Here is a 144179-nt window from a genome sequence, read left to right as displayed (position 1 = left end):
CTGACTCCCTGCTGCTTATTTTGAGAGTTATGATCACTAATGCAGAATATACTTGTTCTGTATTCTATTGTACTGTAAGTCACTGGTTTCTTGTTCACTTATTTGTTTATGTACTTTGTAAGGTGCTGCTAAACACTTATGGCGTCATAGAAATAGAGGATAATAATAATTAGAGATGAGCGGTTCGGATTCTGTGGAATCCGAACCGCTCCGAACATTGGGGATCCGAGTCCACCCGAACCCTGTTCGGGTGTTCACCGCCTGACTCGGATCCCCGTTCGGGGCCGAACGGCGGCCGCCTGATGTCGGATTCTCACTAGAGAATCCGACATCAGGTCTCCTCGCGTGTAGGGCAGAGCGCATTGATAGCGCTCTGCCCTACACAGACACAGACACACAGCCGCCAGCGGCAGCTGTGTGTTTGTTACAGCAGCCAATGAGAGTCACACAGACTCTCATTGGCTGCTGCACGGAGGGAGCCGGCTGGAGCTCACACATGAGCTCCGTCTTCCGGCTCCCTCCTCAGCGTGTGACAGAGCGGACGGCGCGGGAGCGGGGAATCAGGTAAGTTTTATTTTTTTTATTTTTTTACTTGTCAAAGGTCCGGGGGCGCTACTGGGGGGGGGTCTGCTACTGGGGGGGGGCTATACTACTTGGGGGGCCATACTACAGAGGGGCCTGCTACTGGGGGGGGGCTATACTACTGGGGGGGGTCTGCACTACTGGGGGGGGTCTGCTACTGGGGGGGGCAATACTACTGGGGGGCCATACTACAGAGGGGCCTGCTACTGGGGGGGGCTATACTACTGGGGGGGGTCTGCTACTGGGGGGGCCATACTACTGGGGGGGATCTGCACTATTGGGGGGCCATACTACAGAGGGGCCTGCTACTGGGGGGGCTATACTACTGGGGGGGTCTGCACTACTGGGGGGGGTCTGCTACTGGGCGGGGCTATACTACTGGGGGGGCCATACTACAGAGGGGCCTGCTACTGGGGGGGGCTATACTACTGGGGGGGGTCTGCTACTGGGGGGGCCATACTACTGAGGGGCCTGCTACTGGGGGGGGCCATACTACTGGGGGGGCTTACTACTACTGGGGGGGGCTGCTACTGGGGCAGCCTACTACAGGGGGGCCATACTACAGGGGGGGCTACTACTGGGGCAGCCTACTACTGGGGGGTCCTGCTACTGGGGCAGCCTACTACTGGGGGAGCCATACTACTGGGGGGGCATACTACTGGGTGGCATGCTAATGGGGGGCATACTACTGGGGGGGCCTGCTAATGGGGGGCATACTACTGGGGGGGCCTGCTAATGGGGGGCATACTACTGGGGGGCATTCTACTGGGGGCACTGCATAGTGGACCCTACTACTAAGGGGACTGCATAGGGGGCACCACTGCTGGGGGACATTGTGTAAGGGACACCGCTACTGTGGGCATTGTGTAAAAGGGTCACTACTGTGGGCATTGTGTAAAAGGGGCACTACTGTGTGTCGTAACATAAATAAGAGACACTACTTTATGGTGTAATGTGAATCAGGCCCTATGTGCGGTGTAATGCTAATAAGATTGTGCACTGTGACTCCTAGGGCCGTAGCCCACTTTGTAAACAAGTACTATGACTCTGCTGGCCGTACCCCACTGGGTGGGTGCCCTACTTTTCATTTCTGCCACTGCTGTGTGGCAATGTGTCATAGATGTGCTTTATACTGTGGTGTCTGTGTCGTTGTGCCGCTGCTTTGTCGCTTAGTAACCAGTCAGCTCACTGCAACCTTTGGCCAATAATGTTGAAAACAATATTATAAGCTGTGATATGGTCTAAATTGACTGGAAATTAATGTTATTGAGGTTAATAATACTCTAGGAAGAAAAAAAAGACCAATTTATGTGATTTTAGCTTTTTTTGTCAATTTTTGTAAAAAAATCCAAATCCAAATCCAAATCCAAAGCCAGTCACCGCAGTTTGGCAAATCCAAATCCAAATCCAAAGCCGGACGACGAATTAGAACCAAATCCAAATCCAAATCCGGCAAAAATGGTCCGGCGCACATCCCTAATAATAATGTGACTAAGAGGCACTACTGTGTGGCATAATTTTAATTGGGGGTACTATTATGTGCTTACGCGTCCTCCCAGCTAGACAACACCTGGATTTTTTTTCGGCACGTACTGTCCCTACTTCACTTGTGGTTTGCGGCACAAACATTCTTTTGTCAAAATGTGTAGTTACGGCTCTGCTTTGGTGTGCACAGATGTGTCCTCTGCGTTCAGCACCCCTGCCCTAAAAAATTCCTGCAGTGAACACTATCTAATCCTGTACAACTGCTAAGCCAGGGATTGGTCATTTGGGAAATTGCCTTCTCTTTTCTTTGTGTGTGACCTACACCAGTAATGTCTGACTATGGCACATGTTTGAATCCCCTGCAGGATGTAGGTATTACATTATTAATACAGAGAATGATGTGTACTTGTACAGTATGTTATTCTAATATCAATTATATATGTAAGAGAATAGACTAAGAAGTGGGAGGGGCCAAGAATAGTAAGGGGAGGAGTCCAAGCCAACAGCCAGATGTTGACGCGAGGTGAGCCTGTGCGCTCTTTAAATCCAGGGCCTATTTTTAGTCCCAGTCCGGCCCTGGTATTTGGTATGGTTTCTATTATGTATTATCAGTGGCCAGGGGCGTATTAAGAGAGGAGGGAGCCGTTGTTCACTCACCGTCCGGGGCCACCTCCTCCCTTTCCGGCGGCCGCGGTGCACTGAGAGGTTCAGTAGACTCCGGGCACTAGTTTGTGTTCGAAGTCTACTGCGTATGCACAGGACACCATTTTCTGGCGGTTTCCCTTCTGCACATGCGCAGAACGCTATAAAATGGCCGCTATAAACAGTACTCTTGCTAAGTTTTATTTTTTGTTTTATTGTATTTTGTATTAAAAACAATACATATATACATACCAAAAGTTTGAAACAATCAAACAAATAAAAAACTGCTGCATCATACTGTACTTAAGGGTCTATTTACTAAGCAGTGTTAGGAGTCAGAGTGAAAAGTGATAAGGTGCCAGCCAATCAGCTCCCAACTGTCATCTAACAGGCTGTGTTTGAAAAATGAGAGTTGGGAGCTGATTGGCTGGCACCTTATCACTTTTCACTCTGGGCCTGATTCAGACCAGCTCGTGAGCGCTGAGCGCTCGCAAGCGGGTCGATGGTGCCCTAGTGCGCATGCGCACGACGGAGGCTGCTCCATCGTGCGCATGCGCGAGACCCGGCTAGCGACGGGGAAGCCGTCGATCCGGGTCTCGCACCAAAGGGGACGTGCTGGCGATGTTGATTGACAGCACGCCCCCTTTGGTGGGCGTGCCAGGGGCGTGGCTGCCAGACGGAGGCGTTCCCATGGGAACGCCTACCGTCTGGGTCCGGCCCCAATGACATCACTAGTGATGTCAGTGGGAGTGATTTTGGCTCTGATAGAGCCAAAATCACTCCAGGGCTTGCGGTCACCGAGACCCTACCGCAGGGTCTCGTCGCAAGCCCGATGGTCGCGATGGTCTTGACCATCGCGACCATCTTTTTGGCCGCTCGCATATGCTGTGGGTGGTCACCCAAAGCTATGCGAGCGGCCAGGAGGCCGCTCCAAGTTTAGGTAGGAGGGCCCTGATTCAGAGTGAGCGCTCTGGTCAGAGCGTCCAGCTCTGAATCAGGCCCTCTGTCTCCTAACACTGCTTAGTAAATAGACCCCTTAAAGAGCAAATAGCACCGTTAATAAAATTAGACACAGCTAAACATTTATTTATAGAATAAATGGCCGAAAGGCTGCACATAGTTCCTTTTCAGCAACATTTCCTAAAACATATATATTAATAGTCCGAGTTGCTATGTGCGGAAAATGGATCTGTTTACAGTTTGTAGCAATACCATGCAATGGGAGATATGGAAGGAAAGTCTGTTTCACAAGCCCTCCTCCCTGTCCTGCCTGAACCCCTGCTATGCAGGCATGCTATGGTCACACAGATCCTTTAATCCCATCCCTGTGTTCCCTACACTCTGCTTGTACAATAGCCGCCTGGGGTCTGATGCTGGCATTGCATTTTCCTTGACAGTGGATGCCTTTTTTTTAATCTCTGATTCGCTGACCAGTTGCTGACAGTGTACTATTGGGAGTCTCTGGATACAGTGCTGTCTAATGACAAACGATGGAGAGTGGGTGAGCCCGGGTGGGCGGCCCAGGTTGTATCACCCTTACACCCTTTTGCTGCAGGTGGTTTAAAGTATGTGCACATTGGTGCTTTTTTACTACTGAAAAAGTAGAAAAGGAAAGTACTGTACTTTTATTATTATTTGGTTATATTCATCTCTTTGTATATTTTATTAAATCCCTTTATAATACATTATATATTTTTTTCATGTACAGTAAACTGCATGTCCACAGTATACAGAAATGGATTGAAAATTAGTTTGTTTTTTTTTAATTGTTTTTTAATCCAGCTACATAGATTTAGGGGCATATTTATCAATTATAGGGTTTTAGACCCGATAATTGTAATTTAATATCACCGCTATTGGCGGCCATAAGAAATTATGGATCACCCAGATGTACAGTATCATTAATCACGCGCAGGGACAGGGGCTCTGAAGGGAGCCCGTCCCTGCTAATGCAATTACTTCACTTCTCCTTCGGGACCCCGCAGCGCTACTGCTCATTAGCGATCTTCTGACCACGCATGTGCGGCAGCCATTGCCAGGGAGGGATCCTATGGAACCCTCTCAAGGTAATATCTACATAGTGTAGCCCATAACCTATGGGGGGTGCTTTCTACTGTCGGAGGAAAAGGGGTCGCAGCAGGTATCTCTTGATATCTGTTGTGGTCCTTCCATGTTACTTTTGGAGGATATCCTGTGAATATTATTTGATAAATACTAATTAAAAAAAAAAAAAAATAGCATTTTTTTAAAACCGGTCAAAAAAGATCCTATAACAAAACAATCCATGTGCAGCGTTATTACTGGCATCATACTGGCATAACAGTATCTGCTCTTATTTTAGTAAATGTTTTTTAAGAGAGGCAAAGGAGGAAAAACATGTGCCCCTACATCAGTGATGGGCAACAGGTGGCACTATGGCTGCATACAGTCATCTAAGCCTTCACTGCAGAAACCAGCTCCTTCATGATTTATTGTAAGATTTGTTTGCTATATGATTAGTGTCATAAGGAAGAGGAGCCTGCAAACTGGGTGTCATGTTATGAGTTGGCCATATGGGGTATGTTGCTGTTAAGGGATCAGGCTGGTTATCATTATAATTTATCAGTGGACACATTATTGTTATTGTAGTTGTTGTTATTTTGGGTTGCCATCTCCTGAAGGGTGTCTACCTACCTATCAGCTCAGGCATAGACACTTCCTGAGGAACAGAGCTTTGTTCTCTGGAGGGAAGCCAAATAGGTGGGAGCCCCTGTTCCAACATCTGAAGCTCTTATCTCTCCACATCATCTATTATAGATGAAAAAAAAATGTCATCGGGGACATTTAGCTCCTCTTTCTGTACCCTGCTCACCCTTTTTGGACAGGAAGTCCAGCATGGATGGTTTGGAAGAAGAAGACCTAGCAACAGATGGGGATGGTCATTATCAAGACCTGGTCCCCCCAGTGGGTGTAGTCTGGGAGGTATTGGTTGGCATGCAGGCAGCGGAATAACAAAGGCCTCCATGTTGTCTGTGCTTACTATTCCGTATTTCAGTTTGTGATTCAGGTTAGAGATGTGCGCCGACCCTAGTGTTTTGGTTTTGGTTTTGGATCTGGATCTTCCCTGGTTTTGGATCTGGATTGGTTTCAACAAAACCTCACCTCCGTGTTTTGTTTTCGTGTTTTGGTTTTGATTTTGGATCTGGAATTTTTCTTAAAAAAAAACAAAACTGCTAAAATCACATAAAATGGGCCGCTTTTTGTTCCTACAGTATTAATAACCTAAATAACATTTATTTCCACTCGTTTCCAGTCAATTTTGACCACCTCACAGTTCAAAAGGGGACCAGGAAGCGTGCTTTCCAAAAATAAATAAACAATTGACTTAAATAATGCTTTGCAAATCTTCTATAAAGGCATTTCCCAACCTGTAGAGGGACATAAAAAAACATAGTTAGTTAGTGGCCTTCAAACTGCCACTTAACCATATGAGATATATTGTGAACAAGCGGAACAGAGCAGCAAAGGAAGAGGAGGCTGCAAACTGGGTGTCGTGTTATGAGTTGGCCATATGGAGTATGTTGCTGTTAAGGGATCAGGCTGGTTATCAGTGGACACATTATATTATAGTTGTTATTCTGGGTTGCCATCTCCTGAAGAGTGTTTACCAACAGGCAGAGACTACCTACCCATCAGCTCAGGCAGAGACACTTAATGAGAAACAGAGCTCTTTTCTCTGGAGGGAAGCCAAATAGGTGGGAGCCCCTGTACTTCCAACATCTGAAGCTCTGATCTCTCCACATCATCTACGATAGAAGAAAAAAAAGTCATTGGGGACATCTAGCTCCTCTTTCTGTACCCTGCTTACTCTTTTTGGACAGGAAGTCCAGCATGGATGGTTTGGAAGAAGAAGGCCTAGCAACAGATGGGGATGGTCATTGTCAAGACCTGGTCCCCCCAGTGAGTGTAGTCTGGGAGGTATTGGTTGACATGCAGGCAGCGGAATAACAAAGGCCTCCATGCTGTCTGTGCTTACTATTCCGTATTTCAGTTTGCGATTCATGTAGGAAAAAAGTGAGCTACAGAACACAGTGACAGAATCACTGGATGTCAGTGCATTCAGGCCAAATACGATCCATGAATTCCCAGACAGATGAATCCTTTGCTTGTAATAATCTTTGGTAATTCCTGGCAAAGGTGGGTGTTAAAGCCAGACACTTTGAAGGCTGTAACTTTGAACTGCTTTATAGAAAACATGTGAATGAAACCTTTCCACACTGCAGAACATGATGGGGAAATCCCTTGAAGTTCAGCACCTAGAGCATCTTTTTTTTCATGTTCTCTGAGGCCTCTCCTGACTGTGAATAAAGATTCTCCACACTGTAGTCTTCCATTGTGACTTTTTAATGGTGATTTCAATGTTGTCCACTGGCTGAGATCCATCTCATCTGAGGGTTGGGTTTTCCCCATGCAAATGAGACAATTCACATCCAGAAGGTGACTCTTATGTTTAGCCGTGGTGTCAGTCTCTCTTTTGGCAGAATTAGGCTTTAGTTTTTTACAAATATAGGCTTTAGTTTTTTAGAACATATAACTTTATAACCTGTTAGGATGACATTTCTGCTATGTTTAAGATTAAAAAAAAACCTTTTTGTAACCCAATAACTTAAAAAAAGGTTTTCATTGCAATATTCATGCAGCGCCTTGACAGACAGCAGCACAACACGCATGCAAAAAAATTGTTTATTTATTATTTTGGGCAGCAGCCCCTCAACAGACAGGAGCACAGCACCCCTGCACAGCTACGCTGATGACAGTGACATCCAAGTGTAAAATTGATAATAAATTAATTAAAAAACAATTCATTGGGCTCAGCCCCTGGCTGTTAAATTAATCATAAATTAATTTAAAAACAATTCATTGGGTGCAGCCCCTGGCTGTTAAATTGATCATAAATTAATTTAAAAACAATTCATTGGGTGCAGCCCTTGGCTGTTAAATTGATCATAAATTAATTTAAAAACAATTCATTGGGTGCAGCCCCTGGCTGTTAAATTGATCATAAATTAATTTAAAAACAATTCATTGGGTGCAGCCCCTGGCTGTTAAATTGATCATAAATTAATTTAAAAATAAATCATTGGTTCCTAAACCATCCATAACATTAATTCAAAATGTCAGGCAGCAATGCCCCAACCAGCACATAATGGAAACCAGCACCCACCCTTATGTTGTATATGAAACATGACAGTTTTACAAACCAATCATTTCAGCGACAAGGACTGGCAATTGTGGCTGAAATTATTGGTTGTTTGGACCCCCCATAAAACAAGCTGATCCCATAAACAAACTGGCTCAACATTACAAGTTGTCCTCATCATTGTCATCCCCATCAGTGTGTACATCCTCTCCGTCACACAATATTAATTTGTCCCCGCTGGAATCCACCATAGGCACCTCTGTAATTTTTTTATGTAATTGTTGGTAGAGGTCCTCCTTGTGAAATTTGTAATTCATTTTAATGAACATCATCTTTTCCACATTTTGAGGAAGTAACCTCCTACGCTGATCACTGACAAGGTTGCCAGCTGCACCAAAAACTCTTTCAGAGAACACACTGGAGGGTGGGCAACTTAAGTAATGCAAAGCCAGTTTGTGTATGGGACTCCAAATTGCCTCTTTTTCCTGCCAGTACGGAAAGAGACTGTCTGACATGTCTAATTGGATGTTATCTCTGAAATAGTCCTTCACCATTCTGTGAATGGAAACCGTATCACACATAGTCACGGTAGAAGACATGTCACTAGTAGTCAGTTCTCTCAGGCCCGACCAGATATCATTTTTTGGTGAGCGATCTGCATGACCAGCAGGCATTCTGTAAGGAAAATTTAGTTTTTTCCTGGCAGCTGTTGAAACTGAAGGAGGAGATGATGGCGTTTCACATGCAGCTGCAGATGACAGTTTTTTGACCAACAGCTCTTTGTATAGTTTTAGATTTTGGTCTGGTGGAAAAAAACTCACAAGGTAGGACTCAAACCTAGGATCCAGAATGTTTTATTTAATGTCCTTGTACAGACTTGGAATTGCTCTTCTAGCAAAGTGGAATCTAGAAGGGATCTGGTAGCGCGGACACAGGACCTTAATTAACTGTTGAAAACCCACTGCAGTAATGGCGGATACTGGATGCACATCTAATACCAGCATAGCTGTTATGGCGTCAGTAATCTGCTGTGCAAATAGATGATTGCTGTCATACTTGTTGGCCCTTGCAAACGATTGTTGACAGTTAATTGTTTTTTGGAGGATACGCTACAAGTAGTCTTCTTCCTGGTCCCCTTCTGTGATGAAGATCCACTGACAGCAACAGCAGCAGCAACAGGCGTAGTCATCAAGGATCCTTCTTAGGAATCACGGAGAGGAGAGGAGTCAATCATGCTTTGAATACCAACATTGGATGCAGCAGGACTACTTTCAATGACGAATGAGGATGTTGATGATGCAGGTGTTGGTGTTGGAGATCGAAGGCGCTTGGATCTCACAGAGAGGGAGCAGGTAGGTGACACTGGACTTGTTACGTTTTGAGTTTTGGAACTTGGCGACGTACACTTTGATATTTGATGAATGCGCTCCAAGTGACGTAACAAGGAGGAGGTTCCTAGGTGGTTTAGGTCCCTCCCTCTACTCACTCTTGCATGGCAACAGGCACATATGGATTGACAACTGTGTCCAGATTGGGATGGTAATAATTCCACACGTGAGAAGTAGATTTTTTTGTCTTTTGTCCCGACATGACAACAATGGGCTTTGGCTTTTTCAAACCATGGGCAACAGCTGTTGCCTTACTTACACAAAGGACATCCTCGGCATCAACATCCTCATCACCAACATCTTCATCATCAACATCCTCATTATCCTTAGCACCTTCAACTACCAAAATATCCTCCTCCTATATGTGCATTCCACAGAATGGCACACAAATGTTGGAACTTGGAGGATCCTCCAGTACACTAGTATTTACACTAGGCTCACACATGGCAACCACGGACACACTTGCACTCTCCTCGGGGCTTTGTGATTTTGATTTCTCAGGGCACACAGTTGGTTTTCCCGGAGCTGTCTTAACAACTTTCACATTTTTAATTGGACCATCACCACTACTACTACAAGCAGAACGGCTATCAGCAGTCTTCATAAAGAAAGGCCAAGGCCTTATCCTTTCCTTTCCACTTTGTGTAGTGAATGGCATATTGCCAATTTTTTGGTTATCTAAAGGCAAATATCCTTTCAATTTTTTTTTCTTAACTTCAGTAAAACTTGTTTTACCATATCGATGGCGTGACTTAAGCCCTGGGGCATGGGCCAAGGGCTTAAGTCAGCAGCACAGCACCCCTACTCAGCTACACCAATGGCAGGTGTGGCTAACATGCACACAATAAAAATTGTTTACTTATTTTGGGCAGCAGCCCCTCGACAGACAGGAGTACAGCACCCCTGTGCACCTACACCGATGACAGTGACAGCCAGGTGTGGCTGACACGCACACAAAAAAAATTGACAAAAAAAAACAATATATTTGAAAAAAAAATTATGCTCCAGAACTTGGGCCCAGAGCAGCGATTGTTCACGACTGGAGTCGGGCAGCACTAGGTTGCAACTTGCGTTGCTGGCTGAATCTTGTGCTGTTAAGCCTAACACACACACACACACACACACACAGAAAAATATTACACTAAAAGACACTTTGATTTTATATTTCTTTTACAATATATATATATTTTTTTTTAGGGGGGGAGTCCAGAACTTGGGCCCAGATGGACATAGCACCAGCCCAGATGTATTCTGCACCAGCCCAGATGGACACAGCAGACAGCAGAGCACCAGCCCAGAATGGATCAGCACTGCAGCACCCAGGACACAGCAGACAGCAGACCACCAGCCCAGAATGGATCAGCACTCAGCAGCACCAGCCCTAAATGGATCAGCAGTGCACCAGCCCAGGACACAGCAGACAGCACAGAACCACTCTCCCAACCCTACACTACCCACCCTCCTTATTCAGTCTCCACAGCCGGAGTGAAATGACTCCCGCCGCGTGGTCCCTATATACTACATTGATCATAGAGACGTAAGCTCGCGAACCGCAAGATTTCCGACTCTATGGTTTTTTCCTCGGTTTCGAGATCTGAGTCAGGCGGGAAACTCTGAGCCTGCTTGGATCCGACTTGGATCTGCAAAATTCCGGTGGGCTCGGTTCTCTGAGAACCGAACCGCTCATCCCTAATTATTATTATTATTATTATTAGTAGTAGTAGTAGTAGTAGTAGTATTAGCAGTAGTAGTAGTAGTAGTAGTAGTAGTAGTAGTAGCAGAGCCGTAACTAGACTTTTTGGTGCCCTGTGCCAGAAAGAGCATTGGCGCCCCCTCATTTTTCAAAGGGACATAAATACACACAAAAAAGGGGAATGGGCTCATGGGGAAGGACCAGGGAAGAGATAGGAGAGGCCAGGAGATGCTGGGGATGAAATAAGAGGAAACTACAAGTGAGTATGATAATAAATAGAAATTTGACAGGCCCAAACAGCGCCCCCTGACCTGTGGTGCCCTGTGCGATGGCACCGGCCGCACTACCCTAGCTACAGCCCTGATTAGTAGTAGTAGTAGTAGTAGTAGTATTAGCAGTAGTAGTAGTAGTAGTAGTAGTAGTAGAAGTAGTATTAATAATGATAATATTTACTTATCTTCTATTACGCTTTACAATTGGGAACAAAACAATAATAGAACAGTAATAAAGCAAAAGAAGTACGAGGGCCCTGCTCGCAAGCTTACAATCTACAAGGAAAAACGCAATGTTAGTGATACACAAGGATAAAATGCTATATATCGCCGATATATGTCCCACGATCGGGGGATGGTTGGGAGTGCACTCTGTCATCTCTGCTCTGCAGCGGTGAATGGATGACGCGTGTATGTGTGCATCATCCACACCATACCGGGGCTTGTGGGCTGCCAGCAGCTCCCGGCAGTGGCAAATGCAGGATTTCTATAGGGGGGTTTCCAAATGCTTAATTTTAGGAGTGTGGCCAGTCCATGAAGAGGGCATAATTAGCACTTATCCAGCTTTAATATGCATTGTACAAGTGTTTTAAACTTTTGAGTGTCATGATTCCATCATATACAGGATCAGTGATCACACTAAGCCATTACATGCAGCAGTAGGGCTATCCTGCGTGAGCTGAATGTTTTTGTTGTTAAGATGTGAGCACCATTCCAGAGTATGGGAGCAAGTCCAGGAGTCTGGGGGAGCAGCAGAAGAACCTAGAACTGCCCTGGACATATATGTACATATTGGTCTCGTTATGCACTTGATAGAGTATTTGTATATGCTATTAATAATTAACCCAATTGGTGGTCTATAGCAGTGCACCCCTAACAGTGCATGTTTTCTAGATCTCCTAGTTGATGCACAGGTGTACTTATTACTGGCTGACATATGTTAAAAGATCCACAGGTGGTGCCAATTATTTGATACTTAGAGGAACATGCATCATTAGTAATAATCTATTATATTACTGTTTCCATTGTGGTAATAGTGTGGACTGGGGGGGTCCAGGCAACCGGAAACCTCCCCTGCATTTGTCTATGCCCGGAGTGCAGAAGTCCCAAAGTCCCAATATGGTACATAGGACAGTTGGGGGGTATGATATCACATATAGCTCCAGCCAGATTGCAGAGGTTCTTGGCAGCCGTACCATCCGGTCACACAGCAATTTTGGCCTAGGGGCATTGGGCGTATGAGTGCAGAAAGAGGAAATATGTAAAGTTATGTGTGGACTGTGTAGAGGGGAGGTGAGTGGGAAGAATAGCTTACGGAGGTTACGTGGGTGGTTCTGCAATGTGATAAGCTTGCCTGAAGTAGTGAGTTTTCAGGTGACGCTTAAATGTTTGGAGGCTAGAAGAAGTCTTGTGTGTGGGATGGCATTCCCCAAAGTGGAAACCTGTATACGTAAATGGGAGCAGGTAATGAGAGTAGTGAAAAGATGCGCTGCGCAAACGGAATTTGAGCTCTGCATCAGCTGCATTGTACACAAAAAGTTAACATAAACTTACTGGATATGATGCTATATGACCCTACTTCTTTAGGGAGTCAAGACACAATGAAAAGAAAAACCATGTCATTTCCTTAACACTGCTTCAGCACTAACAGCCAACGGCAAAATGACTGCTTAGCATTACTTGGTACTAGTAGGAATCTGAAACGTACTGGAGAGTTTGAATTGTGCATAGCTAGAGAAAGCATTTAGATTATTATTTATACCTCATTACAATAACCGATATGTACAGTAAGGTTCTATAAGTTTTGTGTCTATAATTAGTAGGGGTGTGCACCGGCCACTTCTCGTGTTTTGTGTTTTGGGTGTGGATCTGGATCTTTCTTCGTGTTTTGGATCTTGATTGGTTTTGCCAAAACCACCCTTCCATGTTTTGGGTTCTGGGTTTTGTGTTTTGGATCTGTATTTTTTTTTTTAAAAAGCATAAAAACAGCTAAAATCACAGAATGTGTTGGTTTTTCTGCTCCTATGCTATTATTAACCTCAATAACCTTAATTTCCACTAATTTCCAGTCTATTCTGAACACCTCACACCTCACAATAGTGTTTTTATGTCCAAAATCTTGCACCGAGGTAGCTGGATGACTATGCTAAGCGATACGAGTGGCCCATCTAGGAGTGGCACTGCAGTGGCAGACAGGATGGCAGTTTGAAAAACTAGGCCCCAAAAGGTACATAATGCAAAGAAAAAAAAGAGGTGCAAGATGGAATTGTCCTTGGGCCCTCCCACCCACCCTTATGTTGTATAAACAGGGCATGCACACTTTAACAAACCAATCATTTCAGCGCTAGGGTCTGCCACACGACTGAGGCTGAAATGATTGGTTCGTTTGGGCCCCCACAAAACAAGCTGGCAATTAATCTGTCCCTGCACAAACTGGCTCTACGGAGGCAAGATGTCGTCCTCATCCTCCTCATCCACCGATTCCTCACCCTCTTCAGTGTTGTGTACATCCTCATCCTCACAGACTATTAACTCGTCCCCGCTGGAATCCACCACCACAGGTCCCTCTGTACGTTCTGGAGGCTGGTCTACCTGGAAGAGTTGATAATTAATTTTTATGAACATCATCTTCTCCACATTTTGTGGAAGCAACCTCCTACGCCTTTCGCTGACAAGGTTCCCGGCTGCACTAAACACTCTTTCGGAGTACACACTGGAGGGGGGGCAACTCAGGTAAAATAGAGCCAGTTTGTACAGGGGCCTCCAAATTGCCTCTTTTTCCTGCCAGTACAGGTACGGACTGTCTCACATGCCTACTTGGATGCTGTCACCGATGTAATCCTCCACCATTCTGTCAATGGTGACAGTATCATATGCAGTGACAGTAGACATGTCAGAAATTGTTGCCAGGTCCTTCAGTCCGGACCAGATGTCCAAACTTGGTCCTGCCTGCCCTGCATCACCGCCAGCAGGTTGCTTAGGATACCTAAGTTTTTTCCTGGGAGCCCCAGTTGCGGGAGAAAAAGAAGAAGGAGCTGTTGACGTGTCACGTTCCACTTCAGCTGACAGTGTTTTCACCAGTAGGTCTTTGCACCTCTGCAGGCTTGTGTCAGCCGGAAGGAGAGATACCACATAGGCTTTAAACCTAGGATCGAGCACGGTGGCCAAAATGTAGTGGTCTGATTTCAACAGATTGACCACCCTGGAATCCTGGCAAAGCGAGTGAAGGGCTTCATCCACAAGTCCCACATGCCGAGCGGAATCGCTCCGTCTTAGCTCCTCCTTCACTTTCTCCAGCTGCTTCTGCAAAAGCCTGATGAGGGGAATGACCTGACTCAAGCTGGCAGTGTCTGAACTGACTTCACGTGTGGCAAGTTCGAAGGGCTGGAGAACCTTGCACAACACGGAAATCATTCTCCACTGCGCTTGAGTCAGGTGCATACCCCCTCCTTTGCCTATGTCATAGGTGGATGTATAGGCTTGAATGGCCTTTTGCTGCTCCTCCATCCTCTGAAGCATATAGAGGGTTGAGTTCCACCGCGTCACAACCTCTTGCTTCAGGTGATGGCGGGGCAGGTTCAAGAGTGTTTGCTGGCGCTCCAGTCTTCGGCACGCAGTCGCTGAATGGCGATAATGGGCAGAAATTTTTCAGGCCACCCAAAGCGTCTCCTGCATGCCCCTGTCGCTTTTCAGAAAATTCTGCACCACCAAGTTTATTGTGTGAGAAAAACATGGGACGTGCTGGAATTTGCCCAGATGTAATGCCCACACAATATTGGTGGCATTGTCAGATATCACAACTCCCCAGGAGAGTCTAAGTGGGGTAAGCCACTGGGCGATGATTTCCCTCAGTTTCTCTAAGAGGTTGTCAGCGGTGTGCCTCTTACTGAAACCGGTGATACACAGCATAGCCTGCCTTGGAACGAGCTGGCGTTTCTGAGATGCTGCTACTGGTGACGCTGCTGTTGTTGCTGCGTAAGGTGATACATCTACCCAGTGGGCTGTCACAGTCATATAGTACTTAGTCTGCCCTGTTCCACTTGTCCACATGTCCATGGTTAAGTGGACATTGGGTTCAACCGCATTTTTCAGGACACTAAGGACACTTTTTCTGACGTTTCTGTACAGTCTCGGTATCGCCTGCCTAGTGAAGTGGAATCTAGACGGATTTGGAACCGGGGACACACTACCTCCATCAATTGTCTAAATCCCACTGCACTAATGGCGGATACCGGACGCACGTCTAACACCAACATAGCAGTCCAGGCCTCAGTTATACATTTTGCTTCAGGATGACTGCTGTTGTACTTCATCCTCCTCGCTAAGGACTGTTGGAGGGTCAATTGTTTAGTAAAAGTAGTGGTGTTCCTACTTCCTCTCTGGGATGATGAACGACTCCCAGTAGCAGCAACAGCAGCAGCAGGAGGCGTAGCAATGCAGGATCCTCCGGAGGAATCCCGGATAGGAGAGTCAGTCATGCCAGTGACATGGCCTGCAGGACTACTTCCGATCCTGACTAAGGAGGAAATTGACGAGGAGGGAGTTGACGGTGTGGTTTGCAGGCGCTTGGATACAACAGGATAACGGGATTTAGGTGCCCTGGACTGCTTACGGTCTGAGCCAAAGTTTCTGAACTTGACAGTAACTTTTTATGAACGCACTGCAGGTGCCGTATAAGGGAGGATGTTCCTAGGTGGTTAACGTCCCTACCCCTACTTATTTCACCTTTACATATGGTACATATGGCAAGACAGTTGTTGTCCGGATTTGGATAGAAATATTGCCAGACCAAAGAGGTGGAATGTTTGGTCTTCTGCCCAGGCATGACTGTGATGGGCTTTTTCATCCCACGGACAACAACTGTCTCCCCCGGAGCCTGATTTAAACAAACCACATCACCATCAGAATCCTCCTCGCCAACTTCCTCCTCAGCGCCAGCTACACCAGTATCCTCATCCTGTTGTACTTCAACAGTGACATCTTCAATTTGCATATCAGCAAGTGGACTGTGGGTGCTCCTTTCAGCACTTGCAGGGGGCGTGCAAATGGTGGAAAGAGCCACCTCTTCCCGTCCAGTGCTGGGAAGGTCAGGCATCGCAACCGCCACCACACTTGGACTCTCCTTGGGGATTTGTGATATCTTCTCAGAATGCACAGTTCTTCGCTGTGCTTTTGCCAGCTTAACTCGTTTGATTTTTTTAGCGGGAGGAGGGCTTCCATCGTCATGTGAAGCTGAACCACTAGTCATGAACATAGGGAAAGACTTTAGCCGTTCCTTGCCACTCCGTGTCGTAAATGGCATATTGGCAAGTTTATGTTTCTCTTCAGATGATTTAAATGTTTTTATCAAGGTCATTTTCCTGAACTTTGTCATTTGGGATTGTATGTGCCCTCTACTATGACATTGGGCATCGGCCTTGGCAGACGACGTTGATGGCATGTTATCGTCTATGTCATGACTAGTGGCAGCAGCTTCAGCACTAGGAGGAAGTGGTTCTTGATCTTTCCCTATTTTATTTTTATCAGAGAAAGTTTGGTCCTCCATTTATGTTATATTGATATATACGTGCGGCTAAGGCGCACACAAACACAGAAAATAATTTTTTATTTTTGTTGGAAACTAGTGCACTTTGTGGGTTACACTACCCTTTAAGAAATGAGCCAGCCGGCTCTTTACTTATGGGACACAGGCGCACGCTTGGCGCTGCTCCTTTGTTGATGCATGTGCAGCTACAGCCCACACAATTCACAAAGACAGAAAAAAAAAAAAAATTATTCTTTGTGGAGCGCACTTTGGGGGTTACACCACCCTTTAACAGACAGACGCACGCTTGGCGCTGCTGCTTTGAGGATGCACGTAAAGTGCAGACAATTCACAAACACAGAAGAAAATGTTTTATTTTTGTTGGAGTGCACTTTGGGGGTTACACCACAATTTAACAGACTGACGCACGCTTGGCGCTGCTCCTTTGTTGATGCACGTGCAGCCACAGTGCACACAATTCACAAACACAGAAAATATTTTTTTATTTTGTTTGGAGTGCCCTTTGGGGGGTTACAGCACCCTTTAACAGACAAGCCAGCCAGCCCTTTAGTTATGGGACACAGGCGCACGCTTGGCACTACTTTGTTGATGCACGTGTGGCTACTGCGCACACAATTCACAAACAGAAAAAATATTTATTTTTTTTACACTTGGTGGGAGCACCCCTGATGGACAGAGCACCCCCTGGACAACACTACAGCACCCCTTTAGGACTGGGACACTGCACAGGACTTTGGAGTGGACACAGCCCCTATCTACAACTGACTGCACAACACAGTCCAGCCAGCCCCTATGGACTTTGGAGGAGTGGACACAGCCCCTATGGACAACAACAGCACAGCACAACACAGCCAGCCCCTATGGACTTTGGAGGAGTGGACACAGCCCCTATGGACAACAGCAGCACAGCACAGCACAACACTACACTACACAGCCCAGCCAGCCTTAACTCCCACCCACCCTCTTCAATGTCCACAGCCGAGTGAGAAAATGGCACCGACGCGGGTACCTTATATAGAATTCAAAACCCGCGAGACCCGGAAGGCGGGATGATGATGACGTTTTGCCTCGATTTCAGATCCGAGACATACAGTAGTAGAGATATAATACATAGAGCCGTATTCAATTTGAGCCGAACCGCGATACTTTTTCGCGGCCCCGACTTTCCGCCTACTTCACCTGTTTTGCAGGCGGAAAAGTATCGCGTCCATCCCTGCTTTACTCCATATTCAATATGGAAGTACGCGAAAACGTGACCCGGCGAAACTTGAACAGGTGGAAAGTACTGTCAAATTTGGGGAAATCAGCCTGACACCCCCCAAATGAGGATCTGACATGGGGGTATGAATTCCTATTAACCTCTATACCCTAAAGTCGCTATTTAGCATTGCGTACGCATAAGAAATAATTGCTTTCCAGACTTTGATTGTGGTTTCAAAGCACAAAAAAGATATTATTCACATAAAAGCATATAGTTACAAGCCTTGATCTATAACACAATTAGCGCAAAGGTTATACAAAATACAAGGAACAGTCGATACATACGCATGCGCCCTGGATCCAGATTTCCCGTCATCAACTATGAAACCTCCGCCAACAGAAAAAGAAAGATGACTAACTACCAGATCTAGAGTGCTTGCATATGTACCCTTGTAGAGATAGGCAATACAATAGTACGAGTTGGCATAAACCCATTGGTTCTTCCTCCTGGTTCTTCTATTATGATACAGTTCATTGGTCAGTTTGTATTGTAATAGTTCAGCCCTCCAACAGCTCTTTGTGTGCGTTTTCCTGCCGAAGAACAAGTCTAAACTGGCTAATAAACATTACATTACAGAGTACATTTCAATGCCTATCTCTCTATGATCCATAATTCGCAGACACATGTTGCGATTTAATTGCCGATGGAACCAAAAATCTGCAAATAAACATGGTTTGCTTATCATGTACTAAACCTTATATACCAAATATATGTATTTCACAATAGACTTGATAACGTATAAAACCTTTAATATCAACCTGAATGCTAGGGAACCGTTTTGTGTAAGTATGCAATGTGTCAGTGTGGGGATATTAAGAAAAGACGCTAGTATGCGTTGTGCATCTACGTGTTTGTGAAGTACACCATGGTACATGCTTTGCTGGGTTGTTCATATTATATGTAGTAATAAATGTACGTATTGTTTTTGTCAGGACTTTTAACAGTGTTCTATTGCGTGGGAAACGCACTACGTTAAATAACAACATAGCGCCGTATATAACTGATACTGTGTGGGGAACGCAAAATAGCGCTGTGTAGCCATACGCAAAATGGCGTAGTGCAGATTTTAATTTTACAATTCAGGTCTCAGCCAACCATCCGGCTTCGACAGGGGTTAGCTATGGTACTCCCCGATTGCTGAAGGTATTTGGTGTTTTTAAATGGGCTTAATAGTCGCTAAATAGCATTTTTTAATAAGTAATGCAGAATAGTATTTTGTAGTTTTTTTTGTTGAAAATAACTTATCCCAGCAAATTTGGGGTACTTGAAAATAGGGGTCAGCATATTTAAAAGTTGCTAAAGTGAAGTTGAAAAAATCATGAAAAATTCACCTTCCGCAAGCACCTGCAATCAAAAAAACACCTGGGGCATACTTGGGGACCCCCCTAGAGTCTAGTTAGCTAGTTTTTAACTTTGTCCCCCAACATTTTATTTTTCGCTCCCAAAATGAAAGTGATTTTTTTGGGGTGTTAAAAGTGTTTTTTTTTTTTAATTTTGACGCAGTTTACCTTTGGGGGACTGTCTGAAGGCTGCACGGGGGTTCCCGCAACGTTGCACCCCAATACCCCAATTCTGCACTTTTTTCCGCCTGCTATTCATAGGCAAAACTTTTTCACCTATTACATTGCATTGACTTTCCGCCTAGGTGGAAAGTCTTTCAAATTGAATATGGGGTAAAACAAAACAGGCAAAAATGACATCATCGGCGAAAAGTTTCCGCCAAAAACACGCGAAAACTGACTTTTCGCCTCAAATTGAATACGGCCCATAATAAGAAAAGGTAAGGTGCAATGCAGCAGAACTATCAATGTGCTAGACATTAACACGTAAAAATAACAAACCATCAGGTGTTCAACTGTAGGCGACTAGGCCTGCTGCTGTGCACTCACAGTGCCGCCCCGCTAGGCATGATAAAGAGATCAGTCCCGCCATCAGCCATATTTGGTCACAGAATAAGGCAGTAGTAACTCTCCCAGACGCCACCTTATAGGAATCAAGTGCACACGACCCTCCCGGACCACAGGAGTAAAATCAGGAAATAGGAAATTTATCTGGTCGTGTTTCTCAATGGGACCCTTAGGGCACGTCAGTCTGAGAAGGGCATCTCTGACCCGGTAGTGAGGCAATATTGCAGTGTATGTTTGGGAGGGGGGCCCAGGAGGCAGAGGACAGACAGGTACCTTGTGAGCATATGTAATCACAGAATGAGCAGTAGAGACATTCTTACCATAGGTATCGAGTCGACCCATCAGTGTTCCAAAAAAACCTCAGGAGTCACATCCTCTTCTGTCTTTTGCAGCTCAACAAAATGCACAGTATTGCCCCCAATATCAGGTGATTGACTCTGCACTGCGGCCATTTGAGTCTCCAAGTCATCAAACTGGACCAGCATCAGGGAGTGAGTATCTCTCAGAGTAAGGATACCAGACTCATCATCCCCAAAATACTCCTTCACCTGGCACAAATCTTGCGGTAATAAAGACAAGTCCATCTGCACCCTGCCCATAACTAGTTTTCACATGTTTCCACAGCCTACAAAATTTGTCGCAGTGGGACCTCCAAAAGAGTAGCCGTGGTCACAGCAACTGTGAGCAAGGTAGAGTGCCCAGGTAATCCCAGGGGGTCATCTCTCGGAGGGGCAGAGATAAACATGTTAGAGGATAGCTATCAAGTGTGCTAGAGGCAGCCTCCTGATGAGATTTCACCGTGGTGATAAGAGCACAGGAGAGAGCAGTCTAGTAAATGGTCCAAGTTCAGTGAAAAACAAATTAGGGAATCCAACAGGCAAGCACCAGAGTGGCCAAGGTACCTGAGTCCACAGAATGGAATGGAGCAGCGAGTCGCCAAAGGATCCAGGGAGGCCGAGAGCACTGATGGTGTTCACCCACAAGGAGGCAAGATGGCATCTGGAAGAGTGGCAGGAACATGCGGCCACTGCACTAGCACCCACACTGAGCAGAAGCAGGAGCTGCAGTAGCCACCAGACAGAAGTGCACCGGAACCATTACAAGCTGCAAAGAGAAGACCGCAGAGAGTCTGGATCCAAGAGGCAGAACCGCAGGACCTCTACTTTAGAAACCGGGAACAGGATGGACAAGGCCGCCCAGACACGAACAGCCATGTCTCTGCCGCCGATGCTCCGAACTAGCAGGGAATCCCTGCAGTACATGCACCAGCCACTCCGGAGAGGGTAAGTAGTCCACCAACCACAGTGGCCGGTCTCAGGAGGTCCAAAACGGATATTAGGGCTGGAGAGCGCGCAGACTTGTGTCGACACTGATTTTTTTAGCTTTCACTTCTTGCCACCTCCAAGTCGCTTCTCAGAAATGCCCATCACTTTGCCGCCACATTTCTGATGTCACAACCGCAATAGCATCTTTGTGCCTGCACTCTGTGTACCGTATGTGCCGTAAGGGCTTCAAGAATTTTTTGTGTTTTCGCATTTCTAAATAATCGCTCAACTACATGAACATTGTATTGCATGCCCTTCTGAATCAGGCTCTATATGTCTTATATAGTAAATACAATTAGTGCTAATGGGGGAATGAGGCTAACATGGTGGGGGGGGAGAATGAGGCTGACATGCTGGGGGGAGAACGAGACTAATAAGCTGGGTCTGGGGGGAAGAATGAGGCTGACATGCTGGGGGGGGCAATTTAAAAATGCAGAACACATTCTGCAGGGCTAAACGGGGGTACCCACAGTGATCCCCCATGTCTGGACATCATTAGGGGGGTCCCAGGATGAATTCCCGAAAATTTTCCTATTTTTCCTGATACTTACCTTTCCGCAGGCTCCTGTGTTCGCCGGCTCCAAATTGAATATGGGGATAAAGTGGGCAGGCACCCGATACTTTATCCCCAGAAAAGCTCTGATGTGGAGCGAAAAGTCCAGTACGGACTTTGCGCTCCAATATTGAAAACAGGCCCATGCCTCTAAGCTTGCAATCAATTATGTGACACGCCGGCAACACTCCCATAACACAGAGCATCCCTGTGCGTCTGAATAGCCACCTCCCAATATATTTCCAATTTATTTCTGAGACCATGAAGCTCTATCCCTACTGTGTACACACCATGGGATGTATGCATTTTGAGACTTTTTAGCTACTTAGATACATGCGCAGCTCAAAAACATTGACAATTTGCGAGATTATCGCCACTGAGTCTGACTATTTGAAAGTAAATGTGTAAACGAACAAACTTTTTTCTACTGTGAATGCATAAAACTCTTGCTCATTTGTCCCAATAAAGGCTGGGGAACATTTTACCCAAAAAAAAACATGTTTTGCGCTAATTTAGAGTATATGAAAATTGTATAATACTAGTCAATACTATTACCAAATATGGCAGAACCAAATAAGATCAAAACACCAGAATAATTTTAAATGTATTTATATGAAATAATCTAATTAATAAAAAAAATAGAAAGCATACATATTCAGGTGTATTATACACTCTATAACATGCTAAACATCTGCACAATTATATATAGAGAGAGGTGGGTATGTCCAATAGCCTATATACAAATAAAGCTTCTGAGTATCAAATGGGGCTGGATATACAACTTAGAACACAGGGCCCGATTCAGATCCACTCGCAAGCGCCGTGCGCTCGCAAGCGGGCCGATGGTTGTTTACTGTGCATGCGCCGCTTCCGGCGTGCGTGAGTCCGCTGAGTGACTGAAGTTCAGTCACTACGGGCTCGTAACAAGACGGGGCGGCTGTCGATGTTGATTTTACAGCTCGCCCTGTTTTGTGGACGGGTAGGGGGGGGGTGGCCGGACAAACGCAGGCGTTCCCTTAGGAACGCCTGGCGGTTGTAGGAGGGCTGACTGACATCACTACTGATGTCAGTAGTGGACTTCCTGCTCTGTTAGAGCAGGAAGCCCACTCGGCCTTGCGGAAGCCTGGAACCTACCGTAGGGTCCTGTCCCAAGGCCGATGGTCGCGATGGTCTCCTGGTCGCTCGCACAAGCTGTTGGTGGTCTCCCACAGCTTTGTGAGTGGCCGGAGAGAAAATAAAAAAAACGCCCACAGACTCAGCAAGCGGCTGCGAGCGGGTCTGAATCAGGGCCACAGTGTAGGAGGAGAAAAGATAAGACTCAATCCTTTTATATGTTGATTTTTCAAAACGTAGTGGTCAAAAGCTTCTTATGTAGACCTTAGACCATGCTGGTGATCTCTGTGTTATACACACAGAAAAAAAACATAAAAAACACACACTGGACCTGATTCAGAGCCGCTCGTAAGTGGCCGCTCGTTCGCTCTGAGCGATGTTCGCACAACTGCGCATGCGTATGGGTCGTAATGCGCATGCGCAAACCAGTCATTGCGGTTGTAAATCGAGCGCTCGCAAAACAGCGAAGGGCTGCTAATTTGATTGACAGAATGTACCGTTTGTGGGTGGTAACAGGGGAAGGTGCTTGAAAACGGGGGAGTGGAGATCCGAACGCAGGCGTGCCTAACGGTCAAAAGGGCGTTTAATGGGAGTGCATAATTAGTAAAGGAGCGTCATCGACCATGTCACTTGGTTGTCTTTTAGCTTGAACTGCTTGCAGTGTTAGCGGTAAGAAAAACCTACCACAAGCACTACGAGCAGTTCAGATGCCTTTCGATGTTCCCGATTAATCTAATAAATACCGGAGATGACGTGTGATGCGAACGGCAAAGGGGCGTCTTTACAAAATAGCGAGCGCATTTTTTGTTCGGTCGCTCAGACATAGAGGCGTCAACAAACGGCAAAGAGCGAGCGCTCAATTTAAATAGCCGGCCCCTTTTTTGGAACGACCGTCCGCAAATAGCGTCTGGCTCTGAATCAGGCCCTCTGTCCAATAGCCCGGTTCCTTTCACCAATATAATGTTAATGGAGAAAAGTAGGTCACTTTAAAATCTCCCCATGTTAGAATGTAAAGGTAAGGTTATTTGCGTGTCCGTTCCCCCCCCCCCCGTTTAATAAGCTCCGGTTCAGGTGTATTTGGAGCCCTGTCGGGCTAAGAAGTTAGAGCGGTTAAGAGGTAATCATTCAAATGTACAGGCAGTTCTCCTGGGCAAAAATCCCGTCAGCCTGTGACAGCCATTCACCACGCTGCAGAAAGAACACTCTCCTGGCTTAGAGAATAGGCCAGTCTACGTCTACGTTTTTCAGCCTTTGTCTTCCAGCCCAGCCAAACAAAGGGCCTGCTTCAGACCTGCTCGCTAAGCCGCGATCGCTCGCTGCCAAAAGGGTCCGGGTATGCAAATTTCGCGATCGCACTGTGTATCGTAAGGAAGCCCTCTATGTCTTAGAGATCGACAGCAGTAAGCTCACGCTGGTGTATAAAGACGCCCACTTTTTATTCTTAACACAAGTCATCTCCAGGAAGGGTATGAATAAGCGGTAACATCGAGAGCCATCGGAGCTACTCGCAGCCCTTGAGGTAGACTCTACCCCACCGCAAGCACTGCGTTCAGTTCAGGCTAAAATACAACCAAGTGACGTGTTCAATGACACTACTTTGCTAATTATTCACACCCATAAAACTCAGTTTTGACGCCCAGACATGCCTGCGTTCGCACATCCACTCCTCCGTTCACAAGCATCTTCCCTTGTTACCACCCACAAATGGCGCTATCTGTCACTCAAAGTAGTGTCCAGTCTGTGTACTAGGAGCGCACGATCCCCAGCCGCAGTGACTGGTTCACGCATGCGTACTTTGACGCATATGAATGTGCAGATGTGCGATAATCGTCCCTAGCGAGCGAGAGCGCAGCTTAGCGACCGGGTCTGAATCAGGCCCAAAGTCCCACCAAGTAGCATATCAAATAAGAACAGTCCTCTGTAGTCCTCTGACCGGTTTCACTCTCACCAATGGAAGCTTTATCACATTTTACCCTAGTGCCTTATGCTTAGGCTGGCTACACATTAGACGACTGGCAATCTTGCCGATGGTCGGGCAATTTAACTTCACCCCAGACCATGCAAGATTGCTGGTACACATTACCCGATGCCTTGTTCCCTCCTTCATTAAACTACACAGCCCCGCATATGATTGGCTGTTAAGCACGGGCAATCGCACAATATTGCATGCGACCCGCGGAAGCGTGTAATCGCAGGTACACATTAAACGATGTGCCTGATATATCGTTCAAAACCGGCTCAAAACAATATATCAGATGATATATCGTCTAATGTGCACCCAGCTTGAATGGAGGTTGGAGACTGCAAGTAACTATGGCCAGGGCTGGAAAGCAAAATAAAGATTTTGGCGCCCCTCTTGCAGGAGAGCGATTTATGATCCCTTTCCGCCGGTTCCAGAAGCTGACACTGCTCTTCTCTCCCAACACAGCTCCCCTTTCCCATCACAGCTCCCCTCTCCTAACACAGCTCCCATCCCCCATCACAACTTCCCTCTCCCAACAGTTCCTCTCTCCTATCACAGATCCTCTCTCCCAGCACAGCTCAACTATCCCATCACAGTTCCCCTCTCCCATCACAGCTCCCCTTTCCCATCCCAGCTTCTCCCACCTATCACAGCTCCCCCCTCCCATCACAGCTCCTCCCTCCCATCACAGCTCCTCTCTCCCATTACAGCAGTCTTTTCCCATCACAGTTCCCCTCTCCCATCACAGCTCCCCTCTCCCATCACAGCTTCTCCCACCTATCACAGCTCCCCCCTCCCATCACAGCTTCTCCCTCCCATCACAGCTCCTCCCTCCCATCACAGCTCCTCTCTCCCATTACAGCAGTCTTTTCCCATCACAGCTCCCCTCCCATCACAGCTCCCCTCTCCCATCACAGCTCATCTCTCACCACAGCTCCTCTCCCATCACAGCACCTCTCTCCAATCTTAGCTCCTCTCTCCCATCACAGCAGCCTTTTAACATCACAGCTCACCTCTCCCATAGCAGCTTCCCTCCCATCACTGCTCCCCTCTCCCATCACAGCTCCCCTCTCCCATCACAGCTCCTATCCCTACACAGCTCTCCTCTCCCAATACAGCTCCCTCTCCCACCACAGCAGCCTTTTCCCATCACAGCTCCTCTCTCCCATCACAGCAGCCTTTTCCCATCACAGCTCCTCTCTCCCATCACGCTTTCCTCTCCAAATACAGCTCCTCTCTCTCAATACAGCTCCCCTCTCCCACCACAGCTCACCTAACAGCAGCCTTTTCCAATCACAGCTCCACTCTCCCATCACAGTTCCCCTCTCCCAAAACATAGCTCCTCCCCCATCACAGCTCCCCTCTCCCATCACAGCTCCTGTCCCATCACAACTCCTCTCTACCATCACAGCTCCTCTCCCAACACAGCTCCCCTCTCCCATCACAGCAGCCTTTTCCAATCACAGCGCCCCTCTCCCATCACAGCTCTACTCTCACAACACAGCTCCTCTCTCCCAATACAGCTCCCCTCTCCCATCACAGCTCCCCTCTCCCATCACAGCTCCTCTCTCCCAACACAGCTCCCCTATCTCATCACAGCTTCCCTCTTCCAACACAGCTCCCCTCTCCCATCACTGCTCTCCTCTCACCACAGCCTTTTCCCATCACAGCACCCCTCTCCTATCATAGCTCCCCTCTCCCATCACAGCTCCCCTCTCCCAAAACAGCTCCGTTCTCCCATCACAGCTCCTCTCTCCCAACACAGCTCCCCTTCCCATCACAGCTTCCCTCTCCCAACACAGCTCCCCTCTCCCATCACTGCTCTCCTCTCACAACAGCTTTTTCCCATCACAGCACCCCTCTCCTATCATAGCTACCCTCTCCCATCACAGCTCCCCTCTCCCAAAACAGCTCCCTTCTCCCATCACAGCTCCTCTCTCCCAATACAGCTCCCTTCTCCCATCACAGCTCCCTTCTCCCAACACAGCTCCCCTTTCCCATCACAGCTTCCCTCTCCCAACGCAGCTCCCCTCTCCCATCACAGCTCCAATCACAGCAGCCTTTTCCCATCACAGCTCCCCTCTCCCATCACAGCTCAACCTTATAGCAGCCTTTTCCCATCACAGCTCCCCTCTCCCATCACAGCTCCTCTCTCCCATAGCAGCAGCATTTTCCCATCACAGCTCCTCTCTCCCATCACAGCTCCTCTCTCCCAACACAGCTCCCCTTTCCCATCACAGCTTCCCTCTCCCAACACAGATCCCCTCTCCCATCACTGCTCTCCTCTCCCAACACAGCTCCTCTTTCCCAACACAGCTCCCCTTTCCAAACACAGCTCCCCTCTCCCAACACAGCTCCCCTTTCCCATCACAGCTCCCCTCTCCCATGACAGCTCCCCTCACAGCAGTCTTTTCCCATCACAGCTCCCCTTTCCCAACACAGCTCCCCTCTCCCATCATAGCTCCCCTCTCCCATCACAGCTCCTCTCTCCAATCACAGCTCCACTGTACCATCACAGCTCCCCTCTCCCATTACAGCATCCTTTTCCCATCACGACTACCCTCTCCCATCACAGCTCCACTCTCCCATCACAGCTCCCCTTTCCCAACACAGCTCCCCTCTCCCATCACAGCAGCCTTTCGCCATCACAGCTCCTCTCTCCCATCACAGCTCTCCTCTAAAAACACAGCTCCTCTCTCTCAATACAGCTCCCCTTTCCCATCACAGCTCCCCTCACAGCAGCCTTTGCACAGCTCCCCTCTACCATCACAGCTCCCCTCTCCCATCACAGCTCTCCTCTCCCAACACAGCTCCCCTCTCCAATCACAACTTCCATCTACCAACACAGCTCCCCTTTCCCATCGCAGCTCCCCTCACAGCAGCCTTTGCACAGCTCCCCTCTAACATCACAGCTCCCCTCTCCCATCACAGCTCTCCTCTCCCAACACTGCTCCCCTCTCCCATCACAGCAGCCTGTTCCCATAACAGCTCCTCTCTCCCTGTCAGAGTTCAGCTGGGGATTGGCCGTCCCGCCAGGCTTCCTCTGACTTCCCGGGCAGTCGGGCGGCTCGTGCGGCGATGTGGGAGGTGCTGAGCATTCTCCCTGATGCTGTGTCCCGGGCGGCCTGGTGCACGGGGATCGGAGTCCCTGTCATGGGCGCCGCCATGACACTTCCTGCTCTGACTGCTTTTCCTCCCCTGACAGTCTGGCCGGTCAGCTGACGCTGTGGACCAATCAGTGGGCTTCCAGGGGTATATTTCCGGCTCCTGTGTATCAGGTAGTTGCCTGAACAGCCATTGTCGCTGCTAGTGTTACTAGTGGTCTCTCATTCCAGGTTCCGTTGCTTCCAGTGATCTATTCCTGTGTACAGCTATATCGTCCATCTCACCAGTGCTTTACCACCTCAGCCTGTGTGCAGCTATATCATTCATCTCCAGTGTCCAACTAATGCATGAAGGGCCCACCAGGGGAAGGAAATCGTAGGGGCCCATGCTTAAAGGTGTGGCCAGCCACCACAGAGGCTTGGCTAACCATTATAGATGATATAGCCTGTAGACAACGTGGAATCTACACTGCATGGTCTGTCTCTACAATGTATTCAAGTGGACTGTCTGAAACCTGACATTAGAAGAGGAGGTGGGGCCCTCAGGCAGTGGGGCCCACCGGAGATTTCTCCTGTGCCCCTGTGGGCCAGTCCGATCCTGTTCATCTCATCAGTGCTTTACCATCTCAGCCTGTGTGCAGCTGTTCCATTCATCTCATCAGTGCTTTACCATCTCAGCCTGTGAGCAGCTGTATCATTCATCTCATCAGTGCTTTACCATCTCAGCCTGTGTACAGCTATATCATTCATCTCACCAGTGCTTTACCACCTAAGCCTGTGTGCAGCTATATCATTCATCTCACCAGTGCTTTACCACCTCAGCCTGTGTGCAGTATACCTCTGCACATTGTCATATTGTCAGTGCGATATCACCTCGCCTGTGTGCAGTATACCTCTATTCCACCAGTGTGTTACCACCGCCACCTGTGTGCAGTATACTATTCATGTCACCAGTGCTTTACCATCACAGCCTGAGTGTAGTTATACATACCCACCTCTCCAGCGTCATAATCTCTGGCTGGCTCCAGTACCACTACCCACCTCGTTACTGGACTCTGTGGTCTCTACCTATGTGTTACAGTATTGCACCGTGGTGCACTCTTTCTGACTGGCAACCGGGAGAGTGTGTCCACAGTGCACACTTCCTTGTACCTCAAGTACAGTGTCCCTACGTGCCCCTTACTGGCACAGACCCTTTGGGCCATGAGTGTTCGTTTCTCCTTTTTCCCGCAGGCTTTGGTCACCTAGTCAAAGGACCGCAACCTGCTTACGAGGTGCAGCTCAAGCCCATATCCCGATTGGTGGGGTCACTGGCGAACACCATCTCGTGGGTTAGATTCCGCACCTTTGACTAGGTCTCGCCAACGACCAAGACCCGTGGATATGGAGGTTGTACATTCAGGCCCCTCGCCTCCGTTTCCTCCAGCAGCCTCTGGCCTCAGCTTCCAGAAAACCGCCTCCCAGCGTGACACTCCCATCACAGCTCCCCTATCCCATTACAGCTCTCCTCTCCCAACACAGCTCCCCTCTCCAATCACAACTTCCATCTACCAACACAGCTCCCATCACAGCTTCTCTCTCCCAACACAGCTCCCCTCACAGCAGCCTTTTCCCAGCACAGCTCCCCTCTCCCTACACAGCTCCTCTCTCCCATCACAGCTCCCCTCTCCGATTAGCTCCCCTCCCAACACAGCTCCTCTCTCCCATCACAGCTCCCCTCTCCCATCACAGCTCCCATCTCCTATCACAGCTCCTCTCCAACACAGCTCCCCTCTCCCATCACAGCAGCCTTTTCCCATTGCAGCTCCTCTCTCCCATCACAGCTCTCCTCCCCCAACACAGCTCCCCTCTCCCATCACAGATTCCCTTTACCAACACAGCTCCCCTCTCCCATCACTGCTCTCCTCTCCCAACACAGCTCCCCTTTGTCAAAGCTGGATAATTGGCTGAGGCAGAATCTGTTAAAATTAAAATCTGCACAATGCCCTTTTGCGAATGGCAACAAGACGCCATTTTAGCGAATCTCACACAATATCAGTACATACAGCGATGTTATTATTTAGCATTGTGCGATTCCCACGCAATAGAACAATGTTAAAAGTCCTCATTATATGACTACATACATTTACTAAAACATATAATATGAACAACCCTGCAAAACACGTACCACGGTGTACTTCACAAACACATAGACGCACGCTAACTAGCGTCTTTTCTTAACATCCTTACACTTAGACATTGCACACTTACATAGAAAGGTTCCCTAGCATTTAGGTTAATATTCAAGGTTTTATTCATTATTAATTATGTAATGAAGCGACTGAATTTAAGATCTCAGGTTTAGTACATGATAAGCAGACCCTGTTTGGTGCTATTCTAAACCACTGTTTATTTGCAGATCCCTGGTTCCATCGGCAGGGAGATCGCATCATGTGTCTGCAAATTATGGATCATAGAGAGTTAGGTATTGAAATGTACTCTGCAATGTAATGTTTATTAGCCTGTTTAGACCTTGTTCTTCGGCAGGAAAATGGACACAAACAGCTATTGGAGGCTGGACTATGACAATACAAACTGACCTATGAACTGTATCGTAACAGAAGATCCAGGAAGAAGAACCAATGGGATTCTGCCAACTAGTTCTATTGTATTGCCTATCTCTGTAAGAGTACATAAGCAAGTGCTCTGAATCTGATAGTTAGTCATCTTTCTTTGCTGTTGACGGAGGTTTCATGGTTGATGCCGGGAATCTGGATCCAGAGCGCATGCGTATGTATTCGACTGGTCCTTGTGATTGTATAATTTGTTTGCGCTAATTGTATTTACATCACAGAGTGTAACTATCTGCTTTTTGATGAATAATATCGTTTTGTGCTTTGGAACCACAATTAAAGTCTGGAAAGCAATTATTTCTTGTGCGACTTATAAAGCTAAATAGCGACATTTAGGGTGTATAGATCATTAGGTATTCATAGTTGGTGGCTCGTAGAGTGAGGTAACGCTACCAATTTACACGGTAACACACGGTGATCGATCTCTCAGCAAAGGGTGGAGGCGCCATACGCAGGAAAGAACGCATTGTGCCTTCGAAAACCTGCTACCACTTGATGCTGAGAGACCGCTATCCATTATTGTGTGAGTTCAAGGCGCACTGATTAGAATCCAGGAAAAAGCTTGTTTTCCTTCGTTGATAAATGTTATTGTTAAAAGGGGAAGTCACACAATAGCGTACGCATATTTCCTGTATTGCTGCCACGTGTTCAACGGTCATTGTATGTAAGGATACTGCCTTTGAACCTTATGAATACCCCTGCCTATACCTTCTAATATCCTTCCTATAAACCTCTAAGGATGACGCTATTTTGCCTACGCAGTCATACGGTAAATAAAGACTCCAGACCTAGAACCTGTGGTTCCAAAGCACAAAGTATTATTCAAGTAAAAAGTACAGCAGTTACACGCTATGATCCTCATATAATCTTAGCGCAAAGAAATTATACAGACCCAAGTACAGTTATACATACGCAGCGCTCTCTGGTCCAGATGTAGGCATCAGCAAGAAACCCCTCGTCAATCAGCACTCAGCACGAAGACTAGGACAGGGTCAGAGCACACATATTTATACCCCCCAGAAATAAACAACACAATAGAGAAGTTTGTTGCTAATACCATTGGTCCTAAAGGAGAGGGCATATGTTACAAGGCATTTAACAGGTTGGTTCAAATAGACACAGTCCAGCCTCTAACAACTAGTGGTCTCTGGTTTCCCGCCTCATGCAAATCCTAACAGTTGTTCATATAATGTACATTTTGTTGCTTGAAGTCTCTGCGGTCCATAAGTTGAGAATGCATGTTGCGATCTCTCCATCGATATTACCGGAATACTGTTGAGAGAGTACGCATCAGTACAATACCAAACATTGCTTAAATATCACGTATAAAACCTTAGTTACGAAATAATCTTTATTTCCTAACAATTATAGTAAATGTGCATACTTGAATCTTATACCTTAAAGCTTATGGAACCTTGTATGTGAATATGTAATGTGTGAGTATGTGGGGTTTGATGTAAAGACACTAGTTAACTTGGGGCAGATGCATGTGCATGAAGCTAATATTCAGCGTTTTCATACAGGATCTTATGCATTCGCTAATATGCGACTAGTTAATAGCGCAATTGTGCGTATTAATGTGTGTATGAGAAATGGTGAAAGATGCAATCGCATGATGCTAATAATAATATCGCCACATGTACTAAAGTGTGAGTTTATCTAAAATGGCGCTTAGGCGGCCAGTCGCAAAATGGCGTCTTGCGATCTCATTTCCAAGATGGCGTCTTGTGGCCATTCGCAAGATGGCGTCGCTGTGTTCCAATTTTAAACTGATCTTGTTTCAGCTAATTATCCAGCTCCGACATATGTATAGCGTGATTGCTTGTTAAAACCTCTGAATTATACTGCTATATTAAGGGAAAAAAGGTTTTTATTTTCTGTACAGAAAAGGAGTGTATAATTGAAATGTGTGATTGCAAAGTGGAGGCTACAGTTAAGCCTAAGTGTAAGTGGAGGTTACTGTCTGTTAAACCACGGTATAAACTCGGTAGGTGCGACATGGCAGCACAAACTACTGGGCCAGTGTACAAAGCAGGTACATTGTGGTTTAGGTTATCGAGAAACTAAGGGGTTTCTTGGTCCGGCATCCATTAATCGCAAAGTCCATTGATCAGTTAGGTTCCTTGGGCAATGCAATCGGACCGCATGATTATATAAATTGTGATTGTGAAGTGGGTGTCGTGGGAGTGAAACTGCTGGCAAGGTTAGGGGTTATTTGAACTTCTAGATGGTACCAGTGGGAGTAAACTCAAAGTAGGAAGCTAGTGGTGAAGCTTGGGTTAAATTTACCACAAGTAAAATAATTTGCTAGGCGGTTACTTTACTCCTTGTGTATACACACGGATCATAACATAGCAGTGAAGTGGGGTATAGCGGGAAGGAGCGAGCGCCTGGAGCTTGGTTTAATACGGCCGCAAGTAGAAAAATTTACAATAGGTGGTTAGTCTGCTCTTCATTGTGCAAGCTGACTGTAATGCCAGGCGGGTCTGCTGTGTATAACGGGAGGGAGTGAGTGAACGTTGCTCTTTGAAAATCGTTCACCAATCGAAATTCTCTAGAAATTGCTAAGCGTTTTCCCAGATGGGTGCAAAGCCATCTCTAGTAATGGTCGATGATGTGCTGCAGATGGAAGGGCCGTTAGGATCGGCCAGGTATGTTATGTTTAAAAAGTATGGTGCATACGCTACAGCATACTGCGACATATGGGTCAAAATGACCAAGAAATGTAAAACACCTTTTCCTAAGATTGGTAGCTTCGATTCAGAGGTTCTGAACAATCTCAGAGACAGTATATGTTTAGTAAAGTCTCTGAAGAATAGTGTAAAGTTTAATGATTGTTTGAAGTTGTGGCAGCACGAGGGGGATATGTGGCTTAATGGTGTGCACGCGATGCAAACTAGTGTCTCGTGCACGAGCAAGGGAGCGCACACCCAAATAGCGTTGCGTGTGCGCCGCAAAGTAGCACACACGCACAGCAAGGTAGCATTGCGGAAGGTAATGTCAGTAGTTCACGCGCAACACCAACGCCCTATGCGGATGGGGGTGAAGGTACAGTCGATGTAAAAACTCATATAAATGTAACAAGTAATTTGTACCCTCTTCTAAGTAACTATAAGGAACATGTTTATGATGTAGATGATGAACCTGTTGTGATGTCCGCTCTCTCCCATGTTGCACAATGTTAAATGTACCACCACAGCAAGCACAGGTTGCTGCCCCGCTAGTACCAGAAATGAAGGTAGCCCCACCAGTACAGGAAGTATTAACACCCGCTTTAACAGTAGCGGAGATTACTAATACCATACGTAGTAGCAGTAGGCTGAACCCTCAACTAGGTAATCAGGCCAAAGGCAGCATTATGGCAGGCATCCATCCCGTCCGAACAATAACTGTTCCCAATGGGAATCCGGATGCGCATGGTGTAGTAGCCACAAGGGATGTAGCAATGCATTGTCCATGGACAAGAGCAGAACTACATTCCATAATGACAAATTTCCCTGACCCTAGGAAAGAACTAGCAAAGTGCCAGAGATTTGTAAAGGATTTAGGTAATGCCCATGAGCCAACCAATAAATATTGACGAGTGGTATTATGGGCATGTCTTCCACACAACCGACGTGAAAAAGTTTATCACAAACTGTGTATTGGATGGAGATAGTCCCATAAGTGATGCAACATCTTGTACTGAAACAAGCCCTCTGGCGCTGAAAAAGCTGTCTTTTGTTTGGCGCTCTCGGTTAACGGTACTTGCCAATAACCCTTTGGTTAGGTCAAGAGTGGTTAAATACCTTGCCGTCCCTAGTCTCTCAATCAGTTCATCCACTCTTGGCATCGGGTAGGCATCGAATTTTGAAACACTATTCAACTTTCGGAAGTCATTGCAGAAACGCACACTCCCGTCGGGCTTTGGAATCAACACAATGGGACTTGACCATTCACTATGTGATTCTTCAATAACCCCTAACTCTAGCATATTTTTAATTTCTTTCGACACCGATTCTCTTTGTGCTTCTGGTAACCTAAAGGGCTTTAGATTAACTTTAACCCCTGGGTCAGTGATGATGTCATGTTTAATGACCGAGGTTTTCCCAGGTACGTCAGAGAACAGCACCCTATTTCTAATCAGAAACTCCTTGACCTCTTGTTGTTGAATTGCCGACAGGGTTTTTGCCACTGTCACTTCGGGAACTAAGGGCCCTGGAGTTACTGGAGGGTCTCGGACGGCCGACAGTACCGTTCTATCTTTCCAGGGCTTTAACAGATTTATATGGTATATCTGTTCCTGCTTTCTTTTCCCGGCTGGTAAACTTTGTAATTGACCTGCCCCACTCTTTCTAAGATTTCAAAGGGCCCTTGCACTTTTTGCCAAAAGTTTATTTTCCACAGTGGGAACCAATACTAACACTCTGTCCCCAGGAGCAAAGCTGCATAACCTAGCATTGTGGTTGTATACCCTCTGCTGTGCCTGTTGAGCCTGTTCCAGGTGCTCTCTCACTATCGGCACTACCGCAGCAATTCTTTCCTGCATTTGAGAAACATACTCAATCACCATTTTGTCACAATCACTAGACTGCCCCTTTAATTTTTAAACGGAAAGTTTTCCTCTTGCTGCAACTTCAGTGTGTGTGGGTGCCCGCATTCTCCACCATATTGTGACACAGTTAGGTTAGGGGGTCCCTCTCCTGGGTAGAGGACTCCTTCCTTACACACACACACAGCAGCAGGGAAGCAGCACACCAGTCTGGATGCAAGTACAAGCTGGTCGGCGCCAGTCTTTATTGTACAATGTCAGAAACATAAAGAAAACATAAATATAAATCCTAGCCCTGTCGGGGCACTAACTTCACAGGTAGTTCCCTCACTACCAGAACCTGGCAGGGCCTAATGCCCTCGCCAGCAACAAAAGCACAGCACAACACTCACAGTTAGGTATCCAAGTGTCTCTGAGCAAACTCCCTGTCTGCTCTCCCAGGTGAGACAATCAGCCCTCAACACACTAGGCTTATATTGGCCACTCTCAGGTGGAAAACTAACAAGCCTGATACCAGGCTGCGAGAACCAAAACCTGGAGTAGCCGTGGGTGGAGCCCTCTCTCTCCTCTCACCCACAACCCCCAGGTCCCAAACCGGCTTTTCAAAAAGCCGAAACTCAAGCCTGCTACACTGCAGACTTTCTCCTGGGGGTTTAAAACACAAAAGACAGGAATCTGGGACAAATGTACCTGCCACAGACCATTTTACCAGTGATCCTATCACAACTGTCATTGACCTCTGTTCTGCTTTCTTCTCTGTTCATCCTGACTGTCAGTACTTATATGCCTTTACATACAGGGGGGTACAATATACATGGACACGATTTCCCCAGGGCTTCATAGACAGCCCCAGTATCTTCTCCCAGGCCTTACATGACTGTTTAACAATCTTTTCAACCTGTCAATGGATCTGTTCTAATACAATATGTGGACGATTTATTGTTGTGTTCTGATTGGTTTATGTCATGTTTAAATGATCCTAAACTTTTATTGCTTCAGGTTGCTAAGGACAAACTACAGCCATGCCAGTCCAGGGTTAAATACTTGCCTAACCCAGGGTTACTACATCTGACCACTGACAGAATCCAGGCCATACAGACCATGACACTGCCACGTAACCAACAGCAAATTTGTACCTTCTTGGGAATGTGTGGATTCTGCAGAATGCGCATCCCAGGTTTTTCTATTTTGGCCTTGACATTACAGGACTTAGGCACTGATTCAGAGCCGGACGCTCTGACAGAGCGCTCACTCTGAATCAGGGCATTTTTTTTTTTTTTATGGAGCAGTCTCCTAGCCGCTTGCATTGCTGTGTGCCACCCACAGCTAATGCGAGCGGCCAGGATGATGGTCGCGATGGTCAAGACCATCGCGACCATCGGGTTTGCGATGATACCCTTGTGGTAGGGTCTCGTGGCCGCAAGCCCCAGAGAGCTTTCGGCTCAAACAGAGCCAAGAGCTCTCCCACTGACATCACTTGTGATGTCAGTGGGGCCGCCCCCAGACGGTAGGTGTTCCCATGGGAATGCCTCCATCTGGGCAGCCACCCCCCCGGCCCGCCCACCAAAGGTGGCGTGCTGTCACTCAACATCGACAGCACGCCCTCTTTGGTGCGAGACCCGGAGCGACGGATTGCCCATCGCTATTCAGGTCTCGTGCATGCGCACGACGGAGCTGGCTCCATCGTGCGCATGCGCTCTGGGCCACCATCGACCCAGGTCTGAATGAGGCCCTTAGTCTCTTCCTCAAAGCCCAATCGTGTAGTACACACAGAGGAAACAGAGCAGGCTTTCCTTAACCTTAAGGATAGTCTGACAAGAGAACCTGCATTGGGAATACCTGATTATGAAAAACCTTTTGATTTGTACTGTACGGAAGTTAATGGTTGCGCAGCAGGTGTCCTCACACAAAAACATGGTGATGCCAGTAGGCCCGTAGCATACTACAGTGCACATTTGGACACTGTGGCAAGATCACTCCCAACGTGTTTAAGAAGTGTAGCAGCAACTGCTCTATTGGTCAGTAAGAGTGAGGATGTAGTATTAGGCAATTGTATGATTGTCTATACACCCCATGCTGTATCTGCTTTGTTAAATTCTGCCCAAACCAGACATGTCTCCTCAGCTAGGTTCACAAAATGGGAACTAGCCCTAATCGCACCTGCAAACATCACCATTAAGCGGTGCAGTACGTTAAATCCAGCAACGTATTTACCATATGTGTCCCAGGATGCACAAAGGGTGGAGAGAGGTGAGTCGCTGCTGGAAGGTGACTTCTGCAAGTATGTTGATGCACATGATTGTATCTGAATCATACCTTTATTGCAAGACTTGACATATGGGATACACCTTTAGAAAATGTAGATGTGACATTTTACACGGATGAGAGTTGTCATAGACAAACTGACACTGGAGAGTTATGTACAGGTTATGCTGTGGTAAATGACAAAGCCATCATAGAAGCCGAACCCCTTGGTCCACCTCACTTGGCTCAAGTGGCGGAGCTGGTGACACTAAGGAGAGCATGTGAATTAGCAAAAGGCAAATCTGCTAATATCTACACTGACCCTAGGTACGTCTTCGGGATAGTACATGATTTTAGTGCTCTATGGCGTCTGAGAAATTTTATGACAGCAGCAGGCACACCAGTCACACATTCCAGACATATAAAAGGACTACTGACAGCGATCCAATTGCCTAAGGCAGTGGCCGTAATTAAGTGTAAAGCCCATACATGCGAGGACGATCCGGCGTCACTGGGCAATAACAGGGCAGATGAAGCTGCCAAATGGGCAGCAGGGTTAAAAGTGAACATGCCAATTAACCAAATGATGTTTCAAACGATTGATATGCAGAAATTAATTGAGATGCAAAATTTGTGTTCCATTCAGGAAAAGGCAGTCTGGAGGTCCAAGGGATATGGGCAAGAGTCCTCTGGACTCTGGAGAAATGGACAAGGTAAGCCAGTGGCTCCCAAGGCATACTACTCAAGCCTGGCAGCGCATTGTCTGACTCACTTGGGAAAGCAAGGTTGTTTGACAGATCGGTGGGAAGGTCCGTATCAGGTGTTGCTGACAAGTACAACTTCCTTGAAAGTGGCAGACAGAGATACCTGGGTCCATTCCACTCACTGTAAGAAGGTCAATCAAGCGGTGGAGAGACAAGGCGGAATCGAGGCAGATAATGTAAACCTGTCATTTGCGAGTCTGTTCCGGGAGGGTTTAAAGGTTACAGTGAGATACCTGAGCTAAAGAAATTTGTAGATCATTGTTTTCAGCAATGAAGTGGTCTGCTTTGGTTATCTTTGTGTTTTCTATCAGAGTTCTCATTATCCTGGGTTTCGGGATCTCTGGTTTCTGTGACAGAGGACATAGGGCCTGATTCAGACCCGGACGCTATTTGCGGGTCTGGCTATTTAAATTGTGCTCTCACTCATTGCGGTTTGTTGACGCCTCTATGTCTGAGCGAGCGAAAGAAAAATGCGCTCGCTATTTTGTAAAGAAACCCCTTTGCCGTTCGCATCACACGTCATCTCCGGTATTTATTAGATTAATCAGGTACATCAAACGGCATCTGAACTGCTCGCAGTGCTTGTGGTAGGTTTTTCCTACCGCAATCACTGCGAGCAGTTCAGGCTAAATGACAACCAAGTGACATGGTCGATGACACTCCTTTACTAATTATACACTCCCATTAAACGCCCTTTTTACCGTTAGGCACGCCTGCATTCGGATCTCCACTCCCCCGTTTTCAAGCACCTTCCCCTGTTACCACCCACAAACGGTACATCCTGTCAATCAAATTAGCAGCCCCTCGCTGTTAATTTGACTGGTTTGCGCATGCGCATTACGACCCATACGCATGCGCAGTTGTGCGAACATCGCTCAGAGCGAACGAGCAGCCGCTTACGAGCGGCTCTGAATCAGTCCAGAGGACGGAGAGGAGAGCTGATGGTGATATCAATGGAGTGGAGTTGGAAATAGGAGCAATACAGTCACAAGGGCGGTATCTGACCAAACCCAGTACAGTAATTGTTAAGAGATCTGCTATGTTGGAAACTCGGTGACAGTGTGAAGGTCTATCGTCTGAGGATTATTGATAGACCTTGACACTGTCTCCGAGTTTCCAACATAGCAGATCTCTTAACAATTGTTAAATTAATAGATAATATCACCGAGATGTACGATGACACGTTTAGGTACACAGGTAAGGAGTTACAGGCCCACAAGAAAGAACTGGTGCAACACAGATTAGTATTAAATTATTTAACAGCTGTCACTGGAGGGTACTGTGTGACCTTAGCCACCCAATTTGGTGTAAAGTGTTGCACATACATCACAAACGATACTAGTGACCCCAAGGAGGTGATAGACCGTAAGATGGACGAAATTCTGCAGTTAAAATGGGAATTTCAGAAGAACCATAATGCTTTAGTGTCTGAAGTAGAGAAGGTGGAGGAACGGGTTTCTTGGTTAAACCCAGTGAAATAGTTCTCCGGTCTAGGAGAGTGGGTCCAGGAAATAGTTGCTAGCATAGGTAAACTCCTGAACCTCATATTGGTTGTGCTCATAGTAATTGGCTTATGTGTCAAATGTTTTCCTACTGTGTTGAAATGTGGAAAATGTAAAGATAAGGTTAATCGAAGGAATGAAATTATGATGGTGGTCAGTAGTAACAATATGAATACTGAGGTAAATGAAGGACTGCATTACAACCCTGAACTAGAATGTACCATCAGATGATGTACAGATTTAGACATGCATGAAATGTATGTTATTTTAAACGTCTTAAATAATGAAAGTCCTTATCCCCTCCAAGACTTCCTTTATAGGTTATATGCATGCCCACATCTTTCCCATGATCTTCCAAGATCCTCGGTGTGCGTATAAGGGTAGTTTTATGTCCCTCCTAGAGACACATTATTGATGGTTTAAGAACCACCTTGTGCCATCCCACAATATAACATTAAATAATATGTTATAGTGTAAACCTAAATTAATTTTTAAAATCAGAGTGTCGATAGCGTATTGTTTGCATGTCAAAGGGAGGACTGTCGAAGCTGGATAATTGGCTGAGAAAGAATCTGTTAAAATTAAAATCTGCACAACGCCATTTTGCGAATGGCAACAAGACGTCATTTTGCAAATGGCCGCCCAACGCCATTTTAGCGAATATCTAACAATATCAGTACATACGGCAATGTTATTTAGCGTCGTGCGATTCCCACGCAATAGAACAATGTTAAAAGTCCTCATTATATGAATTCATACATTTACTAAAACATATAATATGAACAACCCTGCAAAACACGTACCACGGTGTACTTCACAAACATGTGGACGCACAACGCTAACTAGCGTCTTTTCTTAAGATCCTTACACTTACACATTGCACACTTACATAGAAAGGTTCCCTAGCATTAAGGTTAATATTCAAGGTTTTACTCATTATTAATTATGTAATGAAGCGACTGTATTTAAGATCTCAGGTTTAGTACATGATAAGCAGACCGTGTTTGGTCTAAACCACTGTTTATTTGCAGATCTCTGGTTCCATCGGCAGGGAGATCGCAACATTTGTCTGCAAATTATGGATCATAGAGAGTTAGGCATTGAAATGTACTCTGTAATGTGATGTTTATTAGCCTGTTTAGAATTGTTCTTTGGCGGGAAAACGGACACAAAGAGCTGTTGGAGGCTGGACTATGACAATACAAACTGACCTATGAACTGTATCGTAACAGAAGAACCAGGAAAAAGAACCAATGGGATTGTGCCAACTAGTTCTATTGTATTGCCTATCTCTGTAAGAGTACATAAGCAAGCGCTCTGAATCTGATAGTTAGTCATCTTTCTGTGCTGTTGACGGAGGTTTCATGGTTGATGCCGGGAATCTGGATCCAGAGCGCATGCGTATGTATTCGACTATACCTTGTGATTGTATAATTTGTTTGTGATAACTGTATTTAGATCACAGAGTGTAACTATCTGATTTTCGGAGAATAATATCTTTTTGTGCTTTGGAACCACAATCAAAGTCTGGAAAGCAATTATTTCTTGTTCGACTTATAACGCTAAATAGTGACATTTAGGGTGTATAGATCATTAGGTATTCATACTTTTCCAAACATAGCTCCCTTCTCCCAACACAGCTCCACTTTCCCATCACAGCTTCCCTCTCCCAATGCAGCTCCCCTCACCTATCACAGCTCTCCTCAGAGCAGCCTTTTCCCATCACAGCTCCCCTCACAGCAACCTTTTTCCCATCACAGCTCCTCTCTCCCATCACAGCTCCACTCTCCCATAACAGCCTTTTCCCATCACAGCCCCTCTCTCCCATCACAGCTCCCCTCTCACAACACAGCTCCCCTTTCCCATCACAGCATCCCTCTACCAACACACCTCTTCTCTCCCAACACAGCTCCCCTCTCCCATCACTGGTCTCCTCTCCAACACAGCTCCCCTTTCCCATCACAGCTCCCCTCTCCCATCACAGCTGCCCTCACAGCAGCCTTTTCCGATCACAGCTCACCTCTCCCAACACAGCTCCCCTCTCCCATCACAGCTCCCCTCTCCCATCACAGCTGCCCTCACAGCAGCCTTATCCAATCACAGATCCCCTCTCCCATCACAGCTCCCCTCACAGCAGCCTTTTTCGATCACAGCTCCCCTCTCCCATCACAGCTCATCTCTCCCATCACAGCTCCCCTCTCCCATCACAGCTCCCCTTTCCCATCACAGCTCCCCTCTGCCAACACAGCTCCCCTCTCCCAACACACCTCCCCTTTCCCATCACAGCTCCCCTCTCCCATCGCAACTGCCCTCACAGCAGCCTTTTCCAATCACAGCTCCCCTCTCCCAACACAGCTCCCCTCTCCCATCACAACTCACCTCACAGCAGCCTTTTCCGATCACAACTCCCCTCTCCCATCACAGCTCCTCTCCCATCACAGCTCTCCTCTCCCAATACAGCTCCCCTCTCCCAACACAGCTCCCCTTTCCCATCACTGATCTCCTCTCCCAACACAGCTCCCCTTTCCCCTCACAGCTACCCTCTCCCAACACAGTTCCCCTCTCCCATCACAGGTTCCCTCTCCCATCACAGCTCTCCTCTCCCAACACAGCTCCCCTTTCCCGTCACAGCTCCCCACTCCCAACACAGCTCCCATCCCCCATCACAACTTCTCTCTCCCAACACTCTCCCATCACAGCTCCTCTCTCCCAACACAGCTCCCCTTTCCCACCACAGCTTCACTCTCCCATCACAACAGCTCCCCTCTCTCCCATCACAGCTCCCCTCTCCCAGCACAGCTCCCATCTCCCAACACAGCTCCTCTCTCCCATCTGAGCTCCTCTCTCCCATCACAGCTCCCCTTTCCCATCACAGCTCCCCTATCCCATCACAGCTCCCCTCTCCCAACACAGCACCCATCCCCCATCACAACTTCCCTCTCCCAACAGTTCTGCTCTCCCATCACAGCTCCCCTCTCCCAGCACACCTCTTCTCTGCCATCACAGCTCCCCACTCCCAACACAGCTTTCATCCCCATCACAACTTCCCTCTCCCAACACAGTTCCTCTCTCCCATAACAGCTCCCCTCTCCCATCACAGCTCCCCTCTCCTATCACTGTTATCTCCCAACACAGCTCCCCTCTCCCATCACTGCTCTCTCCCATCACAGATCCCCTCTCCCAACACAGCTCCCCTCTCCCAACAGCTCCTCTCTCCCAACACAGCTCCCCTTTCCCATCACAGCTTCCCTCTCCCAACACAGTTCCTCTCTCCCATCACAGCTCCCCTCTCCCAACACAGTTCTTCTCTCCCATCACAGCTCCCCTCTCCCAACACACCTCTTCTCTCCCAACACAGCTATTACTATTATCTCCCAACACAGCTCCCCTCTCCCATCACTGCTATCATCCATCACAGCTCCTCTCTCCCAACACAGCTCCCCACTCCCAACACAGCTCCTCTCTCCCAATACAGCTCCCCTTTCACATCACAGCTTCACTCTCTCATCACAACGGCTCCCCTCTCTCCCATCACAGCTCCCCTCTCCCAACACAGCTCCCCTCTCCCAACACAGCTCCTCTCCCATCCGAGCTCCTCTCTCCCATCACAGCTCCCCTCTCCCATCACAGCTTCACTCTCCCATCACAGCTCCCCTCTCCCATCACAGCTTCCCTCTGCCAACACACCTCCCCTTTCCCATCACTGATCTCCTCTCCCAACACAGCTCCCCTTTCCTCTCACAGCTACCCTCTCCCAACATACCTCTTCTCTCCCATCACAGCTCCCCTCTCCCAACACAGCTCCCATCCCCATCACAACTTCCCTCTCCCAACACAGTTCCTCTCTCCCATCACAGCTCCCCTCTCCTATCACTGCTCTCTCCCATCACAGATCCCCTCTCCTAGCACAGCTCCCCTCTCCCAACAGCTCCTCTCTCCCAACACAGCTCCTCTCCCAACACAGCTTCACTCTGCCAACACAGCTCCCCTCTCCCATCACAGTTTCCCTCTCACATCACTGCTCTCTCCCATCACAGATCCCCTCTCCCAACACAGCTCCCCTCTCCCAATAGCTCATCTCTCCCATCACAGCTCCCCTCTCCCATCACTGCTCTCTCCCATCACAGATCCCCTCTCCCAACACAGCTCCCCTCTCCCAACAGCTCCTCTCTCCCAACACAGCTCCTCTCTCCCAACACAGCTTCACTCTGCAACACAGCTCCCCTTTCCCATCACAGCTTCACTCTCCCATCACAGCTCCCCTCTCCCATCACAGCTCTCCTCTCCCATCACAGCTCCCCTCTCCCATCACTGCACTCCTCTCCCAACACAGCTCCCCTCTCCCATCACAGCTTCCCTCTCCCATCACAGCTCCCCTCTCCCATCACAGCTTCCCTCTCCCATCACAACTTCCCTCTCCCAACACAGTTCCTCTCTCCCATCACAGCTCCCCTCTCCCAACATACCTCTTCTCTCCCATCACAGCTCCCTTCTCCTATCACTGTTATCTCCCAACACAGCTCCCCTCTCCAATCACTACTCTCTCCCATCACAGCTTCCCTCTCCCAACACAGCTCTCCTCTCCCATCACAGCGCCCCTCCCATCACTGCTCTCCTCTCCCCTCACAGCTCCCCTCTCCCATCACTGCACTCATCTCACAACACAGCTCCTCTCTCCCATCCGAGCTCCCCTCTCCCATCAGCTTTCCTCTCCCATTACAGGTTCTCTCTCCCATCACAGCTCCCCTCTCCCATCACAGCTTCCCTCTCCCATTACAGCTCCTCTCTCCCATCACAACTTCCCTCTCCCAACACAGTTCCTCTCTCCCATCACAGCTCCCCTCTCCCAACATACCTCTTCTCTCCCATCACAGCTCCCTTCTCCTATCACTGTTATCTCCCAACACAGCTCCCCTCTCCAATCACTGCTCTCTCCCATCACAGCTTCCCTCTCCCAACACAGCTCCCCTCTCCCAACACAGCTCCGCTTTCCCATCACAGCTCCCCTCTCCCATCACAGCTCCCATCCCCCAACACAGCTCCCATCCCAACTCCCCTCTCCCAACACAGTTCCTTTCTCCCATCACAGCTCCCCTTTCCCAACACACCTGTTGTCTCCCATCACAGATCCCCTCTTCCATCACAACTTCCCTCTCCCATCACAGCTCCCCTCTCTCATCACTGTTATCTCCCAACACAGCTCCCCTCTCCCATCACTGCTCTCTCCCATCACAGCTCCTCTCTCCCAACACAGCTCCCCTCTCCCATCACAGCTCCCCTCTCCCATCAAAGACAGCTCTACTCTCCCACTTAAGCGAGTTCTTAAAGCCAATCTCTGAAGGAGAACTGTGCAAAATGTTGCTTAAAATGAGAATAAGGCAAACTTATTTCACACAGGTTTGAAAATGAGATGCACTTTTATGGTAAATAATTGTGTATATAAAGGGCAGCGGGGTTAGGCAGGAAGATGGCAAACTACAAGTCCCAGCATGATAGTCATCAGGAGAATAAGGTGTCACTGAGGAGTCAGGTCTGGGGGATGAGCTGCTAGTTAGTGTACAGTAGGGGTAACCAAACAGTGGCACTCCAGCTGGTGTGGAACTAGTTACCCTACCTAGCATATCCTGCCATAGTTTAGCAGTGGTGTGGGCAATAAGCGGCCCCCCCAGCTGTTGTTGAACTACAAATCCCAGCATGCCTTGCAACAGTTTTAGCATAGCTAAATAGCAAACCTGTGACAGGGCATGCTAGGATGTTTAGTTCTACAACACCCCTAGCAGCATGCTACAACTGTGGCAGGTTGCGCCTGAGTGCCAAACGTTGCCTACTACCACGGCTACCCTCCCCAGCTGACCCTCAGAGGAACACTCCCGCCCCCCTACTCTATTCTCCCCCCTCCACACCAGGTTGCGCGCACGTCGGCGTGTCTCAGAGCGCGTTCCCGTACAGTCCCATCGCGTGGTCTTCCTTGGCTTCCATATTGCAGCAGCCGCGGTGACTTCGGGAGGCCGCCCGGTGATTGCCTATCCCACGCTTGCCGGCCATTACGTCCTGCCCTTCTTGCAAGGAGAGAAAAGCCCAGGGGTCTGACACCTCATCCCCTCCCGGGTGGTGGTGGGGGACATGGCGACTCAGGTAGAGGCTCCGCTCTTGCCACCGCCGCCCCTGCAGCAGCAGCAGTCGCCGCCGCCAGCGGACAGCGAGGTGGAGGAAAGGCGGCCACCCGAGGGAGGGAAGCAGGAGCTGGGGCAGGAGGGCGAGGAAGCCCTGGGGCGCAGGGAGTTTGTGGAAGCTCCTCCGCCCAAGGTGAACCCCTGGATCAAGGCAAGCGGTGGCCACGGTGGGCCAGTAAATGGGCAGCTCTCGGCAGGTAAGTGCACCAGCAAACCCGCCGTGTGATCGGGGAAGATGGGCTGTTTGCTGGATTGCAGCTTCGGTCACCACTGAATTGGGTGTGATGGTGATGGAGGAGGTGTACAGTGCCTCTTTCATGTATTTCACACTATTTAATGTGCCATCTCTGTGCCCCCGTTCTTGTCTGGGGTCCTGTGCCTGCTGGCACCAGGGGCAGACCGGGGGTATTGCTCTTCTCCACTCATGCTGTACTGCAGCTCCGATCTCTGGACTGTCTGCGGGCGGTGCTGGGAGTGTCTCCTTCATTATGGATCTAAGCGCCATGTGGGTAAAATGTGCTGTTTTTTTTTTATTTTTTTTAGGGATCATCCCTCCTAAGGCTGACCCCCATGGCTTGTATGTATTTTAGGGGGTGCTTATAAGGTCACCTGCTTGATTCCCCCCCCCCTCCTCCAAATACTAGGCTTGTGACACGGGAGAGAAATGGGGGGCGGTGACAAAAGGGGGAAGGGGTTGCCTAGTACACCCTTTGATGACACTGCAGTCTGGCCTAGTGGGTGGAGGATCGGTGGCTCCATACCAGCACCCATGATTGTATATGTCCCTCCTGCGATGCGGGGGGGAAACAGTGTAATAGTGGTTGCGGCGTACCGCCGGGCAGCTGAGGGGTTAATGAACTGTCCAAGTCCAACGTTCCAATTTCAGAACGTTCACGGTCCAACGTTCCACTGGCCCCGCCCACCCACTGCTACTACCCAGCATTCTCCATTCAGACAGGCAACGTGGGTCTCCTGCCCTAGGCCTGAGCGCCTCTCTACACCTCCTGCACATGCTCTGCAGCCCCGGTTAGACTGGGGACAGGAACCGCTGCCACTTCTCCTCCCTCCCCATCGCAGTTCCTTCTGAGTTGTGTGTTCAATCCATAAATATACTGGTAGGCTAATTGGATTCTGACCAAAAACAAACAAACACCCTAGTATGTACATGTGCTATGGAATATAGATTGTGAGTTTTACAGGGGCATGGACAGATATGAATATCCAAATTTTCTATAAAGCGCTGCAGAATGGGTGATCTATAGAATATATATATTTTTCTTAATGGTCCACTGAACGTCCCAGTGTGGCTGCAAGGCACTGCCATAAATGCTACCCCCTCTCTCCTGCTTACTATAGAGCATGCAGCACCATGGGGTTGGTTAAGCCTTGGCGAGTTTCCCATGCTTTGCTGGCACTCTGTGGGTCTGCAGAGCTCGTCCCCTCTGTGCTGATAAAAATAGCCCAAGCTTCTACTCCAACTATAAGTAGCAGTGCGACCTCCATGAGAGCAGTTGGGCATAAATCTTGGTGTGTATGGATCTGGGGGGCAGGGGGCAGAACATGTGCTCATTAGTTTTTTAGTAATTCCCTGTTAACACACAAAAGTACAGTGAATGCTTCACATGTTGCAAAGTTGAGTTCAGGTAAAGTGGACGAAAGGATCTGGTGGTAAATTCTTATTTCTTTGTATCAAATGCAAATATTTAATGTGATTAAAGGGCCAACTAAGTTAATAACATACTCTTATTTACCCTAAGATTATTGTGCGCCAAAGAGAAATAATTTTTGCATTGTTTTTTTTCTAGCAAAGTTCTGCAGTTTATTGTTTAAAAACAAAAATACTAAATTTGTAGTATATTGCAGTTTTGCATTCTTTTATTTATATAATTACGTTTGTTTGCATGTTAAAAGCTTATGCAATTAAACTACTTTGAAATGAAATATTCCAACTTTGTAGTTTATGGTTATTTATTTTGCTAGAGCAGGTAGTGCCTGATGTATGTTACAATTTATACAGCAGTACACTGAGCAATGCTTAGCTTTGCTGCCTCAGCAATAGGGTTGGGGGTTAGATTCCAGCCAGGGACTTGTGTGAAGTCTGTATGACCTCCCTCTGTGGGTTTCTACCAATCATTTAAAAACATACCAGTATGTAAATTGGCTAAAAAATTAACCATAGTGTGTGTTGTAGAAATGTAGGTGGGAATGTGATGTCTGCGTACATGCCTGCCATATACATTTGGGTCGTCCTCGCACCTCTGGGGTGCATTGAAAACTTGCGATGGCAGCAGGCACAATGTGCTATTACGAAACGGCAATTGGGGGGGTATTAATTTGTTTTTGCGGGTGGCGAAAACAATCTCTGTCCTTCGGAGCAATTCAATTGTTGCTCGTTCTGGTGCAAGAGCCAACGTCACCAACATTTCTGCTCGAGGCCGTCTGAGATGGTTTTGGGTGCGACATGCGCAAAAGGGCACGGGCACCCAAAACAGTTGAATATCTCACCCTGATTTCCTGTCATTCTAGATGGGAGATCGGGTGCAACAAAAAACAAATCGCCCCTATAGCGTCCATTGTACTAAATTTAATTCCCCTTTATAGATTGTAAGTTCCACTGTGGCAGGGACTGATGCGAATGACCGTTCTCTGTAAGCGCTGCGTAATATAAATAACAGTTAATAAATAATATAGCTTGGTAAGCTGTGTAACTGTTAACATGCAAATTTCACACACATTCACCTCTCTCTGCAGTATAGTATTAACCAGCCTGTACATTTAAAGACCAGATAAAGCGTTTAAGATCAGGTGACCAATCCTGGCAATGCTGGTTCATCCTTTGGGCCCGACACCCCTTCGTGTTTCTTTGTTGTCAACAGGGCTTTTCGCTTACAGCGCAGAAGTACACTGTCAGTAGTGAATATCAAAATAGAAATGTGTATAAAATACTATACCGAGCCCACCAGCAGCTGCTGGGTTAAATCTCCCACACTTCCTGAACATTTACTGGTTGGTTGACTTTTCTGGGAAAAGCTGCAGTGAAAGTTGGTCAAGATATTATCATTTTTCTAGTCCTGCCATAGAAATATGATAATGTTACTAGGGGCTCATCATCCATAGAAAGATAGGGTGTTAGCAATTAAATATTGAGTGTGATGCAGCATCTGAAAACCTGAGCTGCTCTTATGCAGCTTGATGTGAAATGTGCATCTACACACTGTGCTAACATGATATATGAAGTTAATATTAAAAGGATGTAGTTACTATCTCGCAAATCGGAAGGTCTACAATGGGAACAGGGACCTTGGTAGGTTGAAGATGGCATGCCGACATGCTCGTAAGACTATTTGAAAGAATTTTAACAGTGCTGGCTTTACGATTTCAAACATGATGCTTTAAGGTGCGTACACACTAGACAAAAGTGGAACGACTGCACGATTACAACATTGTAATTGTGCAGTCGTTCATCTTGTGTAGTGGATAATGCGCCCACACTGAACGATATGCCGTTCAGTGCTGGCACCCTCTCTCATCCCCAAACATTGTTATCGGCAGGTTGGTCTGCATGTTCAGGCGAAGATAGATGTGAAAAACAACCACCGGGAGTGCGTATTGCTAGTCGTTTTCAACGGCTTACTGGACGATTTATGAACGATTAATGAGCGATTTAATGATGTCGTAATCGTTCAATCGCTCTTTTTAATCGTCTAGTGTGTACGCACCTTTACCATCATGTTTGCAGTTGTCAAGTTGACACCGTTAAAATGTCAGCATGCCAGGTTCAATTTACCACTGTAGATCATACAATTTAGAAGAGTTTGAAAATTTTGTGAGCCTTGTCACTTTTTTGGCCTTTCCAGTTTTATAGTCTCAGGCAGGGGGGGGTGGGGGCAGGAAGTTGGAAAGAGAGGGATTTGCATTTCCATTTAAAGCAGTCACACCTGGGGATACTTCTGTGTGTTTGTAGGTGGGGTGAATTTATTTTTGTTATGTTGCTGATGGTATTAACATTTTTGCCGGGTGCTATTTTTAAAAAATTTTTGTTAAAACATTCCAGCAGAATTTAAAGGGGTGATATGTGAGCCAAGCTGAACTACTGTGCTAACAGACAACTAAATATATAGTACAGGTTGGATTCTGTGGCGATTCAATTGTTTTCACCCACGTCTGTGAGTAATGGGCACCTGACGAAGCAACGTAGTTGTTGCTCTGTTCAGGTGCGAAGTCCGTGAGTGGACACATTTCTGCTCGCCCCTATTGCGGCAAGCAGCAATATGTGAAAAGTTCTGATTTTGGACGCCAAAGGCGCAATTCAATTGTTTTCGCTGGCAGCTGTTCGCCCCTCGAGCCCAACGGAGCTATTCAATTGTTGCTCCTGTTAGGTGCTATCAGCTACCGGTGCCGACTTTTCAGCTCGCACCCCCCGGGGGTGGCCAGCTGAAATGCACGAAAGGTGACCCGTTTGGGCACCCAAACGGCACTTTTCGCGATTACATGCAGCACTTTGGTCGGGTTTAGTAGTGTTCCCTCTAGCTCCGGTGGGAGGCAGGGCGCCGGAGCTAGAGAGGGCATGTCCGTGCGCTTGCCGAAGGCGCGCGACCGAGAAGGGGGCGGCGTGGTCATCGAAAAGGGGGCGTGTCTATAAGACGCGTCCCGGTTTCGTCACTCTTGGGGGTGTGCCCGGCACTTACGGACACGCCGGGCAGCCCCCTGCGCCCGGCGTCTATTCTCCAGCGGTGACCGGGTCACCGCACATTTCTTCACCCGCGGGACACTGCGACCCGCGGGTGAAGACTGTTCCCGCAGGCTGTTAGGGCAGGGCGCTTTTTGCCCTCCTTCTGGAGGGCAGGTCGCTTTTTGCCTTCCAGAAAGAGGGTAGGGCGCCGCGCCCCGCTAAAACAGCCTAGCGGGAACTCAATTTAGCTGATTTACCTGGCTAAGCCCGACCTCTTTGGGCGTGATAATCTGTATCAATTGTATATTTCCCTGCAAACTCCCGTTTTGGGTGTGCTAACCAGGACTTTGTGTCTTAGCTGTTTGTTTTTTTTGCAGCTACATTTAGTCTATTTTGGGGCGACGTGCAAAAATGCCTAACAATTGAATATTGCCATGTGTGTTTAGACAGGGGTAATGCTCATCACTGCTAAAACATGCTAAAACAATTAAATCGCCCCCTATAAAAGCAACTGCCGATATATTTAAAAGTTTGCATTGGCAAATACTATACATTTTTAATCTTTTCACTGTGTTGTATGCAATTTACCAAAGTTAGATGAATCTCATGATCTGTAAATAGTGCTTAGAAACCGGGCAATTTACCTTTATTTCACGATTAAATTCGCTGGTGTAGCTGCAGCCTACTTCATGCTTGCTTCGACTGATAAGTATTTGGAAGCACCGGTTTTGCTGACACTTATGAAACAATTGTAGTATTTTTCCTGGGCATTCACTATAGTCCTAGAAATTGAGCAGGCATACGTAGGGCCATCTTATTTGTGGGCAAAACGAACTTGATTTTTGGAACAAGTCACCAATAAATCCTTACAGGTGATTTACATAGTGGGAACCCTGATTACATGTTTTGTTCGGTTAAGCACTTAGGGCACGATTCTATTCAACGCGATGTAAATAGCGCCGGGAGTGAGCTCCCGGAGCTATTCAATACACCGCGCTGCCAAGTCCGACTAATGATTTCTTCTCTCATCCCTCCGGGGATAAGAGCAGAAATCTGACAAAAGTCCCGGCGCAAGGCTGTTTTCTGCCCTTCGCGCCTGGAAAACAGCCTCGCGCCGGGAAGTTAGGTCGGGGAATGCCCGTTATCGCGCCTAAACACCCTGTTCAAGGCGCGAGAACGAGCCTTTCCCGACCTAACATCGCGATGAATTGAATAGCTCCGGGAGCTATCTCCCGGCGCTATTTACATTGCGTTGAATAGAATCGTGCCCTAAATCTCCTCATTCCAGTCAAATACATTTGCTGTGTAACTGGGACCGAGGAGAGTTCAGAGGATCTTTGTCGCTTCTTTCATGACCTTCTTCAAACCACCATTCAGGAGGGAGCTCCCGTGGCTATTCAATTCAGTGCGCTGTTAAGGATTTCTTCTCGCAACCCCTGTAGGGGTGCGAGCAGAAATCCCTCAAAAGTACAGGCGCGTTGCTGTTTTCTGTCCAGCATTGAACTTTTAGTCAGAGAATGACCGTTCTCGCGACTAAACACCTTGTTTAAGGGGAGGGAGAACGGGCATTCTCCGACCTAACAGCGCACTGAATTGAATAGCTTTGGGAGCTCCTTCCGGAGCACAATTTATCATACGCGTTTAGTTTTAAAACTCGTCGCGTATGATAAAGCCTGTTGATAAATGGGCCCCTTACTGCAGTGCCTGGCTGCGCACATATCACCATTTACAGTAGTGCCGCCTAGCAATGCCGGTAGATGTGATGCGTCGTTCCGGAACGTCCCATCACGTCTTTACTGAATTGAACCCCCCCCCCCCCCCCCCAAAGAGTAGCAAGAAGCTAATAAATTCATGCACGAGCATTCTTATTTTTGTTTTGGACAGTGCCTCCCTGGTGACCGGCTTGTGTGTTACTGGCCTGTGAGATTCGCTTGTTTTGTTTTTCGTCCCTATGACGCTGCAGGGGTTACTGGTCATTGATTGTTTCATTACATTTTTTTGTTTGTGTACACCCTTTAATTTCCTTTTCAGGGGTAACCATGTTCATTCTCGTCACAACACATACCAGTCATAGTGTTGACTGATTTGTAGCTGCTCTAAGGTGACTTTACCATGAGGAGGTGTTGCTCTATTTTATTGGCAGTCAGTTTGTGTGCTGGAGCTTGGCACAGAGGCACTCTGCTGTACATGTTCTGTTTGTAGAGGATTGTATGTGTTTAGGTGGAGGTTGCTTGTACTACTGTGTATTTTTTTTCCTAGGTGTGGTGGATGGGGGCTGTTTGTCTAGTTAGCCCTTTTTTAAGAAACTTGAGATACTAAATATGTCTGAATGGGCTGTCTCTAATGTGATCTACACACTGGGCCAACGGATCTGCCGTCCGAGTGACTGGAAAACCGATCCAACCATTGGTAAGGTCTGTGCACAAGCAATCTCACAAATCGTCCGACCGATATATCGGCCCAGCAGTCTCCGTTTGAATATACCCACCCACTTGTGACTTCATTCAAGAGATTTTGCGCCCAAAATATGGTTTGATCTTGTCTTAGATGCGATATATCTGTGGGCGACATTGTTCAGATTTATTGTATGTACACACTGACCCAAGGGCGAGGCAATATATATAATGTGTCAGCTGTACGAACGATGTATATCGGCCTTGTGTACTCTACATAAAACAAGAACTGTATGAATGAATGGCTTGGTACTATAACTGGAAAATGGGCAAAAGTATTGAAATTATTTTAAAGTTTGACTTCAGGTTAAATGGAGCAAAGTATTCTCAAACTTGCACTACGAACTGCTATTGTGGCTTTTCCCTGGGCTGTGAGAATTCTAAGCCCCTGGTTTTGGTTTAGGGAGAGGGTTCATTACATAACAAGAAGTGCAGCTTTAATGTTTATGCTTGCACTAGATGGCCTATAGAACATGGGCACCATGTATTACTGTGTTTGGCTGTTCCAGTCACACCCACTGCATCAAGCATGCAGCAATCTAATCTCAATAGTCAAACAGCTGTAGATTTGGTCATCCTGAAGACTTTTTTTAATGTTGTACTGTCTTAAGCCGCATATCCACTTGCCGATTAAAATGATTGATTTAACTATATCGTTATCGTTCAATCGCTCATTAATCGTGCATTAAAATGTAAACCGAGCAGCGATGCGTGCTCCCGCTGGTCGTTTTCGACATCAATCATCGCCTGAATACGCTGGTCAATCTGCCGATAACGACAGATTGGTCATGTTCGGGGATGATGTAGGGTGCCTGCACTGAACGAAATATCGTTCAGTGTAGGCACTGCAGCGGAAGAGGAACAACCGTACGATTACAATGTTGCAATCATACTGTCGTTCCACTATCTGCTAGCGGATACGTACCTTTAGGGTGCCACGTCTAGTAGAAACAGAGTTGTTGACCACACAAGTCCAGCAAACGTGACCACCAAATGCTGAAATACATAAAAGTTGTCATTCCTTGTTTGCACCACTGACTGTCAAGTTCCAAACTTCCCCTGGAAGCAACATCCATGCAAGAGCTGTTCAGGAATTTAGGAATGGGTTTCCATGGCTCAGCAGACACACACATGCCTCAGATCACCATGTGCAGTGCCAGACGTTTACTGGTATAAAGTTCAGAGTCATTGGGCACTGAACACCTATTCTCTGGAATTATGCCCACTGTAAAGTTTGGTTATGGAGGAACAAGTTTGGGACAGCTTTTCATGATTTGGCTTTGCCCAAACTGTAGCCGCAATGGGGGGGGGAATTCAAATCTCTTTGTGGGGGTGTAGCTCCCGGATTAAGTTCCCGAATCTATTGAATTGACTGTATTGTTCCCGGCGCTTAAGCCAGGAGATGGGTTAAGGGCCGGGCACGATGCGGTTATCGCATGCGGTAATACTGTGACTAGCCCTGAGACACTAGTTAGCATGGATATCTGCTCAGCCCTCAGGAGGATGTCAGCAGAAATCAGTTAGTGGTGGGTTTACCGTGTAGGCAATTGAATAGCTCCGGACACTTGACCCAATAGCTATATTCCCGCAAAAGGAATTTAATTTCCCCCAATGCTGTAAGCACATAATGCTCTAGAACAGGCCTAGCCAACCTGTGGTTCTCCAGCTGTTGTGAAACTACAAGTCCCAGCATGCTTTACCCAGTGATCGTTGGGAGAGAATGCTGGCACATGTAGTTTCACAACATGGGGAGAGCCACAGGATGGCCAGTCCTGCTCTAGAATGTTGTATACTGTAGCATTAAAATTTTAGTGGAACATTGGGCCTGATTCAGAAATAGACGGTAATGCAACTGCACTCTCTCACGGATTGCAGTTGCTAAAATATGCTAATACCTTCCAAAGCATAGCGAGCATAGGGACCCCCACTGCTTCCTTCTCATATCCGTCGGGCGACAAACAACATCGGTAACATCTATGTAGACCGGGCAGCCATGCAGCGTATGCGACAAGCCTGACCAGCTGCTAACACTGCAGCTCTCCTGACACACACAGAGGGGCAAATGTATTATAGCAGCACTTATCGTGCCGCTATAACGCTTACTGCTTCGCCTCTTTACCGAGGCGAAGCACGATGAGATCTATTAACGTCTTTTCGGCTGCAGCGGGGGAGTGACAACTCCTCCCCCCCCCCCCCCCCCCTTCCGGCGATCCCTATCTGAGTGCACAGCGCATCAGCCTAGTGCTGCTGCACTGTGTCTCAGTCATGGTCAGCTCCACTGAGCATGCGCGGGATCTTGCAAGATCCCGCGTGCAGCCATTGAGCCGACAGCACTGTCCATGCTGTGGGGATAGGGCATCGCCAGGCTGCTGCTGTCAATAACAAACAGCTGCAGCGGGACGGTCAGGGGAACTGACCATTCATAAATAGCAGCGCCGATAGGTTGGGCTATCTTGTAGCGCCCCTGTCATTTACCGCCCAGACCCCCATTCATACATGGAGAAGCGGTATCAGTGCACATTAGTTGCGCTGATGGCGCTTAATACATCTCCCCCAGAGCTCTCATGCTGCAAACGAGATGGTAATGGCCAATTTATGTACGCCCATGAAACAGCATTTGAATGGTCAGACACGCCAATTTACTTAGCCACCAGCCCCCCAACTGAACCCCGTTACCTTCACCAAAAGTTGACTACCTGTCACTCCCTTTGGAGATGGATCCTCTGTACGGGCGTGATTGTAAAACTATCTGTGTACGATCACAGTGTGTCTGACATGCATGCGCATTGACGAACGCTCCATCTGCGCACAAATTGGCATTGCAGACATTTCTGAATCGGGCCCATAGTCACCTTTGTGATTATTTGGAATGCTGGCTGCGAGCCAGGCCTGATCACCCAACACCAGCGCTTAACCCTACCAATACTTTTGCGGCTGAATAGATGAGAATCCCTGCAGAAACTTTGCAGAAGAGTGGAGGCTGTTACTCCAGCAACGGGGATCTAACTCCTTATTAAGCACATACTCATGGCTATGTAATGTATGTACTTGCTCTTTTGATGGCCAATGTGTATGTATCGAGTGGTGTATTTTCTAATGCACTTCCTGGCTATAATTCTAGGCTTGCCATAGATAGCAAAACTTCCAGTTTGCGGTAAGTAAGTGTGTAAAAGTTTTTCTCTTATTAATGGCTCACAAGTGTGTAAGGTGGACACATTATAACCCTTATTGAGTATGTCAATTCAAGCATTTGTTTCTGGAACATCATTATATTCTGTAGGAAAGTGGCAGCCATGTAAAGGATTGAAACCTTGAGCTAACCCTGCTACCTCTTGGTATGCAATCCTGGTCTTTGATTAGGCCTCATGTTTGTTATAGAGGTGCACTTATTTAACTGGATATAAACAAACAATGTTTAAAATTGTTAGGTGGTCTTCCTTGTACATTATGCTTCCAATTCTTTTTCTGAAATTGGTTGTCTACCACGCTCAAAGCAAGTTCACTGCCCATTTTGGCAGAGTTTTGTGTGTCTGGATCTTTACTGACCAGCATAGACACCTGAGGGCAATGGATCTCTCGGGTATCAAGTTTTCCCAAATTTTATTGCTGACCTTGCTATTAAGGGCAAGACTACAATCTCTATGGGGGTGATTCAATCCAGTGCAATGTTGAATTGCACCAGGGATAAGTTGTTAACCTCGACTAGAGGCTTTCTTTTTGCACCCTCATGCTAAACTAGTGCCGTGATGCTAGTTTCAGACTTGGCGAGTGCACTAACAGGATCATGGCTGGCACTTAAGTCAGAGAATGCAAGTCATCTCGCTTAAGGTGCGGTAACCTGCATCTCCCAATTCAAGTACAGGGCATGATGGGGGCAATTGAAAAGTTCAGAGAACTATTTCCTGGTGCTTTTCAAAACATGCTGAATTGCCCTTTATGGTGGCGATTCAATTCAGTGGGAATTGATAGTGCCCTGAGGGAGCTTCTGGAGATATTCTAGCCAGCGGCCTGTTTTGTCGGACTAATAATTTCTCCTGTCGCCCTCAGGAGGGTGTGAAGAGAAATCTGACTAAAGTGCCAGCCACAAGGCAGGTTTCCTGTCTAGCACGGTTCTAACAGCCTTGTGGCCAGCACGTTAATCGTAGAATGCAGATTCTCGCAACTATACACCCAAGTTGTCACGAGAACCGGCATTCTCCAACTTTACATCGCTGAGAATTCAATAGCATCGGGAGCTCCCTCCCGGCACTATTCAGCTACCGTTGAATTGAATCGCCCCCCATGTTTGGAAGAGAATGCCAGGACCAGATCCCAACATGGGTAAAATGCTACTTAATGATGGGTATATGCATGCTTTACTCGGCATCTTCAGTTCCCGGGTAAAGTGCCCAGAGATATTTAATTAGCAGCCCACAACTATCCCCAAGGTGGCATTTTAATGGATTTCCCCTTTGACCCTCCGGAGGGCCAATAATTAAATAGCATCGGGCACTTCATCCAGGAGTTTCTCGAGTCTACAAAGTTACTGTTGACCAATCATGTGTCCACAGATGACTCTCATACTGTATATGTCCATTTTGCTATTTACCCTTGTGACCACATCTAGAACTCTGTCTTAGACCGGAGATTCCAGCATTTAACCCAGGCAAAACTTGGGCATTACATAGGGAAGTTGGATCCTTTTCTTAACAAATCTGACCACAATACTGCAGGTGTCCTAAATTTTCCATTAAGGTTACCCAGAATGCCCCCATACTCTGTAACTTTGGAAAGTTGAGGACTGATGAAGCTTTCACATTTGATATTCGTGAACTTTTGGGACAAAAGGTGGTTCTTGCTCAAGAACACACCTTTAAGTCTAAACCAGGGTTGCCCTCCATCTGTTATGTAACTACATATCCCAGCATGCCCTAATAGCAAATCTGTAAAAGGGCTTGCTGGAAAGTGTAGTTCCACTCCAGATGGAGGATTGCATGTTGAATACCCTTGGTCTAAACTTTACAGGTAGTTAAATTTTCAGGAGGTGCAGCATTTCCGGCGCACACCGGAACTTCCGAAGTCTGTAACAATAAGCCAAAAATGATCTGACCATTGAACAAGAAAAGAAAAAATGCCACAGACATTGTGATTCTGTTGGTATTTCAATGGAGCTTTTCTTACTCAATGGAGCGTGGGAGCTATTCATGTACTTCCTGGACGGCCACTTTTTCCCGCAATAATGCCTGGTATTAGCAGCGTTCAGCCGCTGCTCTCAGGCTCAGTACTGGGCTTGATGCAGCTGTGTGGTTAAGACTAGTGCTGAAGTCCTACTTGACGCTGATTTCTGCTTGCAGCTCAGAAAGGTGCAAGCAGAAATCCGCAGTAAGTGCAGCTTTTGTGACTAGTCGCAGGAAGTCATTGAATAGCACTAAAGGGGCCCAGTGTTCTCTGCAGGCTTTTTTCTGCGGGCGCATCACCCGGCAGAAACTGCCTATTGCCCGGCACTTAGCTCCGCCGCATACCCGGTCACCCTTCGCCTCCTGCTGTGGAACGCTGGCCTCTGAAGTGACCGTAGGCTAAAGAAGTTTCAGAGGCAAGCGTTCCCAGTGATGCACTGCGCGGGTGACGTCATGACCCGCGACGTGAGGAGCCTTCTGTGTGCGCCTGCTGGATCTAGTTAGATCCAGTCAGAGCGAGGCAGCGGGAGTGGGAGCGCTGAGCAGCATATTAAGGTAAGTTCTGGGCTGGGCCCCGTCTGGGCCCAACGCGTAAGGGGCCAGTCTGTGGGCACTGCATAAGGGGCCAAACAAAAATACAGGGGGCAATGTATAAAGGGGAAAACAGGGGGCACTGTATAAAGGGGAAAACTATAGGGGGCACTGCATAATGGGCACTTTTGACTGAGAGCCAGTGGGGGAGCAGCCTGAGATCGATCTGGCTGGAATGGTGAGGGAGGGCAGTGTTCTCCCCAGGCTGTTTTTTGCGGGTGCACCACCCGGCACTTTGGGAGCCTGCAAGTGGGGACAGTGGACTTCATTCAGTCTGTCGCAAGCGCCGATACGCTCGCAACTGACTCGATGGTTAGTCCTACGCACGCGCAGCGGCCGCACTGCGCGTGCGCAAGCCCTGGAACGACAGAGAAACTCTGTCACTCCGGAGCTTGCTACCAAAGGGGACGACTGTCGATGTTTATCGACAGCTCGCCCCATTTGGTAGGCGGGCCGGGGGGTGGTTTCCAAAACTGAGGCGTTCCTTAACGAACGCCTACCGTTTTGTGGGCGACCGCACTGACATCATTAGTGATGTCAGTGGGGAGCTTCCTGCTCAATCAGAGCAGAAAGCTCCCTGGGGCTTGTGAGTGCCCAGACCCAACCTTAGGGTCTGGTCGTAAGCCCCGATGGTCGCGATGGTGATCACCATCGCGACCATCAACCTGGTCGGTCGTTAAGCTGTGGGTGGTAACCCACAGCTTAACTAACGACCAGGAGGCCGCACTTCAAAAATGAAGCGGCCGCCCTCATTCAGAGAGCGATTGCTTCTTGCGACTGCCTCTGAATGAGGGCCAGTATCTGGGAACTGTATAAAAAGGACCAGATCCTACAGACTTTTCAGCTTTTCATAATCAGACAACTGGGCCTCTAAGAAAAGGAGAATTAATATATAAAAATGTTATTTCAAGTTTAAATCCTTATAAGGTCAGGGTTTAAAACATTTTATTATTGCGAAGGCCCCATCTGGCTAATTCTTGATACCACTCGGCTGGAAAAATTTTCTGGGGAGAACACTGGGGCCCATACACTAGCAACGGATTGTTGCGATCCTGAAATGCTGTGATGCAGGCTCGGTGAAGTCCAACAGGTTGAATTTCACTGATTTGCCAATCACAATAAAAATATAATCGTGATTTTCAAATCTGAATGAGCATTTCGATGGATCTTGGAGCATCGATGGCCGCTGGTCTGCATTCCTGACCGGCAGATCTCTTTTTGATCGCAAGATCGTGCAACCTGTTGGTAGGTGTATGAGGAGCCTTTTGCCCAGGAGCTAAAGTCCTGCAAAAGAACTGAATAGCACCCAACTTCTTTTAGTGTGTGTATATGTATGTATGTATGTGTGTGTGTGTGTGTGTGTGTGTGTGTGTATGTATATATATATATAATATGAATATGATTCATTGTATGGTCACATATACAATAGGCATGTAATGTGTATGGTTACATATACAATAGGCATGAGAACACTAATTACCTAATAGGCTTCGTCCACACGTTCTGTAGATCAGGGCTTCTCAACTCCTGTTCTTGAGTACCAGCAACGGGTCATGCTTTGTGGATTTCTTTAGCCATACACAGGTGGGTTGATCTATTTTGCTGGGCCAGTAATTATCTCACCTGCTTCCTCAGACAGAAATTATCAGAACATAACCTGTTGGGGAGGGGGGGGGGGACTTGAGGGTTGATATTGAGAATCACTAGTGTAGGCGATTTAACGCAGCCATGGTAAGGGGCATTTTATTTATTGCTTGCATTTACTTACATTTTATTTATTACTTGCACTCATTCAAATTCCCAGTTCGTTTGTATTGAAGGGGTACATCAGTGATGTGTTCTGTGTCTGAGCCCCAGGCATATTGACACAGATGTGAGTGTCATGGGTCTAGCTGTGCATCTGGCCTCTTTGGTGGGTATACCTGGGGTGCTTAGGACTAGGACAAGGGTGGCAGGTTACACCGCAAAACAGGACTTGTGTGTTGTGATACATGCACTGCAACAACCAAAGCTGCCAGGCAAGATTATAAAGAGCTATTGGTGCTGGATTAACTGGTCATATTACAGGGCTGAATATGACTGATGTAACTGGCATTCTGAGAAGAGAGGAATCTGAGCTGGTAGCTTTCTGGAATGAGACGCAGGCTTGGAGCTTGCCGTGGGAGAACGCTGCTGAAAAATGGATTCTGCCAGCTGTGAGGCTCCCTTGTTTTACTGCGGTTGGACTGCATGTGTGTGTTTATTTTCAGGAGTCAGAGTACATTGTAGCTAAACCAATGGGTGAGGGGAAAATATGGGTGGGGCATCACCTTACAGGCTGCTGTGCACAATCTCCTGTATCTGGGTCTGTGCAGAGCTGCCCATTGATGAGGACCTGAAGCAGTCGCTCATGGTAGGGTGGGGTCTGCAGAGGAGGGGCTTTGTAATCTCTGGAAGTAGATAGAGATGAGGGGTGGAGGAGGCTTCTTGCATTCATCTGTCCCAGGATAAACTTCTATCCTGCTGCTATATTTGTATCATCCCGTGTGTGTACCTAGCAGTGGTTGTTTCTTATGCAGTCTGTAGCATAACCCACCGGTATATTTATATTGCTGTGGCTGTTGCCTCTTTCTGTATTCTGCATAGGTATATAGTACCTGAGTAACATGACTGTTTAAAGAAGAGTAGCAACAAGATGTTAGGCAGTACTGTAACCTGGAGCTTGACGTCTCCTATTCCATCTTGCAGAGGATAATAAGAGTTGTAATTGTGTGCGTATGGGGTTCTTCAGCTGCACAGGGTAAAGGTTATTTAATATATGGTGTATGTAGACATTATAGAAGGCAATTGCCACTGTGTAACGGAGCATTCTGTGTGTTACCGACCTACGATCACCTAAACATCGCTATTCTGGGTCTCTAATCTTTTAGGCATATTCATGGCTGTGAAAGCTGGCGTACTCTATTGTCTCTCTTGTTTGTTTTTCCTGCACATGACTATAAGGTAAGCCTTCGGAAGACATACTAGAACAGTGCCATTCTTCTGTATATTGTGTGACCTGATGAGATCACATAATTGTCTTGCTTTCTTTCTCTGAAAGCCTTTTCATTTAAGAGACCAATTTCCATTGCGCTCATTCCCAGGGGCAAGAGCGTTTTGGTGATGCAGGATCGTTGTTTCGCCATAAAGATGATCTGGATACTGTACCCCTAATTTAAGTTCTCTTTTGGGATGTTTTCATGTTTGGCAACGGTGTGTGTAATATATATATATATATATATATATATATATATGTGTGTGTGTGTGTGTGTATATATATATGTGTATATATATATATATATGTGTGTGTGTGTATATGTCTGTTCATACAGCAAGGGAAAGTCCTGTTTTGCAGTAAACCAGGCTTTTCTCTGCTTAGTGCTATTTACTGAGTGGGTTTTGGTGGAGAAGTTCTGACTTCCCCAGCGGCTCTCCCGCTCCGTGACTTATGACCTAATTTTGTATGGTGAGTTTGATTCATAAAAGGACGGAAAGCTATGCTGCTGTGTCCAGAGTCACCATCTCAGGATAACGTATTCTGAACTTCAGTGCGAGCCGCCATGGAAGTTGCTTACTTCCTGGCTTCTGCCCATCACCCGTTCTGGCTCCGCCCCTTGATATCCCAGACAGGACCGCTGGATACCGGATCGCATACCCAGAAATGTAAGTGTACATGGGGCACGATTTATTCAACGCGAAGTGAATAGCGCTGGGGGTCAGCTCCCGGAGCTATTCAAATCATTTGCGCTGCTAAGCCCGACTTGTCGGATTTCTTCTCGCATCCATCTGGGGATGCGAAAATAAATCCTTAAAGTCCAGTTGCAATGCTGTTTTCTGCCCTTAGCGCCGGGAAGGTTAGTCGGAGAATGCCCGTTCTCGCTCCTAAACACCCTGTTTAAGGCACGAGAATGAGTCTTCCCCGACCTAACTTCGCTCAGCATTGAATAGCTCTGGGAGCTCATTCCCGGCTCTGTTCACTTCGCGTTTAATTGAATTGTGCCCATGAGTTGCTACTCAACAAAGCTATATATTGCATTGAACCTATGCGCTATATAGTGAACATTAACAATACTGTTTTCATTTTCTTCATGAACCCCTATATATTGTGTGGACTTGCCTTTTTAACTTTACTGGTCCTTTAACTGAATAATAGACAAAATAATGTAGAGGTGACTTCCTAAAGGCTGGTGTCAGCAGTCATTTTTATTACTTTGCCTACTTGGCTTGGGGGAACCCTACAGCACTGCAACATCACATTTAATTGAATCGGCCTCTAGTATAAGGTTTTGCCTCTTGAAATATGCAACATGTAGGAGGAAGGTACAGGTTGGGGGCATTGGAGATTTACATCTGATGTCTTGGTTGGTGGTAAAATTATATTTTACCCCTATATTTTCTGCCAGCTTTTCCAGTGTATTGCATTAAAAGTAGAACTAGTCAAATATCCAGTACCCTACAAGCCTAAACATTTAAGTTGGTACCTTTTGGAATCGTTGTGATATGCATCTTTCAATGGGGCGATTGAAATGTTTTTACCGTGGCTATTGATTTTGGACGCCCCACGGAACAATGTAATTGTTGCACTTAATAGCCGCAGCTGCGCATATTTCTGCTCCTCACACTTAGGATGGCCAAAGCTGTACATGCGCAGCTGAACCCGGTGCTTCTGGGCGCACACACGCAGCTCTCGTGTGCTGCCTCGGTAATTTGCTCATAAATGGAGCAACAATTGAATTGCTCCGTTGGGCGCCCCCCAAAAATAGCTGCAATAAAAACAAATTAATACACACTCCTGCTGACTACTAGATTGATATATGCAATCAGGAGTGGATCAGAATTCACATAAGTATTCTGATATGCCTTGTTAGTTAGCCATGTCTTACACCAAGTAACATAGGGGTCTATGTACTAAGCCTTGGAGAGAGAGAGAGAGAAAGTGGATGGCGATAAAGTACCAACCAATCAGCTCCTAACTGTCAAGTTAAAGACTGTTTGAAAAATGACAGGAGCTGATTGGTACTTTGATGTGCTAAAGGAAAAATGCTGTAAAAACCCTGTTTTCGGGGGGGGGGGGGGGTGGGTTTACCGTATTTTCATATGTACTAAGCCCTGGCCGCCCGATTTTCGATGCGGTGAGCAACGCCAGGTCTTTCTGGCGTTACCTTATAGAAGCCTATGGGCTTCTTACAGCAACCCTGCAGTCGCCCAGCACCTCTCACTGCTGGCTCACCTCAGCGTCCTACGTACACCTCCTGGGTCCCCCGCTTCCTTCTCTTCTTCCTGGTGCAGGGAGTAGGAGGAGGAGCCCGGGACTTCCTGCAGAGGTCACCAGCAGGAAGCTCCCGAGGCTAGGAGGGGGAGGAGACCGCCTCACCCGGCGGCGGCAGCAGCTTTGCAAACGGCAGCTCTTATCGCAAGAGCTGTCCTTTGCGATACTAATCACATATGTTAGTACAATTTTCGATTTAGTATCGGTGCGGTGAATGGTGGAATGTACACTGCACGGTTAGTACATCCCGCCCTTAATCTCAGTCCACTTTATCTCTCTCCAGGGCTTAGTGCATAGACCCCGTAATATGTAATGTGCTTGGGGTATGATGGGGGGGGTTAAAGATTGTCTGTCTTACTGGGGAGCAAAAATGTATAACATTTCTAGACTTGCAGGTATATTGAATGTCATGGGAGCAAAATTGTCTTGGTTATTCCTTTACAACAGGCCTGGAGACCCCGTTACTCCAGGTGTTGTGAAACTATAAGCCCGGCATGCTTTGCTGGCTGGCAGCAGTATATTGGGACTTGGAGAGCTACAGGGTAATCCAGACCTGCCTGTAACTGCTAATGTAGTACCTTAAAATGTGCAGGCCCGTGAACAGTGTGACCACAAAATCCATATTTTTATTTTTATTTTTTTTACTACTTGCGCCCGTAGCTCCCTTCTAAAGTAAACGGCAGCTATTCAATTATTTTGGACGCCTATCACTTAGAGGATTTTGCTCACACACTCCTGATGTGAGAGCAGAAATCCGCCCCGAGTAGGACTTTTGTTGCTGTAACTGCTATACTGCCTGGCTTTTTTAGCAAGGGAGATGCCGCTTTACACTAATCCTGTGCATTTTGTGAGAACGCAGCTGTTTGCGATCATGGCGGGACCCGGCTGCGCAAACAATTGACTAGCTGTCGTCGCTTTAACCAGGAGCTATGGACGCCCAAACGCCCAAAACAATTGAACCTGTTTTAATTTAAAAAGGCCCAATGCACACCCAGTGTTTTTTAGCAGCAGTCCTCGTGCACTCCCAACAGCACATGTTTTGACCATGGAGGCTCAGGCAGTATTTATTAAACCAGTTTCCACACACAGAAATTGCCAAAACATAAGCAGTTAGGTTTGCATGAGGATGGTAATTAAACGCCTTTACACAATAGTGAAGAGCTCATTATAAAGTAAGGCCTGATGCCTCCTTGAATGCCTAAATTGGCTATGCTAAAAGCAGAAGAATAGTTTAGGAGACAAACTGGAAAAGCTAGCTTGCGGGAAGACCTGGGAGCAGATTTATTAAGCAGCGAGCAGCCTCCAGAACGGCTTTTGTTTACTTTGAGGTGCGAGCAGAAATCGCTTACTATAGTTGGTCGTCATGCGCACAGCTATCAGCGGCTCTTTTGTATATTATAATCTGCCCCCTAATTTGGTGATAGAATAGCATTTTTACTGGACCGAATGAACGGAAATTAGTCATATGGCACATTAACCTGCCAAATGCGTAACGGATGGATGTATGCATGCATGCGTGCTGTGCAAAGCCGGGATGTACTAAGGTTGCGGTGACCATTCCGCCAGTCACCGCAACCTTACTAATCGCATATGTACTAACATATGCGATTAGTATTTCAAAGGACAGCTATTGCGATAAGAGCTGCCCTTTGCGAAGCAGCCGACGCTGGGTGACGGGGTCTCTGTGGGACCCCGCCCCCTCTGAACCCCAGGAGCTTCCTGCTGGTCAATGTGCAGGAAGCCCCGGGCGGCTCCTCCTCCTCCCTGCACCCAGAAGAAGATGCGGAGGAGCGCAGGCCGACGACCATGGACAGCAGGTGAGTGGGGGCTAGTGCTGGGGGGCGGCGGGGCGGCAGCGAACCGTCGGGAGCAGGGTGTTGTAGGAAGCCCATAGGCTTCTATAGGGTAATGCCAGGTTTTTCTGGCGTTACCCTCTGCACCGATAGAAGTGCGGCCGGGTCTTAGTACATATGGAAATGCGGTAAAACCCCCGAAAACAGGGATTTTAGTACATCGCAGCCTAAGTGTTGATAAATAATACATCTTAGAGTGGGGTGACGGGAAGGGCAGTGTTAATGTTATAAAGACATGATTTCACTCACTCCAAACCCAATGTAACAGTCACATAAGCGTTTATATTTTTATAGCAGCTCGCGTTAATAAATACAGTTTCTTGGATGTTTTTCAAACTAGTTCAATGTCCTCTTGAAACTTGTATCATACCTGCGAGATGGTCACATGGATTTTAACCAAGCGAGAAGCATTAGTTATCAGATATGAGAGCAGAGTGTGAGCTGTCTCGCTGGGATTGGCTTGGCTCTCTGCCTGCTATACTATAGAGGATTAGTCGTTCTTCCCATCTAGCAGAGGTCGTCATGTGAAGCCAGTAGCGACAGCAAATAGCTGCTCTCTTGTGCCTGTTCTCTACCAGTAATGTTTCTCATTTTAATTAATGGTTCCCCACACCCCACCAGGATATGTAAAGAGCTTTATGCCTGTCATATTGATATTTTCTCCGTTGCTAGATTTATCATCGGATGCTCTTGGTAAATACACAAACCCTGCATGTTTTCTGGATTTCCGTTCAGGTGAAAAAGTGCATTAATGGCTTAATCTAAACTATCAAAATAAGCTACTTATTATTTCATGTGATTCTGTGAGGAGAGCTCAGTGCACACTGCTGTGGTGTCCACTTCTGCAGGGAGTCAGCAATCTTGTAATGCCAGTGGTTCTCAAGTACCCCCAACAGGCCAGTTTTACAGGATCTCTGTCTGGAAGCAGGCGGGATCATTGCTGACCTAGCACAATCACCTGTGCATGATTAAAGTACCAGGGCGGGAAGCATCGTGCATCGCATTTTGAATGCGTTACATCCCGACAGCGCATGCATGGCAGTATTTATTAATGCCGTAAGCATGTAGTTTTGCGATTTGTACCACAAAGGATAGGTTTTCTGATAAGCCAGAGCAAGCAAGAGCCGCGGGGGACTCTCTGAGGGATCCTATTGGATCACTATCGGGAAATTAACAGAAAATGAGCCCATAGGCTTTTGTTAGGCGTCGTAATCGGGTACAAGCTTTCTGGAGCTTGATAGATTTGGGAGATGCAGTCAAACTACTTTCGTAGATTTGATCGCATTTCAGGGGTCTATTTACTAAGCAGTGTTAGGAGACAGAGCGAAAAGTGATAAGGTGCCAGCCAATTGGCTCCCAACTGTCATTTTTCAAACACAGCCTGTGAGATGACAGATGGGAGCTGATTGGCTGGCACCTTATCACTTTCTTATCACTTTTCACTCTGTCTCCTAACACTGCTTAATAACTAGACCCCTTAGGGGTTTATTTATTAAGACATTAATGCCACTCTTGCGTCGCCTGCTACCGCTGTGAAGCAGAAACTGGCTAACGCAGCAGTTACTAAAAATAGACCAGCTGAGGAGGGGGAACGTTAAGTCACCCCCTCGGCTGTAACAGCTGACCCTCCCTTCCCCTACAGCCCTGTGTGTGACTCGCCATCTCCAGGCTCTGTCCGGCAGCAGCAGCGACTTTTTTTTTTTTTTTTTTTCAACAAACTTTATTTAAACATGGTCAACCTGACACAGCTGAAGTCCTGCTTCTCCAGTGAGGAGAAACAGATACCAGCAGCTACAGGAGGCGATATCAGCGCTGGAGAAGTCAGCAGACGGTAAGTGACCTCCCCCTTTAGTAATACCTGGGACACTTAGCGCTGCCATTGGAGTTTGTGGCAGCGCTAAGTGCCCCCAGGTCCAGTGTGATATTGTAGCCTGCACTTAGTGCTGGCAGGCTACAGGCAAGAGAAAATCCCTTTAGTACATACTGAGAAGCGGTATGTACAGGGATTTTCTCTGCCTTTTAGTGTTTTTCCCCCTTTTCTCCCCCTAGACACCATTAGTGTTGTTACATCCGGCCTCAGTTGTATGCTGAGCTAATACTGGTCAGAATGGGGTCATTCAAATAGCCGCGTCACTTACTGCATGTTTTTTTTGTTTCCTGCTTGAGTACCCCTAGCTATTCAATTATTTCCCGCGGTACACCTGAAGCGCTACAATTACCACCCACTGTAATATCGTGACTAGCCCTGGAGGCGCTAGTTGACACAGATTTCTTCTCGCAACTTAGAAGGGCCCCCTTCGGGCTAGTCGCAGACAGTAATTGCATAACACTGGGAACTTAACCTGGGAGCTAAAACCCCGTAGTATATCCCTCGGTTAATTGAATCCCCAATGTGGCATGTAATTTCACTAGGCCTCGGTTCCGTCCGTTCCATCTCCCTTGTTCCGTTCCAATTTTTTTTTTTTAACACCTTTTTTTTTCCATTTTTAATTTTATTTTTTTAAATTATATACAATGACTATTTTATTCTTTTTTGTATATAAAAAAAAAATTTGATTACCTGGCATCCAAGCAGTCTCGACAACTTCCCCTACCGCCCAACATAGTGCCCAGAGACCGATGTGTTTGGGGAAATTAATCTCACGGCATCTCTTCACTGTTCGGGGAGAGCCCTGGGGGCAGCCCAACATCTCCGTGGATGCTGCTCTCGCCCCCCGTAGTGACTTAAAAGGGGGCTTGTCACGAGGCCACAACCCTTTTTCGGGCGGGCGCGCGTCAGTCCCTACCCTGGACTGCACAAAGTTGGGGAGGATGCCGCAGAGGATGAGGGCGTTGTTTGACCCTTGCCATAGGGTTAAGTAACGTTGAATACCAATGGCCTATTCATTACTATCACTGCGATCCTAAACGAATTATGGTGCTGTTAATAATATTTCTTAAATGTGGCCGTTAATATGTTCAGGAGTAAACTGAGGTGATGTATTTTTCACATTTTGCTGGACTGTGCAGAAAGACAAGCTGTTGCTCATACACGTTCATATTTTTAATTGAGTAACTAGAGATCCACAAGTGGCCCATCTGTACATACAGTAGTTTATATGCGGCTCTAGGATTATTTATGTCTGCAGAGAGGTCCTAGAATCTCGTACCACAGGTCTGTCACCTGTACCTGCTAGATCTCATCTCTCCAATGCCTAGTGTTTACCATGTTGCTGTTTACTTGTAACCTACTATCAGAGGAGCAGTGTTTGTGTGAGTGGGGGGAGGAGGGCTGTATCTGCGCCATGAAATTCCATTAATCTCCTCTTAAATATAGCTTAGACCTTGACCAAAGTCAGCTAGAAAGTGTTCACTCTGAAAAAAAATTGGGAATAATTATGTGTTTTTTTTAATCACTTTTTTTTGGAGCTGATGGAGAACTTTTGTTGACTCAGGTGCTGGTTTTCAGGGTCACTCATCTTGTGTAAGGAGCTGTCACTTATCCAGCTAGCTTTTAAAATAGCGTCCCCTTAAAAAGCTGCTTTAGTTTTAGAGACATCCAGTGTTGTTGAGACACGTTTGCCTTGATATAGGTGACTCACCCCTTGCGGTGACTGTTCAGGTGTAAGTCACAGCAATGTGGTGGGTTAAACTTTTATCTCAGAATTATTATACTGCATTTGTGCAGAGCGATTAACCCTTTTACTGAAGGTACTGTTCTTCTCCCTGTCCGCCATGCGCTTTGTTATATAAGGATGTCCATAATATATCATATTATACCTCTTGCCAGTTAATAGTTTGGTTCTAAAGTACCCTCCATTGCACCACATGACGCTGATATTATAGGTCCCTTCTGAAGAGGATGTTTTTAAATAGTACAGTGCACACTACCTCTGATCGAACACTTTAATTTTATATAATATTTTAATGGCATCAGATACTGATGCTGTACTATACCCTTGTTCACCAGTACATGATTTGCAGTCAGCACAAACCTCCAGTTAATTAAATTTATTTATTTTAATAAAAAGTAGGGACTACTTTTAATACTGACTTGGGGCTAGAGTTATTAGCCCATGGTTTGTCAAAGCCACTGAACATCGGCCGCTTTGACCAATGGATTTAAAGCGGACCCCACCCTTCCCACCCCCATGCCACTTTAAATCCACTGATCAACAAACTGAGTTAGGCTGGGTACACACTAGACCAGGACTTGACAAATTTTTCGACAATCTGGGAGCCAGGACAAAAAAGTAGGTCCCCTTCCCCCGGGACAGCATTACTGAGCACCTAGCCCCTCCTGGGCAACCAACCCCCACGGCCACACCACTAATAGGGTACCTCCAGGTAAACCATCCCTATGCAGCCACGTTGTGGTGCAGCTACCCCCCTGGCAAACATCCACAGCCACATTACTGAGCAGCTAACCCTCCTCCCCGGGCACCCAAAGGCCGGCCAAAACCATCTCTTTGCAGCCTAAAAAACCCCGGGCAAACAAAACCCCTGCCAGCCACGCATAAACCCTCTTGCCAAAGCAAGCTCTATGCAGCTGGAGTTAGGAGGCAACAGGCACCGGGGACACACTGGAGCGATCAGTGCAGAACGGGACAGACAGCAGAAGTCACCGCAGGCCGAGACTAACAGGAGTCACTGCACCGAGGCGGAGTAGTCAGCGTAGGGGACACTCAGCTTATGCACTCCTGTGCATTACATGGCCGTCGCAATACAACAGGCTGGAACGTCCACTAATCTCTGCTGGGCCTGACGAGGAACTGCTTCCTCCCTCCCTGCAAAATCTGGTCGCCATGGCGACCTGGCCCCCGGGATTTGTCGAGCCCTGCACTAGACAATATGTCCAACCCGTAGTAAGCCCCCTGTAATAGTGCCCCCAGTAGTAAGCCCCCTGTAATAGTGCCGCGCACAAAAAAAACCACACAGAATACTTACCTGAGCCCCGATCCTGCGTCCGCTGCCGTCTGCCACTCCTCGTTACTTTGACACTGGAGCTCAGGAGTGAGCTCCGGCTGCGGAAAGTCGGGCGCTGGTAAAATTTCAGCAGGCGCCCGGCAAATGGAGCTTCCCTGCGGCAGCCAGGCGACAGGGATATGTCGAGCCCTGGTCTATTGTGTCCCCACTATATCGCTGACTATGCGCTCTCCCGCCCGTCATCGGCGGCATCCTCCGTCGGCCCTGCATGCAGGTCCAACGGGGAGATATCGTTAGCAAGAGGGGCACGCTGTCGTATGCAGCATGACCCCTGCTGTTCCTCTGTCGCTGCAGGCATCGGCAAGTGTGTATGCACTTGCCGACGCCGGGTCCTGTCGCGGAAGATGTTGGTCACACTAGACCTATACTAGTGTGCACTCTGCTTTAATAAAATCTAGTCCTAAGGCTTATGAAAGACATACTCAGATTTATAAAGAGACCAGCGTGATAACAGCTTGTTTCTTTACAATCTGAACAACCATTGAATAGCTCTAACAGGCACCAAAACAAAAATTGAATCTCCCCTATAAATGCGGCAATTCAATTAATGTTGGATGTTCAATTGTCCCCATTGTGCACCTAAATCGGAAGATGCAGATTATGGTGCCTAATGTCAGTTGTTAGTCGCAGTAACCTGCATTCTCACACGTGTTGCCCACTGGTTCAATGATACATTCCGGGGCTTGGTACATATGGAAAATGCTGTCAAATTTAGAAAACGTCAGTTTTGGGATTTTTGCCCGCCTTGTCCTTTTAATACCCACCCATAGCCCTTCTTAGATTTGTTAAAAAACGAAAGCAAACTGTTGCACAGATGAGGCGTGTTGTGTCTCAAATAAATCCTATCAATTTGTATTAAAAGCTATTAATGACGGCACAGATGCAGGCTGCTCTGCCCAGTCTGTTCGTTTCATGTTGGTATAGGTCCGACAAGGGAGTTCTCCCCCATTATTTAGCTGCAGGGCATGGAATAGCAGCACTGCTGTCACAAGTGAGCGTGTGAGATATATCACATGGGCTGATCCTGCTTTGTTCAACCATCCCTAAGCTAGAGGGGTTTTTTTTTTCTCTCTCCCTTAAGGAGAGGGATAAACCAGTCGTGTCCTGTGCATGCCATTACGTTCTCTATTAAGCCTGCATGTTTCCGGAATTCTTAGTCTCGGCACTGCTCCTGTGCAAGAGTGCTCAGCGGATGCTATTTCTTCTCTGTACTGCTAATCGCTCCTTACAGCCATGTGTGCTGACGACCCGCCCCTGGCACGATCACGTAGTGGATTGTCTGCAGGCCACGTCACACTATGAACTTATCCCATATGTTTTTTTTTTGTTTTTTTTTGAAGGACACCTTATCACGGATATGCTGCAGGCTACCAATACACTGCCTGCCTGTGCTGGTACAGTCTGCACTGAAAACCACACATACACCCTCCAAAGTACGTGGTCTGAACAAGCGAACTATGGCTAATCTGATTTGATGGCTATGCCCACACACTTATTTTATACTAAACGTATTTTTTTTGTAATCTTTGTTTTTCTTCCATTTGTGACCAGACTTGGTTTTTGTGGGTTACTTAATTTTGTATGCCCTCTGCATTTTCTTATGTTATGATTTATGATACCTAGAAAGTTTCCGCCACACTAACTGGGCGATGCAATTAGCTGTGTGAGTTATGTTTCCAAGTGATGGTTTAGTTATTGATAAATTGCCCTTTATTTGGGTATGAGCTCAATGGCACTGTGGAACCTTGCCGCTAACTGATGGTCCCCCAAAACCACTTCTTTATTTTGGTAACCACAGTACTGTGGGGGAGATATATCAAGCCACCTAGGAGGGAATTTAATTCAGCGCAAGTTTAAAATACCGGGATGAGTGCCAGGAGCTATTCGATTGCCTGCGCTGTAAGCCCACGGCTAATTTAGTGTTTTGTCAGGTATATCAAGCTGCTGTTTTGGTTGCTGACCATAGAGAAACAAAAGAGAGAATGAGAACAGTGCTGAGATATACCTGAGAACTATTTTAAAATTATCAATAGTGAATAAATTAATAGAAAATGAAACTAATAGAATGAGCTATGTCAGTGGACTATAAATCTCCTTAATTGCAAAGATACATAAAATCCAATATATCAAACATCATTGGCCAATGAAACACAAAAAATACAATATATGATAAATAACCAATCAATGTTAATCATTGATACAAAGATACACAATGCAACTAAGGGGGTCTATTTACTAAGCTGTGTTAGGAGACAGTGTGAAAAATGATAAGGTGCCAGCCAATCAGCTCCTAACTGTCATCTCACAGGCTGTGTTTGAAAAATGACAGTTGGGAGCTGATTGGCTGGCACCTTATCACTTTTCACTCTGCAGGCCAGACGTACCGTACTAAGCTCAGCAAAGTGATAAACTGGAGAGTGATAAACCAGCCAATCAGCTCCCAACTATCATTTTTCAACACAGCCTGTAACATGACAGTTGGGAGCTGATTGGCTGGTGGTTTATCACTCTCCACTTTATCACTTTTCAGAGCTTAGTACATCTCCCCCAATCTCAACACTGCTTAGTAAATCGATCCCTAAAAATCATAGGTTAATAGAGTCACCACAATGCTTCTATCAAGTGCTGGTTATTGAGAGTACTGGTATAGATTCATACTTCATGATGATATCTGTAGTTTGTTGCAAATCAGTTGGGAAACGCAAGGCTTTACCTATTTTAAACAGACTAGGAGGTCTGTGATGTCCCTTTTTAGCTGAGTCCTGGTTAGAATAGTTTATAGGCCCCGAAAGTTATTGAACATGGGGGGGGAAAACCGATACCGCACAGAGCATTGAGGGGGCTTCCATTTTACTGTTTCCATTCAACTGTGACCATTTTGTGGACTAGTATAGTGTGTATAACACACAAAGCTGTGCTCCTTACTCACTCCTGTAATATTCTGGGGGAGAGCTGTGGTCTGGCTCCTACGATTTCATCCTGACTCCTAGATTTTAGAAAAATTTGTCAAGCCCTGTACTAATGTTGATGCAAAACCAGCTTTTATTCCCAGTGTTTATTGCCAAGAAGTTGAGGCTTCACGTTGTGACAATTCAGTAGATTGACTCCTGCTTTTCAGAGGGGCTGTGTCCGAGCAACCCTGGGACCTACCGTTAGCAGCTGACCCCCTGCTGCGCTTGACTGCGCAGTCACAGTGCTGCACAATGTGTACACACACCTTAGCTGGGCCTATTGAGCCTTTCCAAGATTTAGCCAGTCAGTTTTTCAGTGCATTTATGCAGTGCACCTATCCGTGCTTCTGACTACTAACAGAGGATCTACCACAAGAAATGTTGCCTGTGATTGGCATTAATCTGGTTGACTGGTTAGCCAGGTGACCTTATGTGACAGTAGTTTCTTCGTGCAATATGGTACAGAATCTTTGGGTGGCTAAAGAACCCACCTGATTATGTAGCTTTAAACGCATATAGCAATATATACCGGTGATAGGGGATGCCAGTGGGTTTAACCTTTATTTTCAGATACCTTGTGTCTGTGACATACCATGTTGGATTCTGTAAAATGTTGGGAAATGAAAATAATTGAATAAAGGAAATAAGCCTGGAATGTCAGCGGTACTAAACCTTTCTATTGGATGAGGGGTGTCATGCATGCATGCATGCATACCACTTTAAATACCAATCCATAATAATCACAATAATAATAATAGTAAATTAATAACCATAATAATAAATATAGGCACGGAGACTTTAATTTTTGAAGAAAACTGTTAGCTGTTTATTTAAATAAGTGGAAAAATTCTAGTACTAGTGGTTATGGGGCAGAGAGGACAGCCAAATCAAAGCAATCCAACAATGCACAACAAACTAACACCAACATGCATTGTAGACTGATTCCACCCAAGGTGCATAGACTCTATTCAAATACAATCAAAGGTATCCACTCGACCCTCTAACTTGATTACTCACCCGTTAGTGTGTTGACTGTGCCCCTGCCTGGATGGTACAGTCAACGAAGGTGAGCGCATCCAAAACAAATATCGCACCTGGACTGATGACCTGCCATTCTGTCCCTCTGTAATAGCTAACACCAAAACAACAACCACCAAAAGCGAGAATAATAGGCCAGGGAGGGTTAAAAACAATCAAAAGAGGCTCTACTTCGCACTACAAGAGCCCTAAATCACTTAACTCAAAAAGACACTCCTAAGGACACAATTGGCCAAAGGCAATGGGTGGGATATACTTTGCGAACGAGGGACTTCCGGGTTTCCCTATGGCGTCCTGCTGCGCATCACTCTCAGGGGGAGTTGCCTGGAGAAGCCCGTAGGCTTCTATTGAGTAACGCCATCTAAAGATGGAGTTACCCACTGGGTCCAAACTCCGGAATGTATCACATTCCGGAGCTTGGTACATATGGAAATGCGGTCATACCTCTCCAAAGCAACAATTTTCGGAGTTTTTACCTCATTTCACCCCTTAGTACATCCTGCCCAATATGTGGTGCGCACACAAGCCAGGCCCCATCCTAGATGTTTAACCCACCTCGCTATTTTTGCAATCATTCAGTTTCTCAATATGGAATATATTCTGTTGGTCATATTTAGGTAGGATGTTAGAGTGATGTGCAATGTATAACGGTGTGTCCTGATAAGGACAATACCTCCTGCCTTCTGTATCGCCAACTGTAAATAATTTGAATGAGCTTTTGTATATTTCCTGGTCCCTTGTGCGGAGATGCATTTTAATACTGAAGTATGTGAATATATGTTGGTGGAGGCTCTTTTGCACTAAAGTATAATTATTATTGTCTTTCATGATCATTTGGTACTTGGTAGCTAATATTTGCTGACTCGCTAAAGAGTTGTATTTGAATAGTTATTCTCACATCCCTATATTCTTATAGTACTCTCGGTATAGATAATTCTGCTGACTTTATGTAAAGTATGTTGACGAGGAACAAGTTATTTCTTATTTGCTGAGTTTAATGTATTTTATTTATTTTTTTATCTCATTTCAGACCCTCCTCTACCTGCCAAAGTGGTGAAAGCTGGTATTCCTAGGCCACGGCGAGGCAGCAAGGTAACATCTTGTTCCATTTCAAAACAGTCTTTTGTGGTAGATTTTATTGCTTTATAATCAGATATTATGGGGGGAATTCAATTATTTTTGAATGCCTGATCGTCTGTCTAAACTGACCAGTGCGATTTTCAATAGTTTGTTTTTCGTGCATGTCGCACCCAACTAGATCAGGTTTAGAAGAGTAAAGCGGCTAAACCCGTTTAAAGTCCTGCTCAGCGCGCCCACACGTGGAACTTTCCGCCAATTTCTGCTAGTCACTTCTGGAGGGCTGTGAGTAGAAATTATGCATTCACGACTCAGCAGAAACAATTGAATAGCTCCGATGGGTGTGCAAAAAAAGCAGTTGATTTGCCCCTTTTACTTCAGGCCTAAAGCAGCTTCTCTTTTGTAAATGCTGTGTTGGGAAAAGTTTCCTCCTGGTATCAGACTAACAGGTTCTTGGCCGCCATTCTGTGTATTGGCGGAGGCGGCCTTTTGCTAATTGAGATCTCTCCACCACATTGTATATTTCAAACTCAGCCATCTCGGATAATCTGTAGAGCCAGGCAAAGTTTCCGTGATCTGGACAGTAAAATGGCAGCAAGTTGGGCTGCCTGGCCCTGCATCATAATTCCACTTCAGCTGGCTGATGTATTGACACGTGGAAGTCCCACTATGACTAATATTAGTACTGAGACTTTCTCGTGTCGCTACCATGGCCCACGGGAGTGGCTTACTGACATCGCTGTGGGATACAGGACATTCTGTGGTCTACTCTACAGATCCAGGCCCCTTGATGGGTCTGCACAGGGATGGGAGTGGCTTACTGACATCGCTGTGGGGTACAGGACATTCTGTGGTCTACTCTACAGATCCAGGCCCCTTGATGGGTCTGCACAGGGATGGGAGTGGCTTACTGACATCGCTGTGGGGTACAGGACATTCTGTGGTCTACTCTACAGATCCAGGCCCCTTGATGGGTCTGCACAGGGATGGGTTGAAATGGGAGGGACGCAATCCACAAATCTAATGAGATGGGCTGGGTCCATGCTCTTTCAAAAGAAAAAGCCTGTAGGTGCAGCGCCTTTAATGGCAGAAAATGTTTGCGCTGGGCACATCTTTGTTAAGTTGGTAATACTCCTCTCCTAAATTTCTGTTTTTATAAAAAAGAGATGTGGATCAGTTAGGGTTACTTTTTATCACATATCGGAGCCTGATAAATTATCTATAGAAATGAATTAAAAATCAAATTTTTTATTTTTTTTTTAAATTTGGTTCTAAAGAGTAGTTTGCAAACTGCCAAACTGTGCGGCACACTGCCACCTCTTCTGCCAGCCACTGAGCACTTTAATGTTGCACTGGTGGAGCCGAGTCCCCAGCATTGCCTCCTTCCTTTGTGTTTTGATTACTGGAGCGCTCCCTTAAGAATAATAGCTTTCAATTCAATTTAGCCTGTGCTGTAAAATTACACAACCCTGTCTCCTTTAATCATCTTTAATGTGCATTTGTGTGGGCTACTGCCACGTCCAGACAGCCATGTTTTACTCTTAATACCAGCGACATGCAGTTTTTTTGTTGTGCCACGTCCATTTGCCATATTTCACACATGTACTTAGTGTTCATAGATATTTAACCTCATTCAAATCACTTGAAGTGCTGTAACACTGCAGGCACACCGTGTGACAAAGCACTTCAAAAACGCTCCCAAAAAAGTCTATCTGGACGTACCCTTATAGTGAGCCTTAGATACACTGTTGCTCCCACTGATGACCTGACATGAACAGCTTTTTAAGCCATCCACTACCAGTGTGTCACCATAATAGCCACAATCTCTGTTGTCACAATTTAGTTTTGCAGTCGTTGTGCCCCAACATTAGAAGGGTTGAGCTAGTCAAAACTACAGTGCATCTAAGCATCATTACTCTCTCAATTTCTGCAGGTTGGAGATTTTGGTGATGCCACCAATTGGCCTACGCCTGGAGAAATTGCCCACAAAAGCACACCGGTAAGAAGCCAAAATAACATCCAACATATTTCCATTCTTGTATTTCCATCTCTGAGTCCCTGAATGGCTTGTACAAATTACAGCTGCCACTTCATTTCAGCCTTTGCTTGTAAATAAGGGAAGACTCCGTGTTACTGGAAGATGTTAACTTATTTTTGACAGTGGGATTTTCTGTTCTGCTTTCATATTTCTGTGCGTGTCTGGTACACTTTAAAGGATCGTGGTCTTTTTCCGGTGTTTGGCCCTTACTGATTGAAAAACTAGCCCTTACTGATTGAGTTATGGTGCATACACACGATCAGATTTTCCCTTCAGATATGAACGATAACGATTTAAAAATCGTTCAGTCGTTCATATCTGAAGGAAAATCGTTCATATCTGACATGCCTGAACGATGGACGATCAACGATGCGCGTTCCCGTTTGTCAGATAACGATTTCTGACATCTGATGGGTTTGCAGTCAGACTTGGACGATTCCATTCATTTTAATGCAGTCAAAAATCGTTCAAATCGTTCAAAACTTTGGTAAAATCGTTCATCTGACAAGTCTGACCATGTGTACGCTCCATTACATACATACATTTTCTTCAGTGTGCATGGGGAAAAAAAACAAGACTTTTGTGATTTAGGTGGTTTAAGTTTTTTTTCCCATTGATTATGCATGGGTTCGTTTAAACACTTAAGTTTAATGGATTTTTATGATGGGGTAGGAATGACCCCGTAGTGGTTACTGATTCATATAAAACAGATAAGTTGCCTCTTCTTGATCCTTGGTTTACTGTGCAAATTGGTGATAGTTGTACACTTAGGGTTCAATTCAATTGAACGTGATGTGAATAGCGCCATATAGAAGATCCCGGAGCTATTTAATTGTTTCCCCCACGCCCGGCACTTAGTCAGAGGATGTTGGTTAGTGCGCCTTAAGCCAGGTGTTTCCAAATTAAGTGCCGCCATGTGTTAGCGCCACGCTAAGCTGAGAGACCGCATTGTGGCCGGCACTTTAGTCAGATTTCTTCTGCTCGCACCCTCCGGAGGGTGCGAGAAGAAATCCTTTCGTTAAACTAACAGCGCGGTCAACTGAATAGCTCCAGGAACTCCTTCCCGAGGCTACTCAGCATCGCGCTGAATTGAATTGCCCCTTTAGGGTCTGATTTAGAGGTGGACACAGTTGGCAGCTGTATTAATTCCTCGCGTGCGTCTGAGTCGCACGGCACGGAACCTGATGGTCGCTGACTGAAGACGCAGCACGTTTTTGGACACGAGCCGTGGATTTCAATGGGTTAGGCAGATGCGGGCTTGTTGCTAACAGTGACTGTGTCTAAAACCGGGTAATACTGACTCAGGACGCCATGTTCAGACTGAGAAATTGCACCCGCCATAGGGCAATGGTGCGTCCAAAGACACACTGAGACTGATTAGCGCCGCTGCAAGTGAGGATTTCAGTATGAACAGAATCGGCTGCGGTATTGGCATAAAGGCCGGTTGTGGCAACACACGCAGCCTCGCCTACGTCCACCTCTAAGTCAGGTGGCAAAAGTCCATAGCAGGCTTCCCCCCCGCCCCTACACACAAATATTAAAGAGGAGTTAAAGGGCTTGTACACTGTCAGGTAACTTAGTCTGTGCTATGGTACATAAGACTGCTGAGCTCCATCAGTGTATTGTTGTGATGATAAAACTGGAAAGTAAATGAGTGTATTTGGTAAAAGTTGCAGGAGGGTGCATACAAGCCCAGTTATCTGACACTGGCAAAGCACCACATCTTGGTAGGTAGTCTCAGTGCTCTGTGTGTGTCTAGTTTGAATATATGTGCAGTGTATTATTGGTGGTAATTGGCCATATCTCTCTCTCTCTCCTGGTGTGTGACACCAGGAATAGCACAGACAGGTCCCCCCTAGCAGGATTTCCATTTAGGGATGCCCTCTTTCTGACCACTCCTGCCATGCCCATGGCTCGCAGTCTCTATTCTGGGACTGAGAGCCTCCCAGGCAGCGTGCAGTGATCGGGTGCTTCACCCCAGGATTTATTTTTAGGATCTTGGGTAGTGTAGCTTGGCCTGGGGACATGTGAAGGTTTCGGATTTCCCTAGCTCTTTGTGGATAACAGGTAAGGGAGACGTGTTTGGAGAAAATCTGTCTTTATACTCTATTACCTGTAGTTTAGAGACTGGCTGGGTGTCAGTTTCAAGCTATTTATATACAGGCCAGAAAAATATTCCGCAGCAGCAGTGTCATTTCATTGTTAATTGGGCAGTAGATTTTGTTTTTCTTTTATTGCCATAACCTAAGCTGTGATGACACGGTCTTGTATCTGCAGGCTAATCTGCAGATTATGCATCCTCTTACCTCCTGGTTCTAGGAAGATTATTGGCCTAGACTGCTGTGAATAGTGTTAGTGGACATGCACCGGACTCTGTTGCTTCCACCTTTTATTTTTTCGGGCCCTGTGGATAATTAATGAGGTGCTGGTCTCTGACTGTAGTAGTCTGTCAGGCTCCAGCCTTTGATCACCGGACGTTTGTTTGCAGCTCATGGATTGTTGTATTAACCTGTGGCTGGTGTGTGTGTGTGTGTAGGATGCTGAATTTAAGTGTACTTCGTAAAAACTTTCATTTACACCCAAATGTAATACCTGGGGACCTTCTGATATTAGTGCCTGAAATACATTGATTACTTTGTAGCACCAAAATAAAAAACTTTTAATTTATTTATAAATACAGCAGTTTGTGGGGAATTAAATTGTTTTTGCCTACGGCTGTGAGTAGTGGGTGCCAGTAGAAGCAATTCAATTGTTGCTCTGTTCGGGTACGATTGCCGTGGGCGCATAGATTTCGGCTTGCACCCTACTGAGGTGACGAGCAGAAATCGTCAAAGTACTGGTTTGGGGCACCCAAACCACTGTTTAGCCGCACTGACCAGGTCTTTAGACGGGTTTAGCTTTAGACAGGATGGTAGATCGGCAGCAACAAAATAATTACATCGCCACCTATGTGCCTAAGTTCACCATGGATGTGCAAACCTAAACGTAACAAGTTAAACCTACTGCTGCTCTATTTAATTTTTTTCATGTAAAATATTGGGCGGATTGCCTTCATAAATGGCTATGATAAGAATCTAGGGACATCTAGATTGCATTTTGCTTTTGTCACTATTATACATTTGAATAATTTTATTATGTTGAAAGAGGGCCTAGAAATTTGCTTTCTGCAAGTACAAGATGCAGAATGTGAGCTTTATATACTGTAGGATGAGATTTCAACACCGCCACTTCAAAGATGGTAGGTAAAGCAAGTATTTACAGGCTGCTGACTTCCATATAGACCAGCGGTGATCAATTGGTAACCCTCCAGCTACTGTGGGGCTACAAATCCCAACATGCCCTGCCACAGTTTTGCTATCAGGGCATGCAAAAACTGTAACAGGACATGCTGGGGTGTGTAGTTCAACAGCAGCTGGAGGGCCACTCCTTGCCCACCCCTGTTCTAGACGAACCATCTGCACACCACCTCGTCCCACGAAATGACCACCACCCCTACCCCCTCCTCATGCACCAAATAACCTTTCCCACCCAACGGTGCTAATTTTTGCACCCTGACAGATGTAGCCACCATGTCAATACCCATTTGGCTCCATTCATGTAAATGTCGGCATGTGACTATACGAAACAGCATTTAGCCAGCACTACACAGTCTTCATGAAGGAATGTGCCGGCCCACTGTGACTATAGCTGATCGTGAAGTTACTATTCTGTGGCAAATAACAAACAGTCCATGAGGGGGAAGTCAATAGTTTGCGCCAGTGACTGTCAATGATGGGCGCCCCCCAGAGCAATTCAATTGTTGCTCTGTTCATGCACGATAGCCACCGCAGCCATCTTTTCTGCTCACTGCCTCCTGAGCTGGCAAGCAGAAATGTGTGATAATTTGGCGCTCTGGCCAGGATTTTAAGACTGGTTTAGCTGTTGCACACTGCTAAACCTTGTCTAATTGGGCCCAACAAGCGCGATATTGGGCACCCAAAACAATTGAATTGCTACATTGGGTGCTCATTAATTACCACAGCTAAAAAAATACCAATTGAATCACTCCTAATTTGTAACGTCATTATAATAGTGAACTGTATATTTTTTTTTAAAAATATACCTAGAAGGGTGTTTTGCATTATCCCGAATTTTGGTCTTTGATCTGGGGTAATAACACTTATTCTGATCTCCAAAACAAAAATCAAGGGGGGACCCAACATTCACGCTATGTTCCAGGCAGTTTAATCCTCATTTCCCTAAAGCTGGCTGGCCACATGGCAATTATTTTTTATTTTGTCCCAATATATGGAACAGATGATTCTAAACAGACATGAAGCTTGAGCACCTCAGCGTAGATTCATCCCATGAGATGACCATTACACATAGGCCACTAGGGGCCATATACTGTTGTGCCCAGTGTAGATCCGCTTTATCAAGTGTCCAATGTTAATAGGCAACATTGTGATATAAGCACTAGTTGCCCCATACAGGCTTACAGAATTGCCATCGTTGTAAATCACAATATATATGCTATGTACATACAGTTGTATCAAACTGCCTATAAGACAAAGTGACTGTCAAAAATTCAACTCCTCCACTGATTTAAAATTTTTATTGTTTGTCTATAGCCGCCTCCAAAGTTACAGCCATCCCGAAGATCGTTTGTAAGGAAGGAAATGAAAGAAGAGAGTGCAGACGGGAAGGAGAACCAAAGAGTAAAATCTGATGAGTCCAGTGAAGAGAAGAACGGGGATGACGATGGGCCAAGGTCCGCCCACAAAAAGAAAGGTACTGTGTCGGGTGGGTTTCAAAACCTCTATTTTCTGGTTTAACACTTTAAAATAGCCAAGAGAAAAAAAGGCCACTTAGGCGTAGGACCTATTACTGAAAGTAAGACCATGGAGTCCAAGCCATACGTGCACCCAGGTGTTTGCTCTTGGGACATGTTCTGAAGACCGTTGATGTACCACAGTTGGCATTTTTGTACTGTGCGACTGACTTACAACCCTGGAAAATTATAAATGAGCCGTCTACCATCCTGAGTACTTGTTGGTTCTGTACTATTTGTGAGGTGATATTTTGTCTAGCCAGCTGTGTCCTAGTAGAGAAGGCTTTTCTCTAATAATAAAATAGTTCTGAAACTTTCCATTTTTAATTTTCAAAGTTGGATCACTATCTCCTCACTCTCACCACTTTCTACTTCTCTTTCCTCCACAGGAAATAAACACAAATGGGTTCCCCTGCAGATTGAGATGAAACCAGACGGACCAAGAGACAAAACAACTACAAGGAACAACCGTCAGAATGAGCAGCAGCGTCACACTTTGAATCGGAGCGACCCCAAAGGTATCAGCGGGTGTACAGTTTGCTAAATTCACAGTGACCCAGGAGCTTGACTCCTCTGTGGTTACTGCCAGCCAGGAACCGTTTTTTTTTTTTTTGTTTTTTTTTTTTACTTGTACAGTGTGCAAGCCAAAATGGAGTACCCAGTCTACCCTGTGATTCTGACCACCACATGCTCTGTCTAGTTCTTGAAAGGTGTTGAGTTTTGTATCTCACCAAGCAGTTCCCTTATTTTCCACCATTGTGTTGTCTACTGTGTTCCTTATTGGTGAGGAATGTAGAAGAGTTTCGGGGCGATTGTTGGGGTTTTTTTGGGCGGCGATAATAAATGAGCGCCCAACAGTGCAATGCAGTAGTTTTGGGCGCCCGTTAATTATCGCGCTTGTCGCTCCCCAAGAGCATGGGTTTAGCCGTGTACAACGGCTAAACCAGTCTAACACTACCTAGTGTACGTTTAGTGTACAGTGCACTGATACACACTGCGGGCAGCATTTGTTAAACTGTTTAATAAATATTTATTTTTCAGCTATTCATTCAGTAATGTCTGTGGTTCTCAGAGTACGGATTGACTGTATAGTTATGTCTATTGGGTTAACTGCAAAATGGTGTACGCTGCTCTGTGTTGCAGTCCTAGCCAGTCACCTAGACAGTTTTTTGTCACTGAAGAAATGTATAGGTTCTTTAGCTTGGTGAATTCCAAACCCGGTACTCGGGGGACCTCTAAGGCTGGGTACACATTAAAACAATATATCGTCCATTATACTGATTTGAGGTGGATCAGAACAATATATTCGGCACACTGTCTAATGTGTACCCGCGATTCTACACTCTCGTCAGCGACAACTTGTGATTGGCCGTTCTGCATAGCCAATCACACGATATTGCATGCCATGCAGTGCATATTAATAAAAGACGGACGAGTGATCAATACCGTCTTTTCTTAAATTTTCTAGTGTACCGGCAATCTTGCAAGGACTGGTGTGAAGGGTAATCGCCCCAACCATCTGCAAGATTGCCGGTCGTTTAAGGTGTACCCAACTTAACAGTGCATGTTTTCCAGATCTGCTAGTTAGTGCACAGGTGTATTCATTATGGCTGACACATTTTAAAAGATCCACAGGTGGTGCGAATTATTTCACTTGTTATACTGAGGAGATTTGTAAAACTACGCTAATGACCATATATTACCCATGTGGGATTAATCCATGTGGGAGTGTCTGTAAGTACTCTGCAAACTCTGAGTTCAGATGTCATCCATTATGGCTGGTGAATTAGGAAGGAATAAACTCTATGGTAAATATAGAGCTATGGGAAGGATTTCTGTAACCTGTATTAAAGTACTGTGGCCCTTTTGTGGTCACAGGACTTAGTGACGATGTACATGTAACTCTCAGTCCAATGCATGACCCCAAATAATAAATGTCTCTTGATTCTGATCATGCTTCTCTGCCCACAGCTTGGTATCCAGATAATAAGCAGGAGAGGGACTGGCCGGACTACGATGACACGTCTAGTGTAAAAAGCGAGGGAGCAGTTCGCGGTGGCTTCAGAGGAAGAAGTCGTGGACGAGGGAGAGGGAGGGGACGTGGAAGAGGAGGCACACGCTGTAAGTATTAATATATGTATATGCACATGTCATCCTTATACTCGGACACACTTCTCCATCTGAGAAAATGTACTCCCTTCCTTCGTACCAGTACTAGTAAAGTTTTATATTGTATCATTTTACCCTTTACAACATTCTGCTATGTGGCCACTGTATGTTGTTCTCCACTTTAGTGTTTCTTTTTGGTGGCCTCCACAGCTCACTTCGACTACCAGTATGGCTACAGGAAATTTGACGGCACAGATGGGTCACGAGGTCCAAAATATCCCAGTAACATCACCTATTACTACGACAACATGAGCAGCTCGGAGCTGTACAGCGTAGACCAGGAGCTGCTGAAAGATTACATCAAGCGGCAGATGTAAGTCACCTCTTGTCCTCAGAAAAGCCTGTAATGGAGTGTTACATTGTCCCCACCGGACTCCGTGATCTCCCTGGATTATAGAACACAGGGTTCCTTAAGGAGCTTGATGCATATACACCGTAAAGCAGCGGTTCTATCGTTTAAACCAGTGTTTTGAAAATAGACGGCTCATTTCATTTTTATAGAATGCACTAGATCAGAGGTTCCCAAACTACAGTCTGTTTTAAGGATATCCATGCTTGAGCACAGGTGCCTTTATTAGTACCTCAGTCAATTTGATTTAATCATCTAGCGTTAAGCATGGATATTCTTAAAACCTGGACTTTAATATCCGAGTTTGGGAACCTCTGTGTATAAATTAAAGCAAGAATCTGGTTGCTAGCGCCAGCACCTCCGCTTGGCCTCTTTTTATAAGGTTTGATCAATTTCCCCCATTATAGCTAGGTGTACTCAGGGATGACATGCAGCGTCCCTCGGGGCAATGGGTTAGCTTCATTCTTGTGAATACTGCTTCTGCCCAGCCTGCAGCACAGGTGTACGTCTTTATTACTGGCTTTGCATTCACTTGTGTGGTGGTCGTCTAACTTTAGTTATTGGCTTGTTTTTCCTCTGGCGTGTACTTTAGAATTAGATAGAATAATCTGAAAAATATATTTGCTAGAACGTTGTTGATATAGAAAAAGGACATCGAGCTGACCTACCATTAACAGTAATGCAATGTTGTATACCATAAATGATTACATAGGCCATTTTCTGCAGAGACTTCATTATTATTTTAAACAATTGATTTGACAATGGCAGCTGAGCGTCACTGGCAGTTGCGTTGGGGGTAATCCTTTCTGTAATCACTGGATCTTTTATGGTGGGCTCCTCTTCCCATGTCTATTCTGGACTTCTCAATCTTCTTGCATCTCCTGTTTTGCAGAGAATATTACTTCAGTGTGGACAATCTACAGAGAGATTTTTTCCTGCGAAAAAAGATGGATTCCGAAGGTTTCCTGCCTATTGGGTTAATAGCCAGTTTTCATCGAGTACAGGCTCTGACCACTGACATTGGGTTGATTGTCAAGGTGAGTTAGGTGGTCTGGATGTAACGCATCTAGCGGCATGTTACTAGAAAGTCATTTCAATAAATGTGATGTATTGTTATCTATTTAGAATACGATCACATGTTTAAACACAAGGTTAAAAATAAACTTTCCTCCTTCAGGCACTAAAAGACAGCAAAGTCGTGGAAATAATTGATGAGAAGATCAGGCGGAAGGAGCAGCCGTATATTTGGCCCCTACCTCCCGGTCAGTCTGCTGCAGATGCTTCTCAAACTGACTTCTCCCAGCTCATCAACTGTCCAGAGTTTGTTCCCAGGCAAGGATTCCAGAAGGAGACAGGTGAGTGCTTTCCATCCCTATACATTATATCGCATGGTCAAATTGTATCTGGGACTATATTGGGCTCCTTTTCTACCACTGAATGGAATCTGCTGAAGAGACACTACAGGGTGTTGCCATACGAAAGTTCATCTGCTTCGTGCCTACCTTTCTAATTGTTGCTGCTGTGTTCTAACGCTCTGTGCAACATTTTTCTGTTTCCAGAATCTGCACCCGGCTCCCCGCGGACCTCCAGCACCACTCTGGCCACAAAGTCCGAGGAAGTCAGCAACCTCAAGACTATGCCAAAGGGGCTTTCTGCCAGTTTGCCAGACCTGGATTCTGAGAGCTGGATAGAAGTCAAAAAAAGGCCACGGCCTTCTCCAGCCAGAACAAAGGTTAGGTCTAGGGGATAGTCCATAGGCATATTGTGCGATAAACGCAAGTCATGCATTTCCTTTTGCTTTCTGGACCACAGTTTGCTAGGCCAGTGTCTGCATACCATTGGACTTGCAGACGAGTGGTCTGAGTTCATTTATTTTCTGGTGTTCGAGATTGTACAGTTGTCACTTATGCATTTTGGCAGTGTGTTGGGATGCTCCGATTCCATTCATGTGTTTACTCATTAAAGTATGTTCATAGAAACTAGACAGAAACCGATGTGGCTGCAAAGTCAACTAAAATAGAGTATACCGAATAGTTGGCACATTAGCTGAATGCCCATACAGAAAAGATGTTAATAAACATTTAAATAACGAATCCCATATTTTATAGATTACTGCTCTCCTTTTTCTCATTTGATCAATTACTAAAATGCTTTTGTAATTTTATTTTAAGAATATTCTCAAACTTTTTGTTTTTTGCTTTACAAGTTATGTGGCTGACATGGATGCAGTAATTGGCACTGTAAGCATGGCTGAATGACTGTGACCCCTTCCCTTCGTTCGTTCCAGCTCCAGGGAATCTTGGCTGGTGCTAGTAGTAATCCCTCTTTTGAATTAACCTAGAAGCCTGAGGATGAGAAGTCTCCACAGCAGACAACCCCCACCCCAGTGACTCCCCCAAAACAACACAAAGAGCAGGACGAGCCGGAAGAGCTGGACTTCATGTTCGACGAAGAGATGGAGCAGATGGACGGCAGGAAGAACACCTTCACGGACTGGTCAGACGAGGACTCTGATTACGAGATCGACGACCGGGATGTAAACAAAATCCTAATCGTCACGCAGACCCCACCTTCACTTCGCAAGCACCCTGGCGGAGACCGTACCGGCAACCATACGTCACGGGCCAAGATGAGTTCAGAATGGGCAAAAGTGATAAATGATGGCCTGTTCTACTATGAACAGGACTTGTGGACAGAGCAGTTTGAGCCAGAGTATTCACAGATCAAGGTGAGTGAAGGGGGAAAATGATGATTCTACAGATCCGTTCATGTCAATACTTATTTCACTGTATCTGAAAGGTTGTCAGTGACCTGTAGGTTTGAAACAGTAGTTGACAACCTGCAATAAAACTTTCAGCACGCAAACATTCACATATTTATGGACCGGCATTAAGGAACTTAGGTGCCGTTGAAATTAATACTTGAGACCGAACATTGGGACATAACCGACCTATTCTTGGCAGGGTGTCATGTATGACCTGAGAGGCATATCATTTAAAATTAAATACTTCTGTTTATTCAAAGGGTTTGGAGGTCACAATAGTTATATAAATGAATCTCTACTCTGTTCCTTCTTTTTGTCAATGCTTTGTCACCAGAAGTCGCCAGTCTCGTGCACACGGCGTATATAGCAATGTAGATGATCAAGCAAGGAACGCAAAAAGCAGCGCCTGCTTTTATTTTGTTAAGTTGGCCATGTGCACTAACCAGGGTGAACTTATGAATGCACATGAGATATGGCCAACATTTTTGCTTTCAATCTGTTATGACATTATGGGCTATTGCTGGAACTTTGATGTTCTGCAGCAGCTGGGACAGTCCCCATTTCACAAATAGTAACAAAAAAATTATAATTTACTAAGGTTATTCTGTGAGGTTCAGCACCTCTTTAGAAGCAGCGGTACTGCAGGATTTCTAGCCATTTATATATGTTGTTGTTCTTATTTTGACACTTAGACCGGTTTGGCGCCCTCTATTTTTTTTCTTTTTCTTTCACAGATAGGCTTAGTGTGTGTAATGGCTAGAGTATATAGCCCGTCATGAATATCTACTGCTTTTGCTGCCTTGTGTGCCAGAGACACTTAAACATATTTGTTAAAACGTCAAATAACACCCATCGCATTGGTTTTTCGTTAACTAATTACAAATGTCTGGTTCCTGTACATCAGGGGTCTTCAACCTTTAAAATTGAAGATGAATATTCAACGAAGGGCAACTGCTGGCCATACACGCTACAATTATCGGGGCGATCCGCCTGATATCGGCGGATCGCCCCGATAATTGTAGCGTGTGGGGGGGCGACGGAGGGTTAAATATTGCTCGGTCGGGCATGCCGGATTGTCCAGCATGCCCGTCCGATGCGATATTTCCCGGTAAACTGTCGGCCGCATCGGGCAGTGTATGCGCGGCCACGGCCGACAGACAGACATTTCCTGTGTTCCTTCCTACGGAAGGAACAGGGAAATGTCTCCTCCCCCGGGGGCGGAGCGCGGATGTCTGCCGACTACTGTGAGAGAAATCTGTGTATGCCGGCGACATCTGTGGCTGGCAGCCGGCCAGATTAAATGTCTGACAGACATTTTATCTGGCCGTGTATGCCCAGCTTTAGCTGTACTGCGGTATTTAGACACTGCCCCATATTCACACAATTATGTACATGTAATAATGTAACAATTACAAAAGGGAATCTGGAGATTAAAATAACTACATATGGTTATAATTTAATACTACACTCAGTGGCGTCACTAGGGTTGGTGTAACAGAGTGCAGTAACTCATGGTGTGTGTCTCCTCCACCCTCCCCCACATGAATCTTCTCCTGACACAGACCATACCCCAATTTTAAAAACAAGGAAGGCCAGCGGCTAAACCCGTCTAATGTCCTGCTTTGCTGCCCAAACTCCTGACTTCTCACACATTTCTGCTCGCCACTGAAGGGCCATATTCAATTAGCGGCGAAAATGAAATGTTTATTTTTTTACCCCAAGTTTGCGCGGCTGTTTTTCGCCAAAGTACGCAACTTATGATATGTTCCCTTGGTAATTTATCATTAGGGGGGGTGTCCAAAGGGTTCTGAAAGAAATCCCCACATTTTTAGCCAAAAATAGGGATTTTGCTTTTTTTTTTTCTTCTCCATGTCTGGGATGGAGAAACCTTTTTCTCCAGTTTTTTTGTTGCCTTTTTTTGTAAAACATCCATTTTTCGCCGCTTAATGAATACGGCCCTAAGATTGCGAAATGTCTACCTGCGACTATGGCTGCCCGAACGGAGCACCAATTCAATTACTCTGTCTGGCACCCATTTGTTAAGGCGCCCAATAAAACAATTGAATCGCTCCTTGTATGTCAGTCATGCATATTAGAAGTCTGGTTTCTTTGACCTGTATAAAAGCACTCTGGTGCTTTCATACTGTACATGTGGCCTGGTGCCTTTTATATTACCATAAACGCCTGAGGGGGCGATTCAGTTGTTTTATAGGGCGCCTGATGGATCAATTCAATGCATCGTTACGGGCATACTTAACCCCGGTTAGACACATTTCTGCCTGCAGCCTCCTGAGGTGGTGAGCAGAAATGTACGATAAGCTGGGAGTTTGGGCGCCAAAGCATCTGCTCTATGCAGATAAACCCCTCGCTTGTGGGACGTGCACAAGCATTCTAACAGAGCAATGATTGAATTGCTCCGTTTTGCACCCAAAAAACAACTGAATCGTCCCCAATGTTTTATTATAAAGTGAATTAAACCTAAAATTCATGGTTTAGTGATTCAATCAGAAAAATGTTTTTCTATATAGAAAATATAATGTGTTGGTAACCTGTGACTGCTTGTCCAGGTGCCTGTCACGTGACACGTTCTTTGTCCTGCCTTGCACATGGTATATATCAGTCCTGTGACTTCTCTATGGACATATTCTAGGCCTGTTGGTGGGGTGTGACTGCTGGGCATGTCCAGGTAACTGGTTTGTGGGCAGGCTCACAGTGCATTGTCCTTATAATGTACAAGTGAAGGATTCCTGGAACGTACACCGATAAAGGACCGGCTTTGGCCATCTCTCAGTGAATATACTATTGTATGTAAGTGACTATATGTAGTTTTAGTGTTATTATTCTCAGCAAAGATATTTGCTACTGTTAGTCGTTTGCAGTAGACTGAATTGCACATTGTGAATTATCTTTAATAAGCAGGTGATGTAAAACATTTCTTCCATGATTTAAAAATAGTTTGTTTTCTATGTAGATTGATCTATTTCCATTTCTCTTCTGATATCCTCAAGGAGGCAAACAGGCTTGCATGGTGTTTTTGGCACTTTGATCAAGCAATTATCCTTGTGGCTGTGCCTTCCTGATACTGATAAGTCACTATTTTCAGGCCTGCGTAAACATGTTCACTTTAGAGAATACAGCTCCCTTAGGATGGGTGTAACACCACCAGTGACTATGCACCCTAATTGTACAGGTTAACGGACAATTACACGGCCTATTGGCATTGTAATATAGTTTTTACACTGTACCCAACGTCTGCCGTTGTGAGGTAGCATAGAACATGTAGTTTTCACCTTACTCACAGGCCATATTTTTATTTTAGTCTTAAATCTTGTTTTTTTATTTTAGGTTTTGTGGGACAAATTTATGATACTTCTGTATTTGGTGACATGAATCACTGTTTTCAGATAATTTAATTTGTTTTACAATAATCACTGTTTATAATAAAAATTTTTGTTTATATCAAAAGTTTATTAAGGCTTCTGACGATAACAGAAAAAAAAGACCAGCAAACGGCAATAACCCTGCGCAGGTCACTGTTTATATTATTATTTGAATGTGATGCAATATTGGGGATTGGAATGCTACGCTTTTTGTTAAAAGAATTGACTTGGTGGTAAAATGTTCCTCTATTGATTTGAATGTTTATGTGCAGGTTCCGATGCTTTGGCCCTCTCTGTTGTATAATCTTCCCAAGTGTGTGCACCAAAGGTATTGAACATGCGGCTCTCCAGCTGCTGTGGAACTACACCTCCCAGAATGCCCTGCCACAGTTTTAGCATGCCCTAATAGCAAAACTGTGGAGGGGCATGCTGGTGTGTGTAGTTCTGCAGCAGCTGAAGGGCCCATGTTGAATACCTCTGGTGTACACCATTGTCTCTAATCTGTGTATAGATGTTTATAATGACTTGTCCAGCTGAGAACTGACACTTCTAGCTCTTATTTCCTTTACTCTTGATACTGCTGTAAGCTTACATTCTTATATTGCGGAATAGACATTTAGGGGTAAATTTGGTTGGTTTTTCAATCAATCTAAATCAAAGTTGTGTTTCTGGGACTAAATCGCACATTTAATAACAGACAATTTTTGATTTTAGTGTTAATGTGTGATATAGGTGTCCTATTTACTAAGCCTTGGGGAGAGAGAGTACCAATTAATCAGAATCTTAACTGCCACTATACAGGCTGTGTTTGAAAAATGACAGGAGCCGATTGGTGCATATTTCTATCCACTTTAGATCTCTCCAAGACTTAGGAGTCTAGTTACTAAGCAGTGTTAAGGGGGGTATCCACTAGACGATAAAGTTGAACGATAATGATAAAATCGTTTGATAATCGTTCGATAATAGTTCAAACATCGTTGGAATATCGTTTGCAAATCGTGCAGTAATTGTTTCTAACGATGTACGATGCGCGCTCCCGCTTGATCGTATCCTCCATCGACTGAACATGCAGGTCAATTTCACTTGATTGCTTACAAATCGTTTACACATCGTTTACACATCGTTCACGCTGAACGATCAAACGATGAACCACTGTCTGCCCACTATAGCTGAAAGCTCTCAATCAGATTAAAACAACATAGTTTATTGTTAGATCTTTTGCAAATTGTTCAGAGTGGAAGATCATATTTCAAGGGAAACTTCAAGGGAAAATCATTAAGAGGTTGGACAGGGATAAAATTGTCTAGTGGATGCCCCCCATTAGGAGACAGAGTGAAAAGTGATAAGGTGCCAGCCAATCAGCTCCCAACTGCCATCTCACAGGCTGTGTTTGAAAAATGACAGTTGGGAGCTGATTGGCTGGCACCTTATCACTTTTCACTCTGTCTCCTAACAATACTTAGTAAATAGACCCCTTAGCCCTGATTTAGATTGATTTCAAATATACCTTTAGTAAATTTACCCCTTAATAGTCATAATAGTGTGAGCATTACATGTACAGTATTTTTTAAGTGACACAAGACCCTTTGTGCTCATGTCGTAATCCGATCCCTTTCTCATTCCAGCAAGAGGTGGAGAACTTCAAAAAAGTCAATATGATCAGCCGGGAGCAGTTTGACACTTTAACCCCGGAACCCCCTGTTGACCCTAATCAGGAAGTTCCTCCAGGACCCCCAAGATTTCAGCAAGGTAAGTGCAAGCAGTGATCTCTATGTGCAGCTGCTTTGTTCAATTGCAGAAATTCACAGCTACAAACGCATTGTGGTGGTGGCTCTATTTCACTATTAGAGGCCAGTTCCATTGTATGTGATGTTTGTCTTGTGCTTTTTGCAACGGTGTTGGAGGTTTTGTTTTTTAGCACCCAGATGCCTAGAGGTACGTGTAAAAATGTGATCTTGGGGCTACATAAGTGCTGTTCAGAGACGCACGTGAACTTGGGCTTTGCCTGCAATTGAATTTACCCTTTAAAGGTCCTAAGAATTAGCCCTAATTGATGTCACGTTGGGTAACAAATAGCGTTTTCTTTAATTGGAAATGTATTTACAGATGGGATGCTTTCTTTTGCTGAAATGCAGAGGAAAAATTCTGACTCTATAAATATTGGGCAGTCTTACCTCTCTTAGAAGGACCCTTTAGCTAGAGGTCTGGAAACCTTATTAGATGTTAAAAGGGTATTTTGTATGCACGCTATGTCCTTTAGTCAGCAGCCAACTGTCCTATTCAGCTGCTGTATTGGATTCTTCCTTCCAGTGCTTGAGGAGTAGTACGGGAGCTGGCCAGCAGAGGTCTGTACTGAGCAGCATGACCCTATTCAATTAAAAGATGGGGATTCCACGGAAGGAACTCTTGAAACAAGTTATTCCAGTTTGGCAGCTGGGGGAAGGAGGAAAAAGTATTTAAGAGGCTGATAATGAAGAACTTCTTTTTTTTTTTTTTTTTTTTTTTTTTTATCCATGCAGGAAAAGCAACAATTTGGCTATAATAGATCTTTATTAAGCTGTCATCCATGTATGCCTAAATAGCCCTTCTTGTGTAGATGTTGTAGGTTTCTCAGACATGGTCACTTTGAGTACAGGGGGAGGCCTCTTGAATGGAATATGTCACTGGGTAATGGTTTTATGGATCGGCTATGCCTAGTTCTTCTAGTGACACAATGCATAGGAATCTAGACCAGACTTCACCTTTTATACGGCCTGTCTACATTCTAGTGCGGACTTCTTACTGTCCCTCTGATTCTCCCATAGTTCCCACAGATGCCTTGGCTAACAAGTTATTTGGTGCTCCCGAACCTTCCACAATTGCCCGTTCCTTGCCAACCACTGTCCCCGAATCCCCAAATTACCGCAATGCTCGGACTCCACGCACCCCGCGAACGCCCAGGTTGAAAGACCCGACGCTGACTCCGCGCTTTTACCCCGTAGTAAAAGAGGGCAGGACGATCGATGCAAAGGTAAGATGATCACTCTCCTATACTTAATAGGAGTTGGGGTTATGCACACACATACAGACTGCATGTGGCTATCCACCATATTAAACATAAATACAAGCATGCCAAGTGATTTTTTTTTTTTTTTTTTATTTCTATTTCCTAGCAAGTTAACCTTTTTTATTCCTATTATCCCCACCTATGCAATAAAAGGTGGTCAGATCTATCCTAATTTTACCCAGACACAGGCCAAGATGTCTGCATTCATCAATGAACCAAATAGATTAAAGGAGAACAGCTGAGGAAAAATATATAAAAATGTCCTGAGAGGGCACTAAAGTGGGCTCCTTTCTAACCTTATATTATCTGGCCTTCTAGATATTACATTGCTCAGGAATATACAAGCCTTATTGTGTTTACTTGTTTTATTTATCTATATCAGAGTAGGATTCTTTTTAAATTCCTAGGACTGACCTAATTCCCTTTCGTTTGTTGCAGTGTACAGTTGAACCTGTAAATTTCAAGGCTCTATAAATTAGATATGAGATCTGAACAAGTTCTATAAATGTGTCATAAACGTAATAATGCCAGCAATCTTCTAGCTTTCACTAGGGAATAGTGTGAAAAGAACATCTATTGCGTAAGGGTAGATGACAGGAGGAGAAGTTGACCATATCAACCAATCAGCTTCTAGCTATCATTTTGTAGACTTGCTAAATAATAGCTAGCACCTGATTGGCTGCTATGGGTAACACCTCCACTTGTCCTCCTTAGAATATCTGATACATCTTTCCCCTTAGTTTGATAATGAAAGCCCAATGCCATTGTATATTAAATGTGTAATGGCCACACAAACTTCTTGCCTTCCCCAGTAGAAGGTGTAAACGTTTCCTGAGCCTTTCTGGCTGGGTTCTATTTTCTGCAAGCATTTTGTGCCCAGAGTAACAGTTTTGTTTACTGGTATTAATCAGATCAGTGTTTGCAAAGCATCAGAAGGCTCTTCTCAATAACAGCACTGTGACTGCTTTCTGTTTGCAGACGCCGCGAAAAAGGAAAACTCGTCACAGTTCGAACCCACCCATGGAATGCCACGTTGGTTGGGTGATGGACTCTAGAGAGCATCGGCCTCGAACTGCCTCTGTGAGGTAAGGTACAAGTGCTCACAACAGGGTGGTGGATTTGGCCGATGGCTGCCTCCACAAAGTTTCATTGAGTTGATAGTATAAATTTACATGAATATTCTGTATATTGGCCCCTTGCGAGTTACTGGGCTGCATTCATCCCACAAAACGTATTCCTCGTCCATGACATATAGTTCACTTTTAAAGGATATTTCTACTTCAGGGTCCACAGGGGTGACCTTGGGGGTATAGGTGATGCAAAGTCATCTGGACACCTTACGCCGTAAATTTTTCTCCCAGGATGCACTTGGGTCTCCTTCTATACTCCACCCCCGGGCCAGAGGCACGTTTCATTGGGTGCCCGGCTGGAGTCGGGTCGTTAACGTGCAGGGGGACTGTTAACACAGCCCTTGGAGATTTTTTTATTTTTAAAAGAAGTTTTATTAAGAATAGCGGCAGTGCGGACAGTCCAGGTGAAGTCCGCGCTACCGATCCGGCGCAGGTCCAGGGATCTCGGCAGGCCTCTAGGGTCTTGGCTCGCAGGGACCCTGGACTGCAGCCGGGACGCTACATGGACGCAGGTAAGCGGCGTGTCACCGAGGTGGCGCGCGCAGAGTTGCAGTCTTTTTTCCCCCAGAGCTGGGAATGACAGCAAGTGGGGCCAGGCACCCCCACTAGGCCACCAGGGACATTGGGCTGGAGTTCTGCGGAACGCTCCAGCGTCCCAGGGGTTACGCTGGAGCGTTCCCCTGGGAACGATCTAACAACCCCTCCTGTGTTATCCCCCCCTGGGGTTTACATGGCTGCAGCTTATGCCCCCACAAAGCTTGCTTCAGGCGACTGCACCCATGCAGGTGCAATCTCCCCAGTGGGTTAATACAGTTCCCACTGCATTGCAAAATGTTTTAGAAGTTCGACAGCAGGAGCCCCCTCAGGGCACAATGGCTATAAGATTTTTGCCGTTGTCCCAATCTACTCTATATGATGATGACGAGGTCTCATCTGAAGATGGGGCGCTCCCGGATGACTCTGACTCCTTCTCCTGTGTAGAGAAGTCGAAGTCCAAGATATATATTCCGGGTATGATGCAAGCTGTCCGTGCGGCCTTGGTCATAGAGGAGGACAATCCTCCAGCACCTAAGTCCAGACATGCCCTTTTTAAGCCTGTAAAAGTGGCCGCAGCCATATTTCCTTGTCCGACCAGCTGGTGGACCATCTGGAGGGGGCATGGAAAAATCCTGGGAAGCCTTACCAGCCACAGAAGTGTCTGGCCCATGCTTATCCCTTCGCTGAGGACTATTTTTCAAAATGGGAAACTTCACCAGTGGTGGATTCCCACGTCATGCGTTTGGTTAAAAATGCCACTCTCCCTATGCCTTCCACATCATCCCTGAAGGATGCCACAGATAGGAAGTTGGAGGTTTGCCTGAAGTCCATTTATTCCATTTCAGGTGCCGCATGCAGACCAGCTATGGCTATCTGCTGGGTGGCTCAGCTATGAAATACTGGGCAAACACCCTAGAGGGGTCCTTGTCTTCAGATGCGACCAGGGAGCAGTTGAATCTGGTGGGCAACTTGCGATATTCCGCTACCTATATAAATGAAGCGGCCTTAGATGTCAGCTTATTGAATGCCATTGCGGCTCGCTGCTCCCTGTGGCTTCACTCTTGGAGAGCAGATGCGCTCCAAGAAGGGCTTGGAGTGTTTACCCTATAATGGTAAGTTCCTGTTCGGCAATGATCTGGACAAAATTGTGGATACACTGGCAGCCGCTAAGTCAGCATGCCTGCCTTCTGCACCTGCTCCCTCGGGGTCTCGGACTTCGTCCTTTCGGACCTGTCAAGCCCCAGGTAAAGTTAGAACCCAGTCCTTTCCTAGGCCATCAACCACCAAGAAAACTACCAAGCCTAAGAAACAAGCTTGGAGTGCGAGACATCCTTCTGCCAAGTCGGTAATGGTAGCCCATTTGCGGCTACAGGGGGTCCGCCTGTTACCATAACTGGACAACCTTTTGCTGTTGGCAGGGTCTCCAGAGGTACTTCACCACCACCTACAGCTGACAATGTCTGTACTTCAGATGCACGGGTGGTTGATCAATTGGAACATGTCCTCCCTGATCCTATCTCAAAGGATGCTCCATCTGGGAGCTCTGTTGTATTCCCAACAGCAGAGGATTTTTCTGGCCACAGACAAAATCTCCACTTTAACAGAAGCGAGTGTGCAGATGCCTCCACAGTCGCTGAGTGTCCATACACTCAGCCATGCAGGTGCTAGGAACCATGGTGTTGACTTTCGACATGGTGGAATATGCCCAGTTTCATTTCCGGCCTCTGCAGAAATTGATCCTCTAGGTAGGACGGATTGCCACATCGGATAGAGACACAAACAATTGTAATCTCTCCGGAGGTACGGCTATCTCTGCCTTGGTGGCTGCAGTCAGCCCACCTCACCAAGGGGTGCCCCTTTTGGATTCCGGACGCCAGTCTCCGGGGTTGGGGTGCAGTGACAGGTCCACACTCCTTCCAGGGACAATGGACAGCAGAGGAGTCTGCCCGAAGTTCCAATATGTTGATTGGAAGAGCAGTCTTCAGGGCCCTACAACAAGCCAGACTCATTCTTCACAGAAAACCTGTGCAAGTTCAGGCAGACAACGCCATGACCGTGGCTTACATAAACCATCAAGGAGGGACTCGAAGTGGACAGGTGGGGCCTTCCAAACGTGGACCTCATGGCCTCTCTACAAAATCACAAACTGCCACTGTACGGGTCCAGGACGAGAGACGTCAAGGCTCTCTTGGTGGACGCACTGTCAGTCAAGTGGACCTTCCAGTTTGCGTACCTCTTCCCTCTAATCTACCTTCTTCCTCGAGCGCTTCGGAAGTTCAAACAAGGAGGTGGCACTGTCCTGCTGGTGGCTTCAGCATGGCCCCGATGTCACTGGTTCTCAGATCTTCAGAGTCTCTCCATCGACACTCCGTTTCTGTTGCCTCAACGTCCGGACCTGTTGTCTCAAGGTCCTTACCTGGGTCGTCTGTCTTTGACGGCGTGGCTCTTGAGACATCCCTCCTAAGGTCCAAGGGTTTTTCCGGCTCTGGTTAATGCCATGCTCAGAGCACTGAAACCTGCCTCTGGCAGGATTTACTACAGGGTGTGGCATACCTACTTTGAATGGGGCCGTCCCAGAGGTTATGACCCCCAAATGTTTAGGGTATCCAGAGTTTTGGCTTTCCTGCAGGCGGGTTTGGACCTTGGTCTCCGCCTTGCTTCACTGAAGGTGCATGTCTCTGCCCTTTTTCAGTGTAATTCCAGCGAAGGATTGCTTATCTCTCAGATATCCACACTTTTCCTTCAAGGGGTCCTTCGCATTCAGCCTCCCTTTGTCCCTACTGTGGCGCCTTGGGCTGTTCTATATGAACCACTGGACTCGGTGGATCTCACATGGCTTACTGCTAAGACAGTTTTTCTTATGGCTATTGCTTTTGCCAGAAGAGTGTCAGATTTGGGGGCTGTCTCTTTGTCTTTCCCCATTTCTGTTTTTTCACCAGGACAGGGCGGTGCTTCAGCCCTGGTTTCCTTTCTAAGGTGGTCTCTAGTTTCCACATTAATGAGTAAAGTAAGTAAATTATTGTGCCGGCCTTTAATTCCCCAGACCTCTCGGCAGGTGAGGCCTCTTTACATTCACGAGGGCCTTCCAGTGCCGCCCTCTGTAACTGCTCTTTCTACTCGGTCTGTGGTCCTTTTGTGGGCAGCTCGCCGTGGCGCCTCGGCTGTTCAGCTTTGTAAGGCGGCCACATGGTCTTGCCAGAACACCTTTCTGAGGTATTATGCCTTTGATACCTTTGCCTCTCAAGATGCATCCTTCGGGCGGCAGATTCTCCTCTCTGCACAGGAGCGTCCCCACCCTTGGGGGTACTGCTTTGGGACATCCCCAAGGTCCCCCTATGGACCCTGAAGTAGAAAATGAGATGGTAAGAACTTACCTTTTGTGATCTCTTTCTGCGAAGTCCATAGGGTCCACAGGGCACTCACCCTGTCGCACCTGTGCTGCAGATGGGCTTCGCTCTAGTCACCGTTTTTTCCGTCGCCTTCTGTGTGAGAATGTGATTCTTGTGTGTCTTCTCTCTCTTATCCTCCTCCGGCCTTTGGCTTTCTACGAAACTGAGGTGCCTTCGGCCCGGGGGCGGGGTATAGAGTGAGACCCAAGTGCATCCTGGGATAAAAATTTACTGTGTAAGGTGGCCGGATGACTCTGCATCACCTATACCCCCAAGGTCACCCTGTGGGCCCTATGGACTTCTTAGAGAGAGGGATAACAAAGGTAAGTTCTTACCATTTCTCAAATTTTTTCTTGTTTTTGTTACAGCTCGAACGCCAGTCCATCGGAGGGGGCCCCAGCCCTGAGCAACTATGGATGTACCCCTCAGTCTCTGCCAAAGTTCCAACATCCTTCCCATGAGTTACTGAAGGAGAATGGATTTACACAACACGTTTACCACAAGTACCGCCGACGTTGCCTTAATGGTAAGATGTGCCAGGTGCATGCACCTCTGAATATGATTGGTGCAGTCTATACAGTGTAAATATGACCGTTATTTCTCCCTACCCAGAGAGGAAACGGCTAGGCATCGGCCAGTCCCAGGAAATGAACACACTATTCCGTTTCTGGTCTTTCTTCCTCCGAGATCACTTCAACAAGAAAATGTATGAAGAGTTTCGACAGCTGGCTGTAGAGGACGGGAAGGAAGGGTACAGGTTGGTATCTGCTAGTTTATCATTTTGAAATTAATTTAATAAAGTAGATGACAAAAGCAGATTTGTTACACCTTGTATGTTTCCTCCATCACATAGGAGGCGTTCTGAGGTGCTAAAACTAAGGAGTCCTCATACTTTGCGGTGTGACATTCATGTTTTCCTTACAGGTACGGGTTGGAGTGCCTTTTCCGATATTACAGCTACGGTCTAGAGAAGAAGTTCCGGGTTGACATATTCCGGGACTTCCAGGAAGAGACCAGGAGGGACTATGAAACTGGTAAGTGTGTTTGTTTTTTTTCTTCTTTATTCTTTTTTTTTTTTACTATTTATTTTTTTGTATATTCAATGTTTATTAATCTTCACAATGAGATCCAGATAATTATACAAAAGATGATAATACAAAATCAAACACATTGTAAATAAATTTTTCAAAGATAACGTAAAGAAATAAAAATATCAAGAAGGGGATAGTGAAAAAAAGAATGTAGGAAAACTCATCAAGGCAAAAATGGGTCAAGGGGGGAATAGAAGATCGGATAGTCTATTTATATTAAACATAAGATACTGTGCCCAAATAAAAGCACTTTTACTATTTTGCCAACTGGTCTAGGTTTTTAAATCATAAAAAAAATATATAATATTGTTGCTGTTGTGCTGCTTCCACCCATAATGTAATCACTATTGTTCTCGTTAAAGGTCAGCTGTACGGACTTGAGAAATTTTGGGCCTTCTTGAAATATTCCAAAGCCAAACATCTGGACATTGATCCAAAGTTGCAGGAATACCTGAGCAAGTTCCGCCGGCTAGAGGATTTCCGAGTAGATGTAAGTAAGGTGGGCGGGTTGTGATGGCTTTTAGCAGGATGTGGCAAAACATTGTTTCAGAATATGCCTGTTATCTACTGTTCGGTGGGATAGAGCAGTACGTTGATTAAAAGCTCGTCAGAAGATTTCTGATGACATTAAATGCGTCTTATGTTCTCCGTGACAGGCTAAAATACAGGAATTTGAGGGGGGGGGTCCCAACGGCCACATGTATTGTAAATATTTTTGTTTTTCCCATTACTGCACTAGAGCAAGGGGATTTTACAATGTAACACATGTACTTATCTCGTACATGTAGCGGAGGCAGACTTTTTTTTTTTTTTCTTTAGCTCAGAGATGCACAGTAGCTGCTGTTTACGAGGGAGAGAGTGATACATGGTTTTTGTAGAGATTGTATGGGACTAATTACTTTATCTATAGACTTGCTCTCCTGGTGTTTGTGTAACTAATACACTTTTCACCACCCCCTTTCAGCCACCAATGAGTGAGGATGGAGGATCCCGGAGGCGCCATTCATCAACAGGTGAGGGTAGGAAAAGATACCCTTCTCAGTCTTCCAGCAAAGGATCCACTTCACACCAGCCCCAAGCTTCATCCCATAACCCAACAAAAGAGGACGCCAAAGGACAAAGCCACCCCTCGTTTTCTACTTTGGATTCCCAAACGCCAGGAGGGGGGAAGTAAAGCGGATTAGATTGAAAAGAATGATTGTTTTTGGGGGGAGGGTACACGTGGGCAAATTCCTTGATGTGGGATGAATTTGTGGTTCACAAACAGAATGGGTTTCCCGCCACATCTCACAGGCTTTCATTCTACAAGAAGCAGAGACTCCATGTTTTGGAGCAGACTGACTGTTCCCGCGGCTTTCCTGCAAGGGTGGCAAGTGCTTATACCCCCTCCCCCCCCAAAAAAAGAAGAAAATCTCAGTTTGCTTAGGGGTATAAAATAATTTTAGGTTCTCCTTTTTTTTTTTTTTTTTTCCCCTCTTTTAGCAGGAACCTGGAGGAAGGGGCTTGAGTTGGGAGGGAGAGGTTTTTTTTTTATTATTTTCCTTTTCGTTCCTTTTTAAATTATTGAAATGCTACCCTCCCCTCCTGAGCAAGGGGCCCTCTGGGTGGCGGAATGAGTGCAGGACTCATCTCTGCTGATTGCTGAACTGGCAAAGTATTGCTGTTACAAGCTTGGAAGGACAGAATATCATCATCACTGGCAAAAGGAAACAATCTCTTTGCTCCGAAGCCACCTGTGGTCCACCTGGCGCACGTGGCTGCCATTGATTCTTCTCCTGGACGCAGTATAGAGAAACTAACTGTTGCCCACTTGGTGGTGGTGTTTCTCTTGGCTTCACTTCCCACAGCACGATCACTGAACACCATCACACACAGCTCAACGCTTTTCACGACAGCCCTGCGTTCGTTTTTTTTTCCCTCTTTTTAAAGATATATATATATTTTTATTTGTTTTTTGTTTTATTGTTACTTCAGACTGTGAAAGAGAACTACAGAAAAAAAAAACTTAATTACAAATGGCTGCATATTAAAAAAAAAGAAAAGAAAAAAAAATGTAATACAAAAAAAAAAAAAGACTGCCTTTACCTTCCCCTTAAGGTTATACTAGCAGATGACAAAGCAAACAGTACAAAAAGTTGCCTTATAAAGACTGTGGACCGGTGGCAACAAGTGAGCAGTTTTTTTTTTTTTTTTTTTTTTTCCTCATCACTGCCACTTATTTCAACACAGATGATTTTCTCGTCTTGGCTACCCCCCAGTGTGTTACTGGACATTCGCTAAAGTGTTTGCCACTAAATGCAGAGAGAATTACTTATGTTTTCTTTTTTTGTTCTGGGAAGTATGGATTTAAGATCATATATATATATATATATATATATATATATATATATATATATATATATATATATATATATATATATATAATTTGCGCAGAGGTTGGTTGTTTTGCATCTGCTGTGTCTTTTGAGCAACTACAGGGCTTAATTCTACCAAATGCTGGTAGAGTGGCTAGCATAGTGATCCTGCATTGTGCAGGCTGGCAACTTTGGTCAGATGGGAGTCACAGAGCACCAGTAAACAGACCCATTTTGACTGGTTAACCATAATCACTGCCACGGTTTAGTAAGTGAAAATTCCTTGTTTCTCAAATGTAAACAAGAATGGGGTGTTAAAAAAACAAAACAAAAAAAAGCAAAATAATTGTGTAATGGCTCGACATATACTGCCATTTCATACAAGGACAATTGTAATTGCATTATATAGGGAGGATCAGAGGGAGAGGGATAAGGCATTCAGGGTACCCTAAAGGTAGGGTAATGTGTATGTAATACCTCAAGACGAAGCCTTGAGGTGTTCAAATGACTGTATACTAATTTGACTTGTTCCCGTTGAAAGAAAGATGATCCTCCTTAAGCCTTTGCTTCACCAATCACCTTTTATAAAAAGTACACTCTCTCAATTCACTGAGGGTTAAAGTATACCCGTCACCTGCATGCAAAGATGGCAGCCTTTTTATGGGCGGTGCCAAAATTCTTAATACAGCCAGCCAATGAATTAGGCATTAGTGAAATCACTGTATCATGCGGCACTAAGGGAAATTGATGGGCTTAAATATTAATTTAGCCCACAGAATGGCTTCCCCCACTGCCTTTTGGCAACGGGTATGCTTTAACAGTGAGCTAGAGGAACCTTTTTTGTGTATCAGCTGTTGTTGAATTGAATCATGCTGGAAGTTACTGCTTATTCCCTGGTTTAATTCTTTATTCCCCTACCCTCAATAAGTACAAGCCGCCAATCATTCAATATGGCTAAATTGCATCAAAAAAATGTAGGGCTGGATCCTTAAAGAAATATTTTATTGTTGATTTACAAAACAAATGCTAATGGTTCCCTTTATTTTCCCTGCAGTTAAGAAAAGTCACACAAAGTGTTCACCATTGCTGGTGTTTGGGTGCCAGCATGCCATTTCTCCCTACTTTTATAGTAGCGTGGTCCACTGTGGGAGTATGGGTGAGGGGTTGGGGGGGAAGGGTCCCTGGAACTCTTGGAATCCTTTCAGACATCTTGATGGTGCTTTAAGAAAACTCCTCGATACCCCCTCCTCCATTTATATTTAATGCAGCGGAAAGGGTAATCGTAGCCCAAAATGTGGTTTGGTTTTTGGGGGTATGTTTGTGCTAAGGAACTTTTATCTCCTATAGAGATATAAATATATATATATCAGTCATGATAGCTGCTCTTGTCCTTTTTTCCTGGCCTACGTCTTGTTTTTATGTTGGAAATTTGACAGTGTGGGCAGTTTTTTTTTTTTTGTTTTAAACTGCTCCTCCCTTAATTTTTATTTGGCATTAGGCAAATGGAGGGAATATAACCTTTCCTCACCTTGTTGCACCTTACAAGAAACTTTTGATGATTACTATAGTACTGGTGCCCTTCACTCTTTAATGGTACCAATCTACCTAGCTTTCAGCACAGGAATTTATTCATACCATTAACCAAATTTTAGCTTTCTCCTAAAAAAAAATGCGTTCTGACCATTGCTTGGGTTCGGCTCCCAAATGTTGACCCAAGAGCGAGCACACATTCTAGGTTCAGAGATTATAGGTTTCACAACACTTCGGGCCTTAGATTCTCAATGCATCATGCACTGGGCTTCTAAAATAATCCCAATTACCTCCCTCACAAATCCTTTACCAACTTTGAAATACCACACACGCTAAGGTCACTGATTTGACATCCATGCAAGCTGCTGCCTCTCAACATGGAATGCTACAAGTACATAATCTTGCCCATTATACTCCAATAAATCATAAAAAAAAAACAGAAGAAAAATGAAAATCTAAAAAAAAAAAAAAAAAGAAATATATATAAAATGTAAAATACTTGAATGAGCGCTTGTATTATAACATTAATATTATTCAGAGTATCCATTCTTATTGCGTTATGATTTGCTTTATAGCTGTGCTTTAGTCATGGTAATTTGTGGTAATTCTACTTTTTCCTTTTTAATACAAAAAAAAATGTATAAAAATAAAAACCTTAAAAGACCAAGTTCTGTGTTGCAATTGAGTTTTTTCTTTGTTTAACTTCTGCTTTGTGCCGTTGAAGGATATAAGGCTTGGAAGGGGCCTTCTTTAACTGAATGAGATTTTGTGCTGGACCGTGTTGGGGAAACTTGTTACCACAGGTCCAGTATGACTTGCCAGCCTCGTCGTTTCTACTTAAATTATATTAATGATTGGAGAATAATCGACTATGCTAGAATTCGCGAAACTATCCTTTTATGATTTTTAAGGTACTCATTTTTATAACTCGTGTTCTATCTAAGGGGGCAACTCAATTAAATGAGATGTTGCTTAGCACCTGGAATGAGTGCCCGAAGCGCTTCAGTTGTCCCCATCGCGCTCTGCACTTAAGTCGGGAGATGCAGTTTATGGCGCCTCCGTCTTAAGTGCCTGCTGCGATGCTGTTAATGCACGAGCTAAGCCAGCAACGCAGCACTAGTTTAGTTGGATTTCCGCTTGCACCTGAGGAGAGTGTGAGCAAAAATTCTCTAGTCGAGGGTTAAGAGTGCAGCCGATTGAATAGCTCTGGGAAGCTGCCGGTACCATTAGAATTTAAAGCAGTTGACTCCAGGATGCACAGGTCCTTCCCCCTATACTCCACTCCCAAGCCAGAGGCCCTTCAGTTTGTTGTCTGCAGGAGTCCGATAACCATTTAGACAGTGGGCTGCTTTAGGCAGCCCATAAGCTCTTATTTATTTGATTGAATAGTTTTTATTTTACCACAGTGTGTTCAGCACCAAGACTGTCCATGACACGTCTGTGCTTACACTCCATCACCCTTCCGGGTGTTGCGACTCCAGTTTCGTCTGGTACTCTTGACGGGCTCCCGGGGACCTTGCTAGCTGGCCCCGCGGAATGACCATAGACTGCAACTCGGAACTAAGAGGCAGGTAAGGTGGGAAAGGACCGGAGGATGCTGAGTGTGTACACCGGGGTAGTCCGCGTGCTTCACTAAGGCCACCAGGGTACATATGGTGCGGAAAACCAGCATCCCGGGGTCAATAATCAGCCTGGGGAGTCCAGCTTTTCCTGTTTTAACGGCCTCTCCACCAACTCAGGGCGCCATTCTACAGGGTCTAATCCGCTCTGAGCTGCATTTTCTCTGGCCATGCCCCCTCAGATGTCTCCGGTGGCCATTTTCTTTATAGGCTCAGCCACAGCTCTCTGGGAACGCAGGGTCCGGGTCCCCCTACATTAGCGAGGTTATGTAGCGCTAAACCCTACCAGACAGAGTCTGAGTAGTTGATTTTAGTGCCAATTGTGCAGTTACTTTACTGCATTGTATGCGATTTGCTAGCGCTGTGGGTCTGATAGTTTCTTATGCTGTCAAACTTTGCCTATCACTTTTTTCTCTGTGTCCCTAACAATACCGGAGTATTAAGGGTCCAAATACACTTCATTTCTCACTGTAGTAGTGAAGTTATCGCATACCGAGGCAGTTGCATTATACATGCCATAAATGTGCTGAAGTAAGTCCTACTGTTTAATACAGACTTGAACAGGCTATTTTTCTACTTCAGGGTCCATAGGGGTCCACAGGGTTGACCTTGGGGTATAGCTGGATCTGGATCCACGGGCACCACGCAGTTAAAGCTTTGCTGTTCCCAGGATGCACTTGGGTCCGTCCTCCTCTATACCCGGCCACAGGCACTTCAGTTTTAGTTGGTGCCCGGCCGGAGTCGGGTCACCCTGTCGCAGTGGGGCTGCTGGAGCAGCCCCTAAGCTTTATTTTAAAAGAGAAATTTTTTATTTTTTTTCTACTTTTTTTACACTTTTAGAGCGGCAGCATCAGACTGTCCTTTAGGACGTCCACGCTGCCGCTCCTCCCCGCTGGCGCCGCGACGCCAGTACAGCTCTGGGGATCGCGGCGGGACCCCAGAGCCTGTACTAGCCGGGCTCTGGGGACTCTCTTGACTGCTGCCGGACGCGACGGGGATCAGGTAAGCCGCGGGTCGCCGCGTGCGGCGGGCCGCGGATACCTTACATACAGTCAGAAGCCTCCGGTCTCTGGGGACAGACCGGAGGCGCTAGCGGCGGCGGCAGGCTCCCCCTCAATTGAGGAATACCCCGCGTGTCAGCTAGACCACCAGGGTATCAGGCTGGTAGCGGGACTGGCAACCCGGGGGTTAATTGCTAGCCAGGGGAGGCAGCCTTCCCTGTCTAGCGGCTCCTCCCCTCAGCTCAGCGCGCCTTTCAACTAGGAGTCTGGCGTCGCTGAGCTGCTCTTATCTCTCGGCCACTCCTCTGAGGTCTCCGGCGGCCATCTTTACTGGCACATCGCAGACTCCCAGGCGGTATCAAGTGGACCGGTCCCCCTGTGTACCTCTCCCCTGCTAAAGGACAGTGTACACAGCGCTATAGCCCTCCCAGACACTGAATCTGGGCGGTTGATTGTAGCGGAAGGGGCAGTGAGTACTAACTTTTCTGCATTGTATGTGACTATTGCTAGTGCTGCCTGTCTGTGACTTATTCTCCTTGCTGTCAGCTTATAACTATCCCTTTCCTTCTCCTACGGCCCGGCAGTTGTGTGTGGGGGAAGGGCGTTTTTCTGAGACCCTCACTTATATAAAACACGTATTTGTGGGGTCAGTCACATATGGTACTGTGTAGCACACAACAGTATCTGGGCTGTTGTGTCGCATACTGGTGAGTGCGCGGGTGTTAAAACCGTAATTCCTCTGGTGATACCTATTTCTTGTGATTTACGGTATCATGTCTGATGAGGAGACTGAGCGCTCTGTGGCTCCTGTGCTATTTTCCTGCAGACGCTGTGCTGCTGGAGTTGATGGGGAGGACTTATCTCAGGATGGTCTGTGCGGGCGGTGCCAGCTGGTACCGGGCCCCTCCAACCCCCCTGTATCACAGGACCCTACTTTGGCGATGTTTTCACAGGTGCTGGCGTCTATTGCGGACCGGTTATCGGTCCCATCAGCGGTCCCTTCTAGGGCTTGCCACAGTCCCCCATTCCCCGAGGGGGTTCCACAAATGTTGCGGTCTCCCCCCGGGGCCCAGACTGGGTCCTTACTCGGGACTGCCTGTGTATGTGCAGTCTTCCCCAGGGACGTGTCAGTCTGTAGTGCCTTTGCAGAGTTTTGCTCCGACGGCTCCTCCGCCTTGGGTGGATGTTCTATCCAGCTCCGTACAGAGTCTGGCGGCTTCATCCTCGGCGTTTCAGTCCATGTTGCAAGGTGATGTGCCACCAAGGGTGTCTAAACGTCCGGTTGTGAGTTCACTAGCTGCGCAGTTGTCGGACTCGGAAGTGTCCTCAGATGATGGAGAAATCCATGAGGACTCTGACTCTGATGTCATGGGGCAGGAGGTGGAAGCTATGTCCTCCATTAATGTTCCAGCCTTAGTTAGGGCGGTGCGGGCTATCCTACATGTTGAGGATGATGCGCCGGCTCCTAGGTCGAAGTTTCCTAATTTTAAAAAGGCCAAGGTGACTTCAACTGTGTTCCCCCTGTCTGATCAATTATCGGATCATATGGCGGCGGCCTGGCAATTACCTAGTAAGAGGTTCCATCCACAGAAGAGGTTGGCGGCGAACTATCCTTTTCCTGAAGCTCATTGCAGGAAATGGGAGACTCCGCCGGCGGTGGATTCCCACGTTACCCGCTTGATCAAAAGCGCGACGCTGCCATTGCCGTCTATCTCCTCTTTGAAGGATCCCACGGACAGGAAGGTGGAGACTTGTTTAAAGTCCATTTATTCTCTTTCCGGGGCGGTGGCTCACCCGTCCATGGCTATCCCCTGGGTGGCTAAAGCCATTGAGGCATGGGCCAATGCCTTGGAGGATACCTTTCCTGATGAGGCTCCGGATATCCAGAGAGCGTTAGTGGGACAGATGCGGGATGCAGCTTCCTATATTGGGGAGGCGTCTTTGGATGCCAGCCTGCTCACTTCTAGGGTGTCGGCTGCAGCGGTGTCTGCTCGGCGCTCCCTGTGGCTGAGGTCCTGGAGGGCTGATGCAGATTCAAAAAAGGGTCTGGAGGCCTTGCATTTTAATGGTGATTTACTATTTGGTCCGGATTTGGACAAAATAGTGGATACTTTGGCTAAGTCCAAGTCGGCTTTCCTCCCTTCGGCCTCTGCGCCGGCTAAAGTGAGGAGCTCTGCCTTTCGGTCCTTTCGGGTTCAGGGTAAGGCCAAGGGCCAGTCCTTCCCGAAACATTCGGCGACCAAGGCCGCACCCTAGTCCAAGAAGCAGGCATGGAGTGCTCGGCGCCCTTCCAAGCAGGAGGATAAGCCTGCTGCCTGATGGGACGGGCCTCTCTCTGGGGGACCCCAGAGTGGGAGGCCGACTTCTCCAATTCGCCCAGTGTTGGCACAATACCACCACGGATGCCTGGGTCCGAGAAGTAGTCTCTCAGGGGTACGCCCTGTCTTTTCGGTTCAGGCCGCCCCACCAGTTTTTCTGTACGAGTCCTTCTCTGGACAAGACCAAAGCTGGTCAGATTCAGGTAGCTATAGAATCCTTGCTACAAGCAGGGGTCATTGTTCCCGTTCCGCAGTCTCAGCGCGGGACGGGGTACTATTCTACTCTGTTTCTGGTACAGAAACCCAATGGTTCTCATCGCCCTATCCTGAATTTGAAGTCTCTGAACAGATACCTCAGAGTCCCCAGGTTCAGGATGGAAACGTTACGTTCCATCATTCTGGCGATGGAACCCGGGGATTATATGGTCTCCCTCGATATCCAGGACGCCTATCTCCATGTGCCCATAGCACCGGCACATCAGCGGTATCTGAGGTTTGCTATCCTGAACCATCACTACCAATTTCGGGTGTTGCCTTTTGGCCTTTCCACGGCTCCGAGGGTGTTCACCAAGGTGATGGCGGTTATGGCTGCCCACCTTCGGGGTCAGGGTCTACGTCTGTTGCCGTACCTGGACGATCTTCTGCTGCTGGCGAGCTCCCCGGAGGTGCTTCTTCGACATCTCCACCTGACCATTGCTTGTCTTCAAGCACACGGGTGGTTGATAAACTGGAAGAAGTCCTCCCTGATTCCAGCACAGCGGATGGTTCATTTGGGAGCCCTGCTGGATTCTCGTCAGCAACGGATTTTCCTGACTCCAGAGAAGGTCTCCTCCCTGCAGCTGCGGATACACAGTTGCCTGAGCAGTTGCCGCCTGTCGGTCCATTCAGCTATGAGAGTTCTGGGGTCCATGGTGTCGACATTCGACATGGTGGAATTTGCCCAGTTCCATTCCCGGCCCCTGCAGGGGCTGATTCTATCGGAATGGAACGGGTTACCTCACCGGATCCGCTCTCAGATGCTGGTGTTGTCCCCGGAGGTTCGGCAGTCTTTGGCTTGGTGGCTTCAGACGGCGCATCTGGTCGAGGGACGCCCCTTTTGGATCCCGGACTGGGTCCTGCTCACGACGGATGCCAGTCTTCGGGGTTGGGGGGCAGTGACCGGCTCATTATCGCTTCAGGGTTGTTGGTCCACGAAAGAAGCACTTCTCCCCATCAACATCCTGGAACTGCGGGCTGTGTACAGGGCCCTGCAGTCGTCCGGCCCCGCTCTTCACGGAAGGGCGGTTCAGGTGCAGTCCGACAACGCCACCACGGTGGCGTACATCAACCACCAAGGGGGAACTCGCAGTCGGGCAGCAATGTCGGAGGTGTCTCGCATTCTTGCTTGGGCGGAGTGTCACGTTCCAGCGATCTCGGCAGTCTTCATTCCCGGAGTCCTCAATTGGGAGGCGGACTTCCTCAGCCGTCACGACGTGCATCCCGGGGAATGGTCGCTTCACCCAGAGGTGTTTCAGCTACTCGTGGACAGGTGGGGGCTGCCGGAGCTGGACTTGATGGCCTCCCGTCACAATCACAAGTTGCCCGTTTACGGGTCAAGTACAAGAGACGCAGGCGCCTGTCTGGTAGATGCTCTGTCGGTGAAATGGACGTTTCACCTGGCGTATCTGTTTCCTCCGATATCCTTACTTCCTCGGGTTCTGCGGAAATTCAAGCAGGACGGCGGCACGCTCGTGCTGGTGGCTCCGGCGTGGCCCAGACGTCCTTGGTACTCCGATCTGAGGTGCCTCTCCATCGACGCCCCGTACCTTCTTCCTCAGCGTCGGGACCTGTTGTCTCAAGGGCCCTGCCTTTACCCGGATCTGGGTCGGCTGTCTTTGATGGCGTGGCTCTTGAGACAGCCGTCTTGAGGTCTCGGGGTTTCTCCAGTTCGGTCATTGGTACCATGCTTAGGGCATGCAAGCCTGCTTCCGCGCGGATTTACCACAGGGTGTGGCGCACTTATTTTCAGTGGTGTGAATCCAGAAACTATGATCCGCAGGTGTTCCGGGTTTCCAGAATCTTGGAGTTTCTTCAATCGGGTTTGGACCTCGGCTTACATCTGGCCTCTCTGAAGGTTCATGTGTCTGCTTTGTCCGTGTGGTTTCAGCGACTGATTGCTACACTGCCAGATGTTCACACCTTTTTCCAAGGTGTTCTCAGGATCCAGCCTCCCTTCGTGCCTCCGGTCGCTCCATGGGACTTGGCGGTGGTGCTGCGGGTCTTGCAGGGTACTCCTTTTGAGCCGGTGGAGCTCAAGTGGCTGACGTTTAAGACCATTTTTCTTCTGGCAATTGCTTCTGCCAGGAGGGTTTCAGAATTGGGGGCGCTTTCCTGTCGCTCCCCTTTTCTGATTTTTCACCAGGACAGGGCGGTGCTCCGCACTCGTCGTGAGTTTTTGCCCAAAGTGGTCTCAAAGTTCCACATTAATCAGGAACTTGTTGTGCCAGCTTTTCAGTCACCTGATCTTTCCGCTGGTGAGGCTTCCTTAGATGTAGTCCGGGCACTTAGAATCTACGTGGACCGGACTGCTTCGGTTAGGAAGTCGGATTCTTTGTTTGTCCTCTTCGGTTTTCATAAGAGGGGTTGGCCTGCCAATAAGCAAACGTTAGCCCGTTGGCTTCGTTCAGTTATTTGTGAGGCTTATGCACAGGAGGGTTTACCTGTGCCAGCCTCTGTTAAGGCTCATTCCACTCGTTCTGTGGGTCCCTCTTGGGCTGCTAGACGTGGCGCCTCCGCCGTTCAGCTGTGTAAGGCGGCTGCTTGGTCTTCAATTCAGACGTTTTTGAGGTCTTATGCGTTTGACACCTTCGCCTCTCAGGATGCATCCTTTGGGCGCCGGGTACTCCTTTCAGCACAGGAGCGTCCCCGCCCTTAGTTGAACTGCTTTGGGACATCCCCAAGGTCAACCCTGTGGACCCCCTATGGACCCTGAAGTAGAAAACAAGAGATATGGTAAGAACTTACCTTTGTTATCTCTGTTTCTACGAAGTCCATAGGGTCCACAGGGCGCCCGCCCTGACGCACCTGGCTTCAAATGGGCTGTGTGGCTGGTCACCGGTTTTCCGTCTCCCATTTCTGAGAGTATGGTTTCTTGTGTGTTCCAGTCTTCCTTCTCTCTGTTTAGTCTCCTCCTCCGGCCTTAGCTGCTTACCAACTGAGGTGCCTGCGGCCGGGGCGGGGTATAGAGGAGGACGGACCCAAGTGCATCCTGGGAGCAGCAAAGCTTTAACTGCGTGGTGCCCGTGGATCCAGATCCAGCTATACCCCAAGGTCAACCCTGTGGACCCTATGGACTTCGTAGAAACAGAGATAACAAAGGTAAGTTCTTACCGTATCTCTTGTTATATTACTCCCCATAACCCCCCTCCCTTGAGTTTGGCTTTGCCACATACTCAGTGGTCATATTCTGCCTCATACCATTGTGCTATACTACTCTGCAATATGTCTAAAGGTGCCCACACACATACCGATGTGCACACGATCAGCCTATGTGTACGATTTCCCTTGAAACTCTATCCGGCAGCTTTGCATACGATCTGCAAACAATTTGGTGTCCAATCTTCAAACGATCTCTCCTGCATGCAGACTTTTCACTGTGTATTGTATCCTAGATTGTCAGATCTGCCCTACTGCACCACAGATCTGACGATGCGATATGCGACCAGCGGGGATTGCGCATCGTATTGTGATCGTGAGTGGGGACTCACTATTTTGGCATATTATACACGATCTGTTGTTCTGATGCGTCGGAATCGGCCAGATCGGGTAATATATCGCTATGTGTGTGGGCACCTTAACACAGGCAAGAGTAACAAAATAGCTGCTGCACCCACACTGCTCTCATGTAAGTCATGTGCAGCAGGATTAAATGAGGTAGATTTAATCTAAGAGGGACTTTGTGCCAACTGTTATAATACACCGGGCCCATCAGCTCTCCCAGCCCCTGTCCAAGAGCCCCCCTAGGCTTCCTTCATTCAGGTGCTAAATACATTTGTGGACTGTAACTGTCCCGGCACTAGTTCTGCCTTTGGGCTTGCCACAGCAGGTACAGGCTATAATTCCCCCTATGGGGTTGCAACAACAGTACAAACTATACCAGTGCCTCCTCTGCCTGCAACCTTAGAGATGATGGTATCAACAGCTGGTATAAATATATTACAGGGTGAGAAATCCCTACCCATTAAAAATAAACGTTCTCTGGTTTCCTCTCAGTCCACGCTCCTCTCAGATTCTGAGGTGTCCTCTGACGAGGCAGGAGAGGCGGATTTATCTACTACTGAGTCTCCCTCGGGAGGAGGAACTGCAGGCAAAGATTAATATCCCTGCCCTAGTACGAGTGGTTAGAGATACTTCACATAGAAGATGATGAACCCGCTCAAAATCAAAGCACCCCCTTTTCAAGGAAAAAAAGGTTAATTCTGCAGAGTTACCTATATATGATCAGCTAGTTGACCATGTGATTGCTGCCTGGTTAAATGTTTCAGCCACATAAAAGATTGACCCATTGTTAACCTTTTCCAGCTGATCATTGTACGATGTGGGAGACTCCCGGCAGTGGACGCTGTTGATCAAGAGTTCTACCTTTACTCCTTGAGGACGGCCATTTGAGAGCTGGCACGCGTAGGAGATCAACACATCATTAACCTCCACTGTCCCTCCCCGCTTGCCACAAGTCTCCTCCCCGAGAGAGTTGAGCGTGCAGGAGTCCGTGTCTATCTTCCCTTCCGGCTCGCGAGATCGCGGGACCGGATGAGATTTTGACACCGGCACATTGCAGAGACTCAGCCAGTGGTCTGCTGAATCGTGGTATGGAGTGGCCAAGTCAGGGCCACTCTGGCAGCGGCCACAGTGGCCGAAGACTGCCGGAAGAAGCGACCAGGAATGGAGACTAAAAGAAGACGACAAGGTGAGGCCTCACCAAGACTTTGCGGACATTGACTGTTTACCCCTCCCCCAGGTTCTGTCCCCATGTGAACACCAGTACAGGCAGTGCAGCGGGTGTGGGACGCCCTCCCTCTGCATCCATTTATCCACGTCACTGACTTGTTCAGGACCATTCCCCCAGCTACACGCTTTCCACCCCCCCCCCTTCTGTTACCTGCCCTTACACCCATCTAGTTTATATTGCACATGTAATATTTGTACCCTCTAGGTCTACCTATTTAGTAATCATTAACAGTACATTTTTCAATTAAATTAGTTTATTTTACTTACACTGGTCTTTGGAATCATTAATTGTTCATATTTCAAGGGAGTGTCTTGAACTTCACATGGTACTTGCCCTATTCTTTGCAGTTAGCATGGTTTCAAACATAATTTGGGTCCTTTATACATTACTGGGGTTCTCTCACATATAGTCCTCAGCAGAGCGCGATCCCCACTTACATAAAGGTGGCTCACTTTTATGTTCCCTTGTTCTTATTATGTTTGTAGATTTGGGGAATCTATATATAGGGATCAGCAGCACTAGTAACTACCCCATTATATCATTAGTGAGCGCGGAGGCACGGATCCACGTGATCCTTCTCTTTCAAGAGTTCTACCTTACCTATTCCGTCTGCTTCCTCGCTGAAGGATCCCATGGATAAAAAGGTAGAAGCTAGTCTGAAATGTATGTATGTATTTTTCTACTTCAGGGTCCATAGGGTATCCACAGGATACCTTGGGGTATAGGCGATGGCGGCAGACATCCAGGCACCACAGAGTTAAATTTTCAGCCTCCCAGGATGCACTGGGGTCCCTCTCCTATACCCCGCCCCCGAGCCTCAGGCCACTCAGTTTTCGTAGGTGCCTGGCCGGACCAGTCGCACCGTACAGAGGGGGGTCTTTTTAAGGCCCCTGAATATTTCTTCGCAGCTGTGGCTGCACAACTAGAGTGCTCCAGCATAGGACAGTCAGTATTGACGTCCATGCTGTCACTCCTACACCCCGCCGGTACCAGAACGCCGGTACCGATCCGGGGATGCTGGTAGGTAGCTGGGGTCACAGCTAGCGGTGATCCCCGGCTACCTGGACTGTGGCCGGATGCACGGGGAACAAGGTAAGCGGCGGGGTCCCGCGGTGGGCACCCGCCGGTAACACAGTCCTGTTTGGTCCCCAGGCAGGGGGCTCCCTGGGGACCTGCTGCGCGTGGGGCCAGGTACTGATCCTGCGCCTTCCACTTGACCACCAAGGACAGCGGGCCGCAGCATGTGCGGTACAGCGCGGCGTCCCAGGGGTTAATAGCACGCCAGGGGAGAACGCCTTCCCTGTCTCACAGCCGGAGTCTCCCCCGCTGCACAGTGCCATTCCACAGCGGTCTGAGCGGGCTGTGTCAGCGCTCCTCCCCCGGGCCCTGCCTTCTCTCTGCTCCTCGGTGGCCATTTTCTCACTACATGTGCTGGGGATGGCAAACGCTGCTGGAAGCTGATACAGATGCCATTGCGGTCCGGGTCCCCCGCATACCTGTCCTTCAATTAAGGTCAGTGTATGCAGCACTGTTTCCTACCAGGCTCTGGTCTGTGTAGTTGATCGCAGTGCTTGTAATGCAGGATGTTATCTGTGCATTGTATGTGACTTAAATGCTAGCGCTGTTTGCCTGTACTTTCATTTCTGACTGTCAGCCTTTTCCTATCCCTGTTCTTCTGCTACAGCCCTTGCGGTGTGGTGTTGCAGGGTGTTTATTACCTCACAGTAAACGTGGTTTTTCTGTGTGGGAGGTCACATACGCTCCGTTCACACTCCTTATGTCGGAAAGTGAACGAGGATATCCTCTTCCAGCTATAATGTACTGATATCATGTGCAGTTAGCGGAGGGATATGTAGACGCTGAGGGTTTATGGAGGGCATGTTGTATTATATTTCTACTTGAGGGTCCATAGGGGGTCCACAGGGTTGACCTTGGGGTATAGCTGGATCTGGATCCATGGGCACCACGCAGTTAAAGCTTTAGCTGCTCCCAGGATGCACTTGGGTCCGTCCTCCTCTATACCCCGCCCCCGGCCACAGCACCTCAGTTTGAGTTGGTGCCCGGCCGGAGTCGGGTCACCTGCGCAGGGGGGGCTGCAGGAGCAGCCCCCAAAAAGCTTTCTATTTTTATTTAAAAAAAAAAAAAAAAAAGAGCCTGTTAGATTTTTATTTTACAACAGAGGCTCTAGTGTGGCAGCGACGGGCTGTCTATGCAGACGCCCACGCTGCCGCTCTCCTTCCCCGCTGGCTCCGCGACGCCAGTACTGCACTGGGGATCGCGGCGGGAGGCGAGAGTCCGTACTAGCCGGACTCTGGGTTCCTCCCTGGACTGTTGCCGGAGTCGCCGGGGACAAGGTAAGCCGCGAGTCGCCGATTAGCGGCGGCTCGCGGGTTTTGCCTGCACATGCAGTCCTTTGCCCCCGGTCCTAGGGGACAGACCGGGGGCCGCTAGCGGTGGCGGCGGGCTCCCCCTCTGAGGAGGAATAACCCGTGGGACCACTAGACCACCAGGGATATATGGCAAGCGGGAAGCGTGGAGCCCTGGGGTTAATATGCTAGCCAGGGGAGGAAGCCTTCCCTGTCAGCGGCTCCTCCCCTCAGCTCAGCGCGCCTTTCAACACGGAGTCTGGCGTCGCTGAGCTGCAGATTCCTCGGCCACTCCTCCTCTGAGGTCTCCAGCGGCCATTTTCTCACAGTGGCAGCGCAGATCTTCAGGGAGCACGCGGACCGGTCCCCCTGTGTACCTCTCCCCTGATTAAGGACAGCGTACACAGCACTATAGCCCTCCCAGACACTGAATCTGGGCAGGTTGATTGTAGTGTAAAGGTGCAGTGAGTATATCTTCCTGCATGGTATGTGACTTTTGCTAGTGCTGCCTGTCTGTGCTTATTTTCTACTTACTGTCAGCTTATACCTATCCCTTTACTTCTCCTACAAGCCCTACAGGTGTGTGGGGGAGGGGCGTTTCTACTGACCTCACTTATATAGATCACGTATTTGTGAGGTCCGTCACATACAGTTGTGTGCTACTCAGTGCCATATTGTGGGCTGTTGTTCAGCACACCGGTGAGTGCGTTTTACTTCTACCCTGGTGCCAGATATATAATATATTCTGTCATGTCAGATGAGGAGGTTGAGCGCTCAGTGGCTCCGGTGTTGGCCTCCTGCGGACGCTGTTCTGCAGGAGTAGATAGGGAGGATTTGTCACAGGATGGCCTGTGTAGTCGATGCCAGGTGGCTCCTGGCCCATCCAGACCTTCTCTGGCGCAGGAACCACCGTGGGCGATGTTTTCTCAAGTGCTGGTGTCTATTGCGGACCGTCTGTCGGTCCCGACTGCTCTCCCTACTAGGGCGTTGCCCCAGCCGACCATCCCCCATTCCCCGGGTGTCCCGCAGTTATTGCGGAGTCCTCCTGGGTCTCAGTCGGTGGGTCCCTATGCGGGGTTGCCTATGTATATACAGGCTTCCCCTGTGCCGCAGCAGCCTGTGGTACCTTTTCAGGCCCCTATGGTGACTCCTCCACCCTGGGTGGATGTGCTCTCCAACTCTGTGCAAAATTTGGCGGCCGCTTCCTCGGCTTTTCAGTCAATGTTGCAGACTGACATGCCTTCTAGGATTTCAAAACGCCCACTCATGACACGGGCTGCTCAGGTATCTGACTCAGAGGGTTCCTCAGATGATGGGGAGGTCCCTGATGACACTGACTCGGACGCCTCGGTCCAGGAAATGGATACCAAGTCGTCCATTAATGTGCGAGCACTAGTTAGGGCGGTGCGAGCTATTCTTCTTATAGAGGATGAGGCACCGCTTCCTAAGTCGAAGTTTCCTAGTTTCAAAAAAACTAAGGTGGCTTCTGCGGTGTTTCCCCTGTCGGATCAGTTGACGGATCATATGGCGGTAGCTTGGCAGGCGCCCAGTAAGAGATTCCTTCCTCAGAAGCGGTTGGCTTCTAATTACCCCTTCCCTGAGGCACATTGTAAAAAATGGGAAACTCCACCGGCGGTGGATTCCCATGTCACCCGTTTAACTCGGGGCGCCACCTTACCATTACCGTCGATATCCTCGCTGAAGGATCCCACGAACAGGAAAGTTGAGACTTGCTTAAAGTCTATTTACTCCCTCTCTGGGGCGGTGGCCCGACCGTCCATGGCCATTTCCTGGGTGGCCAAGGCCATTGAGGGGTGGGCCAATGCATTGGAAGATACCTTCCCGGACGACGCTCCGGATGTCCAGCGGGCGTTGTTGGGACAAATGAGGGACGCTGCTTCTTACATTGGAGAAGCTTCTTTAGATGCTAGTCTGCTGACCTCGCGGGTATCGGCTGCAGCGGTGTCTGCCCGCCGATCCTTATGGTTGCGGTCCTGGAGAGCGGACTCTGATTCAAAGAAAGGTCTGGAGGCCTTACCTTTCAATGGGGAATTACTATTTGGTCCGGACTTGGACAAAATAGTGGACACCCTGGCTAAATCCAAGTCGGCCTTCCTCCCTTCGGCGGCACTGCCTGCTAAGGTTCGGAGTTCGGCTTTTCGTTCCTTTCGGGTTCAGGGTAAGGCGAAAGGTCAGTCCTTCCCGAGACAGTCTGCGAGTAAGACAGCCTCTAAACCCAAGAAGCAAGCCTGGAGTGCTCGGCGCCCTTCTTCCAAGCAGGAAGATAAACCTGCGGCCTGATGGGACGGGCCTCCCTCTGGGGGACCTCAGAGTGGGAGGCCGACTTCTTCTATTTGCCCAGTGCTGGCAAAATACCACCACGGATGCCTGGGTTCGAGAAGTGGTCTCCCAGGGGTACGCCCTGTCTTTTCGGCACAGACCACCCCACCAGTTTTTCTGCACAAGTCCTTCTCAGGACAAGACCAAGGCGTTACAGGTTCAGGAGGCTATAGAGTCCTTGCTGAAAGCAGGGGTCATTGTTCCCGTTCCTCTATCACAACGAGGGACGGGGTATTATTCGTCTCTGTTTCTGGTGCAGAAACCCAATGGTTCTCATCGCCCTATCCTCAACTTGAAGTTGAGGATACATGGTGTCCCTGGACATCCAGGACGCCTACCTCCATGTTCCGATAGCATCTTCACACCAGCGGTATCTGAGGTTCGCTATCCTTCAACACCACTATCAGTTCCGGGCGCTACCCTTTGGTCTCTCCACGGCACCGAGGGTGTTCACGAAGATTATGGCGGTCATGGCCGCACATCTTCGGAACCAGAATGTACGGCTGCTGCCGTACCTGGACGACCTCCTGTTGCTGGCGAGCTCCCCGGAGGTACTGCTTCAACATCTCCACCTGACGATCGCTTGCCTGCAAGCACACGGGTGGTTGATAAATTGGAAAAAGTCCTCTCTGATTCCATCACAGCGGATGGTGTTCATTTGGGAGCCCTGCTGGATTCGCGTCAGCAAAGGATCTTCCTGACTCCGGAGAAGGTCGCCTCCCTACAGCTGCGGATACGCAGTTGCCTGAGCTGTTGCCGCCTGTCGGTCCATTCGGCTATGAGAGTTCTGGGGTCCATGGTGTCGACATTCGACATGGTGGAATTTGCCCAGTTCCATTCCCGGCCCCTGCAGGGGCTGATTCTATCAGAATGGAACGGGTTACCTCACCGGATCCGCTCTCAGGTGCTGGTGTTGTCTCCGGACGTTCGGCTATCTTTGGCTTGGTGGCTTCAGACAGCTCATCTGGTCGAGGGGCGCCCATTTTGGATCCCGGACTGGGTCCTGCTCACGACGGATGCCAGTCTCCGGGGTTGGGGGGCAGTGACCGGCTCTTTGTCGCTTCAGGGTCGTTGGTCAGCGGAAGAAGCACTTCTCCCCATCAACATCCTGGAACTGCGGTCAGTATACAAGGACCTGCAGTCGTCCGGCCCCGCTCTTCACGGAAGGGCGGTACAGGTGCAGTCCGACAACGCCACCACGGTGGCGTATATCAATCACCAAGGCGGAACTCGCAGTCAGGCAGCGATGTCGGAGGTGTCTCGTATCCTGTCTTGGGCGGAGGGTCACATTCCAGCGATCTCGGCGGTCTTCATCCCCGGAGTCCTCAATTGGGAGGCGGACTTCCTCAGCTGTCACGACGTGCATCCCGGGGAATGGTCGCTTCACCCAGAGGTGTTTCAGCTACTCGTGGACAGGTGGGAACTGCCGGAGCTGGACTTGATGGCCTCCCGTCACAATCACAAGTTGCCCGTTTACGGGTCAAGGACAAGAGACGCAGGTGCAAGTCTGGTGGACGCGCTGTCGGTGACATGGACGTTTCACCTGGCGTATCTGTTTCCTCCGATATCCCTGCTTCCTCGGGTTCTGCGGAAATTCAAGCAGGATGGCGGCATGCTCGTGCTGGTAGCTCCGGCGTGGCCCAGACGTCCTTGGTACTCCGATCTCAGGAGCCTCTCCATCGACGCTCCGTACCTTCTTCCTCAACGTCGGGACCTGTTGTCTCAGGGGCCCTGCCTTTACCCGGATCTGGGTCGGCTGTCTTTGACGGCGTGGCTCTTGAGACAGCCGTCTTGAGGTCTCGGGGCTTCTCCAGTTCGGTTATTGGTACCATGCTCAGGGCACGCAAGCCTGCTTCAGCACGGATTTATCACAGAGTGTGGCACACTTACTTTCAGTGGTGTGAGTCCAGACTTTATGATCCTCAGGTGTTCCGAGTTTCTAGGATCTTGGAATTTCTTCAGTCAGGATTGGATCTCGGCTTACGCCTTGCATCTCTGAAGGTTCATGTGTCCGCCTTGTCCGTGTGGTTTCAACGGCGGATTGCAATACTACCAGACGTTCACACCTTTTTCCAAGGTGTTCTCAGGATCCAGCCTCCCTTTGTGCCTCCTGTGGCTCCTTGGGACTTGGCGGTGGTGCTACGGGTCCTGCAGGGTCCTCCGTTTGAGCCTCTTGAGGCGGTGGAGCTCAAGTGGCTGACATTTAAGACGGTTTTTCTCCTGGCAATTGCTTCGGCCAGGAGGGTGTCTGAATTGGGGGCGCTTTCCTGTCGCCCTCCTTTCCTGATTTTTCACCAGGACAGAGCGGTGCTCCGCACTCGTCCTGAGTTTTTGCCCAAAGTGGTCTCGAAGTTCCATATTAATCAGGAACTTGTTGTGCCAGCTTTTCAGTCCCCTGATCTTTCAGCTGGTGAGACTTCCTTAGATGTGGTCCGGGCGCTTAGAATTTATGTAGACCGGACGGCTTCGGTTAGGAAGTCTGCTTCCTTGTTTATCCTCTTTGGTTTTCACAAGAGGGGTTGGCCTGCCAACAAACAAACGTTAGCCCGTTGGCTTCGTTCCGTTATTTGTGAGGCTTATGCACAGGAGGGCTTACCTTTGCCAGCCTCTGTTAAGGCTCATTCCACTCGTTCTGTGGGTCCCTCTTGGGCTGCTAGACGTGGCGCTTCTGCTGTTCAGCTGTGTAAGGCGGCCACTTGGTCTTCAATTCAAACGTTTTTGAGGTTCTATGCGTTTGACACCTTTGCCTCTCAGGATGCATCCTTTGGGCGCCGGGTACTCCTTTCAGCACAGGAGCGTCCCCGCCCTTAGTTGTACTGGTTTGGGACATCCCCAAGGTCAACCCTGTGGACCCCCTATGGACCCTGAAGTAGAAAACAAGAGATATGGTAAGAACTTACCTTTGTTATCTCTGTTTCTACGAAGTCCATAGGGTCCACAAGGCGCCCGCCCTGACGCACCTGGCTTCAAATCGGCTGTGTGGCTGGTCACCGGTTTTCCGTCTCCCATTTCTGTGAGTATGGTTTCTTGTGTGTTCCAGTCTTCCTTCTCTCTGTTTAGTCTCCTCCTCCGGCCTTGGCTGCTTACCAACTGAGGTGCTGTGGCCGGGGGCGGGGTATAGAGGAGGACGGACCCAAGTGCATCCTGGGAGCAGCTAAAGCTTTAACTGCGTGGTGCCCATGGATCCAGATCCAGCTATACCCCAAGGTCAACCCTGTGGACCCTATGGACTTCGTAGAAACAGAGATAACAAAGGTAAGTTCTTACCATATCTCTTGTTATCACGCCCCATTTCTGTCACTGTGCCTGCACAAAAAAGGGGACCGCCCTCGGCTGGCTAAGATGCTTACAGCCTTTGTGGACAACGCCCCCTGCGTTTCCCCATAGGGGTTATCGCAGCCTGTGGTGGTCTCATCACATGCAGGGGTCCCTGGACAGTTGATGGTACCCCAGTGTATCCTGTTTTTCGCCCCCCCAGGTCTCGCAGGAACCTGTGTGGGTGAATTTATTGTCCAAATGGTATAGCACCTGATGGACGTTTTACAGGGGGAGTCACCATTTCGGCCTTCTAAACGGCCTTTCGGGTCTCAGACGGGTAAAGACATGACGTCTGATGACGGTGACATTATTGACTTTTCAGACACGAGCCCCTTAGTGCAAAGGAGGCGTAGTTTGGGTCTAAAGTCTATATACCTGGCCTTCTACGGGCAGTCCGTGCGGCTTTGGTTATTACATATCCCCCGTGGCTAAATCCAAATATGCCTTCTTTAAGGATAAGGGTGTTGCCACTGTAATTCCTCTATCTGGTCAGGTGGATCATTTAGAGGAGGCGTGGAAAATCCGGGTAAGCGGTTCCAGCCTCAAAAACGGTTGACCTTTTGCATACCCCTTTTGCGGATAATTACATTTCCGAATGGGAGTTACCTTTACGGGTAGATTCTCATGTTACACGCCTAGTGAGGAGTGCTACGTTGCCCATGCCCTCCAGGTCCTCTTTGAAGGAGGTTCCAGATTGCAAGGTGCAAATATATCTAAAATCCAATATTCCCTTGCTGGAGGGGCTTCCAGGCCGACTATGGCCGTGTGCTGGGGGGCCAGAGCCGTGGAACACTGAGTAGGTAACTGGATCTCTGCACACTGACTCTCCAGCAGAGCAGGTGGATAGTGGCAAAATCTCAGAGACTTTGCCACGTTCATAATGAGACGGTCTTACATATAGCCTACTCCTTTCCAGAATCTCCTCGGCAGCAGTAGCGGCTTGCCGCTCCCTGTGGTTGCGCTCTTGGAAAGCGGATGCAGATTCCATTTGGAATGCTTTGCCTTTTACGGGACAAGTCCTGTTTGGCCCTCGTCTGGACGCAATTGTGGCCCTGCAGGCAGCAGCTACGTCTGCGTGTCTGCCATCGGCTACAGTCCCATCAGGGTCTGGGGCTTTGTCTTGTCGGCCCTCTGAGGCCAGGGTAAGTCTAAAATACAGCTTTCCAAGACAGTCAGTAGCCAGGAAATCTGCTCAGCCATAAGAACAGGCTTGGAGTACAAGACGTCCTACTCCCAAGTTGGACTATAAGCCTTCAGCCTCACGGGACGGGCCTCCTCTCGGAGCCCCCAGAGTTGGAGGCCGGCTTCTCCAGTTCGCCCAGTGCTGGTGTCTGACCACCACGGACACTGGGGTAAGAGAAGTATTTTCTTGAAGGTATGTCCTCTCCTCCCGGTAAAAGCCTCCCAGACGGTTTTTCATTACAGGTCTTCTGTCAATTCTGGACATGGCCCTGTAATTTTTGAGGGTGTTACACTCTATGCTCCAGGCAGGAGTTATAGTACCTATTCCGTTGCCCCAAAGGGGAACGAGGTATTACTCCATCCTCTTTCTGGTAGAGACATCCAATGGGTCTTACCAGGACATTCTCAACCTCGAATCCTTCAACAAATTCTTAAGGGTTCCTCGGTTCGGGAGGGGGACCCTGCATTCCATCATTCAATGGAGCCTGGGAATTTTGTGGTGTCGTTGGATATATTCAGGGTGACTACCTGAATATCCCTCTTTTCTTAGCACACCAGTGTTTTCCTTAGGTTCGCAGTGGTCGATAAGCATTTCCAGTTTCTGGCATTGCCCCTTGGTCTGGCCTCACGGTTTACCAGGGTCATGGTAGTTATGGCAGCCCACCTGCGGATGCAGGGGGTCCGCTTGTTACCCTATCCGAGTGACCTCCTGTTGTTACCACGGTCTCCAGAGATACTTCAGTGCCATATGCAACGGACAATATCTGTGTTGCTACGTTAGGGCTGACTGATAAACTGGAAATGGTCCTCTCTGATTCTTCACAGAGGATGCTCCATATCCCAACATCTGAGGATCTTTGTGATTGAGGAAAAGATCTCTGCATTACAGGCAAAGGTACGCAGTTGCCTGCAGAGTCGCCGAGTGTCTATTCACTTGGCAATGTGGTTCCTGAGTCCCAGGGTGTCGCTGTTCGACATGGTGGAGAGTACCCAGCTTCACTCTAAAGAACTTGATCCTCTCCGGATGGGATGGGTTGCCCCATAGGATAAAGTCAATAGGCTTTCCCCGGAGGTTTGTCTCTCTCTGGCCTGGTGGCTGCAGAAAGCTCACCTAAACAAGGGGCACCCCCTTTGGGATTGCGGACAGGGTCCTTCTAATGACGGACGCCAGTATCCGTGGCTGGGAAGCAGTGATGGGTCAACACTTGTCAGGTGGACACCAGTAGTTTTTGCTCTTCCCATAAACATCTCAGAACTCTGAGCAGTATAAAAGGTTCTCCAGCATGCAGGACAGGTCCTCCACGGAAATACCGTGCAGGTACAGTCTGACAACGCCATCATGATGGCTTATGTAAACCACCTAGGAGGTTCCCGAAGTCAGGCGACACTAACAGTGGTGTCCCGAATTCTGGCTTGGGTGGAAGGCTATATCCCTGCCGTCATCGGCAGTGTTCATTCAGGAATCCTCAGATGGAAAGCAGGCTTTCTCAGCCGTCAAGACGTGCATTCAGGGAAATGTCCTCTTTATCAGGAGGTGTTCAATCTTCTGGTGAACAAGTGGAGCCTTTCAGAGATGAGACTCTTCTGATAGACGTAGGTAGGTCCAGTGGACCTTCCAAGTTGTGTACCTCGTCCCTCCGTTATCCCTTCTTCCTCCAGTAATAGCAAGAAGGAGGCACGCTCCTGCTGATAGCTCCAGCATAGGCCAGATGGCACTATTACTCAGATCTTCGGAGCCTCTCAGTTAACACTCCGAAGCTGTTGCCTCTACGCCCGGACCTGTTGTCTCAGGATCCTGGCTGATACCTAGACCTGGGTTGTCTGTCCTTGACGGTGTGGCGGTGGAGACTGCCCTCTTAAGGTCTAGGAGTTTTTCCAGCTCTATAGTTAACAGGGGCTCTGTCCATGCTAAGAGCTCGGAAGTTTTTATCTGCAAGAATTTACCATTAGTTATGGTATACTTTCTTTCAGGTGTCGCCCTAGAGGCTAGGCTCCTCGGGTATTCCGGATATCCAGAGGTTGGCTTTCCTACAGGTGGGCTTAGATAACGGTCTTCGCCTTGCTTACCTGAAGGTGCAGGTTTCTGCCCTGTTACTATGGTTTCAGTGTAGGATTGCTTCTCTTCCTGATGTCCGCACCTTTGTGCAGGGTGTACGTTATATTCAGCATCCCTTTGTTCCACCTGTGGCTCCTTGGGATTTGGCTGTGGTCCTTAGGGCTCTCTGAGGACCGCCATTTGATCCACTGGGCTCAGTGGATTTCAAATGGCTTACGGCTAGGACTGTATTCCTTCTGGCTCTTAATTTGGCCAGTAGGATCTCAGAATGGGAGGCTCTGTCATGTAGACCTCCCTTTTTCTCATCTTTCCTAGGAACAGGGCAGTGCTTGCCTTTACTTCCCCAGTCCTGTCTGCTGGTGAGGCCTATTTGGCTGTGGTACGGGCGCTAAGAATTTAAGTTGACCGTACCAGTCCATTTAGGAAATCAGACTCTCGGTTTTGTCCTTTCTGGTTTCCATAAAAAGGGTTGGCCTGCCACTACGCTAACTTTGGCAGGATGGATTCACAGGTCTTCCTGTTCCATCCTCTATTAAAGCTCTTCCACTAGGTCTGTGGGTCCTTCGTGGGCAGCTCGACGTGGCGCCTCAGCGGTGATTGGCAGCCACGTGGTCATCTGTCCATATTTTTGTAAGGTATTATGCTTTTGATACCTTCGCCTCTCAGGATGCTTCCTTTCGGCGGCTGATTCTCCTTACAGCACAGGAGCATCCCCACCCTTAAAGGATACTGCTTTGGGACATCCCCAAGGTATCCTGTGGATACCCTATGGACCCTGAAGTAGAAAATATGAGATATGGTAAGAACTTACCCTTGTTATCTCTATTTCTACGAAGTCCATAGGGTTCCACAGGACTCCCGCCCTGTCGCACCTGTACTGCAGATGGGCTTTGATCTGGTCACCGGTTTCTCCGTCTCCTTCTGGTGAGAATGTGATTCTTGTGTGTTCCAGACTGTCTTCTCTCTCTTTTTTGCTCCTGCTCCGGCCTATGGCTTGTAACGAAACTGAGTGGCCTGAGGCTCGGGGGCGGGGTATAGGAGAGGGACCCCAGTGCATCCTGGGAGGCTGAAAATTTAACTCTGTGGTGCCTGGATGTCTGCCGCCATCGCCTATACCCCAAGGTATCCTGTGGAACCCTAAGGACTTCGTAGAAATAGAGATAACAAGGGTAAGTTCTTACCATATCTCATATTTTCAGGAGCCTCTACTCTCCCATCCATGGTTATTGCTTGGGTGGCTAAAGCAAGAGCTCCTCCCAGAGGATACCTCTCAGGACATGTTTTCCCTTGTTGCTCACATTAGAGATGCAGCTTCATACATAGGGGATGCTATGCTGGATGTGAGTCTCTTAACTTCCAGAATATCATCCATGCCAGTGTCTATCCATCGCTCTCTGTGGCTACGGTCCTGGAAGGCAGATGCAGACTCTAAGAAGGCCTTAGAGTCGCTCACTTACACGGGGAACATTCTTTTTGGCCCTGACTTGGACAAGATTGTCACTTCCTTGGTGGCCTCTCAGACTGCTTTTCTGCCATCTGCAAAGGCTGCTAAACAGACGTCTTTTAGAGTTTTTCGTCCCCAAGGGAAACCTAGAGGTCAGTCCTTTCCTCAACAGCAGGCTTCATCTGTCAGCCAAACCTAAGCCCAAGCAGGCCTGGACCACCTGCCGTCTTGCTGCAAAATCAGGATAAACCGTCCGCCTGATGGGGTGGGCCTCTTTCTGGGGGATCCCAGGGTAGGAGGCGGACTTCTCTTTGCGCAGCGCTGACGTCAATTCACCTCAGACGCTTGGATACAGGAAGTGGTCTCATGGGTACGCCCTCTCTTCCCTAAGATGACCACCCCACCAGTTTTTCTGCATAGGCCCTTACTCGTCCAGTGTGTTAATCCTCTGTTATAGTTGCAGACGTCATGATTGTAGACCCGTTAGAGGGAGTGCTTCAGCTCAGACTCCCCAATGCTGAGTGTGCTCCCGCCTGCCGAACAGCACACCAGAACTGTCCGCCAAAATGGTGTGCAAGAGCAGCGTCCCAGCCTCTGAGTGAACAGCAGTTACCAGGAAACCACTGTTACAGAGAGGGGCTCCGTTTTCTTCCATTCAGCGGTGTCCAGCCTTCACAAGCGCGGCATCAGCCCTGCAGCCACCTACTGGCATTTCTTCTGGAAACAGACTGCTGGAACAGGCTTGTCTGCCCCCCGCTTCTATACCATAGCAAGGTTGTGAGTTTGTATATGAGGGGTGGCTGTGTGTAGTTTATGAATGTATGTTAGAAAGGTTCTTCATACAGTTTAGTTTCTACTTACAATTATCTTGCTGTGTCCTTATTGTTGAATTTATTCTTTCTCCACTAGGGGGCACAGGGATCACACTGGGGTATATAGCCTGGAAAGAGTCTGGGCACCAAATAGTTATTAAATTACCCACAAGCCTGGGCTCCTCTCCTCTATACCCCGCCCCCAGCCAGAGGCCATCAGTTGTAGTTTGGTGCTGAGCAGCCATTTTATGCATCGCCCACCTCAGCACAGCTCAAGGAGAGACATTTGGGCTGGTCTCCTCCCATATCTCTCTTTTCAAAGTCAGATTATGTAATTAGCTGCCTGCTATTAATATGCCGGTTTGTTGAGCATTGTTAACATTATTAGCCCACTTATTCTACAGCATTGAGTGGTCTGGGTGCATGTCAGTATATTTGGACTGTGTGTCTGTGTGCCCTGCTGTTGGTTCGGCCACCTTGGGGAAAGAGATAGAGATAGAGAATATATATATATAAATAAATAAATATATATATATATATAATTATATATATATATATTTATTTTCTATCTATATATATATATCTATATATTATTTTTTCTGAGAGAGATATAATTTATTTGTTTATTTATATACAGAGCCCATTCAAATTCTTTGTGTGAACCCTCTGATTGCACACTAGCCTGTGTGTGGGGATTTTCTTGGATCACCTATAATGTTTTCCAAGAACTAGAGCTACCATGGAGGTGGTGGCACCAGTGCTGTGTGTGTCTGTGTGTGTGTGTATATATATATATATACAATTTTTTACATGTGATTGAGCCTCATTTATTTTGGTGTATGGGGATTTCTGCAACTCCGGATGTCCAGAGATAAGACTACCAAAGAGGTGGGCGCTACAGTATTGCGCACATATAAGAAGTGTTACTCATTTCTCAGGATGTGGAGCACGATGGCCTTTGCGTCTGCATCTTTATGGCCCCACAACAGGTGACTTCACCCATTGAATCTAGTCGGGAACCGGCTTGGGTGTTGAAGTTAACACTGGTACAGTTTGTAGCCAGTTCCAGTGCTCTCTGTCGTGGGTATCTGCTTCCCATGGCGGAGTCACCCTGGATGCAGACTTTTCCAACAGTAAGTCCAGGGGTCAGCTCAGGTCCACGTCCTTTCAACAGATGCTAGCTAAGGATAGGGCTCCCAGATGTAGGCCTACTGCATGCGAAAGCCCTACTCCTTTATCTTATCTGGGTTATGTCCCCAGTAGACGTAGCGGCGCTTGTCAGAGCAGGTCAGTCCCTTGTCCTAGTGGAGAACTCAGAGCAAACCTCCCAGATCCAAAGCAGAAGACGACCGTTATAGAATTTCCGTCTTCCGTTCAGCTACAAGACCTCCTAGCGGGGGCACAGACTTTCCCTAGTAGGCAAGTGTCCAAACACATTGCTATCTTTTACCCTCTCCCAACAGCGGATAGGGCTAAGTGGGAGTCTCCACCCCTGTGTATGCCCATTTTACTTGTCTAATTGGGTCATCCCTCCTTCCTATTTCTAATACAGCATCTCTTAAAGATGTTACGTAAATTTATTAAAAACAATTTGTGTGAATACAGGAGGAGCTTTAGCTCGTCGTGCCCTTAAATTGGTTTGGGTGGCTAAGTGGTTGGCCGCTGGGCAGATGCTTTGGAGGAAGGGCTTTCCTCTGGTGCATCTCTATGGTTACAACGTTAGAGAGGCTGCTTCTTATTTCTCCGAAGCAGGTATAGATTCAGGAATTTTACCTTCTAAAAATTGGTAGCCAGAAGAGCCCTCTGGCTGTGCACCTGGAAGGCGGACACTGAATCCATGAAGGCCCTGGAGGCCCTTCCCTATTCGGGTGATGTTTAGTCCAGAATTGGACAAGATAGTGGCTACGTTTGCAGCATCTAAATCTGTTTTCTAGCAGTCTTTTGCCACCCGAGACCTAAAGCTTCAGTATCTCGTTCCTTTCTTCCACAGGGCAAAGCCAGAGGTCAGTTTCCCAGAAGCCAGGGTTCAGCCTCTAAGAGCTCTCAAAGCCTAGAGGTAAGCAACCCTGGTCCTGCTGCCAAGCCAGCGGACAAACCTGCTGCATGATGAGGCGGGCCTCCTCACGGAAGACCCCTGATTGGGAGGTCGGCTTCTTCATTTTTCGGCAGTGCCGATGCATATAGACGTTTGGGTCAGAGATGTTGTTTCTTAAGGCTATGCTCTCACTTTCGACAATGTCTACCTTCCCGGGTTTTTGTTCATGAAGGTCATGGCGGTAGAACGTCTTATACACAAGGGCGTCAGAATCTTACCTGGATGAATTGCTTCTCCAACAGTTCTCACAGATCATATCTGTCTGACAGTATAGCTCCTACAGTCCCATGGCTGGGTAATCAATTGGAGGAAATTCACGCTATCTCCGTCCCAGGAGATGCTCCAGCTGGGAGGCTTGTTAGATTCCAGCAGTCAGAGAGTCTTCCTCCCTCCGGACAAGATTTTAACCTTACAAGCCAGAATACGTACCTTTCTCAGTCAGTTTTTGGTATCCATACACTCATGCATGCAAATTCTGGGGTCACTGGTCTCAAAGTTCGACATGGTGGAGTATGGTCAGTTCCACTCCTGACCTCTCCAAACAGTCATTCTGAAGTGATAGATTAAGTTTCGCCCGACTCTCAAGATTCAGACTCTTATTCTTCCCCAGGAGGTAAGTCTTGCCCTGCTGTGGTGGCTCCAGCGCTCACATCTTGACAAGGGATGCCCCTTTTGAATCCAGGACTGGGTCCTACTTACCACTGATGCAAGCCTTCATGGGTGGGGCAATAACTTATCTAATCTTTCAGGGCCGTTGGACACGTCAGGAGAGCCAGCTTTCCTTCAACATCCTCAAACTTTGTGCTGTGTACAGGGCTCTGTGTCAGGCATAGCACCTCCTTCAGAGATGTCCGGTGATGGTACATCGGACAGTGCAACCGGGGTGGCCTACATAAACCACCAAGGCGGCACTTGCAGTCAGGAAGCCAGGTAAGAAGTCAGCGGAATGTCATCTTCCAGCACTGTCCGCTGTTTTCATCCCGGGCATTCAAGATTGGGAAACTGACTTCCTAGGTGGTCAAGACGTCCATGTGGGTGGTGCATCCAGACGTCTTCCAGCTATTAGTTCATCACTGGGGCCTACCTCACATCAACATTATGGTGTCTTGCTACGATCATCAGCTTCCAAGTTATTGCTCCTGCACCAGGGATCCAGAAACTCTCCTGATAGATGCACTAGTGGCTCCTTGGAGGGAAGACATAAATTAGAGGGAAGGTCCAATCTCAATGATTCCTCGGGTCCTTCGCAAGTTCATAATGGAAGGAGGCACTCTGATCCTGGTGATTCCAGATTGGCCACGGCGGGTTGATATGCAGATCTGCTGGGCCTCTCCATAGACGTCCTCTGCAGCCAGATCATCTGTCTCAGGGCCCCTGTTTCCATCCGGATCTAGCCTGTCTCGCTTTGACGGGGTGGCTCTTGAGAAGTCCATTCTAAGAGCTAATGGATTCTCCAGGAGGGTTGGTACAGACCATGCTGCAGGTTAGGAAGGCTTGTTTGGCATGTATTATCACATGGTTTGGCGTACCTATTTTTCTTTGTGTTTAACTAGGGGTTGAACGCCAGGTCTTTCTGCCTTTCCCATATCCTTTCCTTTCTGAAGACGGGTCTGGATTTGGGCCTCCAGCTCTCATCCTTGAATGTCCAGGATTTGGCCTTGTCTGTCCTTTTTCAAAGGAAAAAGGCTCCTTTACCGGAAGTGCCAACTTTTTTCAGGGGGTTCTCCATGGTCACCCTGCCATTCATTTCTTCTTTCTTTAGTTCTCCAAACTCTCCAGTTGGCTCCATTTGAACCGTTACAGACTGTGGATTTGAGTTGGCTCAAAACTTTCTACTAGCCATCATGTCAGCCTGGATGGTGTCTGATTTGAGCGCACTTCAGGGTCGCGCCCCATTTCTGGTATTCCATTCAGACGGCTGTACTGCGGACTCGCCTGGGCTACCTTCTCAAGATGGTGTCCTGCTTCCACATTAATCAAAAGATAGTAGTACCTGCATTCCAGATTACGGATTCTTTTCAGCCGGAGGCTTCATTGGATGCGGTGAGGGCTCTGTGGCCTTATGTCACGCGGACTAGGGAGGGTCGCAATTTGGAATCTGTCTTATATGATGTCCATAAGTGAGGCTGGCTGGCTGCTCAGCAGACCTTAGCCCGCTGGCCATTCGCCAAGCTTACTTATTTTTAGAACCTTCCTACCCCTGCCGTGGTGAAGGCCCATTCCACCTGGTCAATGGGGGCTTTGTGGGGGTGCACACTGTTGGGCTTCTGCAGAACAGCTCTGTAAGGCTGCCACATGGTCGTCTGTTCATACCTTCGTTATGTTTTATGCATTTGATACTTTTGCGTCCTCGGGCGTTCTGTGCTCACTGTAGCTTAGGAGCGTCCCTGCCCATAGGGGACACCTTTAGGATGTCCCGGTGTCCTCTCTGTGGTCCCCAGTGGAGAAAAAAAGAAAAGGAGACCTATGTCTTTCCAGTTAAGTCTTTTTCTTTGACTCTTCCCTGACACACCTGTTTGCCGCAGAATGTTTCCTTGGTGACCTGTACGGCTGTACTTTCCATGGAATGGATGGTTCTGTATGTATGCTGCCGGCCTTCCTTCTCTGCCTCGGGCTTGCAAACTAAACTGATGGCCTCTGGCTGGGGGCGGGGTATAGGAGAGGAACCTGGGCTTGTGGGTAATTTCATTAACGATTTGGTGCCCAGACTCTCCTTTCCAGCCTATACCCCAGTGTCATCCCTGTGCCCTTTAGTGGAAGAAGAATAAATTCAACAATACGGACACAGCAAAATCATTGTAAACAGAAACTAAACTGTATGAAGAACCTTTCTAACATACATTCATATGAACTACACACAGCCATCCCACATATACAAACTCACAACCCTGCTATGGTATAGAAGCGGGAGGAGACAAGCCTGTTCCAGCAGTCTGTTTCCAGAAGAGCTGCCAATGTCATCCCTGTGCTCCCTATGTAGTTGAAGAAAAAGACTTAACAGGCAAGACATGTCTCCTTTTCACCTTGCACTCTGTTATATATGCAGTCTGCTCCCATCTCCTTTTTCCTTACATGATACAGGAAAGGGCAATGCTTGGGGGGGTCCCCATCAAAAAGTTAGTGGAGCTATTCAAAAGGTAGACACGTTTCCAAATGCACAGTCTTAGACAGGTTAGTGCAGCTCCTTCCTGTGGGGTACCACATATAGAAACTCCAGCTTGGGTGACGACTGTAGCTTTAGGTGGTCCCCTACTATTTAATTTTTCTTTAGTTTTACATGAGTGGGCAGGAGGAGGCATCCTATAGGACGCCCCCACTGCAGCTTCACAGTGCCGGTGGCCGCAGTACAGGAGACAGGGTCAGAGATCATTATTTTGGGACAGAGACCTGCTTAGTAGGTCCCCAGGGCTAATAATGACCATTAGCCCTGGGGTCCAGCCAATTGGGGTAGGTGTATGCTCCCTGCCCTGGGGAGTGCTTCCTCTCCACAGACAGCAAGCACCAGGCAGGATCCTCCCCTCTCTCCTTCTGGGACGCTGTGTGGTAATTTTCTCCAGCAGCCTGCCTCAGCACAGGGAGAAAGGCTGGGCTCCTGTCTCTTATAGCCTGCACCTAGTAGATGCCAGGGTCCTGCTTCCAAAGGCTCCAAGCCGCAAGGTAAGCACCCTTGGTCTTCCAGACGTCCGGCTGCCAAGTCAGCAGATGAGCATGCCGCATGATGGGGTGGGCCTCCATCCAGGACACCCAGGGGTGGGAGGCCAGCTTCTACTGTTTTCAACAGTGTGTATGCAGACCACGGCAGACACATGGGTCAGAGGCATTGTGTCTCAAGGCTACGCTCTAACATTTCAACCGCGTCCACCATCCTGCACAGTCAGGAAAAGCTCTCGAGTCTATTTGCTCTCTCCTGGCTTCCAAAGTCATCATTCACCCCCCACCCAGTCTCAAAGGATTGGGTTTGTACGCCAATCTTTCTGGTCCGAAAGCCATATGCCTCATTTGGGCCCTTTCTCCATTTGCAGCATCTCAACAGGTTCCACTGGATACCTAGATTATGCATGGACCCTTCTTTCCATCATTCTGGCTCTGGAGTCCGGAGAACTTTATGGCTTCGTTGGATATCCAGGATATCTATTTACATATCCCCATCTGAGATAATTACCAACACTTTTTCAGGTTTGCGGTAAGTAACCATTATCAGTTTTGGGTGTTACCTTTTGGTCTGTCAATGGCCCCTCGTGCTATCATGAAGGTCATGGCGGTGCATATTCGCTGCAGGGGTGTCCGGATCTTACCTCACCTGGACGACTTACTTCTCCTGGCCCAGTCTCAGAAGGTTCTCAAGGATCACATCCACCTGACTGGAACTCCTCCAGTCACATGGGTGGTTAATCAATTGGTGGAAATCCACATGAACTCCTTCTCGGAAGATGCTCCACTTAGGAGCATTGTTGGACTCCAGATATAAACAAGTCTTCCTTCCAGTGTAAAAGATACTGGACTTGCAATCCAGGATCCACCCTTTTCTGACCCACCATCATGTGTCCATAATCTCCTGTAAGCAGTTCTTGGAGTCTCTTGTCTCCACCTTTGACTTAGTGGAGTACGGACAGTTCCACTCCCGGCCTCTTCAGCTGGTCATTCTGAGACGGTGGAACAAGTCTTACTTGAACCTCAAAGCGTAGGCGCTCATTCTTCCCCAAGAGGTTTGTCTCCCTACTGTGGTGGCTCCAGCGCTCACACCTAGACAAGGGGGGCAGTGACATGTCATCAAAGCTTCCAGAGTTGTTGGACACTTCAAGAAAGCCAGCTGTCCATCAATGTACTGGAACTTCGAGCCATGTATGGGGCTCATTGCCAGATGTAGCCTCCTTTTCAGGTACGTCCTGTAAAAGTACAGTCTGACAATGCGACCACGGTCACCTATATTAACCGCCAGGGCAGTACTCACAGTCTGTGCCAAGAAGGAAGTCAGTTGCATTCTCTGTTGTGCGAAGTGCCATCTTCTAGCTCTGTCCACATCCCCGGTGTTCAGAATTGGAAAGTGTACTTCTTCAGCTGTTAGGACATTCATGCAGGTTCAATCATCATTTGTTTCCCTTGTGGATCCCTGGGACCAGTCCCTGGTTCTCCGGGCTCTCCAATTGGCTCCCTTTTGAACCGTTACAGACGGTTGAACTACATTGGCTTATGTGGAAGACAGGTTTGTTTTCTTGACATTGCGTCGACCCGGAGGCAGGGCCGGCCCGAGCCCAAATTTTTTGGCAAGCAAGTATATTTTTTGGCGCCCCCAGGCATATTGTTGTGCGTGCCCAAACAAATTAAGGGGCCGTGGTCTCATGGAAAAAGCCATGACACACACCCCTTTCTCGTCACTCTGGGAACAGTGCTTTCCATTCCATGTGCACCTTAATGTAGTGCCCCTTATACAGTACCCCCAGTATGCAATGTCCCCCAGTAGTGGTCCCCCCTGTGCAGTGCCCCCAGTAGTGATCCCCCCTGTGCAGTGCCCCCAGTAGTTGTTCCCCCTGTGCAGTGCCTCCTGTAGTGGTCCTCCCTATGCAGTGTCCCTTGTGCCCCAGGAGAGGTCCTCCTTATGCAGGACTCCAGTAGTGCCCCCAGCAGTGGTCCCCCCTGGTCAGTACCCCTTGTGCAGTCCCCCCTATGCAGTGCCCCCAGTAGTGATCCCCCCTGTGCAGTGCCCCCAGTAGTTGTTCCCCCTGTGCAGTGCCTCCTGTAGTGGTCCTCCCTATGCAGTGCCCCTTGTGCCCCAGGAGAGGTCATCCTTATGCAGGACTCCAGTAGTGCCCCCAGCAGTGGTACCCCTTGTGCAGTCCCCCCTATGCAGTGCCCCCAGTGGTGGTCCCCCCTGTGCAGTGCCCATTATATAGTGCCCCCAGTATAGTCCCCCCCCATGCAGTGTCCCCAATAGTGGTACCCCTTATGCAGTGCCCTTTAAATAGTGGCCCAAATTGTAGTTCCCCCCTCTATGCACTACCCCCAGTATTGTCCTTTATATAGTGCCCCCAGTAGTAATGCCCCGTTAGTGTTCCCCCAGTAGTAATGCTCCCTCTTAGTGTGTCCCCAGTAGTAATGCCCCGATAGTGTGCCCCCAGTAGTAATGCCACTTCCACACACAAAAAACCCCCACAATACTTACCTTTAGCCCCGATCCTCGGAACTATGGGAGAGACGTCATGACGTCTCTCCCGTAATGCCCGTGGGGGGAGCCGGAGGTCAGGCGTGAGCTCCGGCGTCCGCGGCTCATCGCAACCATGGGAGAGACGTCATGACGTCTCTCCCATAGTGCCCGTGGGCGGGGGGGGGAGCCAGACCTCAGGAGTGAGCTCCAGCTGTCACGGTGTGAGGAGTGTGGCGGCGGTGATAAGGAGAGGAGGAGGAGTGTGGCGCTGGCGATAGGGCACGAGTAGGACTGTGGTGCTGGGGATCGCCGCCCATAGTGCCCTCTGCTGGCTGGCACTCTGTGCAGCTGCATAGTTCGCGTAACGGGCAGGCCGGCCCTGCCCGGAGGGTATCTGACTTGAGCGTCTTAACATGTCACTCCCCATTCCTAGTGTTCCACTCGGATAGGGTTGTGCTGCGGACTCTTCCCGAGGTGGTGTCGTGCTTCCACCTCAACCAGGAAATTGTGGTTGTCTTTCAAAGTTTGGATTCTTATCAGCCGGAAGTCTCTTTGGATGTTGTGAGGGCTCTCCGGCTTTACGTGAACAGGACCAGAGATATTCGCAAATCAGATTCTCTGTTTGTCCTGTATGATGTTCACAAGAGGGGCTGGCCGGCTACTAAACAAGCCTTGGCCTGCTGGCTCCGTTTCACTATCCACTAGGCTTACACCTTGGCGAATCTTCCTGCCCCTGTCGTGGTGACTGCCCATTCCTCCTGGTCAGTGGGGACTTCTTGGGCAGCATGCTGTGGGTCTTCTGCAGAATAGCTCTGTAAGGCTGCCATGTGGTCATCTGCTCATACCTTCATTCGATTGTATGCCTTTGACACATTCGCATCTTCGGGCATTCTGTTCTCACTGCAGTTTAGGAGAGTCCCCTTCCATAGGGTGGCAGCTTTAGAACGTCCCAGCATTATCCTTATGCCCCCTAATGGAAAAGAAGAAAAGGAGACTTATGTTGCTTACCTGTTAAGTCTCTTTCTTCGACTCCATAGGAAGCACAAGGCGCTCACCCTGGCGCACCTGACTGCTGGGGTGTGTTTCCGTGGTGACCTGTCAGACTCTGTCTGTATGGCTCTGTGTGTGCGCGCTGGACCTATTTCTCCTCTTCTGCCTCACTCCTTGCAAACTAAACTGGCTGTCGATGGCTGGAGGTGGGGTATAGAGGAGAGGGAGCCTGGGCTTGTGGGTATTTTCATTTAACTGTTTGGTGCCCAGACTCTCCTCTCCAGGCTATACCCAGCATTATTCCTGTTCCTTCCTTTTTCCTGTCTCCTTTGGGCTTGGTTAACTAAAACTAGGTTAGGTAGTGTATAAAAGGGGAGGGGAGGAGCCAAGCCCAATAATCTTCAAGATTTAAAGTGTCAGGCTCCATACACCACTTACTATACCCCAGTGTAAACCAGTGTCCTCCATGGATTAGGAGAAAGGGATTTTTACTGGTAAATACAAAAATTGTTTTCTCTGCGGTAACTCAGTATATGAATAGCTGCAAGCTGTGAAAAGCCCTTTTATCATCGGTCATGAATGGTAAATGGTTTTTTTACAGCTTTTAAATAGATCCCTCAGTCATGCATATCCCTCGAGACTAATCCTGCAGGTGCGGAACTATAATATTAATGCAGGATCCTGTGGGAGTGAGGAATCTCACATTGTGGGATTGTAATCCCTAGTCCAAAGGTTCCCAATCACGGTCCTCGAGGCTCCCCAACAGTTCAGGTTTTAGAGATTTCCATGGTGGAACACAGGTGGTTTAATTAGTACCAAAGTCAATTTGATATAACCACCTGTGCTTAACCATGGATATCTCTAAAACCTGAACTGTTGGGGAGCCTTGAGGACCGCGTTTGGGAACCTCTGACATAGTCCCATTATCATGACTCTACAGACAGCTCCCTGTATAAAGATTACCTTTGTATAGTAAGTAGAGCTCCATAACCAAGTGGGTCATAAAAAGTGTTGGTAATATACTGCGTGAGGTGTATGGTCTTCTCTTCCTTTGACACCTGGGATGTGAAAATGTCAAAATATTAATTTACTCCTCGGCTGCCTTCATTTTAGTGGAGTATTGATCCCTAGATTGAAGTTAATCTTTTTCCATGAGTTTAAACACCTTTATCTCAAGTACCAATCTTTTAACGACTTTTTATGCAGTCTCAAATTAACAGTGATTAACGCTGCTTGACCGTTTTTGAGAAGTCCAATAGCTTTCTCTGTGGGTAGTGATTTCAGTTTATCATCCGCATAAAAATCTCTGAATCGTTCGCATTGTATCGGCACCATATTCAATTTCTCCCTCTTTGATTTTCTGAGTCCATAAACAGTAACTGATGGACTGTTATCAAAAACGTATACTCTTATCTGTTACTCGATATCGACATCCTTGGTGCAGTACCGTAGGAAACCTCAAACCTCTTTACAAAGAGTGATTAGGACATGGCTCAAAAATGGGATGCACACTAATGTTTTGAAGGATTTGATATTGTGTGTACATTGTTAATAAAAATGGAAACCACTGTTGCCGTTACTAAGTTGAACCTTTGCGCATAGGGTGAATTGTGGGGACCGTTATGCTGCTGTAAACCTTGTGCATCTTCCACATGTCTTTCGATTAGAGTGATAAGTGCAACATCCAATTGTGGGATGGATTCAGCAATGGTGATGCCATGCAGCGTTAGATGTAGGGAACTCCTATTCAGCAATTGCTAGCACTTTAAGTGTAGGTGGTTTAAAGCTTCCATTCAGTGTCTACTCTGTCCATTTTCTCTTCATAATGTATCTCATCCCCTGCACGTGTATTTAGTGTGTAGGGAGAGGGGTTCTCCTTTGTTGATTAGATCAAAGAGGATGAGGCTTCTAGTGCAGAGAACAGGGTCTGTATGGGTCCTTACTTCCTTAGGATAAGTTGGAACCGTAGGTATTGTGGTGTTACCGTGCCATGTTGCAGTATTCACTTTGTTTACCCCAGATTGGCTATGGCAAAGGTGCCAAGAGTGAGTTGTTCCTGTCTTGATTTTCACAGTGAACCATAAATGTAGCAGTCTGCCTGCTACAACTGGCCTGTGTGAGGTGTTTCTAGAATGTTATGCTTCAACCTGTCATTGTGCCTATGTTCTTTGATGACATTGAATAGTGAAGTAGGTTGCTGCTGGTCATGGGTTTTTTCTTTTTTTTTTTTTTTAGTCTGATGGGTTTTTATTGGAATGTGTGCTGAGAATCTCAAAGTCCATGGTTCAAAGGGTATCAAAATTAGCATATGGGGGTCCCACATGTGGTCCAGAGCAATTGCAGTGGCAGAGCAGGAATGTCATAGGCCAGGGATTTGTTCTTGAGAGCAGTGCAGTGTGTCCTTTGATGCACAGGTACCTGAGAAGTGTATCTATGTGCAAGATGGCCTGTAGGTCATTATGGAGAGTGGCAGTGTACCAGTTGGTGTACATTTTAAGGAACCACATATACCTGTTTTTATTTCTTCTGGATCAGCATCTGTCTCTTGTTTCTAATTGTATTAGGCTAAGCTGCAGTGTGTGCTGATATTCTCTGGTACGGTGGTCTGGGTCTTCTAAATTGATTCAACTACCCAGATTATTTCTCTTTCTACATCTGCTTCAAGGACTTCAGCCTGTGCCTCAATTGCATCTGCTTCTTTTTCCTGTTGCGTAAAGTGGCTTCCAGCCACACCTTTTCTAGTGTAGCTTCCATCTCCTGTTTTCTGTAGAAGGGCTGCTTCGTGGAAGCCACAGTGGCTATACGCACTTTGATGGCAGCCGCTACAGTAGATGTTGAAAAGCAAGGACCTTGTAGAATGGCTGGGTGGCCCCGTGTGCTGGGTACTGCGCTTCCCTCAAGTCATCTACTTTTAGCCTCTGTGACTTCTTTGTGAATAAGGCATTTGTCTCCTTGATCAATGTCTTTATGAAGGTTACATTCAATTCCTCAACATTTGCCTTAGTTAGAAATGTGGAATATTTATCTGACAGCAATTTGTGATTATCATGGCTGTAACTGAATCATTACATGATAAGTTTGATTTGTTCCTGAACGTTTTTCGGGTTTGCAACTTTAAGTTCTATCCCATGCTTTCCCTAGTCTTAATTTGGTATTCAGTTTGAGTCACTGTCGGGTTAATCACATTCTTTGTGCTGTAGCTTAACTGTTGTGGTAGGTGTAGCACTAATGTGTGCATGTTGGGGTTGTGATGGGATTTCAGTCCTCGCAGGCTGAACAGTTATTACGTTAGAGTAGGATTTTGTCATGATGTGATGGTTGCAGGGTAATATTTTACTGGATTAGCTCTGATCTGCACGCCCTTGATCTCAATGTGCTGACTGCGGCAGCACTGCTGGATCTGAGATTTGTTTCCAGTGGTCACTGGGTCCTGGGTCTGTGAGTTAACTGCTTCACTACCATGGCTGAGAGTCTATTGAGCTTGCAAAAGGTTGTTTCTTTATGCTCTTCTGCTACCGGTTGTGAGTAAATATTCAAATGGCCAGTATCTTCATTCGTAGCAATACCGATTTCTGCAGCTTTCCAACTCTATTACCACAGTCTTACAGCATTATCCGAGGCAAATCCATGTTCTGCAGGGATCACTGTAACAAATGATAACATAGTGGCAATCGTAATACGCCACACAATAACATAATGGAGACTAGCACTCTAAACTGTTACATGGCACAAAGAACTAAGCTATGCAACACACACAAAGCTCCAGAACACTTGGTAGCCTAAACTAGAACAAGAAACAGAAACACTGTTATCAGTATAGGATTCCTAGTAAATAAACTTAATAAAATAAGAAGTACGGCAAATACAGATTAGGCATGCAGTTGAGTAGAGAATGTTATTCTGCAATAATCATAAATTCCTCTGTGATGAACTATTCAGTTGCAGGTTCATGTGGCTACATTTGAACTTGATCCTGTGGTGGTCAATTGACGGCACAACTATTTCCTTTAACCCCAAAGTGCGCTGTCTTGGATTTTTCCTGGACTCCTCTCTCTCCTTCAAACCACACATTCAGCACCTCTCACAGTCCTGCCATTTCTATCTGAAAAATATTTCCAAGATCAGACCCTTTCTCACGCAGGATGCCACTAAACTCTCATCCACTCACTTGTCACCTCCAGATTGGACCACTGTAACCTCCTCCTGTCTGGCCTCCCACCTCTCTCCAATCCAATCTGTCCTCTCCTGCCAACTGATTACTTTTGTTGCCCATGCTGTTCCCCACCTCTGGAACTCTCTCCCTCTCCCCATAAGACTCTCCACCTCTCTACAAATCTTCAAACAGGCTCTCAAGACCCACTACTTCATCCAAAGCCTTCCAGCTCTCATACTAACTTGCTGCTACATACTCCTTTCTCACTGTCTACCCCATCTGTGTCATGCCTGTTTGTCTGCTCATCTCTGTAAGCTCTCACAAGCAGGGCCCTCTACCCTCTTATGCATCACCTTACTTATACCTTCATCTACTCCCCACTTGGGCACCTAACACTTGGTTCCTTATTTGAGTATTATAATCGTTAATGCAGCAATGTATATAAACCTTGTCCTGCGTTGTACTGTTCTAAGTCACTGGTTTCTTGTTCACTTATATATGTACCTTGTAGGCGCTGTGGAACAATTGTGGCACAATATAAATAAAGGATAATAATATCCCAACTGGTCTTTGTGCGTGCGGCATAGATATATGAAACCCGGGATTAAGGAACTGTAAGATAGTACATATGGCATTTTTGCATTTAGTTATGCTATATGTCAGTAGACATAATGTATCTTACAGAAATAGTATCTTCAGGAAGCAGCGAGTAGGGTGATCGTAATGCTATAGACAGAATTATATTGAAGGGACAATGTCGGCACTGCTGTAATGTTACCTCCTGCCTTGCATCAGCACTAGAACTTTAAACATGATTGTAAAACGTTGAGTGCTGACGCTGTTATGATGCTTTAAATAACATTACAACCCTGACGGCATTGTCCTGTCTATATAATGCTTTATTACGATTGGCAAGTCACATATCATGTATCGTCACTTTTAGGAAAAACAGTGAGACTGATTTGTGATGTAAATAAAAATTCTAGTAATAGTTGTCAGCTAGGCCACTTCCCTACATTGGTGTGATAGGCAGTTTTAGTCTTATACCTCTCTCATTACTATTATATGGAGGTTTAAAAGAAAAAACGAGCGCTAATAGTAGAGCAGTGATTTTCAACTCGCGGCACACCGAAGAAGATTTTGACATTTCTAAGGCACATCATAAATCCCTCACGGGAAAAAAAACACACACATAGGTTCCCACGTGAAAAACAAAAACACACATTGCTCCCCACAGAAAAAAATAAAACACAATGGCTCCCACAGAACAAAAATAAACACACTGGGCCTCACAGCCAAAAAATAAAATGCAATGGCCAAACAGAAAAAAATATAAAACACAATGGTCCCCACAGCAAGAAAACAAACAAAAACATTTGAAGGCCCCCACAGAAAAAAAAAAAAAAATAACCAGCGGAGAAGGTACACGGTTGTCCCTGTCCTTTCCCTCATCGGCTGGGGTAGCTCAGTCACACTTAGTGACTGAGCGCACAGTGCAGAGCTGGGAGCTGGCAGGCGTGCAAGACTTATGTAACACCAGCCGCTTCACCATAGGTCATGGCCTGGGTGCGTCTGAGCCTCCCTGAAGAGTCCAGCACTGCCCAGGCCAGCAGTACAAGTAAAGTCAGTTCTGACCTTGCCGCACACTTAACAACCACTCGCGGCACACTAGTGTGTAAGGATTCTGCCTTTGAACCTCTTTTTACCCCTGCCTATACCTTCTAATATCCTTCCTATAAACCTCTAAGGATGACGCTAATTTGCGTACGCAGTCATCCAGTAAATAAAGACTCCAGACTTAGAACATGTGGTTCCAAAGCACAAAGTAGTATTCAAGTAAAGTACAGCAGTTACACGCTATGATCCTCATATCAAAGAGATTATACAGACCCAAGTACAATTATACATACGCAGCGCTCTCTGGTCCAGATGTTAGGCATCAGCAAGAAACCCCTCGTCAATCGGCATTCAGCACAAAAGACTAGGAACCCAGGGTCAGCACACATATTTATACTCCCCAAAAATAAACAACACATTAGAGAAGTTTGTTGCTAATACCATTGGTCCTAAAGGAGAGGGCATATGTTACAAGGCATTTAACAGGTTGAATCAAATAGACACAACCCAGCCCCTAACAACTGGGGGTCTCTGGTTTCCTGCCTCATTCAACATTCTAACGGTTGTTCATATTATGTACATTTTGTTGCTTGAAGTCTCTGCGGTCCATAAGTTGAGAATGCATGATGCGATCTCCACACCGATGGTACCGGAATACTGTTGAAAGAGTACGCATCAGTACAATACCAATCATGGCTTACTTATCATGTATAAAACCTTAGTTACCAAATAATCTTTATTTCATAGCAATTATAGTAAATGTGCATACTTGAATCTTATACCTTAAAGCTTATTAAACCTTTTATATGAATATGTAATGTGTAAGTATGCGGGGTGTGATGTAAAAACGCTAGTTAACTTGGGGCAGATGCATGCGCATGAAGCTAATAAACAGCGTTTTCATACAGGATCTTATGCATTTGCTAATACGCGACTAGTTAACAGCGCAATTGTGCGTATTAATGTGTGTATGAGAAATGGTGCACTTAAATCTCACTTAAACTAAGTGAACTCCTAACAGTGTGGAATGCTGAGCCTTATAGTTCCACACACCCCCCTCTCTCAGCAGCCCCCACCCTTCCCAGACTCAAAAGTACAGTCCTTTGTTCTCCCAGGTTCTTGTGTAAATGCAAATTAGCACAGCTACAAGACCCAAACCTCAGATAACACTCTTGGCTTTGAAGGTATTTTATTGTAGGAAGCCTGCTAATGTAAGGTGCTACAAACGACCCTCTTGCTGTATTCGAGCAGGGCCACCTGGAGTGAGAGCA

At 47.1% G+C, this 144179-nt stretch overlaps 1 protein-coding gene across 3 annotated transcripts; it reads left to right on the top strand.

Annotated features, from left to right (window-relative positions):
- Positions 1–45613: 45613 nt before the first annotated feature.
- Positions 45614–105135, top strand: LARP1 (La ribonucleoprotein 1, translational regulator). Of its 3 annotated transcripts, none has more exons than XM_088475671.1 (19): positions 45614–46035; positions 75835–75896; positions 77815–77880; positions 82530–82689; positions 83119–83247; positions 84701–84850; positions 85049–85211; positions 86140–86284; positions 86425–86602; positions 86807–86979; positions 87589–87975; positions 93017–93140; positions 94196–94401; positions 95416–95522; positions 99862–100019; positions 100106–100250; positions 100418–100527; positions 100947–101074; positions 101549–105135. In XM_088475671.1, exons 1-19 carry the CDS (start codon positions 45789–45791, stop codon positions 101756–101758), a joined length of 3048 nt encoding a protein of 1015 aa, XP_088331797.1. In that variant the 5' UTR covers positions 45614–45788; the 3' UTR covers positions 101759–105135. The 3 variants fall into 3 exon arrangements, with proteins under 3 accessions (XP_088331797.1, XP_088331796.1, XP_088331795.1); XM_088475670.1 differs by having other exon boundaries at positions 82530–82701; positions 87592–87975; XM_088475669.1 differs by having other exon boundaries at positions 82530–82701.
- The last annotated feature ends 39044 nt before the right edge of the window (positions 105136–144179 follow it).

Source organism: Taudactylus pleione, unplaced genomic scaffold (genome assembly GCF_031769625.1).
Source record: "Taudactylus pleione unplaced genomic scaffold, aTauple2 ptg000176l, whole genome shotgun sequence".
Lineage (NCBI taxonomy): Eukaryota > Metazoa > Chordata > Amphibia > Anura > Myobatrachidae > Taudactylus > Taudactylus pleione.
The sequence above is the reverse complement of the archived record's forward strand: the minus strand, read 5'-3'. Positions and strand labels throughout refer to the sequence as shown.

Excerpts from the sequence above, each read along its gene's own strand:
- LARP1 (XM_088475669.1), top strand. The coding sequence starts at position 45,789 with ATGGCGACTCAGGTAGAGGCTCCGCTCTTGCCACCGCCGCCCCTGCAG. Across the intron at positions 75,897-77,814 it reads GGCCACGGCGAGGCAGCAAG|GTTGGAGATTTTGGTGATGC; the intron begins GTAACATCTTGT and ends CAATTTCTGCAG. Across the intron at positions 100,020-100,105 it reads CCGCCGACGTTGCCTTAATG|AGAGGAAACGGCTAGGCATC; the intron begins GTAAGATGTGCC and ends CTCCCTACCCAG.